This window comes from Bufo bufo, chromosome 7 (genome assembly GCF_905171765.1).
Source record: "Bufo bufo chromosome 7, aBufBuf1.1, whole genome shotgun sequence".
In the NCBI taxonomy this organism is placed as follows: domain Eukaryota; kingdom Metazoa; phylum Chordata; class Amphibia; order Anura; family Bufonidae; genus Bufo; species Bufo bufo.
The window spans coordinates 148,728,707-148,872,885 of NC_053395.1; the positions used below are offsets into that span (position 1 = coordinate 148,728,707).

The 144,179-nt window shown below is 43.6% G+C and overlaps 1 protein-coding gene across 2 annotated transcripts; it reads right to left on the reverse strand.

Moving 5' to 3' along the window:
- Positions 1–22,624: 22,624 nt before the first annotated feature.
- On the reverse strand, positions 22,625–113,718 carry C7H3orf70 (chromosome 7 C3orf70 homolog). Of its 2 annotated transcripts, none has more exons than XM_040439667.1 (3): positions 113,689–113,718; positions 105,680–105,933; positions 22,625–24,037 (listed from the first exon to the last, which is right to left on the reverse strand). In XM_040439667.1, the coding sequence occupies exons 2-3, from the start codon at positions 105,861–105,863 to the stop codon at positions 23,463–23,465; spliced, it is 759 nt and encodes a 252-aa protein (XP_040295601.1). In that variant the 5' UTR covers positions 105,864–105,933; positions 113,689–113,718; the 3' UTR covers positions 22,625–23,462. The 2 variants fall into 2 exon arrangements, with proteins under 2 accessions (XP_040295601.1, XP_040295600.1); XM_040439666.1 differs by lacking the exon at positions 113,689–113,718 and adding an exon at positions 113,447–113,676.
- Between the last annotated feature and the right edge of the window lie 30,461 nt (positions 113,719–144,179).

Below are 144,179 nucleotides of genomic sequence, written 5' to 3' on the forward strand. Positions count from 1 at the left end.
ATTGTTATAAGTAATATTAACACAGAGGCAGTGTGGATAATGTCTCCATTAAATGTATACATGCAGTATCAGGTATTGAGGCTCTGCAGGAACAGTTTATGAATTATTAAATGGGAGATTTGAGTTGGCATTATCTCCCTGAGAGGCGGATTAGTGCTTGATGATATGTTATTATTGTAATGTACTTTGTAAAATGGAGGAACGGTAAGGGAAAATTAATCTCACACATCAACAAGGTCATGGAAGGAATACAAACCGCTATCATTTGTGTGCTAGGGAAAAATCCTACCTTAAAGTTGGCTAAATCTGAAATGGATTAGCAATCTGATAAATGAGGGCACAAAGACTCCTCCTTTCAACATGAAACGCATTTCAGATGTGGGTTGTCTACTTAACTCTCTGTAAAGAACAAATGAATACATTTCATGTAGTTTAATAATGTAACACGTAATACTGGAAATTGCATGATTCACAAATCATGTAATATTCACACCTTGCCTTCTCTGAGGTTTATTGTATGGCACTATACACACAGTAAGACGAGTGGGCAAACCAAAGATACGCAATGCGTTGCGTGATGATTATGTCATGTCTTTGTTATCAGAGATAAATGAGTATGAGCAGCGTGCTGTAGTCATCCCTTCCTCTGGCAGAGAAATATGTAGATTAGGTGGAAAATACGCTCCTCACCATTGAAATTGCAAAATTAAGAAAGACAAGCCATAAGGCTATGCAAATCGAGCAGGTAGCAGGTGTCGCTGAGATGTGCAATTTATCAAATTTTCAAGCACCTAGCTCCAATCTGTGACATGTAGTAGGGGCATAAAATCCAGACAAAAGCAAAGGTTTTTAGCCACTTGAAACCTCGAAAATTAGATCAAGTGTGATTTTACCTGTTTGTAGACATGTTAGTTATTGCCATTTGTAGCAAACTGAGTTGGACAGAATACTTGAACTGAGAGACCTTGGTTCATCACTCTGGAAGACCGCTACGCACTTTGGACATGGCTGACATCTTGGCCTATGTTGTGGGTTCTGGTGGTTGTAAGAACAATGACGAACTGTAATGAAAGCAAGAGGCGAACCTCTGCAGGGATGGATCGTCTGATTAGAAGAATGGCACATAGTGATCCATTATGGACCGCACAAGAGATTAGATGTCATTGCTGCCCTTGGCTTGGGGATAACAGTGTCTACACAAACCATCAGAAGGCGTTTGCACAACATTGGGCTATGAGCCAGACCTCCAGCTACAAGTGTTCAATTAACCTCATACTACCACTCTCAAAGATACTCTGAGCTCATCATATAGCCCCACAGGGTGTTATAGTTGGTGATCATGAGAAGGTTGTGTCTTTTTCTGCTTGTTTGCGGTTTTCAACTTCTCCTTACCCATTGAAATGAAAAAGAAGCAAACACACAGGCCTCATGCACACGGCCGTTGCCCAGTCGTGGCCGTACTGTGGCCCGCAAACAGCGGGTACGCAATATGTGGGCACCGGTCGTGTGCTCCCCGCATCTGCGGACCCATTCGCTTGAGCGTTCTATTTTTTTTTGCTGTGCAAATGGATCACGAACCCATTCAAGTTGAATGGGTCTCGAACCGTCCCGGCCGGCGCACGGACGTTGCCCGTGTATTGGGGACCGCAAATTGCAGTCCCCAATGCATGGAACGGCAGCCCAACGGCCGTGTGCATTAGGCCTAATACTTATCACACAATTACAGAGATGCTGTGTTATTGGCCAATGATTGGTTTTAAAAAGAAAAAAATTGTATTGCTTTCACATTAGCTATGAGAAAGAGCAAACTGTATGCTGCTTGAAAGGTTGTTAACCTGCACTACTTTTTAAAGATTTCAATAGCGGAGAGCTGGATTTTCATATACCTACTGTACCTTGAGCAAGCTTCATGATGCAGAAGTGTCTGTGCACCATCCAGGGCCGTCTTTAACAAGGGGCAAAAGGGGCAGCTGCCCCGGGCCCAGTTGCTCCTGGGGGCCCAAGGCAGCTGCCTCTTGAGCCCTGATAGCCACTGCCCCGGGTGTCAGGCTGTCAGCTACACAGGGGGTGCTGCCATGCCTGCCGACACTCCAGGCAGCGTACTGTGAGAGCTGTGATTCTCTAGGACCTTAGATGACATCATCACCATGTGACCAGTAACCTAGCAATATTACTGGTCACATGGCTATGAGGTCATCAAAGGTCCTACCAGGAGTGTTGCTGTAGAAGTTTGCCTTAACTGTGGAGCTTTTTTGTGCGAAGATTACATCAGAAAAAGGTGACAGGGGCTGTTAAGCTAATATACTGTAAACTACTGTATAGTGGGGGCCTGTATACTGTGGGGGGGGGCTGTATACTGTGGGGGGGGGCTGTATACTGTGGGGGGGGCTGTATACTGTGGGGGGGCTGTATACTGTGGGGGGGGGGGCTGTATAGTGGGGGGGGCTGTATATTGTGGAGTGCTATACTGCTGTACTGTATACTGTGGGGGGCTGTATACTGTGGGGGCTGTATATTGTGGAGTGCTATACTGCTGTACTGTATAGTGTGGGGTGTTGTATACTGTGGGCTGCTATACTGCTCTACTATATACTGTGGGATACTGTATAGTGTGGGGTGCTATACTGCATACTGTGTGGTGCTGTATACTATAGGGTGCTGTACTGCATACTGTGGGTTGCTGTATACTATAGGGTGCTATACTGTGGGGTGCTGGGGTGCACTGTAACACTAGGGTGAGCCTGGTCTCCTTTCTGCAGAGCGGTGCCCACTTCCAGCCTGAGCCCAGCTGCCCAGAGCACTGATCCTGAGCCGCTGGAGTCTTCAGAACTGGAAGTATTTATATCACTGTACTCTACCAGATGTGTGGATTTTTTGTGTGTGTTGTGGTGGAGGGCGTGATTGCCTGCTAAGGTATGGGAAGGCGGGATCCAGGGGGCCCAAATAAATTTTTGCCCAGGGTCCAATCAATATTAAAGACGGCCCTGGCACCATCCTCTGAAATCTGCTTTCCTTATAAACAAAGGTCCCTGCATTCAGGTGAGCTGTATCTTTGCACATTTCTTTGTTGCATTTCACACGGGGGTTGTCTACAAAACCTGCTGTAAAGAACATAAATGGATACAGAATGGAGCAAACTATTAGGTATCTATACACAGAGATAAAGAAATACTCACTGGGGGACTTCAAATGAAACAGTTGACATCTTCTCTGGGCAGGTCCCAGACTGGGACTAGATCATCAGCTCTGGCACCCAAACCCCACCAGCCTAAACCTTGTACTCATATCACTGAGGTGACAGGTCCTACATGAACCCCACAGAGGGAATTTATCAAGCCCTGCTGTCAGGATACCATGACTAGTGTCACACACAAGCCGGGAGAGTGCAGCTCCAAAACTTCATGAACCCACTATCCCTACCTACTTACACGGCCACCCTAGGCAGTAACCCCACAACTGGGTGGCAGTCTTTACGCTGGAATACGCGTGAGGGCGACACACAAACAGAAAAATACAAATAGTAGTTTTACGGTAAAGGGTCAAATGCCAGTCAGACAATGATGTACAAAAACACCAGAGGCAAACAAGAAAACCAACAGGCCAGAAAGTCAAAACCGAGAGATCAATACAATACCAAAATTGCCAGAAGCCAAAAACGTAGTCACAATACCAATCCAGAAATCCAAAAGCCAAATGACTCTTCAATACCATGAGGGAACAGCAGGGGAGCCAGGGGACAAGAAATTCACCAGACCTGCAGGTGTCTGCCTTTTATACAGAGAAGCGGCATCCCTGCACGCTGGGTGGAGCTGCCGGCTGCGTGTTCTGACGCTCAGGAGCCCCAGCACTCCACCACATTGGCCCGGGGCTCGGATGACAGATGGCTAGGGGAACCATAACACCTGCACTCCGAAATTCTGTATTTAAAAAGTCGGAAAGTAGGCATTTGGGACTTTTTGAGATTATTTGCATTTTTACAACCTCACTCCAAATTGGAAAACTGAGTCTGTTTAGCTAAGTTAATTAGTTTCACTCCCCATTTATCAAATTAGACTTTTTAAAATGCCACAACAATGAATTTTACTCCAGTAAATGGGTAATCTAGAAACTGCAGTAACATCTCAAGAGTTAAACATGCACCAGATTTATCAAACAACATGCAACATTTGATAAAATTACAGCAACACAGACTCCAGCAAAACTGATGATAAATCTCCCCCCTTAGGCCCCTTTCACACGAGCGAGTTTTCCGCGCTGGTGCAATGCATGACGTGAACGCATAGCACCCGCACTGAATCCTGACCCATTCATTTCAATGGGTCTGTGCACATGAGCGTTTTTTTCACGCATCAGTCCTGCGTTGCGTGAAAAACGCAGCATGTTCTATATTCAGCGTTTTTCACTTAGCCCTGGCCCCATGGAAGTGAATAGGGCTTCAGTGAAAAACGCATTGTATCCGGAAGCAAGTGCGGATGCAATGCGTTTTTCACTGATGGTTGCTAAAAGATGTTGTTTGTAAACCTTCAGTTTTTTATCACATGCGTGAAAAAAGAATCAAAACGCATTGCAACCGCGCGAAAAAAAACTGAACGCAATCACAGACAAAACTGACTGAACTTGCTTGCAAAATGGTGCGAGTTTCACTGAACGCATCCGGACCTAATCCGTCACTCTCGTGTGAAAGAGGCCTTAGGCCCCTTTCACATGGGCGAGAATTCCGTGCGGGTGCAATGCATGAGGTGAATACATTGCACCCGCACTGAATCCGGACCCATTCACTCCAATGGGGCTGTGCACGAGCTGTGATTTTCACGCATCACTTGTGCGTTGCGTGAAAATCGCAGCATGCTCTACATTGTGCGTTTTTCACACAACGCAGGCCCCATAGAAGTGAATGGGGCTGCGTGAAAATCGCCAGCATCCACAAGCAAGTGCAGATGTGGTGCAATTTTCACGCATGGTTGCTAGGCGATGATCGGGATGGGGACACGATCATTATTATTTTCCCTTATAACATGGTTATAAGGGAAAATAATAGCATTCTTAATACAGAATGCTAAGCAAATTAGGGATGGAGGGGTTAAAAAAATAAAATAAAAATTAAACTCACCTCATCCACTTGTTCGCGCAGCCCGGCTTGTCTTCTTTCTTCTTCTTTGAGGACCTGGGAGGAAAAGGACCTTTGGTGACGTCACTGCGCTCATCACATGGTCCATCACCATGCACTGCGCTCATCATATGGTCCTTCACCATGGTGATGGACCATGTGATGAGAGCAGTGACATCACCAAAGGTCCTTTTCCTCCCAGGTCCTCAAAGAATAAGAAAGAAGCCGGGCTGTGAGAACAAGTGGATGAGGTGAGTTAATATATTTTTTTTTTAACCATGTTATAAGGGAAAATAATAAAATCTATACATCACCTAACCCAAACCCGAACTTCTGTGTAGAATTTCGGGTTCGGGTCTGGGTACCAAACATGCCGACTTTTCTCACGCGCGTGCAAAACGCATTAAAATGCTTTGCACTCACGCAGAAAAATTGCTAATTTTCCCGCAACGCACCCGCATCTTTTTTCCGAAACGTCCGTGTGAAAGAGGCCTTAGAGTTTTTATTTAGTGACCATGAGACATGTTCTGCCCTCTTTCATGCAATTAGGGCATCCTGAGGGAGCTGATGGAAGCACCAAGAGTGAAGGGGAACCCTAGGGAAACAGTTTGGGTAGGAAGGGTACAATTTTGAAAATGACACCATTTTTCTTAGTTGTTATATAGAAGAACATTTACTTGGATATTGGTTTTACCTATAAATAAATGTTTTTGTTGAAATAAGCAATAAAACAAGACAGAATGCTTACCTACAACAAGCTGACCCTGGTTGTGGGGTCAAATTGTTTCAAACCAAACATAGGTGTGCAACCAATTTTCAAGCAATTTCACAATTACTAGACCAAGGAATACCAACAGTAGAAGGACTGATTGAAGCACTCTTGTTTATAGTCTTCAGTGATCTTCCTTCCTATTAACAGTCTGCCGACAATGGGGAAAGAGAAGAGAGGGATATAACAGGAAATATCTGCTAAAGAACTGATGATTTCCATTTATTCAGTGCACAATGCTTCAATCAGCGAGAGAGTTAATTTCCAACCTTCTAATTCCTGCTGTAATTTCTCATCACGCCCGTGATCTGGAACCATACAGAATGTCACATTTCCCCATCAATTACCTGTCATTTCTTTATCAATTCCAGTCAGCATGAACTGTTTTCATTTTTCCAGATTGACTGCAAATCAAATGTTCTGCAAGTAAATTTTTCCTCTCAGGCCCACACACGGCGCTGCCAATCACACGGCAAATGGGGAAACATAATCATGGAATCGAAGGCTGCAAAATTCTCATTTGTAATTGTTTGTTCATACATATGTCCATAGGGAAGAGATAACATTTACTGATGATTCCAGAATTCTTTCTAGAAGGACAGGGAAACATACAGGGAGTGCAGAATTATTAGGCAAGTTGTATTTTTAAGGATTAATTTTATTATTGAACAACAACCATGTTCTCAATGAACCCAAAAAACTCATTAATATCAAAGCTGAATATTTTTGGAAGTAGTTTTTAGTTTGTTTTTAGTTTTAGCTATTTTAGGGGGATATCTGTGTGTGCAGGTGACTATTACTGTGCATAATTATTAGGCAACTTAACAAAAAACAAATATATACCCATTTCAATTATTTATTTTTACCAGTGAAACCAATATAACATCTCAACATTCACAAATATACATTTCTGACATTCAAAAACAAAACAAAAACAAATCAGTGACCAATATAGCCACCTTTCTTTGCAAGGACACTCAAAAGCCTGCCATCCATGGATTCTGTCAGTGTTTTGATCTGTTCACCATCAACATTGCGTGCAGCAGCAACCACAGCCTCCCAGACACTGTTCAGAGAGGTGTACTGTTTTCCCTCCTTGTAAATCTCACATTTGATGATGGACCACAGGTTCTCAATGGGGTTCAGATCAGGTGAACAAGGAGGCCATGTCATTAGATTTTCTTCTTTTATACCCTTTCTTGCCAGCCACGCTGTGGAGTACTTGGACGTGTGTGATGGAGCATTGTCCTGCATGAAAATCATGTTTTTCTTGAAGGATGCAGACTTCTTCCTGTACCACTGCTTGAAGAAGGTGTCTTCCAGAAACTGGCAGTAGGACTGGGAGTTGAGCTTGACTCCATCCTCAACCCGAAAAGGCCCCACAAGCTCATCTTTGATGATACCAGCCCAAACCAGTACTCCACCTCCACCTTGCTGGCGTCTGAGTCGGACTGGAGCTCTCTGCCCTTTACCAATCCAGCCACGGGCCCATCCATCTGGCCCATCAAGACTCACTCTCATTTCATCAGTCCATAAAACCTTAGAAAAATCAGTCTTGAGATATTTCTTGGCCCAGTCTTGACGTTTCAGCTTGTGTGTCTTGTTCAGTGGTGGTCGTCTTTCAGCCTTTCTTACCTTGGCCATGTCTCTGAGTATTGCACACCTTGTGCTTTTGGGCACTCCAGTGATGTTGCAGCTCTGAAATATGGCCAAACTGGTGGCAAGTGGCATCTTGGCAGCTGCACGCTTGACTTTTCTCAGTTCATGGGCAGTTATTTTGCGCCTTGGTTTTTCCACACGCTTCTTGCGACCCTGTTGACTATTTTGAATGAAACGCTTGATTGTTCGATGATCACGCTTCAGAAGCTTTGCAATTTTAAGAGTGCTGCATCCCTCTGCAAGATATCTCACTATTTTAGATTTTTCTGAGCCTGTCAAGTCCTTCTTTTGACCCATTTTGCCAAAGGAAAGGAAGTTGCCTAATAATTATGCACACCTAATATAGGGTGTTGATGTCATTAGACCATACCCCTTCTCATTACAGAGATGCACATCACCTAATATGCTTAATTGGTAGTAGGCTTTCGAGCCTATACAGCTTGGAGTAAGACAACATGCATAAAGAGGATGATGTGGTCAAAATACTCATTTGCCTAATAATTCTGCACGCAGTGTATGGCTATAGTGACCATCTCTTATCATGTCCTATATCCAGCATACAAAGGACAATTGGACAATTTGGAGAAGGGAAATAATAACCCCATATAGCCAGTAGATATCTGAACCTGCAACGGGGCATTTTGTATTTACTGAGGGTACTTTCACACTAGCGTTATTCTTTTCTGGTATTGAAATCTTGTAAAGGGTCTCAATACCGGAAAAAAACGCATCAGTCTTGTTTCAATGCATTCTGTATGGAAAGAAATCCGTTCAGGATGCATCAGGATGTCTTCAGTTCAGTCCCTCTTACAGTATTTGGCCGGAGAAAATACTGCAGCATGCTGCGGTATTTTCTCCGGCCAAAATTCCAGAACACTTGCCGGATCCGGCATTAATTTCCATTGAAATGTATTAATGCCGGATCCGGTACCAAGTATTCCGGAAATTGCCGCATCACCGGATCCGGTTTTACGGTCTGCGCATGCGCAGTTCTTTCTAGCTTTGAAAAAATTAAATACCGGATCCGTTATTCCGGATGATACCTGAAAGACGGATCCAGTATTTCAATGCATAAGTCTAACGGATCCAGAAAAAAAGATAGCCATTTGCATATGGATTTCCGGATCCAGCAGGCAGTTCCGGCAATGGAACTGCCTGCTGGAATCTTCTAACGCTAGTGTGAAAGTAACCTAATTATGTTTCACTAAAAAGTCATAGACCTAAACTTAGAGATGGTTGGGAAGTAATGGGTGCAGTGTGGTAAGGTAGCACTCCCATCACTATTTGGATGGAAGCCCTGCCACTCATAAGAAAGTCAAATAAAGATGCTTTCCTGGTGACCCAGCTAGCAGATGATAAAGGCTATCTACTCATCCATTTAGTGAAAATGGCCAACGTTTTGTCTTTGGTCACAGCCTTTTGTGAAATAGCAAACAAATAGGATGGGTGGCTGGATGGAACGAAACATTGGCCATTTTCACTGAGCTTCTTGTAAGTGCCATGGGTTCCGTCTAAATATCATAGAAACAGTGAATCTATTGCCTTTCGTTGTGTTTTTTTTTTTTTTTTTAACTCCACCACTTCTTGGGCTGATAATCTCTAATTGATACTCGTTGGACTAGATGGATTCAACTAGTAGAGACAAGGTGTTTGTAAAAAAAATAAAAATAATAAATAAATATATATATATATATATATATTATATACAGTACAGACCAAAAGTTTGGACACACCTTCTCATTCAAAGAGTTTTCTTTATTTTCATGACTATGAAGGCATCAAAACTATGAATTAACACATGTGGAATTATATACATAACAAACAAGTGTGAAACAACTGAAAATATGTCATATTCTAGGTTCTTCAAAGTAGCCACCTTTTGCTTTGATTACTGCTTTGCACACTCTTGGCATTCTCTTGATGAGCTTCAAGAGGTGGTCCCCTGAAATGGTTTTCACTTCACAGGTGTGCCCAGTCAGGTTTAATAAGTGGGATTTCTTGCCTTATAAATGGGGTTGGGACCATCAGTTGCATTGAGGAGAAGTCAGGTGGATACACAGCTGATAGTCCTACTGAATAGACTGTTAGAATTTGTATTATGGCAATAAAAAAGCAGCTAACAGTCTATTCAGTAGGACTATCAGCTGTGTATCCACCTGACTACTCCTCAATGCAACTGATGGTCCCAACCCCATTTATAAGGCAAGAAATCCCACTTATTAAACCTGACAGGGCACACCTGTGAAGTGAAAACCATTTCAGGGGTCTACCTCTTGAAGCTCATCAAGAGAATGCCAAGAGTGTGCAAAGCAGTAATCAAAGCAAAAGGTGGCTACTTTGAAGAACCTAGAATATGACATATTTTCAGTTGTTTCACACTTGTTTGTTATGTATATAATTCCACATGTGTTAATTCATAGTTTTGATGCCTTCAGTGTGAATCTACAATTTTCATAGTCATGAAAATAAAGAAAACTCTTTGAATGAGAAGGTGTGTCCAAACTTTTGGTCTGTACTGTATATATACACATACATACACACACACAGTATATAAGAGTCACTCTTTAGAAAATCCTGCCCGACCAGATGTTATGATGTTTCGTTTCCTTTCATGTGACCGCTGAGTCTCTGCAGCGATGTGCCATCCTTGCACATGTGACCAATGAGGCCATAGACTGGCTGCAGTGGTCATGTGAATGGCACGTTACCTCTGGTCTGCCGAGGGCTATAACATGGGGCAATTTTCAGGGAAAATATGAACAGTTGTTACAGTAATTGCTATTGTAAAGGTGACAGCGATCACCTGATAAATAAGCCAACACTTGTTCATCAGGTGAAAGCATGGTTGATGCGGACACCAAAATCAATATTTCTGTTTAAACAGGGATCTGTTGCCCAGAAACAATGAATCTGTATGGGAACGAGCAATTCACAGTTAGTGATTGCTCATCCTCATATAGAGATGATCGCTGCATGTAAATGCAGCTTTCACATTATCTGACAAGCAGGCAATTATCGTGAATACACACTTAATTCCCAATAATTTCCTACGCAGTTGGCCAGTGTAAAGGGGCTTTTATTTTTTGTTTGGACAATTGTTTTATCTGTGTCCTTATCTGCTGTCTTCTATGCTGAGACAAATGTGAAGTACCAGGAGCTTACCGAAATCTAAAGAATTGTGTTTTTCTTTAAAAGTTCTCTTTCCATTGACATGGTGACTTACTAATTGAACATACATTTTAAAATCATTGAATAGAACAGCAGCATGGAGCTGGTTTTCTTCTTACACTTTTAATGAGATATTTTTAACCTTCCAGTTACCTTTCTGCCGAAAAAAAACATGTCAAAGTGACAGCTATAATGAAGATGATTTAATTGTCTCCTCTCAGAATGATTCATTTAATATATACGAATACAGTTCTCCCAAGTAATATTTTACAAGACAAAAATACTTGTTTAATTACAGGAGAAGCTCCAGACATTAAAAAGATGGTGGTAGTGTGAGAAGTTAAAGGGGTTTTCAGGCCCAAGTTACAAAATCCTCTTTGAACTTAAAGGGGGTCATCTCACCTCAGCAAATAGCATTTATTGTGTGGAGAAAGGTAATTCAAGGCACTTACTAATATACTGTGATTGCCCAATATTGTCTCCGTGGGCCACACTGTGTATTGTACTGCAGGTGGCATTGTGGATGGCACTGTGGAGCACACTATAGATGGCACTGTGGATGCCAGTGTTATGGGAGCACGATGGAATTTACAGCGGAATTTTGGCACGTCAAAATACTGCCAGCTTGTGCATCCTTTCTGCTTCCCATTCATTTCAATGAGAGGCAGAGATGAGGAATGCACAGCGGTAGCTTGTTGAGAGGGAACATGTCCCTTCTTGGCACTGCCGCGGATTTAAGCCTCCGCTCCATGATCCTTCCTGCTTCCTCCCAGATAGGCAGAAACGACGTGACTGCCAGTTGGTTTTCGACGAAAATTCTGCGGTAAAACCTGCCGTATGAACAGTGGCTGATGTAGGCTAACACCATGAATGTGGGACGGGAAGCAGGCTTGTGGCTCCTGTTTTCATGTGGTCTACCTCTATAGTAGACATGCCACTAAAAATGAATATGTAGTTAAATATAAGGCAATTGAAGCACAGAATTACTCTATATTAAAGGGGTTGGCTCAGATTTGAAGAACAGAAGTGCCTTATATTCAAGTAGGTGTGGTTGAGATGGCACAACCCAAGGAAAAGAGTAGACTTTCTGAAAAAACTTACTCAAGTTATTTTCTATTCTCAACCTCTTTTTACCCACCACCAAAGCATTGGCACCAGAGTTATGGAAGTGGTATCTGCAAAGATTTTGCTCTACATTTGACCGTGACTTTTCTAGTTATCTGCCTCCAGTCTTACACCAGCAAAAGAAATGTATTGGGATGATTTTGGGAGTAGGGTAACACTACAGGTATAGTGTTTTATATAGTCACCCATTTTGGGGTACGGGCAGTTCTGTGTATACCACTCACCCATCTCTGTTCAGTGCTCATGACATCAATATCTGCATGCACAGATGACTAAGACTGAAATATTATACCTATTGGCATTCTCAACTTATACTACAGCTTTATGTTTGTATTCACATGCATTTATACCTTATATATAAGCCATTTGTCTCTCTAATGTAGGCACAATTTAAAGGAGTTGTCTGACAAGAACTATCCAAAGGATAAGTGATAAGTATCTGTTGTACTGCTGGACCTGCACCATCACTAGACCAGGGTCCAGGAGTGAATGAAGCGACTGTCACACTGTACTTGGCTTTTCCTCAACAGTCCCATTGAGTTGAATAGTTTAATAAAGTTGTAGCACGGATGAATAAGTGTTGCTCTGTTCACTTGGACTCCATGACCCAATATTTATCCTGTGGGTAGGTGAATAGTTCTTATTGTGGCATAACCCCTTTAAGGCCCCTTTCACACGGGCGAGAATTCCGCGTGGCTGCAGTGCGTGAGGTGAACGCATTGCACTCGCACTGAATCCGGACCCATTCACTTCAATGGGGCTGTGCAGATGAGCGGTGATTTTCACGTATCACTTGTTCGTTGCGTGAAAATCGCAGCATGTTCTATATTCTAAGTTTTTCACGCAACGCAGGCCCCATAGAAATGAATGAGTCTGCGTGAAAATCGTTATAAAAAGGGAAAATAATAGCATTCTTAATACAGAATGCTTACTAAAATGTCAATTGAGGGGTTAAAAAAATAAAATAATTAAACACACCTTATCCAATTGATCGCACAGCCGGCATCGTCTTCTTGCTTCTTCTTTCAGGACCTGCAAAAAGACCTTTGATGACATAATCGCGCTCACCACGTGGTGATGCCAGCTGTGCGATCAATTGGATGAGGGGAGTTAATTTTTTTATTCTGTATTAAGAATGCTATTATTTTCCTTTATAACCATGTTATAAGGGAAAATAATAAAATGAATAGAACACCTAACCCAAACCCGAACTTCAGTGAAGAAGTCAGGGTTCGGGTCTGGGTACCACAGTCACAAAACGCATTGCACTCGTGTGGAAAAAAAAAATGAACATCGGAGCGCAATCGCAGTCAAAACTGACTGCAATTGTGTGCCTACTCACGTGGGTTTCCCGCAATTCACACGTGACGCATCCGGAAACGCCCGTTTGAAAGAGGCCTAACCGAGCTAGAACAGTTGTTGCATCACACACTAATACATCGCTTGCATTTTCTCAATGAAAGTGATGAACACAGAAGAAAAGAGCAAACAGAGGGAAATAAAAACAGCAAATTTTATTACATTTGATACAATTTACATCCATTTTCTTGGCTAATTAAATACAGGGCATGTGCATTAATAGGGTTTACATTGTGCTTTATACTGATTATTCAATACCATAAAAATACTTGGAGGCTGAAGGGCTGTTAACTGGCTCCTGTCTGAGGGAGGCGAAAACCCTTTTTTGTAACCAAATGGTTTTAGTCTTTATCCAAAACTCTAAAATTTAAAAATCAATCTATACATAACCTATATATAGGTAACTAGTACAAATCAATACTCTATCGGAACCCTCCAACATATCTGCCGTCCAATGTACTGTAGGTTAATTGTGCTTGTAAGGTTGGAAAATGTGCTTTCAACTATTTTTCTTTGACGTGTGCAAACTAGTTTTTTTTTCAGCGTTGATTGTGTTGCATTATAATGGGGTTGGCTCTCTGGATTTCTAATATGAGCCCTGGCCCCCAGTAAAACTTCTGTGACCATCTTGAGATAGGGGTTCTGTAATATAAACTGGGATTAGCCTCATCAGCTATTCCTTTAAGGGCTCATTCAGACGACACAAGATCAAAAGTTGCAGATCCGCAAAACACGGATACCGGCCATGTGCGTTGCGCATTTTGCAGAATGGCCAGCCATATGATAGAAACGGACAATAATAGGACATGTTCTATCTTTTTTGTGGGGCCGCACCTGTTCCGCAATTTTAGGACTCTGAATGAGCCCTTAAGGAAATGCGTCACAGATTTTTTTTTCTTCTGCTAGTTAAAACCAGATACTGACACATATCCTTTTTTCTGATTGCAGATTTTTTTTATTCTATGTCCAGAACATGATTATGGGGGTGGCCATCTTGCCTGAGCTTCTCTTAACAGCATTTAGATATATGCATTACAGCAGCCACAATGGACCATACAATGGACTGGAGGGGACTCACTGACTTCTTTGAGAGAGTTTTCTAGGCATGCTGTGATGTGCCGAGGTCAGGAGGGAGTAGATAAGCTGTGACATCCCCTATTGTGAATAATGGAGTCTTTATTATCTGTGTCTATAGATGATATCTGTTATTCTAACCCTGTGTGTGATGATAAGCAGATAACTGCAGTAAAGTGATCTATACAGCCCAAGAAGTGGTGCCTATTAGGTTTAGTGGCCAGTGCGAAAACTGCAGGATTTTTAACTGCATTTAAATAATTGAGCAATTTGGAGTTATTAGAGGGGGGCTGCTGTTCAAGAACCTCATCTCTTGACAATAGTGGGGAATGGCTACAAAGAGCGTATCTCACTCTGGAGGACCTGTTCAGTCCTGCATTACACAGAAAATGCATTGATTTGAATGGCTCACAGTGTAATGCTTAAATTCCCCTGTGATGGCAATCCAGGTTTCCCCTTAGAGAGAAGCTGATCACTGGAGATCCCAACAGGGGGACACTCTGTGCTCATCCTATCGTCAGGGGACCCTTCTAACAAGTAGGGGTTATCCAAAACTGAGAACGCCTTTATATACCATGTTACATATGTGTGCACTAAACCAATCCCATTGACACGGATACAGGCAGTAATCCGGTAAGAAAATCAACATGGAGTGTACAGCCAATGTTTGATCACAGCCACAGTAAAATTACAGCGATTTAGCCGCTTGGCATGAGAGATGGGTGGCCTGCCAAGTTCATGCTCGCCAAAGAAATTATCCAGCGTTGTGGTTGAGCAAGAGAATTAACCAAACTTTCTATACAGGAAAGTGAGAAAAGAAATGTTTTCACAAAGACATTTCTGGTGACATAAACTGGAAGTGCTTCCATTGTCATATCAACCTCAGTTCATGGGGCCACATGGATATATATGATATGCCCTTCAGATCTATGCTCCACAAACTGAGAAACCTAATGGTAAAAATATACGCTATGCTCTGGACATGGCTACCATCATTCCAACACCAGTCCCAATGGGCAGAAATAAATTCCAGGAATTGGCTCCCTACATCCAGCCTTAAACAGAAGAGTGCACAGGTTAAAAATAATTGTCAAGACAAAGTATGCGGTGCACAGGAATCGTTCCTTACATCTGCCGCTCCCACACTGAGCTTTTCAGAGACGGAAAACACAGCACGGTTTCACCTTCATTCGGTAAAAGGAGACGCTATGAAAAATAAGTCCACGCTGGCATAATTATTTCTAGGAGCCCGCTGAGATAAACCTGCTGCACTGACTTTCAAAGTATACAGGAAAGTATTTCTCTAACCGGCTTAAGGAAGTCCACAGGGAAAACTTGGTGCAGAAAGTGTTACCAGCTGCAACAGGCGATTAGAAAAGACACAAAGGCAAGGAAGGCGACTGTTCTGTAAAATTACAGGGCCTGGATTTACATGTACCAGAAGTTTCATTGAGATTCTGCATTAAGAGGATGGGACCTTCTCTTTATATATAGGCTTTACTTCACTATTGTGATGGGGATTAAATGGAGTATTGAAGGAGCAACTCTATCTTTTAAAAAACACCAAGATAAAATATTACCTACACAGGAATTGTATAGTCTTTGATGTCACTTTCTGCTCTAAAAGTAGGTACCTGTTCTATTGTAATGGCAAATATGGCCACTGACAAAGAGAAGTTGTCAGCTCTTTATGGGGTTACCGATAGACAGTCAGTACTCACTTTACATTCTGTGTAACTAAATAACAGTAAATAAACCTAAAAAAAAAAAAAAGAAAAAAGAAAAAAAAGATACATTTTCCATTTACTTTGCCATCAGTTACAAATGTATTGCTTTTATGGAATAAAAATTAACATTAGCAGTGAATACATTTGGGTGAGAGAACAGTGGACTGATCTAATTAGGTTTTGCAGAAGGCCCTAGAAGGACTCCAATTCTCAGATCAGAAAAGCCTATAAAAAAAGTTGGGATCCTACACCAGTGGCTGCAGCAGAATAACACACGCGGGGTCTGGAAAAGCCTGAAAACCATCTCAGGTCACAAACCGGGTCAAATACAGACTGCAGGTGACTTGGGGTGGGTTAATGAGTTGAAGCAGTTCTTCAATAGGTTTGACCAGATAGCCACCGCTCCCCTGACCCACCCCCCCATCTTCTTCCCCCACCACTACCATCACTGCCTGTTCACCTCTCAGTAACCTACCACCACTCTCCACCGCTACACCAGAGGACTTCATTGTTCACCCCCCTCCCCACACGCCCACCCTGTCCTTCACCACACTCCAGGTGAGGAAGGAACTACAGAAAATCAAGGTGCGTAAAGCTGCCGGACCAGACGGCATCAGCTCCAGGCTCCTGAAGTGCTGCTCAGACCAACTGTGTGGCATTATGGGTCACATGTTCATAATGAGGCTGGGGAAAGTACCACAGCTGTGGAAGACCTCCCGTGTGGTACCTGTGCCAAAGACCTCACACCTGAAAGACCTCAGCAGCTACAGGCCCGTAGCACTGATCTCACACTTGATAAAGACCCTTGAGAGGCTGGTTCTCAACCTTCTTCGCCCCTTGGTGAGGTCTTCATTGGATCCGCTGCAGTTTGACTACCAGCCTGGCATCGGGGGGGATGATGCCATCATCTACCTACTACACCGAGCTCTAACTCACCTGGAAGCACTGTGAGGATCATGTTTTTTGATTTCCAACCTGGACTTCTGAGGGACAAGCTGGAGATGGCAGGAGTGGACTACCACATGTCACATTGGATACTTTACTACCTCACAGAATGCCCACAGTTTGTTAAATCTCAGGGTTGTGTTTCTGACCAGCTGTTTTGCAGTACGGAGGCACCACAGGGAACTGTGCTGGCCCCGTTCCTCTTCACCCTCTACACTGCATACTTCTCCATCAACTCCCTAGGCTGCCACCTACAGAAGTTCTCTAAAGATTCTGCCATAGTCAGCCTTATCACAGGTGAGGACGACTCAGAGTACAGACAGGGGACACAGGATTTTGTGGACTGGTGTCAGTGGAACCAGTTCCAGATCAACGCGGGCAAAACCTCTGCTTTGGTTCCGGTGAACATACAGGGAACAGACATTGAGGTGGTGGACTCTTATAAGTACCTGGGTGTTCACCTGAACAACAAACTGGACTGGAGCCATAACACTGATTCTCTTTTCAAAAAGGGTCAGAGCAGACTCCATCTGTTGAGGAGACTGAGGTCCTTTGGAGTGCAGGGGACACTCCTAAAGACTTTCTTTGACTCGGTGGTGGCATCAGCCATATTCTATGGTGTGGTTTGTGGGGGTGCAGCTTATCTGTGGCTGAGAGACAGAGATTAGATAAGCTCATTAAGAAGGCCAGCTCTGTCCTAGGTTGTCCCCTTGATCCAGTGCAGGAGGTGGGTGACAGAACAATTCTAGCAAAATTAACATCGCTGTTAGACGATGTTTCCCACCCCATGCATGAAGCTGTTGTGGACCTGGAGAGCTCCTTCAGTTACAGACTGCTGCATCCTAGGTGCTCGAAGGAACGTTATCGTAGGTCCTTCCTCCCAGCAGCGGTTAGGATTTAGAACCACCACTGTTCTAAAAAACCCAGTAGTGAATTCTTAAAGTAAATTTTGTGTTAGGTTTTTCTTGTATTTTTACTCTTTAATTTCTAATTACTCTTATTTTTGCTCCTGCTGTGAATGTGATTGCTGCCGTTATACCAAAATGTCCCCACTGAGAGACAATAAAGGGATTTTCTTCTTCTGCCGGATTATAACAAAGTGCACTCCTCTTATAAATTAGGTGCATTCTCTGCCAGTCGATGAGCTTAGATTAAAATCTACTCCAGCTGGCTCCACCAGGCCAATCCCCATACTGCCCCCCAACACTCCCCATTGCGGAGAACAATGTAAATTTTGTCACTTGGGCATTTAAAAAGTGACATAACGGGCCTATGTGACTTCTTAATGCTAAAAACTAGCACAGGAGCCTTAATAAATGACCCTCCATCGTCATTTGGTATGCAGCAGCTAGAACAATCCAGGAGACATCTGACTTCTTTTGAAGGTCAGGCATTAGACACCAAAGGAAAATAACAAAAAATGTTAGTAGCAAATTTTTAGGCACATTGGCTACCTTGTCTCCTGGTACAAGTCTGTGGTAGATGGCTTTAACAATATTAAGAGCTTAAAGAGGATCTTTTATCAGTTTGTGCTTTCTAAAATCAATACCTCATATTGTTGTCCAAGATTAGGAGATTAGTCATCTCGCAATTTTTATTTTTTTTACTGAAACGCTACTCTATTCCCCCGCTGTGCCCCCCGTTCTGTTTTGGTGCCCTGTATGCTAATCAATAGCATCGGTACAGGGAGAAGTAGACGGCCGTGTTTCTCAGGGGGGGTTATCCATCTTTCTGGTTGTGAGCTGTCCAATAGTAGCGGACCGCATCACAGCCATTGAGAAAAAAACAGCTCATCTTCTCCCTGGCATTGCTAATGCCATTGCTCTTCCCCATACTGACTCGTTGTTTGCCATCAGATCGTGTTTGCACAGCATGATCGGCCATCGGTAAACGATCATTTTTGCGTGTGCACAAACGATTGGACTAAAAGCGCTCGTTCATCGTGTAATCAGCGACACATTTACACCGCCTGATCATCGCTAAAGAGCACTTTAGTTATGAAAGAAGAAAGATTAAAATAACTAAATTTAGTCTTGAGAAGAGACGTCTAAGGCCCCGGTCAGCGCAGCTCCTGGCCTGACCTCCCAGCACTGACCGGGTCACATAGCATTATATTTATTTATGATGCTATGTAACCCTTACAGTTCTGGAATGTATTAGATGACACTGACATAATGCTGTTAGTGTCATCTAATACATTCCCTAACTGTAAGGGTTACATAGCATCATTAATCAATATAATGCTATGTGACCCCGTCAGTGCTGGGAGGCCAGGCTAGGAGCTGCGCTGCGGAGTCGCAGCATGACGCTCGTCTGCAAGGGGCCTAAGGGGGTACATGATTAACCTATACAAATATATAAATGGGCCGTAGAAAAAATATGCTGAAAAGTTGTTCCATGTAAAATCTCCTCAAAAAACAAAAGTGCGCTGCATCCGACTGGAGAAAGAAAAAGTTCAGTCTCCAGAGGAGTCATGGCTTCTTCACTGTGAGAACTGTGAATCTGTGGAACAGTCTACCTCAGGACGTGGTCACAGCAGGAACAGTGGGTAGTTTTAAAAAAGGCAGAGATAAATTCTTAAAGTAAATTACATTAATGCTAATGAAAATGAGTAGAAATTTGAGTCTCATTCCCTTATCTAACATTCGTGTCCCCTCCTATCCCTTGGTTGAACTTGATGGGCTTTTGTCTTTTTTCAATGGTATTAACTATGTAACTATGTAATCTTGGCCTACAACGTGAGGTATTGATTTAGAAAAAGTACAAACTGATGAAAGGTCCTCTTTAATTAAAACTTGCTTCCTCTCATGCCGGTATAACCAATTATGATCCACTTTAACTCTACTGTACGATACCATGAGAATGCTATTTTTCATAAACTTACTTTTTAGCTACTTATTCTGCTTTCCTAGGACCTGGTATGGGACTAAATACATTATAATAAATGCCTTAAAGTATACTGAGCAAATATAGGAAGAATGTAGTTAATCCAGCCCTATAAAGGTATCACAGACCATAAAGTATCTGAAACTGCTATTACATATATGAACAATCCTTAAAGGGGTTGTCCCACGAAAAATATTCTACAGTTTTCAAACCAGCACCTGGATCTAAATACGTTTGAAATTGCACGTAATTAAAAATGTATTACTGAGTTATTCAATGAAATCTATCTGTATAGCGCCACCTTCTGTTTGCTCTTTTTCTAATTTCTCTGTCCTGCTCACTGAAAAGGAAGCACATGCTCAGTTCCATCCTTCAACTGCCACTAGCTGCAGAAGAAAGGACATGCCTCCTGAGAAAGGGCATGCACTCGGAGCTGCTTGAAGTAAATGTAGCAGAGGAAATGGAGCAATGAATGGGGAGATCTCTGGATGTATGCGAGTTACAGGAATGGTTCTAGCCCTGAAAGAGGTCGTCATGTACTAGATTATGTATGATTTTCATTTTTTTTACATTATTCATGAGACAACCCCTTTAATACATATTGTTTTTGCTAAAGACCTCAGGAGAAGACTACTATAAGAGTAGCCTAAAATAATAATCCTACCACTTGAAAACACCATATTTCAAGTCAATGCTTACAAAATCTTTATAATTGGAGAACCCCTAAGGAAAAAAAAAAGGTTTTCCTCTTAAGGAGCCACTACAACATCCCTATTGTAAAATAGACAGCTTTTACTGTCTTCCAAGGAACTGGAAAATACTGTACTGACCATAGTGATGTGTGCCAGGCTCCAATTAACAAGACGTTTCTAACATATGCACGCAATAAATCTACCTTTACTAGAAGCGATTACCTCCAATCTTCAGAAAATCCCAATCGATCCTGGACAAATGGCGCCCAGAGCGGTTTCAGCTACACTCAAAAACAAACATGTTATCTAAGCTTACTAATACGGTTAAATATTAATACTTGCACTGCAGGAATCCTGCACTATAATTTGCAATAAATGAAGAACACATGAAGCCAACCAGAGCTCCTACAACTCATTCGAAAAGGTTTTATTCTGTCCGCTCCAGACTCAATTACAATTTGGCCACCTATGGTTTGCTATTTCCCTTTGAAGATGTGTTGCTCTTAAAGGTCACTATAACCTAATTGCATCATAATTGACTCTCATCCATGCAGTAATTGCCCAGTGAAGTAGACAGAAGCGAGAGTTGCCTTCTGCGTACCGAGAAGGTGTCAGGTCTAGTTATCTGTACAGGATTGAGAGGTGAAACAATTCAGCTTCAAGTGGGTTATCGAAGCTGTGTAACTAGAATAAATAAAGCCAGTTACGTTCCTTCTATCACAGGCTAAAAGCCAATTTAAACAGTCAATATATCGATTTAAAAGCTTAACGGTTCAATAACTTACCAGATGAGAAGCACATTGGCGCTGCCAGTCATAAACTGGTTTCTAAGCTTTAGTTGTATATTACGGTAAGGTCAAACGCTTTTAGTTGTCACAGGCTTGTGATAATAAAATATTACATTTAGGACCTGATTTATCAAGACCGGCAGGCCTTGATGGTCCCTGTGCTGCTGGAGCAGGCATTCATGACATGGCGCAGAACTCTTCATAAATTAAATGCCTCCTTCGGTAGTCCATGCGCCAGACTAAAATCTACAGCAGCCCGTAGCTGCTGTAGATTTCCGTTATTATTCACGTTTCTGGCATAGATAATGATGAATGTGCTGGGGGCGATGGCCCAGACTGCAGCCTGCCCTCGCCAACGCAGCCTTTTTGGAAACTGGCGAGGGAGTGTAAAAATGCCAGTTGTGGCTAAAAAGTTCTCAATTGCATTTAAAACGTCACAAAACCAGGGGTTTGCGACTTTTTAACACCAAAGGAAAGACGCAGAGGATTGATGAATCGTGGTGAGGATTTATGAAGCATTGGCCCTGTCTTACTGATAACTTATTACAATAACAGGACCATCAAACATCACATTTATGTCAATTTTATCTTTTGGCTTCCATTTGTTTAGAGTGCTATGAACGAAACCTAAGTAGTTGCTACAGTTCTGAAAATTAGGTAGTGTACAATTGTTTGGAGCATGTTTGAGATTGCCCGGGTTTCAAAGCTTTTGGTCGGATCCTTGAAATATAGACCCTAAGGGTCATAGGTTTATTTTTTTCAATGAACAATCACATACTATGAATACCGGATAAGATTGGGTAAGCTAGTTAAATGTGTACTTGGGAACATACAGAGACATCATGTACGCACAGGATTCTTACCATCTAGTATACAGGGAAAGCACTAGGGCATTGGTCCTCTTACACTTTTTGGTACAACACTTGTGAATTAATGATGGTCCAAGTGAACAGCTAGTGACAAGTATGTACAAGGCAGCTCCTTCTAGGGGTACTTTTACACAAGCCAATTTCTGTCTAAAATGAGAGTTGATCAACAATATACCACACTGATCAATGCGATTGTTTAATGGTCTTTCACCTGAGCAAGGGACGAATGATCATTCATACGACTGTTCATTCTCCATGCATTCTTCGTACTGTCAGCAGCACATCCGATTTATACTGGGAGATGTGCTGCTGACAAACAACTATTTTTATGTTAAAGGGGTTTTCCAAGACTTTAATACTGATGACCTATCCTAGAGATATCAAGCACAGCCCCTATACAAGGTAGGGCGCTGTGCTTGGTAAGAACGGAGAAGGCCACGGGAGCGCCAGTGCCTTCTAAAACAGCGTATCACCGGGGGCCCTGGCTGTCAGACCCCCACCAAATCAGATACTGATGATCTATCCAGAGAATTGTTCATCACTATTAAACTCTTGGAAACAGTTTTAACTTAAAAGATGTGATCAGCCAAAAAACGAGCTCGGGTGATTAGGCGAGCCAATTATCAGCCGACTGATGATTGGTCCTGTGTAAAAGGTCCTTTAGTCTCAGGATAAAACTACTGAACTATATAGTTGCTCAGTATAGCCAATTAATACTTAAGGAATGTGAGACGTCATGTATTAACAGTGAAATTTCCCTTACAAAGACATCTGAATATAACACTGGTAAACAGAATCGTTTTATATTCATTGCAGCATACCCAAGATAAAGGCCCCATGTTGTGACCGGCACTGCAGGTTATATCCTGTGACTACTTCCTTAACCTGTTAAAAGAAATTAATCACAGACAACCCTTGTTATCAAGACTATAACATACGATCTCATGATAAAAAAGGAAATGTGTTGAAATTGTGCAAATAAATCTGTTGATTCAGCCGTAACTCACTTATACAACTGGATAACACCACCAATGAATATGCCTTAATGAATATAAAACATGTTCTTATGCATGGATGTCGATCTGGAGGCTTCTCAGTGCCTCTCTCCATGTGCTTCATTTCATCCTGGGTGCAAGTCATTAAGGGTTGACCCATAAACTGAACACACATTCTTGGTGACTTGATGATATTTGTAGGTATGTGTGCAATATGATTGTATTGCTCCGTCTCTTAGCAGTTGGTTACTGCCATCATGTGCTAAATCCACTAGATGTCATATACCCTTCTGTATAACTCAGACTGTAGTCTCTATAGTTTCTATGATCTCAAGATCAGTCTTGGAAGGTGATACCAAAGGTGAAGGCTCCTGTCCCCAGCAACCATCTGGACTGCAATCTTCTTCTGAACTAAGTTCTGCTCCTTCCTCTGTATCTTCATCACATGATTCCAAGTATGGAACTCCCACTGCATTGATCCCAGAGTCCTCAGAATTGGAAGGTGAAGAGCAATGATCTATTTTTGGTCCCTCGGTGTCTTTGGGTGGATACATCTCCTGAAGGAACTCTCTCTCAGGCCGTGATCTGATACAGGACGGTGCAGGAGGTGGTGGTGGTGGCGGTTGTCGTTGGACATAACACATCTTCCCATTAATACATTTGACCTGATAATTATCAAGGAAGAGGTCCGAGATGGTACAGTAGCGTGGAGATTCCGGTATGAATGGAGGCTGGAAGGAAGAAGCCACTTTGAGAAACTGCTCGGCCAGCGAGACAGAAATCTGAATAGTGTTGGTTTGTTCCTGTGGTTCCACTGGGATTTCTGTGCTTGGAAGCTGCTCCACAGGAGTCATTGGTTGGTATACATATTTGCCTGCAATACAAACATACAAAAGGGCCTTTAACTTCAGGTTGATCGTGCCTCAACAAGTTTCACATTTACAATGTTCACTAAAGGTTAGCGTTTTAGAAACTTATCTGCTTCATTGAAGGCAAATGTAACTATGAGACAGAACTATAAAAGATATTTGGTATGTGAAATGTTAAACATTTTGTAATGAGAATTTAAAATGATTGAAATGACTGCATGTATATAATGTGAGCTACCTTATTAACTGCAAAACTGGTAAACTGTTGGCTGTGATTTCACTGCTAATCTTTGCCTCTAAATAAACCTATTTTGTTGACTTTAAAGTGGAATTTTATCTTTAATTTGCTAAACAGGATTTAGGCTTTGGAAAAATGGAAGTGCTGTGCATCAACTGTAAGTCAATGGGATCATCAGAGCTTGCTGTGATCCACTTTAAAGGGGTAATCCAGAATTTTAATATTGATGGCCTATCGTCAGGTTAGGCCACCAATATATGATCGGCAGGGGGTTGTGACACCCCACACTCTTGCTGATCAGCTGTTTCAAGAGTAGCTCCGGCATCATAAGTACAGAACTCCATCCATTGCTCAGTGGCCAGAGATTGTAACTGCTTTGCTGCTCCCAATCACTTCAATGGCAGCACCCCTCTAGTAACCAGCTATATTCACTGCACAATCAATGGAGCTATGTAGTTCCAGTGCCGACTTCTGGTACCCAAGCTTCTCTGAAAAAGCAAGTCTTCAGGGGTGTGGGGTGTTGGACCACAGAGATCTCATATTGATGGCCTATCCTGAGGACCAGCTGTCAATATTAACAGCCTGGAATACCCCTTTATGGCTCAGATCCTACATGGAAGGAAAAGTTCAGAGGAAGGATATACAGTTAATCACTTTTACATTTACTGAAAAATATTTGTCCTGTGTGATTCCAGCTCAATTTATGGTAAAATTCCTTAAATTTGGTATTAAATGTATTTTGAAGAGTGTCACAGTTTGTCATGCAGTATATTCTTTAGGTCATAGAAAAGCATAGCATAATATAACATGTACTCATATCAATAGTGAGTTCTGAGGAAATTCTGCTAAAAATAAAATGCCAACACAAAATGTCCCACCATCACTTTATTCTACAAAATGTGTCTTCTAACTGATTCTCTCTGTCCATTCTTCTGGTCACAGTCATGTAAAATTCCTGCAGTTCTGAGGCAGGAGTCTCAGCGTTTCTGAATTATGAAATTAAAGGATTTTCACTCTACATGCAAGCTATACATAAAAAGTTAAGTACATTTAACTAAATACATTCATCTTGTACTGATCCTGTGTTCCAGCCTGTATTATAATCCAGAGCTGCATTTACACTTGTGGTAGTTGCTAGTAGCTTGTGAGGGAGGCACATCACTGACAATTTAAAGAAACACGAAACAAACAAATAAAAAAATAAAAAATCCCTGTACTTGAATCTTTTTATTTCCTCCTTTCCCTTTTAATTTATATTGTTTCATTACAGTTAAAGGGTTTCTATCACCAGAAATACTGTTGTTATGTAGCTGACTGACAATAGCGATGTGTACATAACAGTATGTTTTTTACATTTCCTCCTGCAGCCGTTCTGATAAAATAACCACTTTTATAATATGCTAATGAGCCTCTAGGTGCTATGTGGGTGTAAAATAGGCACCTAGAGGCTCCATCTACTCACCCTTTATCCCACCCAGGTCCCCTGTTCTGCCCGCCCCGCTCCTCTTGATTGATGTCACGGTTGGCAGCATCGCTGACGAAATCCAGCGCCTGCGCTGTTCACTTCTGTATTCGGCGCAGGCGCAGTGAGTGAAGGCCGCTATCCTGATGCCGGCTTCCTCACTGTGACGTACAGAATACAGAAGTGAACGGCGCAGGATTTAGTCAGCGATGCTGCTATTAGCATATTATAAAAGTGCTTATTTTATCAGAACGGCTGCAGGGAGAAATGTAAAAAACATATTGTTATGTAGTGCTGACGTTAACACATCGCTAATGTCAGTCAGCTACATAACAGTATTTCTGGTGGTAGAAACCCTTTAAAACGAAGAAATATATAAAGAAATCTTCTCTCTGTGTCCCAGGAGGTCATCCATGACTTGCCTCCTGCTCCTCAGAGTCCTGTGACAAGCTGTAAGACATGTGGCTGGAGCAGGAGCCTCCCAAAAGACTGTTGATGACCCCCTGGCTAAGCCCAGCACCCTCAGTCAGTCTGCAACCAAAGAAGGAGTCGATCAGGAGATTAACCCTATTTTTTTCGGCTTGATTTCCGCAAAATTGTGTCAATACTATAAAGAATACCTCAGCATGGCAAACAGAGAGGTGAACTATAGTTCTTGCTTATTCTTAGCATTCATTTCTGGATTTCTTTGAAAAATACATGCTCACAAAAATGGTCCATTAGTACGGTACATGATGTAAATAGTAGTGTGGGTAATCCGTTTCATGGTGGCTTTATTTAGTTGTGAGCTCCGTTCCGGTCTTTCGCTGCACCTTTTGACCAGCTCTCTTACTCACCAAATCCTACAGTGTCCTACATGTGAACTTGAAGTCAGTTTCTCTACGCATTCCTACAAGACATTGAATCTTCGTCTCATAGGGACGCACAGAGAAGCTGACTGCCGGTCCATACACAAGATTCCAGCAACGGTATTCTCATCCAAACATATCATGGCATTCCCCCGCTGATCTGGAGAACTAAAGAGGTCAGGGACCTTGGTTTCTAGCACACAGCATCACTCCCAGCCACATTATCAAGGAGCCATAGCACTTAGCTGATGCTGCTGTCCTTTCTTTGTAAGGATCAGTGGGGGCCAGAATTTGGACATCCAAAAATGAGCAAGTGATGGGACATTCTAAGGCATAATGCCCTATATTTTATAAGCTACACTTGGATGAAATGATAGCGCTGAAGTGCCTGACACATGACCATTTGGTTGCACCAGCTGGGCACACGATGATAGCGGGTATCAGCTCATGTAGTATGAATGCTGCTGGTAACCACATCTGCAATGTGTTTCGAGAAATGAATGGGTCAAATGGCTTAGATGTCTGTCTACCGCAGTCTGTGATTGGAAGAAAGGATAATTGGAGGGTTGATCCAGTATCTGATTGTCGTTATGCTCTAAGGATGGACTTTTATTTGAATTCCCTTAGTGGAAAGAAACTGGCAGCTGATTTTGCAGGGATTTGCCTGGAACAAAACAAAGAATTTCGGAAATGATAACTTCTATGGATGTAGGTCATTCTGTCAACCTAATAACATTATCAGGCCAGTCAGAGTCATTCTGTAGGATCTCTGCAGCAACTGCTGAGCAAGACATTAGCTCAATCAGTTCTCCAATTCAGTCTGACTGTAAGGCGCCATGCGCACAAATTGTACAGAGCCATAATAGGCTCCCATAGACTTCTGTTGGGCTATTCTGCACGCCTGTATACCTCCAGTGTTAGATGCCATAATACAGTTATTTCTCCCTACAAGCACCAAATGGCAGGGCAAAGGGTGCCTACTGGATCCACTAGTGATTACCGAGTATACGGCCTTCTGCACAAAGCTCGGCCTAGGGATACTGAAATGGGAAGGCCATCATTGACTCTTGTCACCCATCAGCTGTCTGACAATGTCAAATTACAAATATTACACCAATCGAAATGATTATGCTAATCATAAATTAAATCTGGACATGCAAAAATGTATAAGAATTAGAGTGAGATCAGCTACTTGTGATCAAAAATTTACATGAAAGAACAAGACTTCTTCCCCCACTGTAATAACCACATTGTAGTTTTTCAGTGGAGAATCCTTTGTAAACATGTACAATAGAGGAACCGTCGCCTCCCCTGACATGTCTGTTTTAGCAAATACCTGTATACCACGTTAAACCACAATTCTAGAGCATGTTATAACGCTTGTTGCGCCATTCCTCTATAACAGTGACTTTTCACTTTTGTTTGATTTTCGTATCTTAATGTAGCAATGAATAAAAGGTTAATATTACCAGTAGTTTGTTGTGACAAGTGGGCATACACATTCAGATATGGTTATATCCTAGTCACACTGGAGGGTCAATTTCTCCAGAACATTTTTAAAAGATCCAATATGACCACACTTCCTGCTGGCACTTAAAAATGGTTGCTGAACTTGAATAGAAAAATGACTCTTCATGACTTCTCACACTTTAGTGATCCCTCTGAGGGCCCATGCGCACTACTGTACTATGCTTTGTACAACCTCCATCTCACAGGGTCCAACTGTATCTCTGATGCCTCAGACTTTTTTTATTTGCCGAGATCTATCAGAAGCTGTCTTAAAGGGGTTGTTCACCCATTTTACAAGTGATAGCCTGTCCATCGCTATCTGATCGGAGGGGGTCTGACACATCACACCCTGCTGATCGGCTGTTCTACAGTAGCTCCAGTGCCTACACAGCTCCATCAGTTGTGCAGTGGAAAGAGCTTTTTACTGCAGTACTGCTCCCATTCGCCTTTAATGTGCATGAGGCCTAAGATTTTGTTCATACTCAATATACACATCCAACACATAGTTACTAGAGGATCCGTAGCAGAAACCCAAGGCTGACTGTGGGTGTGGAGCTTCAAGTGCTGTGACATAAGGATCAGCCCTACTGTTTATATCTACAAATGACTGCCATTATTTTCACAGATTTTGTCCTGCAACGTGGACATGATACCTCACAAAAAAAAATTCTTTAGCAAATGAACGGGGTCTGGAAACCCCATGCATATGCATTGAAAGCAGTCTATCATCAATTTTGACGCAGGTTTTGGCAAATCCAATATATGGGAACAGACCCTTAGGGTAAGATTTTTGATTACATTTTATAGAAAATAGCAAATTTAGACCTTATACGCACAAAAATACTTTAGAGAAAACCTGCAACTTTGAACATGGTGTCTGAGCTGCACACAGCATGTTATAGAGCAGGAACAGCTGGACAGATTGATACATAGTTTTATAGGAAAAGATTCAGTATTACTTGTCAATGATTGATAAACCTTTGCTGATTTTAGGCTTAGGAGTCCAGGGGGCGGGCCTCCTCAATGACTGACAACATTCCACGTATAAGTGGGCATACAAAGACAGCTGTCAATCACTGATAGGACCACCCGCTGGACTCCTAAAACCTAAATTCACAGAGATTTAAATGGACAAAATACAAACTGAAACTTCTCCCATAATACAATATATCAATCTGCTCCGCTCGTCCTGCTCTATAAAATGCTACCTGAAAATAGGACTGCATTTTTAGAGTTGTCTTTAACATTTACTGAAGGTTCAAGAATAAATTAACTTACAATTAGATAATTATTTCCTATAGCAGTTCACTGCAAACATCTCTGCGATGTGTACATGTCCTGCTTTCTACAAGTTCCCTTATAAAATAGTATTTCCAAATAGGAATTCACAACACTGGATGTAATTATAGTAATTACATTGTTATAATGAATTCTTCCCACTGATACACCTTCTGAGCATATGCTGCCATACTGCAAGGGTTCCAACAAATAAAGCGCAAGGCAGTAGACTATGCAAATAATAATGGTAATAATTTCTAGATACTAAGAACACAATCCCAAGCGCAAATTATTTTATATCAATTAAGGCAGGTGGATGAAACACTACAGAGAACCAGCTTTCAAAGTACACACTTGGGGCCTCGTATTTCAACCACTGTACAAATGTATCATCAAGCCCCTTGCACTTCATCCCCAATCTATAATTATTTACCAAGTACATAAGTACATATAAACCCTTAAAGGGGTATTCCGGTATACAAAACCTGACTCCTACTAAAAGTTTGCGGTACAAAGTAAAAATCCTCAATATATAGTAATTAAATCTTCAGTCATTTCCTGGCTTAAAATGTGATGTTTGTAATGCTCTGCCCAGGGTTAGGACCTGCCGTTCAGCTTGCTGGTCGAGCGTGCTCAGTTCCCGCAGTGGGAGATACAGGAGGCTGTAACTGGGAACTACTGTAAGAGGCTCAGCAGTGAGGGAGCACAATATGAAGTGCACAAGATGGCGGAGCCAGAGAAATACAGGGGAGGAGAACAGCCTGGAAGATGGGAACTATAGTTCGTAACCCACAAGGGCTGCTGCTGAAGTTCACTCTTGCTTCACCGCTGAGGAGCACATAGGGGCAACAGTGTGACAAAAAAGGTAATTAGACCTGCTTAGGATATAATATTAGTGTTGTACTGATGCCCTGTGTGCAACAACCCTGCAACCTTCTCTTCATCCAAATACTAGAATACCCCTTTAAGCAAGCTGTCCCTCCTTGTCAACCTCTTCTGCAAATACAGCACCCCGAAGGCTGGCTGATATCACAACAGATTATGGTGCCCAAAAGCAATTTTCAGTTTATCTCCATTTCAACTACTAGAGGGAGATGATGAGAAACCCCCAATTTAAGGCTACCTTCATACTAGCATTAATATTTTCCGGTATAGAGTTCCCTCATAGGGTCTCAATACCGGAAAAAAACATTTCAGTTTTGTCCCCATTTTTTGTCAATGAGGACAAAATGGAACTGAACAGAACGGAGTGCTCAAAAATGCATCCCGTTCCGTTCTCATACCAGAGAGGAAACCGCAGCATGCTGCGGTTTGCTTTCCGTCCTAGGATGCGGAACAAGAAGGATCTGTCCCCATTGACTTGCATTGTGGGTCATGACAGATCCGTTTTCTCTGACTTTATCTTACACAATAGAAAACGGATCCCTCCCCCATTGACTTTCAATGGAGTTCATGACGGATCTGTCTTGGCTATGTTAAAGATAATACAACAGGATCCATTCATAATGGATGCAGATGGTTGTATTATCAGTAACGGAAGAGTTTTTGCTGAACCCTGCCGGATCCAGTAAAAACACTGGTCTGAAAGTAGCCCAAGTATACTCATATGGCTTAATAGGGATTATAGGTGAGGGAGTTGGCCCGATGGGACGGCTCCATTAAGGCCGCGGTCACATATGCGGTGTGAACTCCAGCAGTCTGTTGCAGCGGAAGAACAGACTGGATCCCCATACACTGTAATGGGATCCAGGGGGACTCAGACGCTTTCCGGCATATATACCGCCTTTCGGCTGGACAATAACTGCTGCATGTAGTATTTTGTGACCGGATCAGAGTGCTGGAGTTCACAACACAGGTGTGAACCCGGCCTAAGTGACACTAAATATTAATTGTTATATATGTGTAATCATTGTGGGTGCAATTGCTGGGATGCCCACCCATTAAGATAATGAAAGGAAACATTGGTTCTAGTGATGTACTTACCATGGAGGTACACTATGACTATGTGACTGCTTCTGGCCCGGAGCTGAGCTTTTGCTTCCTGACATAGAGCATAGCGTTTTTCCTGTAGCCATCACCATGGGGAGATCAGTGCATAGAAAAAAAAATTCTGTTGCCATTGAGTTCAATGTTAACTGTATAGGCAGACCCCCGCCGATAAAAGAGGCCGGCGCTTCATGAGCACTGTGGCCTCTTCCTAGGCCATCTGACGTCACTGTACATTGGTCACATGGCCTAGTTGCAGCTCAGCCCCATTGAACTGAATGGGGCTAGGATGCAATACCAAGTACAGCCACTATAAAATGTACGGCACTGTGCTTGGGAGAGATGCTGGGAGCTTGCTGCACCCACCAGAGCTCCGGTGAGGCCACAGCTCCCTCAGCTGATCGGGGACTGGGCCCCCCCCTGCTGATCTGATAATGATGGCCTATTCTGAGGATAGGTCATCATTAAAGGGAACCTGTCACATAGATTTTGGGTATAGAGCTGAGGACATGGGTTGCTAGATGGCCGCTAGCACATCCGCAATACCCAGTCCCCATAGCTCTGTGTGCTTTTATTGTGCAAAAAACCCGATTTGATACATATGCAAATTAACATAAAAGAGTCATATCTTACTTGTGTGACCAGAGAAGAGTCATATTTTTCAAGCTCTGACTCATCTCAGGTTAATTTGCATATGTATCAAATCGTTTTTTTGACACAATAAAAGCACACAGAGCTATCGGGACTGGGTATTGCGGATGTGCTAGTGGCCACCTAGCAACCCATGTCCTCAGCTCTATACCCAAAATCCCGGTGACAGGTTCCCTTTAAATATTACTGGATAGCCCCTTTAAGGCTATTTTCACACTTGCGGCAGTGTGATCCGGCAAGCAGTTCCGTCGTCAGAACTGCCTGCCGGATCCGCCGAACTGGATGTGACTGAAAGCATTTGTGAGACGCATCCAGATGCAGATCCGTCTCACAAATGCATTGCAAGAACGGATCGGTCTCTCCACTTGTCATGGGGACAGACGGATCCGTCTTGTATCTTTTTTTAAATTTTTACCGGTCTGCGCATGCGTAGACCGGAAGGACGGATCCGGGATTCCGGTATTTTGAATGCCGGATCCGGCACTAATACATTCCTATGGGGAAAAATAAATTAAGGCAAGTCTTCAGTTTTTTTTTGCTGGAGATAAAACTGTAGCATGCTGAGGTTTTATCTTTTGCCTGATCAGTCAAAATGATGCATCCTGAACGGATTGCTCTCCATTCAGAATGCATGGGGATATGCCTGATCAGTTCTTTTCCGGTATAGAGCCCCTGTGACGGAACTCTATGCCGGAAAAGAAAAACGCTAGTGTGAAAGTACCCTAAGTTTCCCTTTTCTAGCAAATAAAAACCTGTGTTCAGCTAATATGATCACCAGTCCTTTCTGCAGTGGTGTGATTATTACAAGACTAGGCAGATTTGCCACTTCAACTGGATTCCACTATGGGGCTATGGGGGCATAAACAGCCACCCTCCTGGTGGTCACCCATTGTCCTCAGATATGGATATTAGAAATCAGGATTCTTAATAATATGATAAAACAAAACAGTATAATGACCACTAATAATTCTCAATCCCCAGCCGCAGGTCTAAATATTCTATTACTATGAGGCAGATATGACTGCTGTGTGAACGGACCCCCCGTCTGCCGGCCGAGGTATAATTCTGGAGTCTCCGTGTAGACATTCAGGACATTAAGCCTTCAGCTGCACGACACGTTTGGCAGGGTAATTGACTCCTCATGAATAAACATTGTGAACTGTGGGATTAATGTAGTTACAATAATGGAGTTATTATAGTGATGGGGGATGGCGAATTAAAGTAACAAACAGAATGGGAAGCATGAAAGAAGATGCAAAAAACATGGAGGCTTCAACATCATTTTACATGGACAGTTACACGTGTGCACGGTCTCCATGACGTGTGCACTCACATGACCTACAACTAATGGACACAGGACCCATTATAATTTACTATTGAAAATGGACAGTTTCATTTCCTACAGACAGAAGAATTTTTAGGGGTTTGTCCATTATTTTTTAAAGGGCATCTGTCAGCAGATTTGTACTTATGAATGGGAGCAATGGGGGTGTTGCCGTTACACTTTAAAGTTCTGCTCGCTCTGAAACTTCTGCGCCATCTCCTTTTTGACAGGAAAGTGAAGACATCATCGTGCCTTGCTCTGACTTCTCCTAAAGGGCAGAGGAAGCAGCAGCTGCAGAGAGAGCAGAGCCTCTAGGTGTAACGTTAACGCCCCTGTTGCTCCTAGAGGCCAATTTGCATATATTAAAATATCATTTTTCTCAGCAATGCGGGCACATATGAACATGGGACCAACACCGATGCCTTCAGCTGCCAAGCGCACATGGAACAGGTCAGCCAGTTTAATGGGTACAAATCTGCGGACATATGCCCTTTAAAGGTTGAAAGTGCCATAAAAAACAAAGGTCACACATCTCCACCGTCTCCTGGTCCCTCTCAGCCAAACACTGGCCAAGGAGGGCCATGACTGAGGCTATGGGACTATTCAGTATGTGATAGTGCACCCCCTCCTGAGAAAGAATGAGGCTCTGGGTGGCTAATGTGGCTGACAATGGTACCTGTCAGTCAAGCCAATGGCACAACTGAAGGGGCAAAGGCCTGCATATTGTATTGAGGTCCAGGAGCAGGCAGGTTTTCATGTTTGTCTATAGATGCACTTAAAGGGGTTGTAAGACCATGAAAACCATGTCCATATGATCTATCAGGGCTTATCTGTAACAAGGGGTTGCCTTTATGAAACCTTATTGGTTACTTGTAAATGGCAGATCATCCTATTCCCACGGAGCAGTCTGTGTCCGTTTTCCATCTCTGCTTAAGTTTCATATTTACTACGAACCCCCGTTATGACGGGTCATCTACAGTAACCAGTACGTGCCATAAAGCTTTCACAAGAGGCGGACAAGATTTAGACCTTAGCAGCCACATGGTGGACTAGAAATTAGGGCTCTCCCAACCACAGGTGCCAGTTATGGATGAGCGAATTGACTTCGGATGAAACATCGCATAAAACTTTGTTCCAATACTGTACAGAGCAGGAGCTCCGTACAGTGTTAGAATGTATTGGCTCCGATGAGCCGAAGTTATTGCTTCACGAAGTCTCGCGAGACTTTGCGCAATAACTTCATAAATTTATTTGTACTGTAAAAAAAACATTTCCCGAACTCGGGTTCGGTTCCAAGGTACCACTTAAATAACTTCGGCTCGTTGGAGCCAATACATTCTAATACTGTACGGAGCTCCTGCTTTGTACAGTATTAGAACAAAGTTTTAATGCGAATCGATTTCGGATGTTTCATCCGAAGTCGATTCGCTCATCCCTAGTGCCAGCAATAAAACCTTGGGTGCTATGGTTACCTATCCCTGGCCCACGGGGGCACCAAAATGTAGCTTCGCTTGTGTTAGCAAAAATCCTTGCACCGGCCCTGCTCTTAATAGCAGATATTCTGCTTCCTCCATAGAATTTTCTGAGCTTCTTCTATAAAACATTGCAGACACCAATTTATCAGAGTAACCTGCACATCTGCAATGAAAGAAGCAAACAAATGCACATTAGTAGACAAGTTGTCACAAGGCGATAATTATTCTGCTGACAAGTCCATCCAGGTACTTGAAGCGGATCCCACAACCAAATGATTTTAAAGTGGTTTCAAAGAAAGTAACAAAGGCGAGAGAATATAAAAAGCATGTCACACGCTCCTTTCATCAAGATAAATTGCTATCGGAGTTTATAAGGACCATCCATGGAGCAATGTCAGTATGATGTGAACTCCATGCACAGTAGCTTCGCTGTGGAGATGGGGCCTGAGAGTCAGGACAATCCAATAATGCTTTTTGGGTCATTACTGTACACAAGACTTAACCCTGTATGTGGCTCCCTGGCAAAATCAGTTGTTTATTGGAGGTGCAGAGGGAGCCACATTTTGATAGTTTTTTTTTTCCGAATTAGACAACCTGACAATAAGCACCCCATATGAGCTAGAATGCCGCACCATGTACACTGGTCCCTCATGGTTCCAGGACAACAGTTGTATGTTGAAACCACTGTAACTTGAGTAATTGGTTCCAAAGCCCCAAAATAACATCCTAGATACGAGAAAATGAAGATTTAAGAAAAAATAAGCAGAAGACAGATAAAACAAGTCCTTACATATATTGCAATAGTCAGGAATTGCTGCTAACTAGCGACTAATACAGCTCTTACCAGGGAAGTGACCCTGACTGGTTAGATCAGAGTCTGAGACATTGTATGTGGAGTCTGGTTTCCGCTTACGATGGGTCAGAAAAGACCACTGTATGTTGAAAATATTGTATCCTGAGGCCATTGTATCTTGAGGGATTCACTTTTTTATTAACTGAGATTAAGGGTCCATTCACACGTCCGTTTTTTCTTTCCTGATCTGTTCCGTTTTTTGCGGAACAGATCTGGACCCATTCATTTTCAATGGGTCCTGGAAAAAAATCGGACAGCACAATGTGTGCTGTCCGTTTCCGTTGTTCCGTTCCGCATGTCCGTTTAAATATAAAACATGTCCTATTCTTTTCCGCAAAATTCGGATCCTGGTACAATACAAAGTCAATGGATCCGCAAAAAACGGAAGATATTCGGATGTCATTACGTATGTCATCCGTTTTATGTGGATTCCGTTCCTGGAAATTACATTTTAATTTTTTTTTTTTTTTAAAGAAATCCAAACAACTTTATTTGCTTATTGAAATTTATACATGTTTCCGTTTTTTTTGCGGATCCGCAAAAATCGGATGACATACGGAAACATTTTCAGGAACAAGGGATCCGCAAAAAACGGACCGAAAATCGGGATATAGAAAAATACTGACGTGTGAATGTAGCCTAAAGGCGGTTGGTCCCACTAATATAAAGGTATCCCGCCCAACAGATTTCCCTGTTATATCACTTTCCCCAAATACTATTCATCAAAACTTCCTTATTCTAAAGTTATTAGCCTACCACTGATCCCTGTGGAAAATCAGTTTTGATGTTTAGTGTATATGGTTACATCCTGCATTAATGTAGGACGCAGAAAATATCATTGGTAAGTGGTTGTGGTTAGTGTCACATGCTCTGCTGATGTCAGGAACTCAGGACATATCACTGAACTAAGGCACGATGGGACAGCAACACATGACAAGCATGGGGCATAAGAGAAAACTGTAAAGGAGGTAAATTTGAAAACCGTTAGAGTAAGAAGTAGTTTATGGCACAACCTCCTTAAAGGGGTTGTCCCATCTCAGACAATGGGGGCATATCGCTAGGATATGCCCCAATTGTCTGATAGGTGCGGGTCCCACCACTGAGACCCGGACCTATATAGAGAAAGGGGCCCTGCAAGTGAAAGAGGGCGCACTGCGCATGCACAGCCGCCCTCCATTCATTTCTATGAGGCCGCTGAAAATATTTCCGTCGGCCCCATAGAAATGAATGGGAGCCTGGGCCGCGCATGCGCAGTATGCTCCTATTCACTTCTATGGGAGCAGCGCTTGGTGGGGTCCTCCAGCCACAGCTCTCCCCGCTCGGTTCTCGTTATAGGTGCAGGTCTCAGCGTTGAGACCCGCACCTCTCAGACAATGGGGGCATATCCTAGCGATATGCCCCCATTGTCTGAGATGGGAATACCCCTTTAAGAGTCTTTATAATGAAAAACCTATTTAGTGATAAAGCTGCCTAGTTTTCAAACATTGTGGTAAATTTGACCAGATTTGGATATCAGGTAAAACTGGTGATTTTATTATTATTATTATTATTGGGCACAGTTGACCACTGACTGACTATTCCCACTTGTTCTTCCTTCCTTAGTGAAGATATATATATATTTTTACCTGGAAGAACTGGAAGGATTCCATACACCAGGGTGTAGACCAGTGATGGTCAACTCCACATATTATGAAAGCCTCAAATGCGATCCTTCACGCCATGAAAGGGCCACACATCACATTCACCCAGGGCTGGTGAAAGGATAGCCACACACATGTATGACCCTTTTTACACAGCAGTATTTGTGGCTGCCATTTTAGCTATATCTTTTATTTAGCAAAGAACACGTTTGGACCAAGAAAAGAAAATGTCCAACACAGATGTTCCAAAAGCAAATCAAAATACATAGAAAAAGAACACTGAGCATAGACCCAGGCATACGAGCAACACATGAACATGGGAATGCTGCCACTGTGCCCCCATAATGGAGGGGATAACAAAGTGACTCTTCTGTTCTTTATGGATGTGCCGAGCACTCATGCATGATCATTATCCTGACAAAGGCAGCTGTGCCCTATGAATCGGCCTTCTCATGGGATCCATCAGGCACATGAGGGCCACTAGTTGGTGTAGATTTTGTACTAAGTACCCACACACTTAAATTATAATTTATGCTCAAAAATAACTGGTTCACTAAAGAGCAGCAATAAAATAAAATCACCAAATACATAGTGGTATCAAATGAGAACGAGCCGCAGCTACAGTATCTGCACATGGATGCTTACAGCAAAGTCTATAAAGATTGAGAAGTACACCTTCATCAGCACCTCCGAACAAAACCCACCACATTTACGCCTCTTGCACACAAAAGTTTTTTTCTTCCGTTTACGTTCCGTATACGGAACCATTCATTTCAATGGTTCCTCAAAAAAAACGGAATCTACTCAGTATGCATTTCGTTTCCGTATTTCCATTGAAAGATAGAACATGTCCTATTATTGCCCGCATATCACGTTCCGTGGATACATTCAAGTCAATGGGTCCACAAAAAAATGGAACACATACGGAAATACATCCGTATGTCTTCCATATCTGTTCCATTTTTGAGGAACCATCTATTGAAAATTTTATGCCCAGCCCAATTTTTTCTATGTAATTACTGTATACTGTATATGCCAAACGGAAAAACGGAACAGAAATGGAACACAACGGAAACAAAAAAACGGATCGGTGAAAAACGGACCGCAAAATACTGAAAAAGCCATACGGTCGTGTGAAAGAGGACTTATCTGTTCCTCTTTCAATAAGACACCCACCATGTAAAAGTAATTATCGAATCCCTCCTACAGCTAGAGGAAAAGTATGATAACAGTAGATTCATCTATACACATATGAGGGAGATATTTATGCAATTCACTAATGAATCATTTGAAGCCACACTAAACGGTGGAGCTTTATTTTATATACACAGGCTGTAGACCATATCGGGGTTTAAAGGGATTTTCTGGGATCAGAACATCAAAGGCCTATCGGCTGGCTAGCCCATCAATATCAGATAGGCAGTCCCACACCTATGTCGATCAGTCTGAAGGGGGTTGCAGTTTTCTCCTTGCTCATTCACTTGAACGGGATAAGGCTACAGTATCCTGCACCACTGCTACCAAGTAGAAAGACCCATGTAAACAATGAAGAACGAATCGGTCCCTTAAAAAAGCTAAGTATTGAGGGTACCGCAAGTTAAACCCACACTCCTCTGATATGGATAACCTATGTATCTTGAGGATAGGCTTTCAATATTATGAACCTGGGAAAACCCTTTAATGTGTGAGGCGTCTATAGACATACAGGGATTTCAGTCCCAGCTAACATGAGCGTGTCTAGTCCAGGAAATGTGCTCTGTGTGAGGGCTGCATGTCCTGGACCAAACACTGCTCCTCTGAATGAACTCTCAGCATCATAATTATTTAGGATGCTGTGAATTCCTGCCTGACGATGGGTCTAGTGTACTGTACTCACGGCATTATGTGACTATAGTTCAGCAGACCCCCGTTCAGGCTGGAATTCACGGCATCATAAATCATTACGATACTGTGCGTTCGGTCAGAGGAGCAGTGTTCAGCCCAGGAAATGCCGCTGTCACACCAAGTGTGTTTCCTGGACTGAACACGTTTGTGTGAACCTGGCCCAATAACAGTCCTGACACAGCCCAATAGAGGTATACCTCACACCCTTTCCCTTCGTCCAGTTCTCCAACTGTTTGGTTGAACTCAACATATCTTTTTCCAACCACTATATAAGGTAAATGCTCATATAAAAAGATTATGTGTAACTTTTTGTAAAGATCTGGGATTACTGAGACTTTGGCTGGGACACACATGTAGCATAGCCTGCATCCCAATCAATGAAAGTGACAGAGTTGTGTTGCCAGCAGGGTTGGATATGTTGCAACAGCTAGGTAGTTGCAACTTACGGGTGGTAACGTGACCCCATTCACTTTCATTTCTTACAAGGCAGGCTGTGCTCCACAGCGATCTTTGGTTGCTTAATGTGTTTCATGGCCATGGTCACTGTGTAGGTGTAGCCTTCAACAAAGGGATCTAATGTGTGGCTGGTTTACTAGTTGGGTGGTGTTATTAGTGGCACAATCTTACCAGGATAACTGCTTTCACTACGTGGCATCTATGTCGTGCATTTGCATACCAGAACAACCACGCTTCCTTGATGGTTTTATTATGTTTAATCAAGTTGCTGAAATGGTTTTTGATGATAAATAAACTCGCGGCTTTCTCCCAGCTGCACACTTACATTTATTTTCCTGGCAATTTTGGGACAATTGTCTGCATTTTTAAAAGATTTGTATCTGGCTTTTAGTCCTAAATGACAACAAAATGACAACACAAAGATGAAACAACCCACTGAATTAAAAGCACATGCCTAAATCATGCACAACATAATAACCCCATGTCTATTTCATAAAGGATTATGTGCCCCAGTGTACATTTTAAGAATATAAGTATCACGGCTCAGCGGGTGTGAACCCACTGTGCCACTGACTGGCTATACTCTGGAGGGCGTGACTAAGCAACTGACTGGTCTTCACTAGAGCCTCTGAAGGTGAGGATAGGCTTGGGCTGTTAGGGTAGTTGCCAGGGGCTACCCTAGAGCAATCCCCGAGTAAGTGGCAGCTGGTCCGGGCGGACCAAAGTAGGTACCTGAAGTATAAGCGTAGTCAGGTGAGCAGAGACGTTCCCAAAGCAGCGGTGCAGAACCGAAGAATGCAGCAGAGACGTGGTCAGACAGGCAATAGGTCAGGGCAGGCGGCACAGGTACAGGTCAGGCAATCCGGGTCGGCAACAGGAGAGTCACAGCAAGCAGGCAGGGATCAGATGATAAGCAGAATCCAGGAACGAAGTATAGGTCAGGAGCACACGTGACTATCAGGAACCAACAAACGCAAGGACCTTGACACTGAGGCATCTGGGAAGAGGGCTGAGCCACTTTAGTACCTGCAGGAGAGCCAGGGTTGGTCAGCGAGGTCACCTGACCTAACACAGACAGCCCAGGGAGTGATACGCTCTACCCTTAGCCTGAGTTCGGCTGGTTTCATATTACACTGCTCTGTGACCAGGGCTTAGTGGAAGCTGTGGAGCGGAATACTCAGAAGCAATAGCAGAAACAGAGCCCAGGACCGCAGCGGTGAAATGGGAAGCACCGGCCACAGGTCACAGCTGAGCGGCGACAGGCGGGGGAACAGCGGCGTACAGCAGCCGCTGTTACAATAAGGAGAAGAATTAATATTTTGATATAGGGCACGGACTGAATATTACATCCCTGTCCTGCGAGTCTATACCTGACAATATGCTGCTCACCTTAGAAGCAGCTGATTGACATTTCATGCTATTATTTAGTCTATGATCTTTTCTTTAAGTACACCCAAATCCTTCTCTACAAGTGACTCTTGCATAGGACATATAATGCAAGTAGATTATTACTACCCAGATGCAAAACTTTACATTCATCCACATTCAACCTCATTTGCCAAGCGGATGTCCAAACACTGAGTGTGTCCATGTCCGCTTGTAGTTTTTGGACATCTTCCATTGACACCATGCACAGTACTGCATTGCTTGGTGTCATCTGCAAAAATAGAAACAGTGCTATTAATCCCATCCTCAATATCATTAATGAATACATTAAATCAGAGATGCTCAACCAGTGGCCCTCCAACTGTTGCAAAACTACAAACCCCAGCATGCCCTAATAGATATAGGCTGTCCAGGCATGCTGGAAGTTGTAGTTTTGCAACAGCTGGAGGCCCGCAAGTTGATCAATCCTGAGTTAAATGAGAGGGGACCCAGCACTGAACCTTGGGGTACATCACTTCTAACTGGAGACAATTCGGAATAGGAATCATTGACCACAACTCTCTGGACACGGTCCTTCAGACAGTTTTCAATCCAATTACAAACTGTACTTACCTACCTGCACTGACTTTTTTTTTTTTTATCAATTAAACATTTAAAGAATTTTTGGGGATTGGATTTGCTCTTTTTGGCCACCTTCAGTTTATTTTGTATTTTTGGAGATTTTATTAAGCCCTTTGTAAATTTCAAAGGCTACAGCTGACCTCTCATATTTGTATTTTCTAAAGATCCTTTATTGCTTTTTACAGTAGCTACAGTATATACCTGTACAGATACATTTTCAGCATAATTTCCCAATGTAGATTTAAAGCTCTCTCATTTATCCTCTGTATTATTCTGTGACAATATCTACTCCCAGTCTATGCACAGCGTGCTGCCCTCAACCAAGCGAAATTAGCCTTTTTAAAATTGTTTTTGCCATCATGGACATTATTTTTTACAGTTCAGAATATAATATATATTGTGATCACTATTACCGAGTGTTCCCAGATCCAACAGTGCATCGCCCCTAGTGGGATCTTCTACAGACTGGCCACAAATTGGTCCAGCAGCAAGTTGAGGAATTTACACCCCTTTGCAGTTAAGGCAGAACCATAACTGAGAAGTTATTATGACCACTGTACCAGTCTGTGCTGACCACTGCCTTTAGTTGTACAGCTGAACTTCTCCTCTGTGTTCCCCTTTGTAAGTCCAACCATATGGTTTCAACATCCTCACCATCTTCACCCACAATTGCTTCATTCACACTTGCTTTCAGATCACTCCTAACATACAGACACACTCACCTCTTTTCCTATTTGTCCTGTCTTTACTAAAAATGTACTAAAGAATCCAGCGAGGTCTCAGCCACCCCAACTATAGTATGTGTTCCTCCAGTACAATGGATTCCAGCTCCTCTATTTTGCTTGCTAGACTTCAAGCACTTGTGAACATTTTAAGTTACTATTACATTTTCCACATTCAGTTCCCGGAATAGTTTTTATTGCTTGTTCTCAACATGGATCTCCCTATCCACTGCCTGAATAACCCCCTATTAAACATTTCTCCACCCACCAATATTTTCTGAACTTGACTTTCTGTCTTACCATTCCCCCTATATTCAGAGTTAAAATACTCTTCCACTCCTGCTAGTATTCTCTCCCCCAGCACAACCCCTTCCATTTAGGTGCAATCTATCCTTGGAATACAGTTTGTACCCCAATGAAAAGTTGGCTGTCACGGATGGTGTTGCAGAAAACTGGAAGTTATAAATAAACATCCTACTGACTTGATCCCAAACTAAGGAACATATGGGTGAGCCCTATAAAACCCCTAGAGCTCTCCCTGACTGCTATGCCCATGCAAAGATCTTTATGATAGAGGATTGCATGCCCTCGTACCTAGACTGTGTGACACCTGAAAACCCTATAATAGTGAGGGGACATGACCACCGGCTCCCTGCACTTAATATGGAGGGAGTCAGGGTCACCTAGAATCAAGCCAGCATGGAAACACAAATAAAGGAAAAAGACTTATCTGAGGAACCAGCAGTTGTAGCCTCTAGCAGTGAACACAATCCAGGAAGTAGTATAAACCGCAAAGTGAGGCAGAATGGGAGGGAATATAAAGGGAGGCAATCAGTGTAAATAGGTGACAGCTGGGAGAAGGAAAAGAGATGACAAAGTGAAACCAAAACAAAGAACATCATGCAAGAGGTACAGAAGAACGTCTGCCAGAGCTTCTCAGAGAGCTGGCGGTGACATTGGCCCAGTGCTCTAGGAACCCAAACTCTTCTGCCCTACACCAGGACTGAAGCCATGCATTTTGCTCCATGAGCTCTTGTTTTCTTTTCGGTATTGTGCATGGCACGGCCAGTATTCCAGAGAATACCACCTTCCCAAAAGCCTGTAACCTAGTTCTTTGAAGTTATTCCTAAGGACACTCCACCTACCATGTATTCTGGTATTCGGTCATTCTGTTGGACCAAAACAGCTGGCTCATAACCAGTCCCTCCCAGTAATTTATCCACCTGTTCCACCACATGCCAAACCCTGGCACCAGGGGAGACAGCATATCATTCGGTTAAAACGGGCTTGATGACAAATTATTCTATCCATCTTCCTGATTATAGAATCCCCTATAAATACTAGCTGTCTAGGTCTTCCTGCACTACCATCCTCAGACTACTAGCTGAACTATCCTTTCGGGGGTTAGGCTAAGGCTACATAGTGACATTTGTCGCGCAACATTTTTTTAAATGATAGTCAATGGTGTCGCACTGTGGCATGCGACACGCCTGCTGCATGTCGCAGTGTGACACCATTGAATATCATTACAAAAAATTATGCACAGCACATGTTGCAGTACAGTTGCACCCCTTCTGTTGCCATGTAGCCCTAGCCTTAGGGACAGCAGTATCCAATAGGGCTTCCATTTCTGCGACTGCCACCCTTGCATCATCATCCAATTAGGAGTGGTCTAACTTTACTTGGGCCCCTTTATACTCCCCCTGACTACATTAACCCAGCTGCTTACCTACTCCTCCAGACCCTTATCTCCAATCTCCCTCTATACCCCACAACTGCTTCCTCAGTAAGCAGCATGCTCCACTCAAGATTGTCAATCACCCTCAGTGTTACAGTCTGTTCCTCCAGATCTCTAATGCGAGCTTCCAGGTGGTAAACATGCTCACATTTCTCACAGCAGTATTCACCATGGACATCCTGCTCCAGTTGTGTATACATGGGGCAAAAATGCACCAAAATGTAAGCCATGTCCTGTTTACTGCTAAGGGGTACTTTCATACTAGCGTTTTTGTTTTCCGGTATTGAGTTCCGTCACAGGGGCTCAATACCGGAAAAAAACTGATCAGTTTTATCCTAATGCATTCTGAATGGAGAGCAATCCGTTCAGGATGCATTAGTTCAGTCCCTCTTACGTTTTTTTGGCCGGAGAAAACACCGCAGCATGCTGCAGTTTTCTCTCTGGCCAAAAATACTGAACACTTGCCGGAATGCCGGATCCGGCATTATTTTTCATTGAAATGCATCAATGCAGGATCTGGCCCCAAGTGTTCCGGAAAAACGGATCCGGTTTTGCGGTCTGCGGATGACAACCAGAAAGACAGATCCGGTAATGCAATGTGTCTGACAAATGCATCCGTTTGCGTCGGGATTGCCTGCCGGAATCCTCTGCCGCAAGTGTGAAAGTACCCTAAGCCACCCCCCATGTCAGTTAGAAAAGTGTATGCATTTACTCATGTACGCTAGTATTCTGGCCCAAACTGTGCCAAAAAGCTAACGTATTTTCATGAGTAAATCTGCCCCACTGTGCAAACCTTCATGAACAAACAACTCCATGTACTCAAAGTAGATCGACAAATAGGGTTAAACATGAGCTTCATATGAAATGTACACCAATAAAATTAATCACAAATGGTGTTTTAAAAAGGAAAACAACCCCTTCTCCAGAGCAAATGGTGTGTGGGTGTCCTCTCACAACAGGTTATTCATAAGCCATAAAATCTAACATAGTACAAATGAAGCAGAGCAAGAAATACACATTTATTAAGCAGGAAAATGGTCTGAACCATCACCTATAATCAAGAAATGAGAACATGCAGCAGCATAGTGGAACACCTTCACACCCTAATCTGCACTTCGCCACTGCTTGTTTGCTGCGTAACGTCTGATTTATGTCACATATACACTGTATTATGTATGCTCATACACACCAGTCATATTAGGCTACTTTCACACTAGCATTTCTATTTTCCGGTATTGAGATCCATCATAGGGTCTCAATACCGGAAAAAAATGCTTCCATTTTGTCCCCATTCATTGTCTCCAAAATACATTCCGTTTCGTTTGGTTGCGTTCCGATACCTGAGAGCAAACCACAGCATGGCGCAGTTTTCTTTCCGTCCTGGGATGCAGAACAAGACGGATCCGTCATGACCCACAATGCAAGTCAATGGGGATGGATCAGTTTTCTATGACTTTCAATGGAGTTCATGATGGATCCGTCTTGACTATGTTAAAGATAATACAACCAGATATGTTCATAATGGATGCAGGCGGTTGTATTATCAGTAACGGAAGCGTTTTTGCTGAACCCTGCCGGATCCAGCAAAAACGCTAGAGTGAAAGTAGCCTTATAACCATCTGCTTAATATTGTGTAAGCCAAAGCAGTCCTGACCAGTCACGGCACTGGACTCTGAAAGTGTTCTGTGACATCCACCAAGCGGTCCAAAACGGATCAGTTTTGCCCTAATGCATTCTGAATGGATAAAGATCTGTTCAGAATGCATCAGTTTGCCTCCGTTTCGCCTCCATTGCAGCGTTTTGGTGTCCTCCTGCCGATGCGGAGGCAAACGGATCCGTGCTGACACACAATGTAAGTCAATGGGGACAGATCCGTTTTCACTTATACAATGTCTTGGCTATGTTAAAGATAATACAAACGGATCCGTTGTGAACGGATGCATACGGTTGTATTATCTGAACGGATGCGTTTGTGCAGATCCATGACGGATCCGCACCAAACGCGAGTGTAAAGGTAGCCTTCGTCTCACAAGTTTCTGGATTACAGATTGCTACCTCTCCTGCCCTTGCTCTCCTATTCATTGGCATTGTTGACCTTCCCACATCATAGGTCATATTCTGTTATGTGCGAAACGAATACTTACTAGGCACTGGAAGGCTACAGATCCCCCCCCGCTAAGGCTACTTTCACACTTGCGGCAGAGAGATCCGGCAAGCAGTTCCGTCGCCGGAACTGCCTGCCGGATCAGGCACAATGTATGCTAACTGATGGCATTAGTAAGACTGATCAGGATCCTGATCAGTCTTAAAAATGCCTGATCAGTCGAAAAAATGCATTGAAATGCCGGATCCGTCTTTCTGGTGTCATCCGGCAAAAACGGATCCGGCATTTATTTTTTCACCTTTTTTTCAGTCTGCGCATGCGCATACCGGAAGGACGGATCCGGCATTCCGGTATTCTGAATGCCGGATCCGGCACTAATACATTCCTATGGGAAAAAATGCCGGATCCGGCATTCAGGCAAGTCTTCAGTTTTTTTAGCCGGAGATAAAACCGTAGCATGCTACGGTTTTCTCTTTTGCCTGATCAGTCAAAACGACTGAACTGAAGACATCCTGATGCAAACTGAACGGATTACTCTCCATTCAGAATGCATCGGGATATGCCTGATCAGTTCTTTTCCGGTATACAGCCCCTGTGACGGAACTCTATGCCGGAAAAGAAAAACGCAAGTGTGAAAGTAGCCTAAGAGATTATACAAGCACTAAACTCTTCCTGTAGATATGAGAGGAGGCTTCCTGCTACTATAATCAACCCGATTGTCAGAGATAAAACGTGGGCTCCATGGATGTGACATAAAGATTATGTTCCATAAAAAATAGACAACATATCATACATGCTGCTGTCTTGCTCGAGTGACCGCTTGATCATTTCTGTTTTCCTTTTATTTAGTCACATTAACATTTGATTACATCAGTATAAGAGATAAACGATCTTTCTGACACTGTGAACGCTAACAGGCAGAGGGGTAAATGTCGCAGTTAGCTTTTTGGCACAAAACCAGAATGCTACTTTCTTTTATTTTGTTCTCTTCCCAAATCGGACCTATATATGTCACGGGTTTAACTGATAAAAGATCTACAGATTTGTTTTCTTTGATGTACCTCTAATTGTAAAATCAATAAAAAGATTTCTTCTAAATTTTCAATAGATGGTTCCACAAAAACATAACGGATATGGAAGACATATGGATGCATTGTTTTTTTTTGGCGGACCCATTGACTTGAATGGAGCCATGGAACGTGATTTGCGGGCAATAATAGGACATGTTCTATGTTTGAAAGGAACAGAAATATGGAAATGGAAGGCCTACGGAGTACCTTTATTGCGGATCCTTAGAAATGAATGGTTCCGTATATGGAACGCAAAAAACGGAACGTAAACGGGAAAAAAAAAGGCCTTAGGAGAAGTTCTTCTTTCACAGAATCTTCAGAGTGTTAATGTATTCAACATGGTGGCACTCATTGTATATTGCAATAAGCATGGAAAAAGGGGAACCCATGTAAAGAAAAAAAAGCTAGCGATGAATATCAGACTAATGTAACTGAGATATCAAAAAAGGAAAGTGACAGACTCTCTGCCAAACGGATTGTAGTCAGCACAGCCACCTCAGGGCACAATGAAGTATACGGCTTTACGGAAAACCCAGAGACATTTCAGAATAACCAAGACCCTTCAGTTCAGTCAGTGTGGTTCTATTCTATAAGGCTTCATCTATAATGCAAATTGAAATAAAAGCTTTAAGAGGATTGCACGCACTTTAAATTCATTCACTCCCCTCTCCATGACTTATCCAGCGCTGAATTAATCATCGTTCACAGTGCCTTATACAACTAATTCCAATTCCGTTTCAGCGGTTCGTGAGGGAATGGGAGGATTAAAAGAAGTCAGATGGGTGGTGAGCGGAACAGTGCAGTACAGGAAGATGCAGAACGTCAGTCAGATGGGGCTATTACTCTAGTAAGAGCTGTGCGTTAGGGAATTTACTTTTACCCGATTATATTTTTGAGCACATTAAACAGGTTGTCCAAGAGTTTAAGAAATTTGAACTAGCTGCAGAAAATATTATAAAAATGAAGGAAAAAGTAGGGATCGACCGATTATCGGCCGATATTGAGGATTTTGAACGTTATCGGTATCGGCATCTATTTTGCCGATATACCGATAACTTATTGGGAACACAGAACGCGCTGCTCTCAGCGCGTTCTGTGTTCCCTCCGCAGCACAGGGGAGAAGGAAGCAGTGTCTCCTCCCCCTGTGATGCTGCTGCCGCTGCCTCCAATGACAGGACGGAAGACAAGAGGAGGGGAGGGGCTGTGGCCGCTGCGCCACCAATGAAGATGAGTCTTTCATTAATTCAAATACAGGAGGCGGGAGCTGGCTGCAGAATCACATAGCCGGCTCCCGACCTCTATGAACGGCAGCTGCGGTCCGCGGTAGTTAACCTCTTAGGTGCCGCGGATCGCAGCTACCGCTCATAGAGGTCGGGTGCCGGCTATGTGATTCTGCAGCCAGCTCCCGCCTCCTGTATGTGAAAGAGAGGTATCTTCATTGGTGGCGCAGTGCACCCGCGCCCCCCCCCCCCAGTTCTAATCATTGGTGGCAGTGGCCACAGGATCCCCTCTCCCCTGCTTCCCCGATCGGAGCCCCAGCAGTGTAAGCCTGGGGCTCCGATCGGTTACCATGGCAGCCAGGACGCTATTGAAGCCCTGGCTGCCATAGTCAGCTCCATGCTGCTGTGTGCACAGGGCAGCAGGGAGAGTGCGAGATCCTATTCACTCTGAAAGAGATCTATCAGGGTGAATGGGACAAGGGTTCTAGTCCCTAGGGGGGCTAAAAGTTAGTAAAAAAAAAAAAACACAAAAATATTAAGTATAAATGAAAAAGATTTACAAAAAAAAAAAATAATAATACACGTTAACAATAAACATTAATTTTCAGCAGATTTGTGTAGGAAATTTTTTTTTTCCTCAAAAATAAAAATACCCAGAATATCGGTATAAATTATCGGCTATCGGCCTGAAAGTTGACAAATTATCGGTATCGGCCCTAAAAAATCAATATCGGTCGATCCCTAGGAAAAAGCAAAAAGTACTTGCTAAATCCTCTACCGCTCAAGTGATCTCCAATGGTCTTTATTTTTCTGGACACGCCAACCAGTATTATCAACACCCATAAATATTAAAAGTAAAAAAAAAAAAAAAAAAAAGCCAGATGAATGCATAATGCATATAGTATTCCTGGTAAGCAAAAAATATTAAATACACCCAGAGTGCCATATCCTCGGATGTGGAACTGGATGCAAATATCTTCCATGAACTTTACAAGTATACAACATCATTTATCACAGGAAATTTCACATGCAGTTGCAGCAGTTTTCTGGTGTGATAAAGTCACAAATTTTTCGTCCAAACTGTAGAAATTGCGATTTTTTTTTTCAGCGCTCACACCGCTTTTCAGTTAAATGCGCGGGGCTAACCAGAAAGGCACGTGGCCACCAGACTTAAATTTATTATGTTTTACATCAGAAATAAAGCAAAAAGTGGGAGAAATCTGCACCTGGGGCTTAAGGCAGTAATTTCCATTTGTGCGCTATCCGGACTGCAACCACATAGCATGCAGACCCAATACACTAAATGGGGAATTTGACATCAGTTTTGCAGCATGCACAATTTTTGTCAGTTTTCCATCTGAGTTTCATTCATTCAAATGTAAAGATCCAGGGGAAAAAAACGGATGCATCGGCACACCATACGGATGTCCACATACGTCCATATTTTGCAGATGGAAATCAGTACACTCATCTGAATCCAGCCTAAGACTGGCATGCATCTCCCCCCAAAGTAAGTATCTATAATTTTTGGAGACTTTATTGATTATTTATTAATGTTGTATTTTTTGCTCACCTATACCTTATGCATTAATCTGCTTTTTCTGACTTTTACAGATCAATGGACGATCATCATACTTCCGTATATGTTAGTTGCACTGCGGTGGCCATTACTACTGACATGTGCATCCATCCTAGGACCCCTGCTAGTGTGTGGTATTTTACTGGGGGTGGATGCTGCAGTTACTGTACCAAAATGCATCTGTTAAACTGACAATAAATAAGAAAAAAATAATAGTAAAGTAGTTATGTCATGCTGTTCCACTACCTGTGCTATTTTATCAGCAGTTTGAAGAAGGCTTTAACATGAGGAATCAAGTGGGTCACAGACCAAACCATGACTTCTGGCCACCTGTCTAACAGTAGGCTCTGGCCACAACAGCTCTAGTCTGTCTCGTTGATGAGAATGTACCTGATAACTGATGCATATTTCCACACGTTTATGCAGTAGTACGGATTCTTTTACAAATAATTTTCAGTGTGAACACAAACCGACTGTGTCAATGTATAACTTTATTCTAGTATTTTTGTATAACCAGTGTGAAAAGGAAAGAAGAGAAGCAAGAGAGGAGAATAGGAGAGAAAACATAGATGGAGAAGAGAAAGAATGGAGAGGAGAGACAAAAGAAAGCAAAGAGAGAAGAGAAAGATGATGAGAAGAAGAGAAAAAGGAGAGCGAAAAGAGGAAGGAGGGGAAAGAGAAGAAGAGACAGAATAGAACAGAGAGAGCAGAGTAAGAGAGAAAGCACTTAGGAGAGAGAGAAGGTAAAGAAGAGAAGATAAAAAGAAGAAAAGAGAAAAAAGAGTGAGAAAAGAGAAGCAAGAGAAAGAAAAATAAGAGAAACACCAGAAAGGAGTGAGAAGAGAAAGAATGGAGAGGGGCAAGAAGAGAAAACAGTGAAGAGAAAGAACAGAAAAAAAACTAAGATGAGAGAGGAGAGTATGACAGAAAAACAGAAGATAGAGGAGAGAGAAGAGAAACAAGAGAGGAGAGAGAAAAGAGATAAGAGAGCACAGAGAAATAAGATGAGAGAAAGAAAAAAGAAGACAAAGGCAAAAGAGAGGAGAGAAGAGAGAGGAAAGAGAGAAAAAAAAGAGACAGAATAGAGGGAGAAGAGAAGTGAGAAAAGAGAGACAATTTTATGAGACATGCCTGTTTTAGTAGATGCTTGCATTCTACATAGTATCACAATTCTAGAACAACTTTCCTTATAGGACTGAACTGTTATTCTTAAAAAAAGTTATGAATAAACTGACAATTGGGGGGAGGGGTTCCGACACCCTCTCACATTTTCCAATCAGTACTGACAAAGGGAATGCCAACATCCAGCCGTCAATTTATTCATAAAGGAGGAATAACAGAGGAACGGAACAATGCGGAGTTATAATTCATGAGTAAAAAAAGTATTTACTAAAGCAGACATGTCAGGAGAGGTGACTGGTCCTCTACCATGATAGAGACCCAAAAGCTGGGGCAAAATTATCTCCTGAGCATATATTTAACAACTATCCTGTGCTGCCTGATACAAGTTTAATTAGTGTATGTCGGGATCGGATAAAAAATATCCCTGTAAGCTGACAGTAATGCTTTCAGAAGTGCATCTGCTAGCAGGAAGCGTGGGAATACGTTACAAAAATATATTCCCTCTCAGAGAATATAAATATTATATAAGGGCAGAAGTGGTAGACGTGCATTCTGTGAGTGTACAGACCGCCAGAAGATTGTTAACCCTGCCCTCTACTTGTATGCTGCAATATCAGTCAAGCACTGTCAAGTGCCTACCATAAGAAGTGTGTACCGTCAGCATGAAGCCTCACAAAAAAAGAGAGCTTCATCATACTGCAGTCTGGAGCAGCCCTTTGTTGTAAAGGTTTATGGTTCTATACAGACATATGGTGGAGAATATACACCTTCCAAAATTCCGATTTTTAATACAAGGAAAAACCCTAGATCTTTTCAGGACTCTCAATTTTCAATCATGGCTTCCTTGGGACAGGTTTTTCTTTTTTTTATTGCAGAGCCACATTCTGATACTTAAGTGTCCAGAATTTTCCTTGGCCACTCAGCCACTCACTGTGGTTGGCTAGGCAGGCATCTCCGGCTATTTCTGGTGTCCAACCGGGAACAGGAAGTAGAGAGGACCAGCCACCGGTTTTGAAGAAGCCTGCATAACCAGAAATGAAAAACAGGAAGTGATGCAGCGCTACTCGCTGTGCGCCTCACCCCCCCGGACATTGAGTACAACAGTCACAATGGAAACATAGTACACTATACAAAGCTACTTATAAGTATACCCTACCCTGTCAACGTGGATTTCAAATCTACACGTAGAAAAATCAGTGCCATATGAGCTACATTGCAGGATCCCACTGAAAAGAATGGGAGGTGGAATACACACTGTTTTCACATGGATTGTCGCATGGAAAACATGCTAAAATCTGCATTGAAAATAAGCTTTCTACTAATGAAGAGAAACAACCAACCAGAAAAATCCTCTAAGGATAAGAAAGGAGATCTGACAACACCTCTGGAGCCATATGTAGGACACCCGCCAAGTACTACATACAGTCCTGATCAAAAGTTTAAGACCAGTTGAAAAAGAGCAAAAAATCATATTTAGCATGGCTGGATCTTAACAGGGTTCCAAGTAGAGCTTTAACATGCAACAAGAAGAAATGGGAGTGAGACCAAACATTTTTTGAGCATTTAATTTAATGAAAACAACGAATAAATTTAAACACGCGGTTTTTCAGGACCACACCTCCAAAAAAAAACTAAACCCCCCAAAATAGAAATCCAACTTCCAAACATGAACTCAGTAATGAGTAGCTCCGCCGTTATTGTTTATCACTTCCAAAATTCGTTTCAGCATGCTTGATGCAAGCGTTTCCATGAGGTGAGTGGGAACATTTCTCCAAATGGTGAAGACGGGCGCACGAAGGCCAGCTACTGTCTGGAACTGTTGTCCATTTTTGTAAACTTCCCTTGCCATCCATCCCCAAAGGTTCTCAATTGCATTTAGATCAGGGAAACATGCAGGATGGGCCAAAAGAGTGATGTTATTCTCCTGGAAGAAGTCCCTTGTCCTGCGGGCATTGTGTACTGTAGCGTTGTCCTGTTGAAAAACCCAGTCGTTACCACACAGACGAGGGCCCTCAGTCATGAGGAATGCTCTCTGCAACATCTGGACATAGCCAGCAGCCGTTTGACGCCCCTGCACTTCCTGAAGCTCCATTGATCCATTGAAGGAAAAAGCACCCCAGACCATTATGGCGCCCCCTCCACTGTGGCGCGTAGAAAACATCTCAGGTGGGATCTGCTCGTCATGCCAGTAACGTTGGAAACCATCAGGACCATCAAGGTTAAATTTTTTCTCATCAGAGAATAAAACTTTCTTCCACCTTTGAATGTCCCATGTTTGGTGCTCTCTTGCAAAGTCCAAACGAGCAGTTCTGTGGCGTTCAAGGAGACAAGGTCTTTAAAGACGTTTTTTGTTTTTGAAGCCCTTCAGTCTCAGATGCCGTCTGATGGTTATGGGGCTGCACTCAGCACCAGTAAGGGCCTTAATTTGGGTCGAGGATCGTCCAGTGTCTTGACGGACAGCCAATTAGATCCTCCGGCTCAGTGCTGATGAAATTTTTTTGGGTCTTCCACTTGACTTTTTTGTTCCATAACCCTCAGGATCATTTAAGAAATTCCAAATGACTGTCTTACTGCGTCCCACCTCAGCAGCGATGGCGCGCTGTGAGAGACCCTGCTTATGCAGATTAACAACCCGACCACGTTCAAAAAGGGAGAGTTTTTTTGCCTTTGCCATCACAACGTGTGACTACCTGACAGAAAATGACAATGAATCCACATTTTTGCAGAGATTTGGCCTTTTAAAAGGCATGTGGTCCTAAAATTTGGATCAGCTGAAAACAGCCTGTTTCAGTTTAATCGTTATTTTCAATTAATTGAATGCTCAAAAAATGTTTTGTCGCACTCCCATTTCTTCTTGTTAAACCTTGTTAAGATCCAACAATGTAAAATACGATTTTTTGCTATTTTTCAAGTGGTCTTAAACTTTTGATCAGGACTGTACATGCGAGATCAAAAAGCGACATACACTCAAGAGAGGCCCCGAATATTCTGTTGTAACTACCGCTAGGATAAGGCAATCTGAACAAAAAATAAAATATGCTACATACCGTGATGTATGTGTAATCGATTGCATTACATGCAATGCTGGAAGTGATCTCTGTTTTATGCCAGACACAGTGCTCTATGTTCCTGAACATATCAGGGAGCATATCGGGGGGGGGGGGAATATCAGCAATTTCATGTTGGATGTTTTCCTTCAAATCTTCTACAGTGCCAGGCTCATTCCAATAGACTTTTCCTTTGAGCGTAGCCCAAAGGAAGAAGTCTGGTGGTGTCAGATCCAGCAAACATGGTGGCCAAAGCCCCTTTGAAATTAGCCCGTTACCCATGCTCCTTTTCAATGTGTGACACGTTGCTCTATCTTGCTGAAAGTAACCCTCCGTTAACGTACGATCATCCAGTTGTTTAATGAACTGATCAAAAATGTTCAGGTACACATTGCCCTATATGAAGACATGGAGCACAATGCTGTACGCTACTATTCTGATGAGAACTCGTGACTGAGTGAAACAGTAGGGAGGTATGCACCAGGAAGGTCACGAGGACTGGCCGGTGCCTGCTTCATCGATTCGATGTGAGGGCATCCTGGCTGCACATTGCATGTTGTTTCGTACAGATTGCGTCTTATCAACAGTTATTACAGAATATTCAGGGCATCTTTCAAGTGAATCTCCCTGTATATATATAGCCAAGCTTTAGTACAAACAGAGGCTGAACATATCCTAAAAGCTAGACCTGTGTCTAACATTCTGGGTGGTTTTTCCATTGATTCTATATAAATAATATTTGTCTAGCTACTCCAAAAAGTCAATTTGGTTCCTTATTTCCAGTTTTTCAAAGACAGCCACATATATAAAAAGCTAGAGTCCTCCATGATGTATGCAGCTTTGTCTAAAAAGACTGAGATTGTCGACTGAAATTGCTACAATTCATGGAGATGTTTTCATACTTCTGACCTAAAAACGAAAGCCAGAACTGAAAAAAAAAAACCAAAAAAAAAAAAACATCAGTCTTCGTAACCGATTTGTCATCCTGATGACTGTAAGCGATCACATGAAAATGTGCTTGCTCCTTACATATATTCTACTCCGGCGATTTGATGACAAGCCTGGGACATGGTTTATCATATCCTTGTTCATTTCCTGTTGAATAAATGCAAATCTATTTTGCTTCTGATTAAAAATCACTATTGCCACCACTGTCTGCCGTGTAGTGTATCCCTCAGGAGATAATTATACATATTTTATGCAGTGTACTGCTGCAATCATGTAGATGAAGCAAGGTATCCTCCGTGAAGTGCAGTCTACTGCAATATTTTTCTGTATGCTGCTCGTTTTCTATGGTATAGAATTCTTCCCATGTCCATCATTAACAGGACAACGCTTTGTGTAACAGATGACTTAGAAAATCTGCTTTGCAAGCAAGATACTGTGTATTACTGTAACCTGGATTTTCATATAGCTTACTGGAAACATCCCAAAAATCTGCTAGTTACAAAGGTGGAAACTTTTTAATAAAACAAGTTATGGACCAAGCTCCCATCTCTCCCCCATGGCAGTCATTCTGATAGGGCTGCAATGGTGAATCAGTGGTGGGGGTCCCAAAGGTTAGACCCCAATCAATCATAAAGTAATGGTGTATACTAGTCATATCAATCACTTTATGAGATAGAGGTACACATTCTATTCCAAAAAAAAAAGTTCTAAAAGCTTATACATCAGTCATGACTTGTTTATTACAGATGGATCAGTTTCTAACTTGAATGTGACAAACGCCACTGAAAAAGTCAAGTAAAAGTTTATTGAAACTGTTAATGTAACGCGTTGTTTCTTTTTTTCTATAAACACTATCTTTATACTTATTATTAGGATAGTTTTATACTACGTAATCCCTGATCATTAAAACTGAAAAAAAAAAAAAGTCAAGTGTCTGAAATACTACAGCAAAACTTTATTTATCCTGCATGTTGAATTGACATACTATCAGATATTATACTACTCACAAAAAGTTAGGGATATTTGGCTTGTGGGTGAAATTTTAGGATGAACCTAAAATGCACTCTACCTTTACAGGTAAACTTAATGTGACCTTCTCTAAACTGTTGAATGCACATGTCCAACTGTTCAATGTTTCAGTACTTTTTGCACAACTTGCTGTTCTCTAACAAGGAGCTTAATAGCAAAATTCTTACCTTCGTACCTGCAAGAGTACCTGACCACACCACCAGGCACTGGCGGCATTGTCTACGCTAGACTAGGGACCAGTGGGCCTCAGTGCTGTTCACTGATGAAAGTCAATTCACAGTAAGCAGAAATTATACTGTTGGCTTTTGTTTCAATAACTAGTTTGAGAAGAGGAAACCACTATTGCATTCTTCTACTTAAATGCCCTACTTTCATGATATAATATCATCACTGTAGTGTGAACTTTTTACGTTTTCCATAAATTTCACCCGAAAGCCAAATATCCCTACATTTTGTGAGTAGTGTATATTAGCTACATTTTAAACAATCTATAATAACAAAGGACATTTAATGTGCTGCAATTAATCCCACTTTATAGGCTGCATAAACACCGGGTATAGCACATGTAAGCTCTTAGCCGTGTTATTAGACAGGCCCATACTGATGTGGTGGGGCTTTCTGTCAGCGATCATGTTTAAAGGGGTTCTCCAGGAATTAAGAAAATGAAAATACTTAAATATTACTTTTGTATAAATATATTCCCAAATACATTTCATTAGCTATAATGGTTCATTTTGTCTAGCGAGCAATCATTAGGAGAAATAAAATGGCCACCGTCCTATTACACACAAAACCTGTCCTATTCACACAGCAGGACAAGTTACTTCACAACACTGAGGTAAAGAGCTGCCTCATACTCCTCTGCCTGTCAGGGATTATGATCCTGAATACAGATGATAAAATCTTCATCTGACTCTCTGTAGGAATGGAGTACATAAAGAGACATGAAGTACAGAGAGGACGGACAGGACAGATAATGTTGGGCTGTGGTAATGGAGACTGCATACAACTGCTGCTGCTCATTATCTATACCCCCACTATCCGCTCTGTACTTCATGTCTCCTAATGAACTCGATTCCTACAGAGATTCATCTGAAGATCATATTAAACTGTATTCAGGATCATAATACCTGACAAGTAAGAGAGGAAAATGGTACAGCTCTTTAACTTGTCCTCCTGTGTGATTAGGACAGGTTCTGTGTGTACTAATAGGGCAGCGGCCATTTTATTTTTTCTAATCATTGCTCCCCAGACAAAAGAAGCCATTATAACTAAATGAAAGATATTTGGGAATATATTTATAATGAAGTAATATTTAAGTATTTTCATTTTCTTAATTCCCAGAGAACCCCTTTAAGACTGCTCGTCAGTTGTGATGTTACTATGGTGACCATGCACTAAATGAGTTAGGTTGCCCATAGATCTCTATAGAGGCTGAACACCCACTGATTTCCATTAGTGCAGTGTTTTATTTGTAAGACACTAAATATATGTTGCAGTTCAAAGCCAGGGGAGACGAACAGTGCAAAGAAGCCTGAGTGCAGCAAACTGTCATTTACAGATATAATAGGAAAGGACAAGCCTGCTCAGGGGGACTGCACATCTAAAGGACAAAGCAAGAGCAAATCTGTCCAAAAGCAGCTCTTTGATGAGCGTGAAGGCTCACTGATGTGCAGAGAGAGGCTGATCTATTATAAATCAGAGATATGTCTTCTCTTAGACACAGACTACCTCCAGGTTCCAACTATGGAGTATGTGTGACTGCAGAAGACGACTCATGAAAGCATGTGCACAATGGTATGAAATATCTAGTTATGGATACTGTAGGTACAAAGGAATATATTCAGTCTCCGCAGGTTGTCATATTGCCTTGGGAACAAGCTGCTGCTCCTGAGATATCACCCTGTGATGATATTAAGGCTCATCCTTGTAATGACCATAAAGCACTACCTTGATCAGATTCTGTCTTTGACTCACTGAAGACAAACTCAGGTGATACAGCTCATATAGCAGTTTATTATCCTAATGGGCTCATGCACGCGGCCGTAGTTTCTGTCCGCATTTTTGCAGATTGGATGTGGACCAATTCATTTTAAAGGGGCACTGCCATCTCAGACAATGGGGGCATATCACTAGGATATGCTCCCATTGTCTGATAGGTGCGGGTTCCACCAAGAATGGAGCGGGAAAGGAGGACCCCGGGTTTTCCAGGGTCCGGCCACAGCCAAGCGCTCTCCCCATAGAAGTGAATGGGAGTGCAGCACGCTTGCGCGGCCACCGCTCCCATTCATTTCGATGGGACCAACAGCTATTTTTGGCGGCCCAATAGAAATAAATGGAGGGTGGTTGCGCATGCGCTGTGCACCCTCCACAACTTTCACGGATCCGTTCTCGATGTACTCTCTGTGCTCACCAAGCACAGCGGCATACATTGTATAGTGGCTCACGCCCAGCCCCACTGATATGCATAGAGCTGAGCATGATACCAAGCACAGCCGATATACAATGTACGGCGCTGTACTTGTTAAGCTGTGAGAAGGCTGCCGAGCTCGCAGGAGCACTGGTGCCTTCTCAAACAGCTGATTGGTCCTGGGTGTCAGACCATGGAGGATAGGTCATCAGTATCAAAATCTCGGAAAACCCCTTTAAAGGCTATAAACACATATAGTGTTTTTTTTTTTTTTTTTAGCCAACAAAATGTATTGTTGGCTAGAAATCATTTTTGCAATTGGGTTTTAGTAAAAACCTTCAAGTGTTTGTCTTCTACAGCCTGCATGTATTCTCAGACATTACAGGCTGCTCAGTCCTGTTCAGTGTGAAGCTCTCTGATATCTGGGCTGGGACCTCTCTCTCTCTGCTATCCTGAATCGTCTGAGCACCCTGCAATGTATGAGAATATATACAGGCTGAAGAAGACAAACACTTAAAATTTCTTGAACTATATGGAGGAGAGGGGCACACCTCATATGATGATCAAATGGAACTGCAGCCAATGCGTTTAAACTATTTATTTGTTACAATAAAATAATATACGGTACCTAAATAGCATAAAATACGTTCACTAAAATACAATTAATACATAAATAACTATCTGTGTAAATTGAGAAAGCCAGTATAAATGTCACTGATATCCAATAAGATTGGTATATTTGATGGTGTTCAAGTTCAATTGCGCAATGGAAAATGCGCTATATCTCTCCTATTGTCGGGAAATAACTAGCAGCTATGGCTAGTATATTGCAATGTGATACAAAGTCTCGTATGTTACTTGCTGTTTGTTACAGCATATCAATTGATGCGATATAATGGCTTGGTGTGTATGAACACACTACTCACTGTTTGAAGCGGTATAATGTCCGGTCACTCGTGCTTGGCGTGGCGTCCCACGTGTTGCAGCACAAGAAGCCTCAGTTCCGGTCCGCTCTCAATATATGTGAGTAAGGTACTGTAGCAGGCAAAGAAACTGTCCGTTTTAGACGCCGGGGTATAAATGTTTTAACCCACTTGATTATCGGCGTTACTTTGGTGTCTGTTGGTTTAGACACAGATGGACTTGCATTTCTTCCTGATTGATATGTAGAAAGCGCTCCAGAAAAAACTTCAAATGTTGCGCAGATAATACGCTGCGGTTTCTTACTTGCTTTAGTTGAGACTTGTGCACCAGACGCGTTTCGGAGTTGGCAGTGACTCCTTCCTCAGTGGTCAAGTCTCATCTGTTATCCAAGGGTTTATATAGGGCTAAAGCCATCTGTTCATTATAATTAGTTTCATTTTCATGGGGTGGAACAGAAAATCTGGATTTAGGATTCCCGGCTATTTGACATTTAGTTATTCTATTGTTTGCACATAAATATATATCTATAGACATACTCTACATGTCTAAAATCCATAAGAATACATATATATGTATGTATACATGTATACAATAAAAATAAAAATAAAAATGAAAATAAACGCATTGGCTGATAGTATGATGTTTAAATGCGGTTTTTCATGTGAACCAAGTCCTACAAACATCATAGTCAGATTTGATATAAGTTTAGTTTAAAATTACTTATTAATACAGGATGGTTTGTATAAAACATGTGGTTGATCTAGAATCGTCATATATTTTTAATAAAAATTTAATAAATTTAATATTATTTGTTTCTCAATCTGATGCGGTTTTTGTGCGTTTTGTCCCTATAGACACAAATCTGATCTTTTTTTGGGTGCATATATAATACAAAAATACAGACAAGATCAGATTTTTAGAAATACCGCTCTTCAAGATTTTAACATGATAAAAATGATAAAAGATTAAAAATTAAAAATGTGACCAACATATATGATGTATGAATAAAATTTATAGAATTGTCTAGTGGGTCATTCATTGATCAAGCTAGATGTCTATTCTATATTAATAATGATGAAATTCCACTGTTTGTTCAGCATCATATGTCCCATCTTTTGCTATTTGACCGTGTCTACATCCTTATTCATTATACCTCATAGGGATTGATCTCCATATGTAGGCGTCTCCGGACAAACGGCATCATATATATGTATATATATTAGTTGTAAAGATATATGTTGCAATATAGAGTATAATTCATATGGGATTAAAATGGTGCTGAACAATACGTATGGAACTGATGAATAAAATATGGTAAAAGTAATAAAATAAGTTTGTGTAAAATATATGTATGCTTAAATACAATATAATTGAATAAGATATTAATATAATCATAATTAGTGTATCGATTTTATAATTGGCATTAATTGAAAATATATGAATTGTTTATATATATGTCTAATAATAATACGTGCAAGGTCAATACTCTATAAAAAACCAAAAACCTCCATTTCCGCGTTTAATCCTAGAGGGAGGATAGAATTGAACTCGAAAATTTTTTTGGATTCAATTCTAGACATGCGACTTATATGGTCTCCTCCTCTCCAGTGAATATTCACTTTTTCCAAGGCTGCAAAAGTCATTCCATGTGGATTTTGGTTATGTACCATTTTAAAATGGAGGGATAAGGTGTGTTTATCATAACCTTTTTTGATGTTGGAGATATGTTCAGCAATACGTTTTTTCAGTGTTCTTTTCGTTCTGCCCACATATTGTTTTCTGCATGGGCATTGAATGATATATATAACACTTTCTGTATTGCATGTCAAGAACTCTCTGATTTTATGAGTGTGAGTGTTGCTGGTGGATTTGACTTCAATGGTTTTTTTAGGGAATGAGGTGGATCTACATCCCATACATGCCCCACATCTATGAAAGCCTGTTAACCCTATCCATTTTTGGATTGATGATATATTTGGGGATTTATTAATAATTGTAGGTGCTACCAATAAGCCCAAATTGGGAGCCTTGGTGAAGGTGATTTGGGGTTTATTTGGTAGAGTATGACCTATTATTTTATCTTTGACAATATGGTGCCAATGTTTGTTGATTATATATCTAATCTTTTTATATTGGGAATTAAAAGGCAATATTAGTCTTACATTATCATCATTATCACTGATGATAATGTAAGACTAATATTGCCTTTTAATTCCCAATATAAAAAGATTAGATATATAATCAACAAACATTGGCACCATATTGTCAAAGATAAAATAATAGGTCATACTCTACCAAATAAACCCCAAATCACCTTCACCAAGGCTCCCAATTTGGGCTTATTGGTAGCACCTACAATTATTAATAAATCCCCAAATATATCATCAATCCAAAAATGGATAGGGTTAACAGGCTTTCATAGATGTGGGGCATGTATGGGATGTAGATCCACCTCATTCCCTAAAAAAACCATTGAAGTCAAATCCACCAGCAACACTCACACTCATAAAATCAGAGAGTTCTTGACATGCAATACAGAAAGTGTTATATATATCATTCAATGCCCATGCAGAAAACAATATGTGGGCAGAACGAAAAGAACACTGAAAAAACGTATTGCTGAACATATCTCCAACATCAAAAAAGGTTATGATAAACACACCTTATCCCTCCATTTTAAAATGGTACATAACCAAAATCCACATGGAATGACTTTTGCAGCCTTGGAAAAAGTGAATATTCACTGGAGAGGAGGAGACCATATAAGTCGCATGTCTAGAATTAAATCCAAAAAAATTTTCGAGTTCAATTCTATCCTCCCTCTAGGATTAAACGCGGAAATGGAGGTTTTTGGTTTTTTATAGAGTATTGACCTTGCACGTATTATTAGACATATATATAAACAATTCATATATTTTCAATTAATGCCAATTATAAAATCGATACACTAATTATGATTATATTAATATCTTATTCAATTATATTGTATTTAAGCATACATATATTTTACACAAACTTATTTTATTACTTTTACCATATTTTATTCATCAGTTCCATACGTATTGTTCAGCACCATTTTAATCCCATATGAATTATACTCTATATTGCAACATATATCTTTACAACTAATATATATACATATATATGATGCCGTTTGTCCGGAGACGCCTACATATGGAGATCAATCCCTATGAGGTATAATGAATAAGGATGTAGACACGGTCAAATAGCAAAAGATGGGACATATGATGCTGAACAAACAGTGGAATTTCATCATTATTAATATAGAATAGACATCTAGCTTGATCAATGAATGACCCACTAGACAATTCTATAAATTTTATTCATACATCATATATGTTGGTCACATTTTTAATTTTTAATCTTTTATCATTTTTATCATGTTAAAATCTTGAAGAGCGGTATTTCTAAAAATCTGATCTTGTCTGTATTTTTGTATTATATATGCACCCAAAAAAAGATCAGATTTGTGTCTATAGGGACAAAACGCACAAAAACCGCATCAGATTGAGAAACAAATAATATTAAATTTATTAAATTTTTATTAAAAATATATGACGATTCTAGATCAACCACATGTTTTATACAAACCATCCTGTATTAATAAGTAATTTTAAACTAAACTTATATCAAATCTGACTATGATGTTTGTAGGACTTGGTTCACATGAAAAACCGCATTTAAACATCATACTATCAGCCAATGCGTTTATTTTCATTTTTATTTTTATTTTTATTGTATACATGTATACATACATATATATGTATTCTTATGGATTTTAGACATGTAGAGTATGTCTATAGATATATATTTATGTGCAAACAATAGAATAACTAAATGTCAAATAGCCGGGAATCCTAAATCCAGATTTTCTGTTCCACCCCATGAAAATGAAACTAATTATAATGAACAGATGGCTTTAGCCCTATATAAACCCTTGGATAACAGATGAGACTTGACCACTGAGGAAGGAGTCACTGCCAACTCCGAAACGCGTCTGGTGCACAAGTCTCAACTAAAGCAAGTAAGAAACCGCAGCGTATTATCTGCGCAACATTTGAAGTTTTTTCTGGAGCGCTTTCTACATATCAATCAGGAAGAAATGCAAGTCCATCTGTGTCTAAACCAACAGACACCAAAGTAACGCCGATAATCAAGTGGGTTAAAACATTTATACCCCGGCGTCTAAAACGGACAGTTTCTTTGCCTGCTACAGTACCTTACTCACATATATTGAGAGCGGACCGGAACTGAGGCTTCTTGTGCTGCAACACGTGGGACGCCACGCCAAGCACGAGTGACCGGACATTATACCGCTTCAAACAGTGAGTAGTGTGTTCATACACACCAAGCCATTATATCGCATCAATTGATATGCTGTAACAAACAGCAAGTAACATACGAGACTTTGTATCACATTGCAATATACTAGCCATAGCTGCTAGTTATTTCCCGACAATAGGAGAGATATAGCGCATTTTCCATTGCGCAATTGAACTTGAACACCATCAAATATACCAATCTTATTGGATATCAGTGACATTTATACTGGCTTTCTCAATTTACACAGATAGTTATTTATGTATTAATTGTATTTTAGTGAACGTATTTTATGCTATTTAGGTACCGTATATTATTTTATTGTAACAAATAGTTTAAACGCATTGGCTGCAGTTCCATTTGATCATCATATGAGGTGTGCCCCTCTCCTCCATATAGTTCATCTACCTACCTAGAAGATTGGGGATATCTTTCTTTTAGGGGGAGCACCCATTCCGTATAAATTGGAGGGTGAGCCAATCCAATCCTATTTCTATTGACTTAAAATTTCTTATTAAATCCTGATTAAAAGTGATTTTTAGGTAAATCCCAAAAAATAAATAAATTAGGGGACCATTTACAAACAGATATACACTACTTTTGTGGCATATACCTGGAGTAGATTCTGTTGCATGCCATGTTTCGGTAGACTCTGAGACTTCTTCCCCGCTCAGGCCAGGTCTAAAAAAAAAAAAAAAAGGGGACAGGGAAGTGGACAGGCCCATCTCTTTCATCATTTTCTACAGCTGCTTTCTACCCCTGCAGCCTCTACATAACTTCAGCAGAACCACGGCCAGCACAGTGGCTTATTAAGACTGGCGTCTAAAAGGCTAAAACGCCGGTCTTAATAAATGTGCCCCTTAGCCGTGAAGGGATGACAACATACTAGTCCATTATTTTAGCCTTCGGCCTCATGCACACGACCGTTGTGTGCATCCGTGGCCGTTGTGCCGTTTTTTTTTCGCTGACCCAATGACTTTCAATGGGTCCGTGGAAAAATCGGAAAATGCACCGTTTTGCATCAGTGTTTCCTATCCGTCAAAAAAATATGACCTGTCCTATTTTTTTAACGGACAACGGTTCACGGACCCATTCAAGTCAATGGGTCCGTGAAAAAACACGGATGCACACAAGATTGGCATCCGCGTCCGCAGATCCGTCTGCATAAAAGCTTTTTCAGAGCTGAGTTTTTACTTCGTGAAAACTCAGATCCGACAGTATATTCTAACACAGAGGCGTTCACATAGTGATGGGGACGCTTCTAGTTAGAATATACTTTGAACTGTGTACATAACTGCCCCCTGCTGCCTGGCAGCACCCGATCTCTTACAGGGGGCTGTGATCCACACAATTAACCCCTCAGGTGCTGAACCTGAGGGGTTAATTGTGCGTATCATAGCCCCCTGTAAGAGATCATGTGCTGCCAGGCAGGAGGGGGCACCCCCCCTCCCTCCCCAGTTTTAAATTCATTGGTGGCAAGTGCGGCCCCCCTCCCTCCCCTGTAGTACTGTAGATTCATTGTTGGCCAGTGGGTCCCCCTCCCTCCCCTGTATTACTGTCCATTCATTGGTGGCCAGTGGGCCCCCCTCACTCCCCTGTATTACTGTCCATTCATTGGTGGCCAGTGGGCCCCCCCTCCCTCCCCCTCCTAATTAAAAGCTCCCCCCCTATCATTGTTGGCAGCGGAGAGTTCCGATCGGAGTCTCAGTTTAATCGCTGGGGCTCCGATCGGTAACCATGGCAACCAGGACGCTACTGCAGTCCTGGTTGCCATGGTTACTTAGCAATTTTTAGAAGCATTATACTTACCTGCGAGCTGCGATGTCTGTGACCGGCCGGGCGCTCCTCCTACTGGTAAGTGACAGGTCTGTGCTATAGGCAAGTGGTTGTCCAGTCTAGGAGACAACAACCTCAGTGGTAGGAAGGCATGCTTCGTTAGAAAAAACACCCACTTACCTGTCCACAATCGTATTATTCCAGGACGGATGCCCCGTTCCTGGCTGTACCCGAAAGAGCTTGATGCCATGCAATGGTATAATCACTGGTCTCAGGGCTCAAATATGCTTCAACAGCTGAAGCCAAAACCAAGCCAGTTTTGGTATGGCTAGGACTGAAAAGAATGAGGGACAATCTGACCACTGTTGTTGTTGGCTTCTAAGCCGTCAACCCCGTTAATTAAACTTCTCCAAAAATGTACAAATCTCTTGCATGTTATCCCAGGCCTTCTCCCAGAACCCAATTTTTAGTTTCAAAGAGCTTCCGTTGACCTTCCTTCCTTCATGAAGAGCTTGCAACATGGTATGTAAATGACTGATTAGTAATAATGTAAAACCTGCCACATCCACAGAAGAGATAAAGTGACAGCTCAGCTAAAACCATCTGTCATTTCTGAACAAAGACAACTTTCCCCAAAGGAACATTACCAAACACTGCTGGCATCTCAGCAAGTATACAGTACAGGTGGAGAAAAGCGCTGCTGGAAGAACAAATGAGAGCGGAGTATGGATGATTAGAGGAGCAAGAAAAATCAGCTGAGCCTTATATAAACCTAGCAATGCTAATGGAAAGTCTCTACACGTTATTACTCATTTACAAATGAGTTGTGCATGTATCTATAGAAATTCACATCAATCAAGAGAATCAGCAAGATGAGATATATTAATATAGAACTGTAATTGGAACTGCATAAGGAGTGAAAGCCAGTAATATTCTACTGGTGCAGATATACGCCAAGATATCCAAAAGGCTATACCAAAAGAGTGTCCCTGTGGCTTCTATTTGACATGTTTAGGACATTGAAATAAGCCAGAATGAACGCTGAGCCCCAGTACCCGGCAGATGAACCGCTCTACCTAAATAAACATTGCAGGGGCGCTCATTGGTGCACCGCTCCCTCTTTATACTGTTCAGGCGTGGGGTACATCTTTGGATCTATGTGAAAGGGAAAAAAGCTAAATAGACTTTAAAAACAAAACCCACACCCCCAATCCATCAAACAGAGCTTTCCCTAGCCCATGGATAATGTGGACATGACACCTTAGCTATACTGTTAACACAAAGCTGCAACTTTTCTGCAGCAGGGAACCTGGGCAAAATTGGTAATAACATGGTTGCATATATACACACTCATCGACAAAACATTATGCGCAAAGAACGAGTTGTTGAAATCAAAGGAAAGTTTATTGGGGAAAACTGTAAAACTGAAAGGAGGCTCTAGGATACAAATGAGATACGGGTGGACATGGAGGCATACAGATTCAGTATGGTATCCTGCAGCACATTTGCAAACAGAAGTTACAGCTAGGCCTGTAGATCCTGCCTACTCATAGGTTGCTAAAGCCGGTCCCATAAATGCTCAACTGGCGATAAATCTGGTGACCGGGCACACCAAGGAAGTGTTACAATCTGGTGGGGATATTCCTGGGAAACCTTTGCTGTGTGTGGGTGAGCATTATCCTGCTTAAAAATTCCAGAGAGGCAGTACATGTGGATGCATGGGGTCATAGACCCAAAATACCCTTAAAGGGGTATTCCCATCTCAGACAATGGGGGCATATCACTAGGATATGCCCCCATTGTCTGATATAGGTGCAGTCCCAGCAGTGGGACCCACACCTAACGAGAACAGAGCAGGGAGAGCTGTGGCTGGAGGACCCCAGATTTCCTGGGGTCCGTCCACCACCAAGTGCTGCTACTATAGAAGTGAATAGGAGCGTACTGCGCATCCGCGGCCCAGGCTCCCATTCATTTCTATGGGGCCGACGGAAATAGCTGAGCCAGCGCTCGGCTATTTTCGGCGGCCCCATAGAAATGAATGGAGGGCGGCTGCGCATGCGCAGTGCGCCCTCCTTCACTTGCGGGGCCCCGTTCTCGATATAGGTGCGGGGCTCAGCGGTGGGACCCGCACCTATCAGACAATGGGGGCATATCCTAGCGATATGCCCCCATTGTCTGAGATGGGACAACCCCTTCAAATGAAACCTCTCGTAAAATTTATAATTCACGCTTAGAGTATCAAATAGGTTTTTATTTAGTGGAATATAATTGGCCACGATGCCTAATGTTACCTATTAAAATATAATAAAAAGTTAACCACATTAATATATAACACCAACTTTAAATAAATACTGAATAAATAACACCACCTAGTCCACTCGTAGAGTGACTATTACTCCATACAGGTAAGAAAATACAACACATGTAATATTTGCCCATGTAAATAATGCCCATAATAATATTTGCCCATAACACCATGTCCCCCTCATTTTCAAATAAGGTTTGCTCAGGATGTCCTACACATATCACTGAGTTGTTAGCAGTGTCGGACCGGGGTACCTAGGGCCCACCAGTAACATTTATTTTGGGGGCCTACCATACAGATACATTCAAATATCATAAAAAAATCTAACAAGTTTTTTTATATGAACATAGGCTGGTTGAGGTGCTGTACATTGTACATATGTATGTAGTGCAGTAAGTCTACTGTGTTATGTACCACTTGTGCAGGAGATAGTAGACTAGGGGCCCACCTTGCTCAGGGGCCCCCCGCAGGGGATTCCCCTGTGCCCCTATGGGCCAGTCCGAGCCTGGCTGTTAGTCTCCCTCGTATCATTACTAGGGGGCGACGGACTCCCCAGATCATCACATCAGCAACTGGAGTAGTGTGTCGCGCCACAGCAAAAGCAATATTGAAGTGCTCACCATGAGGCCTCCATAATCAAACCCGACCATTGTCAGATCCCAATCAGGATCTGGATTTGTCACTAAGGACGATACGGTGGCAGTCTATAGCAGTCCAGGTTTCTCTTCACAACAGCAGTGCAAATGAAGACGACGGTGACTGGATGTCAATAGCGTGACATGTAATGGGCTTCATGATACCAAATCTTTCTGCTGAGCACCTGGAAATGGTCCAGGCAGAGAAAGGGTTGTGTAATGAAGGGGCTATTTGTGTCTGGATGGTGGACAACAAATCTTTGGGAGCTGCTTGAGCTTGTCAGTTGATAAAACAATCCTTTCTACTGGTGGTCTTTGATTTTGTGTCCTCCCATATAACCACCACTCCCAACACCTCCGAACAGCTAGATCAGAACAGCCTAGATGGTGGGCAATCCGTTGAAATGATATACACACACACACACACACACACACACACACTCACCTAAAGAATTATTAGGAACACCTGTTCTATTTCTCATTAATGCAATTATCTAGTCAACCAATCACAAGGCAGTTGCTTCAATGCATTTAGGGGTGTGCTCCTGGTCAAGACAATCTCCTGAACTACAAACTGAATGTCAGAATGGGAAAGAAAGGTGATTTAAGCAATTTTGAGTGTGGCATGGTTGTTGGTGCCAGACGGGCCGGTCTGAGTATTTCACAATCTGCTCAGTTACTGTGATTTTCACACACAACCATTTCTAGGGTTTACAAAGAATGGTGTGAAAAGGGAAAAACATCCAGTATGCGGCAGTCCTGTGGGCAAAAATGCCTTGTGGATGCTAGAGGTCAGAGGAGAATGGGCCGACTGATTCAAGCTGATAGAAGAGCAACGTTGACTGAAATAACCACTCGTTACAACCGAGGTATGCAGCAAAGCATTTGTGAAGCCACAACACACACAACCTTGAGGCGGATGGGCTACAACAGCAGAAGACACCACCGGGTACCACTCATCTCCACTACAAATAGGAAAAAGAGGCTACAATTTGCACGAGCTCACCAAAATTGAACTGTTGAAGACTGGAAAAATGTTGCCTGGTCTGTTGAGTCTCGATTTCTGTTGAGACATTCAAATGGTAGAGTCCGAATTTGGCGTAAACAGAATGAAAACATGTATCCATCCTCTGATGGCTACTTCCAGCAGGATAATGCACCATGTCACAAAGCTCGAATCATTTCAAATTGGTTTCTTGAACATGACAATGAGTTCACTGTACTAAAATGGCTCCCACAGTCACACCAGATCTCAACCCAATAGAGCATCTTTGGGACGTGGTGGAACGGGAGCTTCGTGCCCTGGATGTGCATCCCTCAAATCTCCATCAACTGCAAGATGATATCCTATCAATATGGGCCAACATTTCTAAAGAATGCTATCAGCACCTTGTTGAATCAATGCCACGTAGAATTAAGGCAGTTCTGAAGGCAAAAGGGGGTCCAACACCGTATTAGTATGGTGTTCCTAATAATTCTTTAGGTGTGTGTGTGTGTGTGTGTGAGTGAGTGAGTGAGTGTGTGTGTGTAACATATACAGTATCTCACAAAAGTGAGTACACCCCTCATCTTTTTGTCAATATTTTATTATATCTTTTCATGGGACAACACTGAAGATATGACCCTTTGATACAATGTAAAGTGGTCAGTGTACATCTTGAATAACATAATTTGGTGCGCCCTCAAAATAACTCAACACACAGCCATTAATGTCTAAACCGCTGGCAACAAAAGTGAGTCTACCCCTAAGTGAAAATGGCCAAATTGGACCCAATTGGCCATTTTTCCTCCCTGGGGTCATGTCACTCATTAGTGTTACAAAGTCTCAGGTGTGAATAGGGAGTAGGTGTGTTAAATTTGGTGTTATCGCTCTCACACTCTTTCATACTGGTCACTGGAAGTTCAACATGGCACCTCATGGCAAAGAACTATGTAATGATCTGAAAGAATAGATTTGTTGCTCTACATAAAGATGGCCTAGGCTATAAGAAGATTGCCAACACCCTGTCACTGAGCTGCAGCACGGCGGCCAAGACCATACAGCGGCTTAACAAGACTCAAAACAGGCCTCGCCATGGTCGACCAAAGAAGTTGAGTGCAAGTGCTCAGCTTCATATCCAGAGGTTGTCTTTTCAAAATAGATGTTCGAGTGCTGCCAGCATTGCTGCAGAGGTTAAAGGGGTGAGGTGTCAGCCTGTCAGTGCTCAGACCATACACTGCAAACTGCATCAAATTGGTCTGCATGGCTGTTGTCCCAAAAAGATGTTCTGGGGAACATTCATTCGCATGCATGGCATGACTTCGCTATGGAATCGGCGCTAAAACTTTGGATAGGAGAATAGGGCCAAAGAGTAAAGAAACATGCTACTAAAGAAAAGGCTAAAAACCCACCCTACAAACCTAACTACTGAGCACTGGAGCTCATTTTATTACCCTGTCTACAAGTTTTACTGCTCTACATTTCTCACCAGCGTTTAGTCATTCTTTGGTCTCTTTATCGAATTCTCTGCTGCTGACGTGTAGAAAATGAAGAGGTGGCATACTGCTAGTCGCTTGATAAATGAACCGCGGACAAATCTCCATTGATTCCTTTCCAGCTCCTTGATGCTTCCAAATTGTGTTTTTATGTTTGTGACAAGAACAAGACTATTATTGAACTTATGAGATGTGCAAGGCTTTTTAAGAGAAATATGAATTTAAGGATGCGAAAGACAACACATATTATTCTACATACCAGGAATATTCTCTGCTCATCTCTAATCAGTGTCTACAGTCTACAACCACTTTTTTATAGCCTAATCAAGATGATTTCCCAGAGGGTAAATCAAACACCCCTACTGTCAATTGACAAAATGCACCCTTATTTATACCATGGAACCAGTCAGTATATATAAGTGGAGTCAATATTTGCAAGAGCAACTGGTGGCCTCTGAACACACTTTTTATAAGCAGAAATGGATATAATCTAGAAGAAATCTTTAAAGAAGTTCTCCGAGAATAATTTAAAATGGCTGCCTACAACCTGTCCAAGAACGTGAGAAGGACTGGTTGCCTCCACTTGCAGACCTGCTGAGGGGCCAGGGCCTCACCACAAACTACACTCTTAACACTTGCATATACTTTATAACTGAGTTTTCCTGTCAGGCTGCTCAGCCATGATGACCTATTGTAGGCAGGATCACATCATTACCATCTATTGTAGAGCAGTGTGGTGTGTAATAAAGCCCCATCCCCTCACCCCCAAGACAGCTCTGCAAATGAAGACAAGTCTTGATCACATTGTAGGACAGGTTGCTGGAAGCCATTTTAAATAATTCACGCAGAACCCTTATAAGTCCAACACTACATTATACACAGCATTTCCTGGCGTGTTCCTTTAAGAACCAACTAAATGAAGTCCGCAGACACTAGAATTCCCATTGCCAATAAGAATACCCACAACGATCAGTGTTTTATGAACCATCCTTTTAATAGGTCCTAAAACACTGAGGTGGGAAAACTCCTAAAGCCTCTTTCACATGAATGATACGGAGTGTGTCCCGATCTGTTCAGTAAAAAAGTTATTGTTCTGCACGCAAGTTTAGTCAGTTTTGTCTTCACTTGCGTTCCATGTTTTCCGAATGGGTGCAATTAGTTTTTGCACGTGAAAAAAATAAATGAACAACAACAATCTACAACTCCTAGCAATCCGTTTTTAATGCAAGCCCCATTCACTTCTATGGAACCAGAGCTGCTTGAAAAATGCAGAATATAGAACATGCTGCGATTTTTCCTGAATGCAGAATTGATGCGTAAAAAACGTGCACAGACCAATTGAAATGAATGGGTCGGGATTTAGTGGGCTTGTTTCATGCACCTGGACGGAAATCTCACTCATGTGAAAGAGGCGTAAAGCTAATATCTACGTGGTGACATTATTTCTTAGGTGGAAAATTGGCTTAAGGTGAATTTATGACCATTTCTAAATTTCCCCCAATTTTAATATGCATACACGCCGGCCACTGGCTTAATTCTAACTAGTGAAGTTTTTTTCTTTAAAGGAAAAAAAAAGTCTATAAAATGGTTACCCTGTGCCTTCTGCAACTGCATCTGTGCAATCTTTTTACTACTTTACTCTAGACAGATTGAAGGTTTCTGTGCATTTAAAAAGAACCCACAGCAGGGAAAGGGGAAATGCCGACTGGGGAATGAGAAAGACGACACTTTCCTTGATAGTATATATTACAAGATTTCTTATATTCATATATACTACTGGTTATAGCAAAACAATTGTAACAAAGGCAGAACCGGTCAGGAGCTTCACGCTGCTTCAGCAGCTATGGTTTAATCTGATACTGCTGCGGGGAGAAGAGTCACGGGTGTGGGTCCCCACTTGTTTCTCCCTGCCCGGCTCCTGACGAGTTCTCTTTAAGTAGAATGCCAGGATTTTGGATCAAGTGTAGGTTCACACAGAGTAGTTTGTCTCCTCCATGTATTCCACAACACAAACTGCTTTGCTGTGCTGAACATACCCCAAGTGTTTATATATGTATATATAGAGGTTACATAGTGAAATATATGTAATCTATTACTACTATTCAAATACATGTCAATTATATAAAAAATAAAGCTAAAATAACGGTTATAGGAATTTCACGACTGAAGAACAGAAAACATAATTCCCCCTCTCAGACACCTGCTATTATACCAAAAAATAAGACAGGAATGGAGTATTCTTAATATAAAATGTGGGCTTGTTGGATGTAGTAGGCAGCACCCTGGGTTTGTTCACTTCCCGCTGATATTATGTAGCACTCAGCTGCAGGGCAAACAGAGGCACCATCTGCTGAAATCCCAGCGGGTGCAAAATGAGAGGAAATATTGTTTTCTCCCTGTGAGGGACACCAATTTTTATGGCTTCTTTGTGATCCTTTTTTTTCTGAACATATCTTTTTTTTTTCCCCTAAAACTGCTGCCAGCTAAAAATGAACACATTGTTTTCCTCTATAAAAGTCTTTGGAGGAGTAATACACTCCACACAATTATTTCATGACCCTTGATATTGTGAATGCCATTTTTTTGACCACACGTTGGGGGCAATAACTTGCTGTCTGCATCAGGGCTCATTCAGACGGCCGTGCGGAACGGGTGCGGACCCATTCATTTCAATTGGGCCGCAAAAGATGCGGACAGCACAGTGGTTCCGTTCCGCGGAAAAGATAGAACATGTCCTATTGGACGAGAATAGGCATTTTCTATTATGGTTGCAGCCATGTACGGTCCGCAAATTGCGGAACACACGCGTATCCGTGTTTTGCTGATCCATAAAGCACTACAGCTGTCCGAATGTGCCCTCACTGTGATCCATCGTAGCTGTAGACGTTTCTAGTATGTGCTAAGATGAGGTCTACTGTACAGAATGTAGGCCTCATAGCGGAGTAACACTTCTGTTCTTCAAAGGATATTTTGCTTTCATGTACAGTAAATAAAGGTGAAGCATTGTACAATCAGATGTTATACAATTTCCTAATACTGGATTTGTGGATCAGTTCTTTGAGGTTTAAGATCCCCGCTTCCTGTCAGTGTGTGGATGAATTCTTGTTTACACTCAAGGCTTCAAATCTCTCCTGAAATGGTGCTGCTATCACACAGATGTGCGTCAGATTACAACACGTTTTCAGACATTGAATGTAAACTGTATTCAATCAAGACAACACACAGAGGTAGTGAGGAACTGATAGACACACTATATTAGAAACAAACAATATCAAAGCTTTATCTGAGGTTTTGGGCGACAAAAAGTTAAAAACTATTACACCAACAGATTATCTGACCAATATCTGTCCAATCAGACCAACAGTTGGTGTGTGTATAACAAAAGATCTGTGTGTGTGTAACTGGCCATCTGGCCAATGATTGGTCAGAAAATCTGGCCTAATTTACAAGAGCCAAGCATTATAGTGTACCTCACGCTCCATCTTTGGGAGCAGGCTCTGGACTTGGCCGAGTATTGCCCTGGCCAAACTTCCAAGCGGAAACCTCCCAGTGGTCTTAGTTCATGGTTCCAAGCCTGCTCTGGTCATCTGCATTCCTGGAAGTTTCATCTTTGCATCAGACAATAAGTTACACTTTGCTTGTAAATTTCATCCACCCCACAGTGGTTACAGTTAGGCCCCTTTCACACGAGCGAGTTTTCCGCGGGGGTGAAATGCGTGACCCGCACTGAATCCGGACCCATTCATTTCATGTTTTTCACGCACCAGTTCTGCGTTCGTGAAAAATCGCAGCATGTTCTATATTCTGAGTTTTTCACGCAGTCCTGGCTCCATAGAAGTGAAGGGGCTGTGTGAAAAATGCATTGCATCCGCAAGCAAGTGCGGGTACGATGCGTTTTTCACTGATGGTTGCTAAGAGATGTTATCTGTAAACCTTCAGTTTTTTTATCACGCACGTGAAAAACGCATTGCACTGAAAAAACTGAACAACTGAATGCAATCGGCAGACAAAACTGACTGAACTTACTTGCAAAATGGTGCGAGTTTCACTGAACGCATCCGGACCTAATCCGTATAGTTCATGTGAAAGGGGACTTAGAGGTGAGCGAATCGACTTCGGATGTTTGATTTGCATAAAACTTTGTTTCAATACTGTACGGAGCGAGCGAGAGTATTAGAATGTATTGGTTCGGTTCCAAGGTACCACTTGGAAGCGAACCCGAGTTCAGGAAATAGTTTTTTACAGTAGATATCAATTTTTTTTAGTTATTACGCAAACTAATAGTAAGTAATACTCCATACAGTATTTAAATAAAGTTTTATGCGAATCGACTTCAGAAGTTTCATCCGAAGTCAATTCGCTCATCCTTAGTTACAGTACAGGCGTAACCCCCACCACCACCACAAGTATTGAAAGAAGTGTTCTTCCTTGACTGTCCTGTCCATATCTATGACCTCCATTAACAGTACTCATGAAAATGCTGACCCATGGTGGAATGGCCATAGACCTAGAGGTGGGCCGATGCTCAGGGGGCCGCCCAAGCCCTCCTCTTGGCCGTCAGCTGGGATCATAAAGATCTGATGCTCCCAGCATTAATTCATGTAGGAGCATCAGGCACTTCTACACCTGTCAGCCGCAGGTTCCCTCCTGAATTCAACGGTATTGCCGTCCTCAGGACGATGATACAGTTTCATACTGTGGTGCTGGAGCAGTATATTGTGCTGCACTGTGGTATTTGGTTCTGCTGGGGCAGTATATTGTGCTGCACTGTGGTATTTGGTTCTGCTGGGGCAGTATATTGTGCTGCACTGTGGTATTTGGTTCTGCTGGTTCTGCACTGTGGTATTGTACCTGCCTACAACATGGGGACACTTTTAGTTTTTTCCCAGAGCCACTTTAAGCTCCCAGTCTGCCCCCATCTGTAACTGTAAGGGTACAGCCACGTTTCCTGATGCAGTTTTACAAACCAAAACCAGGAGTGAATTCATAAAAGTGGAGAAGTCCTTTAACCTTTCTCTCCTTTTGTGATTCACTCCTGATTTTATCTTCCAAAACTGCATTAGGAAACCGGACAGTGTGACCCTAACCTAAGGCTAGGGCTAAGGCCTCTTGCACACGAACGTTGTGTGCCCGTGGCCGTATTGCAGCAATACACGGGCACTGGCCCATGTGCACTCCGCATCACGGATGCGGACCCATTCACGGAGATGCGGAACTGAAGCACGGATTGGAACCCGACGGAAGCACTATGGAGTGTGGACGGATCACGGACCCATTCAAGTTGAATGGGTCTCGATCCGTCCCGGCCGCTGCACGGACATTGCCCGTGCATTGGGGACCGCAAATTGCGGTCCCCAATGCACGGAACGGATGCGCAATGTTCGTGTGCAAGAGGCCTAATGGTGACATGTGTTGCACGACAAAAAGGGTACCACTACACTGCGACAAGTCGTGCAACTTTTTTTTTATGATAGACAAAAGGTGTCTTACTGCGACATGCTGCCACTGCGAGGCGACAGTCGCACAAAAATCCAACTTGGATGGAATTTTTTTGACTGTCGTGTCGCAGTCACAGTGCAACACCATTGACTACCATTATAAAAAGATGTTGCGCAACTTTCCATGTTGTCACTGTGTGGCCCTAGCCTAATAGTTTCACCCTTATAAAAAAAAACACCTGTTCCCCTCCCTCAGAAGCTTCAGTGACAGCCCGGCTCCATTCTGCCAACTATAGGTGGGAGAACGCAGGCACCTGGTCGCCAGAGCCAGTCGACTAGTTGCAACCTGGTACGGCCATATCTTTTCGATTATTGGAGGTCAGAATTTACTTGGAAAACCTCTTCAGATTTGAAAGGACCAATACAGACAACTTAACAGGACCCACAATATACAGGGCGACTACTGCTGACACATAGAAACATTCTTCTGCTATATAATTTAATTACATTTTTATACAAGGCAGATCCTATCTGTGAATATTACCAATGAAACCGTTCAGTATATTTACAGCCATTTCCTCTCCCCTTGGTCTTCTCAATACTGTAAACTATTAGGCACGAGTAGCAGGAAAATTGGTTTATTCTTTTCTAAGCCCTGATTGAAGGTAAACAAGATTATTAAAAAATACTTTCCCTTGAAGTCAGCAATTATGTAATACGCCTGAGACATTAGCTATCATTAGCGGTCTTCCCGGTTTATGGTTGGTAATGAGTACTAATGCAATTCTCATCTACGGGATCCAGACCTTAACCACTCTGCTCCCAGAAGCAGTCATGCATAGATATGTGCAAGTTCACCATGCCAGCGCTTCCTGTGTAACAATACTCCATTATACCACCACACTACAAGTCATAGTACTCATTGGGGGGAGTATTACAGTATGGGACTGTGCTGCACCCGGTGAGGCTGCCACCCTGCTAGAACATCCAAGATTAGCCGAGCAGACATTAGACTTATTATAGACACAGTACTAATGGCACGTATAATGCAAATGGAAGTAATGAAAAGCTTCTTTAGCCCTATACATATGGCACATGTAGAAGGAAAAAAATATTGGTCCAGATTTACTTATGTCAGTGCACCTAGATTGTGTCAATGTGCCGCAATTTGGTGCATCTAGGCTTCGAGGAATTATTTGAGCCTAGTCTGATAAGGGGGTGCTTCTTGGAAGGGGGGCTTGGTCTTGGGGCTCATTCACACATGGGTATTGGCCATGAACAGAACAGCCTGCCCTATGATAGAAAGGTCTATTCTTGTCCAAACAGGCATAGGACATGCTCTATCTTTTTTTGTGGGTCCATGGAACAAAAGTACGGATGCGGACAGCACATGGTGTGCTGTCCATACCTTTTGCGACCTCATTGCAATGAATGGGTCCGCATCCGTTCCGCAAAATTGCGCAACAGGTGCGGACACAAATACACGGTCGTCTGAATAAGCCTTTAGATGTGACCTTTAGAAAATTGTGACACAATTTTGTCAGAAAATTCTGTCTCAAAGTAAGCCAACTAATAGTTGGTATAAAGTTACACTAAAGTGCAAATCCCTGCACCAGATTTATCCTCCAGCCTGAGGCCGGTGATAAATCCAGTGCAGGTCTAGACAGCCCGGGGGATATTTATCAAAAGTGATGTAAAGGAAAAACTAATCAGTTTCCACCTTTCATTTTTCATAGCTCCTTCGGAAAATGAAAGGTGGAATCTGATTGGTTGCTATGGGTAACTAAGGCTTTATTCACACCCGTGGCTGGGTGTTCCGGCCTGTAGGTCAGCGGGATAAAAATTGCTGCGAGCAGTGTTTTTTGTGTGACCGATTCTCTGCATAGTTGCCAGATAGCGGCCAGATCTCTGCCAGACCATACCAGATCATATATGGTCCCCATATGGTCCGGTGGGACGGCAGTAGTAGCCGAGAGGTGGCCGGAATAAAACTACGACACGTCCGGCGGCACGCATGCACTAGTAGCAGCACGCATCTGGCAGGCTATTCTGGCGGGTGAAGAAGGCTGCCGCTAATGTGAAAGTAGCCTAATCCTGTAAAAAAAAAAAAAGGCCTTATATGGATGGAGATAGATAGATATCATAGATAGATATATATAATCTATCTATGATATCTATATATATATATATGGAAAAATAAAGTTACGGTTATTGGAACGTGGGGAGGTAAATATGAAAATGTGAAACTAAAAATGGGCCCGGTACTTAAAGGGGTATTCCCATCTCAGACAATGGGGGCATATCGCTAGGTGGGACCCGCACCTACAACGAGAACAGAGCGGGGAGAGCTGTGGCTGGAGGACGCCGGGGTCCGTCCACCACCAAGCGCTGCTCCCATAGAAGTAAATAGGAGCGCACCGCGCATGCGCGGCCTATGCTCCCATTCATTTCTATGGAGCAGACGGAAATAGCCGAGCCAGCGCTCTGCTATTTTCGGTGGCCCCATAGAAATGAATGGAGGATGGCTGCGCATGCGCAGTGTGCCCTCCATTCATTTCCCCTCTTAGTTCTCATTGTAGGCGCGGTTCCCAGCGGTGGGACCCGCACCTATCAGACAATGGGGGCATATTCTAGCGATATGCCCCCATTTTCTGAGATGGGAAAAACCCTTTAAGGGGTTAAGGATGCCATTGGAAAAAGGAAGTAATTCAAATAAATGGCTTTTCATGGATGACACGGTCTGTAGGAGACATCTCGGTCTGTAGGAGACATCTCGTAATAGGACTGAAGGTGTCTGGCTATGTACTGGGCACAAAGACTTCATTCAGTGGGAACAGCACAGCACCAGTGTATACTACCCCATCAGATTTAATCTTCTGACATACCAGAAGAGTTCATAAGTGGACAATTAATTTCAGCAGATACATGACCAGTACTTATAGAAGTAGACCCTCTAACAATGTATTTCTTGGACTCATAGCCCTGATGCCTCTCTATGAGAAAATTACGATTATTACAAATAATACAGTAAAGTGATATTGAGATTCCTGGATCATGCTGAGATTTGTAATGTGACCCTACTGCTATTCCACTACACAACTGCTGTTGTGCTCAGCTTCATCTGTCTGCCTTGTGGGTGAAAATGCCTGTAATAAAGGGTAATGTATGTAGTGGACACTGCATGTACTGTAAAAGGGTCTGGCTCACCCCAGAAATACTCGATAGGTGGGATTCCAAGCAGGGGCGGACGGTCCATAGACTCTACAGGGAATTTTCCTGGTGGGCCGATGCTAGGGGGCCGCCCAAGCCCCTTCATGGCCGCCAGATGGGTAGATGCATCAGGTACTTATCAGGTACTCCCCTTTAACCACTTACCGTCACGCTAACGCCGAAAGGCGTCATTTCTGCGGCGCTCCCAGGTCACACTAACGCCGATTGGCGTCATCTCGCGTGAGCCGAGATTTCCTGTGAACGCGCGCACACAGGCGCGCGCGCTCACAGGAACGGAAGGTAAGAGAGTTGATCTCCAGCCTGCCAGCGGCGATCGTTCGCTGGCAGGCTGGAGATGTGATTTTTTTTAACCCCTAACAGGTATATTAGACGCTGTTTTGATAACAGCGTCTAATATACCTGCTACCTGGTCCTCTGGTGGTCCCCTTTGTTTGGATCGACCACCAGAGGACACAGGTTAGCTCAGTAAGTAGCACCAAGCACCACTACACTACACTACACCCCCCCCCCCCCGTCACTTATTAACCCCTTATTAGCCCCTGATCACCCCATATAGACTCCCTGATCACTCCCCTGTCATTGATTACCCCCCTGTCATTGATCACACCCCTGTAAAGCTCCATTCAGATGTCCGCATGATTTTTACGGATCCACTGATAGATGGATCGAAACCGCAAAACGCACACGGACGTCTGAATGGAGCCTTACAGGGGCGTGATCAATGACTGTGGTGATCACCCCATATAGACTCCCTGATCACCCCCTGTCATTGATTACACCCCTGTCATTGATCACACCCCTGTAAAGCTCCATTCAGACGTCCGCATGATTTTTACGGATCCACTGATAGATGGATCAGATCCGCAAAACACATACAGGCGTCTCCCTGGAGCCTTCCAGGGGGGGTGATCACCCCATATAGACTCCCTGATCATCCCCCCTGTCAGGCTGCATTCAGATGTCCTTATGATTTTTACGGATCCACGGATACATGGATCAGATCCGCAAAACACATACGGACATCTGAATGGAGCCTTACAGGGGCATGATCAATGACTGTGGTGATCACCCCATAGAGACTCCCTGATCACCCCCCTGTCATTGATTACCCCCTGTCATTGATCACCCCCTGTAAAGCTCCATTCAGACGTCCGCATGATTTTTACGGATCCACAGATAGATGGATCGGATCCGCAAAACGCATACGGACGTCTGAATGGAGCCTTACAGGGGCATGATCAATGACTGTGGTGATCACCCCATATAGACTCCCTGATCACCCCCCTGTCATTGATTACCCCCCTGTCATTGATCACCCCCCTGTAAAGCTCCATTCAGACGTCCGCATGATTTTTACGGATCCACTGATAGATGGATCGGATCCGCAAAACACATACAGGCGTCTCCCTGGAGCCTTCCCAGGGGGGGTGATCACCCCATATAGACTCCCTGATCACCCCCCCTGTCATTGATCACCCCCCCTGTCAGGCTGCATTCAGATGTCTGTATGATTTTTACGGATCCACGGATACATGGATCGGATCCGCAAAACACATACGGACATCTGAATGGAGCCTTATAGGGGGGCTGATCAATGACAGGGGGGTGATCACCCCATATAGACTCCCTGATCACCCCCCTGTCATTGATCACCCCCCTGTCATTGATCACCCCCCTGTAAGGCTCCATTCAGACATTTTTTTGGCCCAAGTTAGCGGAATTTTTATTTTTTTTTCTTACAAAGTCTCATATTCCACTAACTTGTGTCAAAAAATAAAATCTCACATGAACTCACCATACCCCTCACGAAATCCAAATGCGTAAAATTTTTTAGACATTTATATTCCAGACTTCTTCTCACGCTTTAGGGCCCCTAGAATGCCAGGGCAGTATAAATACCCCACATGTGACCCCATTTCGGAAAGAAGACACCCCCAGGTATTCCGTGAGGGGCATATTGAGTCCATGAAAGATTGAAATTTTTGTCCCAAGTTAGCGGAAAGGGAGACTGTGAGAAAAAAATAAAAAAATATCAATTTCCGCTAACTTGTGCCAAAAAACTAAATTTCTATGAACTCGCCATGCCCCTCATTGAATACCTTGGGGTGTCTTCTTTCCAAAATGGGGTCACATGTGGGGTATTTATACTGCCCTGGCATTCTAGGGGCCCCAAAGCATGAGAAGAAGTCTGGTATCCAAATGTTTAAAAATGCCCTCCTAAAAGGAATTTGGGCACCTTTGCGCATCTAGGCTGCAAAAAAGTGTCACACATCTGGTATCGCCGTACTCAGGAGAAGTTGGGGAATGTGTTTTGGGGTGTCATTTTACATATACCCATGCTGGGTGAGAGAAATATCTTGGTCAAATGCCAACTTTGTATAAAAAAATGGGAAAAGTTGTCTTTTGCCAAGATATTTCTCTCACCCAGCATGGGTATATGTAAAATGACACCGCAAAACACATTCCCCAACTTCTCCTGAGTACGGAGATACCAGATGTGTGACACTTTTTTGCAGCCTAGGTGGGCAAAGGGGCCCATATTCCAAAGAGCACCTTTCGGATTTCACAGGTCATTTACCTACTTACCACACATTAGGGCCCCTGGAAAATGCCAGGGCAGTATAACTACCCCACAAGTGACCCCATTTTGGAAAGAAGACACCCCAAGGTATTCCGTGAGGGGCATGGCGAGTTCCTAGAATTTTTATTTTTTGTCACAAGTTAGTGGAAAATGATGATTTTTTTTTTTTTTTTTTTTTCATACAAAGTCTCATATTCCACTAACTTGTGACAAAAAATAAAACTTCCATGAACTCACTATGCCCATCAGCGAATACCTTGGGGTCTCTTCTTTCCAAAATGGGGTCACTTGTGGGGTAGTTCTACTGCCCTGGCATTCTAGGGGCCCAAATGTGTGGTAAGGAGTTTGAAATCAAATTCTGTAAAAAATGACCTGTGAAATCCGAAAGGTGCTCTTTGGAATATGGGCCCCTTTGCCCACCTAGGCTGCAAAAAAGTGTCACACATCTGGTATCTCCGTACTCAGGAGAAGTTGGGGAATGTGTTTTTGGGGTGTCATTTTACATATACCCATGCTGGGTGAGAGAAATATCTTGGCAAATGACAACTTTTCCCATTTTTTTATACAAAGTTGGCATTTGACCAAGATATTTATCTCACCCAGCATGGGTATATGTAAAAAGACACCCCAAAACACATTCCTCAACTTCTCTGAATACAGAGATACCAGATGTGTGACACTTTTTTGCAGCCTAGGTGGGCAAAGGGGCCCATATTCCAAAGAGCACCTTTCGGATTTCACTGGTCATTTTTTACAGAATTTGATTTCAAACTCCTTACCACACATTTGGGCCCCTAGAATGCCAGGGCAGTAGAACTACCCCACAAGTGACCCCATTTTGGAAAGAAGAGACCCCAAGGTATTTCGTGATGGGCATAGTGAGTTCATAGAACTTTATTTTTTTTGTCACAAGTTAGTTGAATATGAGACTTTGTAAGAAAAAAATAAAAAAAAATCATCATTTTCCGCTAACTTGTGACAAAAAATAAAAAGTTCTATGAACTCACTATGCCCATCAGCGAATACCTTAGGATGTCTACTTTCCGAAATGGGGTCATTTGTGGGGTGTTTGTACTGTCTGGCCATTGTAGAACCTCAGGAAACATGACAGGTGCTCAGAAAGTCAGAGCTGCTTCAAAAAGCGGAAATTCACATTTTTGTACCATAGTTTGTAAACGCTATAACTTTTACCCAAACCATTTTTTTTTACCCAAACATTTTTTTTTTTTATCAAAGACATGTAGAACAATAAATTTAGAGCAAAATTTATATATGGATCTCGTTTTTTTTTTGCAAAATTTTACAACTGAAAGTGAAAAATGTCATTTTTTTGCAAAAAAATCGTTAAATTTCGATTAATACCAAAAAAAAGTAAAAATGTCAGCAGCAATGAAATACCACCAAATGAAAGCTCTATTAGTGAGAAGAAAAGGAGGTAAAATTCATTTGGGTGGTAAGTTGCATGACCGAGCAATAAACCGCTAAAGTTGTGGAGTGCCGATTTGTAAAAAAGGGCCTGGTCTTTAGGGGGGTATAAACCTGTGGTCCTTAAGTGGTTAAAAGCCTTCCAGCAAATAGTCACTCTGTTTCCATACGTCACAACATGTAGCTATGGACTTGCGGATAGGTTTATTGTTAAGTCTTGGTCCCAGAGAGATAATATTTGGACCCACCACATGTGAAAGGAGTTGTTTGGCCTATATTAAAGAGCACCTGTCAACAGGATCAACCCTATTAAACCTGGTATACTGTCTGGTAGGATTAATCCTGCTGATTAAAATAATTTCTGTCTTGTGAAAATCTGTTGTGGCCTTCCTAAGACAAAAGACTATCTATTGATCCAAATTAAGGTTTCAGTGCACAGAGAGGAACGGCCAGCACTGGAAAGCTGAAGTGCACAGAGGAGCTGGGATCCGCCCCTCAGTGCACTGAAGCCCTCATTTGCATTAAGAATAAAATTATTTTTGCTGTGAATCACCAATTTTCACAACATTTTTGTCAGCAGGATCAATCCTACCATGCAGAATTGCTGGTTTAACAGGGTTGCTCCTGCTGACAGGGGCTCTTTTTAGTTTTATACTCTCTTTTGAAAGAGTTGAACTTCCAAATAAAATTGAGGCTACAGAATCCATGTGTATCAACTTAAGGGTCCATTCACACGTCCATTGTTTCTTTCCTGATCTGTTCCGTTTTTTGCGGAACAGATCTGGACCCATTCATTTACAATGGGTCCTGAAAAAAAATCTGACATTGAACTGTCCGATTTTTTTCAGGACCCATTGAAAATGAATGGGTCCAGATCTGTTCCGCAAAAAACGGAACAGATCAGGAAGAAACAATGGACGTGTGAATGGACCCTAAAAGGCTATGTACACCTTCGGAGGCTAAAAATAATTTTTTCAATTGGCCTTTATTAAAAATAATGAGCTGTTCTGTCACAAAGGGTTAACTGTTTTTCTAGCTGTGTGACTGGTAGTCACCATCTGCGACTTTTCCCCGCTTACGCCAGGTCTAAAATTGTGGGCGTGGCGTGGGCAGGGAAGGGGACGGGCCGGCAGGCCCCTCTCATTTACCATTTTCTATGCCTATTTCAGGCTGGCACCTCTTCATAACTCCGGCGGATCCATTGCCGGCGTCTAAACTACTAAAGAGGTCATAAACACTTATTTAAGCCACATTCTTATCAGTAAGATAAGAACTGAGCTATAATGAGTGTTTATAAGGTCAGAGATCACAGGTAAGGAGCCCGTCAGCTCCTGGTCTGATGGAAAAGACAGAAAATCCAAAAGGGTGCTACTAGAGCATGTCAGCTCTGTACAGAAAAAAGAATGCCATATTTTTAATAAAGACCAGTTTCAAAAATTATTTTTTATCTCAAAATGAGTACAACGCAATAATAATAAAAAAATAATTGCCCCCAAAGGTGTACATAGCCTTTAATACATCTCAAAGGCACACTCTGTTGGCACGTTAGACATATACCTGTCGGAAGAGTCCTCCGCATGTAGACCCCAACGTGTTGTGCCCTCGCCTAACACAGTAAAAAAAAATCCTTCTAATACAAACTGATATAAAACCTACGGGATTTTGTAGTGAACAGAAATGGTGTGATGCTGAATAACCACGGAGTGGAACAATGAGGGAACGCATTACGGGCTTTTTACTGTCAGCAGAACTATCTGATGTCCATAACCACAGCAGGAGACCTGCAGTATAAGACTCTTTTTGACTTTTTATTGATTTGGATTTGATGTAATCCTTGACAGTGATCACCAGGCAGGATGCTATTTTCTCCATGGACACAACAACGGAGAGAAGGAATACAAGGACAGAAACAGAAGTAAGCGATCAAATGCAAAGTAGATGATGAGGACAAAAAAATATATATCAGGACGGACTATTAGGGCAAGTTTACAGATATTCTGCTGCAGAACCGGAGGTGAAAAATCCACAGCATTTACAGTAGCAGCAAAACGAAGAAGAAGAAGAATCCAAGTGGATATTGTGCTGCGGTTTGCAACAGGTCAACTCAGGCCGTATGCACAAGACCATATTTTCAGTCCACATTTTTTGCAGATCTTATGCGGATCCATTCATTTCAATGGGGCCACAAAAAATTACAACAGCTGTCGACATCCGTATGTCCATTCCACCGCTTCTCCCAAAAAACAGAATGTGTCCAATACTTGTCCGTTTTGCAGACAAGGATAGGAAATTTCTATAGAAGGCAAGAAAGTAAATGGTGGCATGCACGCAGCCAGTATCTGTGTTTTGCAGAGTCGCGGTTTGCAGATCGCAAAACATATAAAGTCATGTGCATGAGGCCTAATGCTGCGATTTCACCCTTTACCACTTATAGGATGGATTCCATGGCAAATTCTGATCAATGTCCATGACAAATCCACAGGTACCGCGTGCAGACTTTGCAGCGGATTCATTATAGATTTTGCTGTGGATTTGCAGCAAAATCTGTGGCAAATGTTTTCTTTCTGCAGAAATGATGTCCCGTGTTGATTTACAACACGGATATATGGCAAGTCCAGCTGTAAGTCTGTGCTCAACATAAGTCATGAGATGTGACAGGAGCGGGACTGTGTGCACAGAGGCGGGTCCCTGCGGCTATGTAATATAGAACTTTAGGCACTCTATGTGCTACCATATGCCAATATTTATTCTGCTGTAGCGAAATCTGAGGTATATAGCAGTATAACAGAGCCTCATAGAGGTGCCATATCATGTCCAGGTATATTGGAGCACATTTACTGACTGGCTTTTTACGCCGGTGTTAATTTACCCCTTGCTCTGCCGTTAGATTTGTCCAATTTATGGTGAGGTGTGCGCCTCATCATAAATTAGGCACATCTGTGGCAGTCCTTGCACCTGGCGCAAAAACTATTTTTTCCACTAACATTTACGCAGGCGTGAAGGTTAGTAAATTTGCCGGGGCTGGAGTCCCTGCCCCAGTAGGGCCTTCATCACACCCAACTGGCAAACGCAGTGTAAAACTGGCCGTGCGACTAAATATTGTCGGAAATCCGGTTAAGAAGGGGACATGTGCCTATTTTACGCCTAAAGTAGTCGCAAGTCTGTTAGCAAATGTGCCCCACTGAGTACAACAGAGCCCCATAGAGGTGCTTATTGTGGCCAGGTATACAGCGGTATAACAGAGCCCCATAGAGGTGCTAGGTATACAGCGGTACAATACAGCATTATAGAGGTACCGTATGGTGGCATTAAATACAGAGGTACAATAGAGCCTCACAGAGGTGCGGTATGATGGCCAGGTATACAGCAGTACAGTAGAGCCTTATAGGAGGTGCCATATGGTGGCCTAGTATACAGCGGTACAATAGAGCCTCATAGAGGTGCCATATAATGGCCAGGTGCACAGCGGTACTATACAGCCTTATGGAGGTGCCGTATGGTGGTCAGTTATACAGCCTCATAAAAGGTGCACAGCAGTACAATAGAGCTTTATAGAGGTTCCGTATGGTGGCCTGGTATACAGCAGTACAATAGAATCTAATAGACGTGCCTTATGATGGCCAGTTACACAGCAGAGAGCCTCACAGATATGCCGTATAATGGCCAGGTATAAAACGGTACAATAGAACCCTATAGAGGCGCCATATGATGGCCAGGTATACAATGGTACAATAGAGCCCCATAGAGGTGCCGTATGATGGCCATGTGCACAAGGTCTAAGACTTGCAGTGCACGTATATGTTAACGGATGCCTCAGAGTAATGCCATACAGTGGCATCCGTCACTATAGCGTTCCATTATAAAAATACACTGCTCAAAAAAATAAAGGGAACACAAAAATAACACATCCTAGATCTGAATTAATTAAATATTGTTCTGAAATACTTTGTTCTTTACATAGTTGAATGTGCTGACAACAAAATCACACAAAAATAAAAAAATGGAAATCAAATTTTTCAACCCATGGAGGTCTGGATTTGGAGTCACACTCAAAATTAAAGTGGAAAAACACACTACAGGCTGATCCAACTTTGATGTAATGTCCTTAAAACAAGTCAAAATGAGGCTCAGTAGTGTGTGTGGCCTCCACGTGCCTGTATGACCTCCCTACAATGCCTGTGCATGCTCCTGATGAGGTGGCGGACGGTCTCCTGAGGGATCTCCTCCCAGACCTGGACTAAAGAATCTGCCAACTCCTGGACAGTCTGTGGTGCAACGTGACGTTGGTGGATAGAGCGAAACATGATGTCCCAGATGTGCTCAATTGGATTCAGGTCTGGGGAACGGGCGGGCCAGTCCATAACATCAATGCCTTCGTCTTGCAGGAACTGCTGACACACTCCAGCCACATGAGGTCTAGCATTGTCTTGCATTAGGAGGAACCCAGGGCCAACCGCACCAGCATATGGTCTCACAAGGGGTCTGAGGATCTCATCTCGGTACCTAATGGCAGTCAGGCTACCTCTGGCGAGCACATGCAGGGCTGTGCGGCCCTCAAAGAAATGCCACCCCACACCATTACCCACCCAATGCCAAACCGGTCATGCTGGAGGATGTTGCAGGCACCAGAACGTTCTCCACGGCGTCTCAAGACTCTGTCACGTCTGTCACATGTGCTCAGTGTGAACCTGCTTTCATCTGTGAAGAGCACAGGGCGCCAGTGGCGAATTTGCCAATCTTGGTGTTCTCTGGCAAATGCCAAACGTCCTGCACTGTGTTGAGCTGTAAGCACAACCCCCACCTGTAGACGTCGGCCCATCATATCAACCTCATGGAGTCTGTTTCTGATCGTTTGAGCAGACACATGCACATTTGTGGCCTGCTGGAGGTCATTTTGCAGGGCTCTGGCAGTGCTCCTCCTGTTCCTCCTTGCACAAAGGCGGAGGTAGCGGTCCTGCTGCTGGGTTATTGCCCTCATACGGCCTCCTCCACGTCTCCTGATGTACTGGCCTGTCTCCTGGTAGCGCCTCCATGCTCTGGACACTACGCTGACAGACACAGCAAACCTTCTTGCCACAGCTCGCATTGATGTGCCATCCTGGATAAGCTGCACTACTTGAGCCACTTGTGTGGGTTGTAGACTCTGTCTCATGCTACCACTAGAGTGAAAGCACCGCCAGCATTCAAAAGTGACCAAAACATCAGCCAGGAAGCATAGAAACTGAGAAGTGGTCTGTGGTTACCACCTGCAGAACCACTCCTTTATTGGGGGTGTCTTGCTAATTGCCTATAATTTCCACCTGTTGTCTATCCCATTTGCACAACAGCATGTGAAATTGATTGTCACTCAGTGTTGCTTCCTAAGTGGACAGTTTGATTTCAGAGAAGTGTGATTGACTTGGAGTTACATTGTGTTGTTTAAGTGTTCCCTTTATTTTTTTGAGCAGTGTATATATATGTTAACGCAGGGATCAGCAACCTTCGGCACTCCAGCTGCTGTGAAACTACAACTCCCAGCATGCACACTTACTCAGCTATTCCTGTAACTGCCCTAGAAGTGAAAGGAGGATTCTGGAAGTTGTAGTTTCAGTACAGCTGGAGTGCTGGAGGTCGCTGATTCCTGTGTTAACGTGTTTTTTTTTTTACCAGACTCTGCAGGATATCAAAGTGTGGTGTGCTGCGCTTTTGTATCTTTATTTTTTTTCAACGTATCCGTTAAACGTCAACCCACACTTAAATGTCTGAGATCTTTATGGTGCTCTGCCATAATCGGAACTGTTGTTATGGAAATATCTCTCATTCTTACAAACTCCATGACTGAGTCTGAATGAGGTGGGCACATGTATTTACCATTACACTGTGCTATGCCCAGTAACACACTGGCAGCAGGACTGGCACAGTAATGGGTAGTTAAAATTACACTAAAAAGGTGGCTGCCTGATCATCACGTTATTTAGCTGGATCATCTACAGCTCTACGAAGGTTTAAATGTACAGTAAATATTCACCCACAATGCACGGCATTTAACATACAAGAGGTTGTAAATGCGGCTTTGTTGCAAGAATTATAATAATTATATACGATGTTCAATCGCCCAATAATGGGCTAAACAGCAACTCAAAGAATCCAACCAGCACGTATAGAGCAAAAGTCAGAACACGCTAATTAAGTAAATTAATCATACAGTGCAAACAGCTGACGGATATAATTGCCCAGTATTGTTACTCCGCAACCTTCAAAATAAAATTAGACTTCTGTGACTGCATTTAAAGGGGGTTTTCCGCTGGGAAAAAGATTGTTGGCAGCGAGATCACAGTGAATCCCCATCTCTCTTGTTCCTGTGCTGCCCAGGTCCCTGTGGGTCTTTACCTCCTGGTCCTGCCGTAACACGCCGGAAATGACCAATCACTGGTTGAGGCAGGTAATCCAATGGGGCCAGTGATTGTTGCCCTGATCCATTCCCATCTCGACTATTGTAACTTTTTGTCTCCCCCCCCCTCACCAGACTCTCCCCTCTCCAATCTATCCTGAATGCAGCCGCCAGGCTGATCTATCTGTCTTACCGCTACTCTGATGCCTCCGCCCTGTGCCAGTCATTGCACTGGTTGCCCATACAATATAGGATTCATTCTCACCCACAAAGCTCTCCACAGTGCTGCATCCCCTACATCTCCTCCCTCGTTTCCGTCTACCACACTTACCTGTGCTCTCTGTCCTGCCAATGACTTTAAACTAACATCCACCATAATCCGAACCTCTCACTCACGTCTCCAAGACTTCTCCTGAACTGCACTAGTTCTATGGAACACACTACTCCAAGCAACTAGGTTAAAGGGGTATTCAAACTCTTTACAACTGATGATCCATCCTCAGGATAGGTCATCAGTATCTGATCGGTGGGGGTCCGACACTCGGATGAGGCAGAGTGCGATACCAAGCACAGAAACTATAAAGTATGGCAGAGCTCACAGGAGCACCGGTGTCTTCTCAAAGAGCTGATCAGCGAGGGTCCCGGGTGTGTCAGACCCCCAACTGATCAGATACTGATGACCTATCCTAAGGATGAATCATCCGTTGTAAAGAGTTAGAAAACCCTTTAAATTCATAATATCCACAGTTCTAGGCGCTCCCTAAAAACACATCTTTTTAGGTTAGCCTATCACATCGCTGATCTAACTCTTCTCCATTCACCCCCCCCCCCCCCCCCCCCCCACTTCAGCATCATTCTTCTGAACCTGATCGTTCATCAGATATCCACACCCTACAAACTCAGAAGCACTACAGATATTGGCTGATATCTAATCCCCTATTGTGTTAAGATGGCCGGACCATTGTACAAAACAAGCACTTGCTACCTTCTGTGTCACCCCTATCTCCTCATAGATTGTAAGCTCTTGTGAGCTGGACCCTACCTCCTCTTTTAATTGTTGGCTTGTTTGTTGCCATTTTATTTATGATGCTGTTTGTACATGAACCCCCTAATTGTAAAGCTCTGCGGAATATACTGGTGCTATATAAAGATTATTATTCTTATTATTGGCTGTGTCCATTTCCAGGCATTTCCTATGTTTCGAGATGGGCTCTGGAAGTAGAGACCAGTGGAAAAAGTCGAGTGGTAGGGAACAGATAAGGGGAGTATTGCTTCTTTAATTTTTTTCAGCGCATTGTGAGCCCATTTATTGGTATTGTGCAGTAGGTACATCAATATCAGATCGGAGGGGGTCCAACTCCTGGCACCCCCGACGATCTGCTGATGAACCAACTTACTGAAATCATCTTCAACCATAGCAGCTTCCACCCACTAAATCCGCTGTCTATCGGCCGTGTTGGAAGCTGATCACCCCAGCAGACACATTTTGAAAGTGGTAATTTATGATGAGATAAACCTAGTGCTGTCCATGGTTTAAGAAATACTAACAGCATAGAATGTGATAAAATAAAAAAAAATACAAAAGTTATATTCAACTGGCAAATTGCAGTTTCGGGAGGTCTTTCTTGAATTTTCCTGCAATGATGATAGGTGTACGTGACCACTGCAGCCAACCACTGGCCATCATCAAGGCCCCTGTAAAAGTGATAGGGAATTTACCATATTTCCTGTTTTTCAAACTTCTTTTAAGGTTATCACAGCTCAGGTTTTCTGATGTTAAAGTGTAACTGCCATTTCACTACCAAAAATGAAATTCCTAACATATGTGATGCTGAAGGGAAGATATTCATGAAGCTGCATTTTTCAGCAAATTTTACCTTTCTGATGTCTGTATTCAGCCCTTAGCAACCATATTTCTCTGTGCCTCTATTTCAGCAACTTCCTAAGATGGCCTCTGCTGCTCTTCCTGTGATGATCTTTGCCCTTCCTTGAGTCCATCCTGTATTTCCCTCACTTCCCATAAGCCCTTGCTCTCCTCACATGAACTAGCAGGACCAATGAGAACGTAGATAACTTCCCACAGTACCCAGAGCAGTGTGTATCCTCACATACAGCTAACCAGAGACAAGCCCTGCCATTACATTAAATCAGTAAGCATTTCTTTTAACCTCTTAATACCCAGCTGTCCATCATTCTCTTCCAGACTGACAGGGAGGGGCGAGCTACTTTAGTTGCTTTTATCTCTGGTTTGGTACCATCTAGAAATATGGGCTTTGTATTGTCGAAAATACCAGAATGACAAAAATCTGCTCAGTACAGGGGAATGATAGAAATCGGGAAGCTATGAATGAAGCTGAAAGTGAAAGTAAAAGTAAAAGTAGATTTTACCCACGATTATTCCCGACTATTTCTAACAGTGATTTCTCCTCTGTTGCTTGGACTAGAGCTGTCATTCTGGTCTTGTATGAAAGCCTGGACTGTCAGCTTTCAAACAAGACCAGTAGCTGCTACCATTGAGAAGATATCACCATCTAAAGCAGCCCTTCCCCCTCCACTTTCTGCCTCAGCCCACCTCCAGGCTGTCAGGGGTGAGCTCCTCCTCCCAGAGCTCATCAGTCTCGTTATAAGGGTCCATTCACACATCTGCAAATGGGTCCGCATCCGTTCCGCAATATCGGGAACGGGTTCAGACACTATGTGCTCTCCACATCCGCATTTCCGGAGCGCGGCCCACGAACTTCCGGGCCGCGGCAATTGCGGACAATAGGCAGTTCTACGGGGGATGCCGGTGTGAATGGACCCTAATACTGAGAAGACGGACTGCACATGGCAACGCTGTGAGATGAGAGCTGCAGAATAGGAAAGTAGCATGCATTTGTGGGAGTTATTAGCAGGTAAAACTGAAAATGATCAAATTTTAAAGCACAAAAGCATTTATACAGCAGGGTGTACTATACCATTAGGGAATAAAAAAAAATTAAACGGCAGTTACACTTTAACCTAAGGGCATCAGTACTGTTTTTTTTCCATATACTGCATCTGTGTACAAAGTGCTACAATGTGTCTGGGATCTCTACTGGAAATGAAAGCATTAAAACTCGCATATTTCATGGCCTTCCATCTTTACCATGTGAATTATTTTTCAAGGTTCTTCTTTTCTGTAGCTTGCGATGGAACACAATCGCAATCACTTGACAGTATGCCATGAAATACCCCAACATAAAGATTTTATAAAGCTGGTATATAATGCATGAGCTTTTCAGCACCAAAAAAGAACTTTCCTTGAGATTTTGTTGCGTCTCATAAAATGTTAACGGCTTTTAAAGTCTTTGTGTATTCTATTTTTCTTGACGACTATTTAATGAACTGTTGCAGATAGTAATAAAAGAAAAAAAACATTGTGACTTCAGTAAAATCCTCTATATTCGCTTCATAGATTACATGAGAAAACAGATAAATTGGTAACTGGGGTAATTTAGTTTGCCCAACTTTTCCAAGTGTTTGCCTATCTTCAGGATAGGCCATCCCTATCTAATTGGTGGGGGTCTAACACCCCGCTGTGCTGCAGTAGCTCATGTGCTGGAACTACACAGTTCCATCCGTTATGTAGTGGACAGAGCTGGTTACTGCAGCGTTGCTCCCACTCCAGTGAAGTAAATGGGAGCAGCAATGTAGTAACCATTTCCATCCACTGCAAAATGTAGTATCGGCGCTGGAGCTACTGCCAGACTAATTGACAGGGTCTCTGATCCCCACAGATCAGATAGAGATGGCATATCCTGAGCCATATATTTATCGAGTTGACTCTTTGGCTATGCAAGGGATTTGGAGTTCTGTTTCAGAAAATTGGAGTTACAACCACTATAAGGGTTAAAGGGTCACTGAGTTTTCAGAAAACTTTTGATATGTCATTGAGGCATATGAAAGGCTTTGATCGCTGCAGGGCAGGACGCAAGACTGACTCAGAGTCTATGGGCCAGTCTCCTGCAGCAAAGAGCGCTCGATATGAGAGGACTTCTCTCCCCTTGTTCTATTGATCCATGGGGTCTCAGCACTCAGACCCCCACCAATCAAAATTACTATGCCTCTATAACATATCACCTTGGAACCGACCCCGAGTTCGGGAAATGTTTTTTTACAGTACAAATTAATTTATGAAGTTATTGTGCGAAGTCTGGCGAGACTTCGCGAAGCAATAACTTCAGCTCATCGGAGCCAATACATTCTAATACTGTATGGAACTCCTGCTCCGTACAGTATTAGAACTGAGTTTTATGTGAATCGACTTTGTATGTTTCATTCGCTCATCCCTACTGATATCCTATCCTGAGACATCAATATCTTTGCACTGCACAACCCATTTAAGAGGCAGCACTTCTTGAACATAATCTACAATTTGCTGAAAATAAATTCTTAAATACCATCTTAGCACAGGTTGAGTTACTGCTGTTAGACACTGTGGGAGTATTCCGAGCTGAATTCAGGACCGTTGGGGGTGCAATTTTCCCACAGCTTCACTCCCTAATCACCAACACGCTACAGGCTAATTTGAGATCAGTAAGCAAACCATGGAACGCCGTCAACTGCAAAGTACCCGATCTGCGCTTGTACCGTAGCCAGTCCCTGTGTGTGACTATGGTGCTGGTAAAGGAAGAGCCATAAATGCACAATGGGCAGTAAGGGCTGGAAACGTATCTCCTCACAGCCGCCGTTCTCTATTTTTAGTTGGTATAAGGCAGCACATAGCGGTTTAGGTGCAGCTGAAAAATGAAAGAAAATTCCGTTTTACAGCGATTTGACGTGGCTTTGAGATGGGTTGATTGGGTAAATATATTTTTAGGTCAAACGTGAAATAAATGTGTTTTTCACCTGTACAAAATACACAGCCACTTACTGCATCCAAAAACCGTGGCAAATCATAAAACCACAGGCATTTTTTTTTGTTCAGATCCAGTTTTCAGGGATCTGAACAAAATGTGACTATACTCTAAGGCTAGGTCTACACGACGACAATAAGTCGCACGACACATAGGGAACAACTACACTGCAACATTGTCGCACCAATGTCGCGCGACAATTAATGAAAGCCTATGGTGTCGCACTGCGACATGCTGCGACTGTGATGTGACAGTCGCAGAAAAATTCATCTCGAATTGATTTTTTGCGACTGCCGCGTCGCATTCACAGCATGTCGCATGTCACAGTGCGACACCATAGACTACCATTATAAAAATGGACGCGCGACATTGGTGCGACGAATGTCGCCGTGTAGACCTAGCCTAATACAGTGATTGTCAACCTGCGGAATGCGTACCCAAGGGCTACACGTTGCAGGGTGAGGGGGTAGGTGGCACTGCCCTAGCATCCAGTAATGTTTCATTGCTGGTTGCTAGGGCCTCTCGATATTCAGCTGTATCGCCGACCTCAGGACAGCGATACAGTTGGATGCTGAGGCGGGAGCAGTGAACGGTGCAGGCAGTGCAATGACATCATCATCCCTGCGACCACCTGAGCCAAAAGAGGCCTTTGTCCTGCACCGGATCGCAGACAGCAGCATAGAGGTGAGTATTTCAGTTTGGTATTTTCTTTTGGCACCTCAGGGCAGCATAATATTGGGCCACTATGAAGGGGGGGGGGCACATTATTATTACTGGGGGCACTATGGGGATATTCGTACTACTGGCGGAACCATAAGGGTGCATTTTTTTCTATTTGGACACATTATGGGGGCTTTATTACTACAGGCGATACTATAGGGTCATTAGTACTACTGGAAAACTATAGGCAGGAATGATTAATTCTGGGGCATACTATGGTGAGCTTTATTATTACTAAGGGGGAACTTTAGGGAGTATTAGTGCAGCATACGGGTAGGTTACCCGACACTGCTATATTATAATGTGTATCTCCCTTTAAGAAAGTTAGGCCTGTAGCAGGCAATTCATATTCCAGCCAGCAGAGGGAGCCCCCAGTTTAGTATAAATAGGCCAGGGCCTAGCCTAGGGGGAGAGTTGGAAGTTTCTAGTTGAGAGTTAGTTCTGAGAGATTCAGGACTCGGTAACTAGTGCAGAAATTGCACCACTGGTGTGGAGGATCATTCCCACCCAGTTTTCCAGGTCAAGTATACCTGAGGTACTCTAAGTATCAGCCTGTCACTAACAAGTGGGACAAAGAGTGTAACCAGCAAGGCAGTTCGCATATCAAGTATAGAGCCTGTCACCAGGAGAGGAGGAAACCTCTACAAAACCTTTGCTCAAGGGTTATCACTGTGATTTGGGTGTCTGGACCTTGAGAGTATTGCCTACAGCCAGGAACTAAAGCAGGAGAGGAAGTAAGTGTACCCCTGCAGAGAGAATAGTTGCCTGAAGTGTATTGCTGCATTTAGAGTAAGAGGAAAACCCTGATCCTAGGAGGCCTGTCTTGAAGATAGCCTTTTGCGACTGCGAGTAATAGCCTGAACCACTGCTATGACTGTATTGTAACGTGTGGAATATTCTGGAACTGTACTTACTGACTGTTCATCTATCTTCAAATACGTTCAGTAAAGTTATCCTGTTATTCAAATATAAGGATTACTCAATTATTCCACCTGTCACTACACGGTGTGCCACCGTTCAATTGGCACTGGCGTCAAGACATTCATCCCCTACCTGTTCCAGTGCTGACCCGATTGAAGACGACAGTGAGTCCCAGGTTAGTGGGTTGCCCTGCACTACAAAGCACAGCATACCTAAAGCTACACTACTGACCCCCTGGGACACTGCATCGCTCTAAATTGGCGTCACGAACAGGATATACGGAACATTCCTGCGCCATTGCGGATATAAAACTGTGTGCTAAAGACTGCCTTAAAGTGACAAGCCCTAATTGTTTTATTGAAAATTGCTGGGCCCAAAGAACTGTCCTAAGTAGCGGTGTGAAGATAGTGTTTTCTGGACTATTTGCTGCTTGTTTAAGCCACCGTTTGCTGTCAGTGAATAGACAGCGTTTTTGCTAAAGATGGCCGCTGAGCTTGCTTGAATTTACTGCTGCGTCATCTTCATCCTGAATTGGCGGTAAAAGTTGGCGCCTTTTTGCTGAAAAGAGCGGGAAAAGGCTCAATGTCGGCGCCACCGCCCTGTCTGGACATTTGCATGTCTGCAGAAATGGACTCCGCCTCCCCCATACTGGAGTACCTGGGGGGCGGCCTCCCAGTGCAATGAGATGATCTGTCTGAACTTATTGGCGCCACCCTGTCGCTCTCCAGAGAAGGATCGAGCATGTTGCAGAGTGAAGACTGCTCTGCTGGGATGTCTGCGCCTGATCTGTTAAAAATGGACGATGTTGGTGTAGAGCCAGAGGATGCTCCACCGGCCTACTCTCCGGGACCGGAGAGACCCGCCTGCCCACCACCGAGGACGCAACCGGAGACCTACTATGGCTCCTGGAGAGACTTCTTCCAGCCCTCGTTCAAGTGGTCAGCGTTAATGGCAGAGATCCGGGAGGCCGCCATAAAGAAAAATACCAAGTCAAAGATATTCTACAAAGAACTGGCAAAGACTGTTCACGAGCGTCAAACTGACACCCAACCCCGCCTGGAAAGGAGAAAGGGGTTGGTTGTGGCCTTCGACAAGAACCGGGAGAAAACGATCCAAGAAATGGAGAATCTGAAAGGACTCCGCGTTACCCTGGATAATATCCGGAAGGGTAAGAGACCTGATGCGCCACCGGAGCCTGCAGCGGCTGCGTCCGATGCACCATCTACTGTACCTGTGCCGGCGGCGACGGCGGAGGACAGCGATCCTGAGACCGAGAGCCTGGATGACCAGATCGTCCGTCTGGAGGAAAAGTTGCGGGAGTTACGCAGAATTGCCACCGCCAGGATACAGACGCCACCTAAGAAGGAAGAGGTAAGGGTACCTGTCCCTACCGGCCGGCCACCTTCTGCCACCACAGCTGCGTTGAGGCCCCCAAGAAGGCCCTCTCACCCTGTGACTTGCTGCGCAGAGCCCACCGGACCGCTTGCGGCGGCGGTACCTAGGCAAGCACAACCTGCGATTGTTATCCCTGCACAGGTGCGGTCAGCAACTGTTATCACCCCTAGGCCTATGGGGCCAATACCTATTAGGGGTCCCTTCATGCTGCAGCTGCCCCCTAATACCGTGTTGTGGGCACATCCGCCTGTGGAAGATTATTACAGGCCTCATTTGCCAACAGAGCCAGGGAAATGCCAGGTGATTATGACATGCCCCTGTGAATTGGCCTGCAAGGCCGTTGATTTATTGCTTTCATCAAGGGACCTCATTGCTGAGAATTTAACCCTTCCAGGACAGGAGTCCTTTGTTTTTGGTCCTTTGTTGCTACCGCCAGTCACCCACGGCTCAGTGGTGGTGGTCACCCACTGAAATAAAAATGTCAGCAAAACCATCTTGTTTACAGGACCTCCTGCCTGTTTCTGCCTGTTTCTACGATCTCACACCAAGTTGTGCCTATTTTTGTTGCACCTTTAACCCCCTTTTCAGGTTGATTAAGGGTATTACAGAACTTGTTTTTATATTATGCCATTTGAAAAGTGTGGGCTATCTTTTATGTGCTGTCATTTTATTGTGCAACTGAATTCCAAGGACACGTGCCCAGTGATAGACTCAAAAGTACCTGAGCCTCTGAGATATTGCTCTTTTAAAGAAATGTGCCCAGAGATGGACTCCACTGTAAGCGAGCCTCTGTGATTTGCTACCTTGCCTTGCTGGTGAAAGACACTCACTCAAAATAAGAAAGGAACCTGGGTACGGACTCATATTTGTTCCTTGAGCCTCCAAAAACTTTTAAATTGTTTACATTTTTCTGCTGTTCTATTAAGGACAATTTGCACTTATAGACTATCCTGGTAATAATGCTACGCTGCGCCAGGTCAGCGCCCCTGTTCCCTCACACTATCCTGAGAGAAGAGAACGACGCCCCTTTTTACCGTCACTTGTTCCTAAGCCAGTGGAACTGCCTGATTTATACATATAATGTATTTCTGCAAATGTAGATGTATTTTTCCTGCTTTGCATTATTTTTTCTTTTTTCAGGTGCAGTATCCAGCTGGGCAGGGCCCCTCCATGTTGCGAAGAGGTCGGGCAACGTTATAGCGTGGTGGTATGTAGTGTCCCACTAGATTGGCGTGGGCACTACACAAGGGTCAATTGGTGTGCGCGTTACTCCTACTCACAAGGGACAGTAAAGTTATATTTAAGTGTGCATTTAATGTATTTTCTAATGTGTTTTTATATGCAATGTTCCCCTGTATGATGCAGTTGCAGGCCTAGTTGGGTGTAGTTAGACATCCCAGACACTAGAGGGAGATAGGGAGCCCCTAGTATAAATGTCCAGGCCCAGACAGGGAGAGGGGTTCAGAGTCAGGAGTCTGCAGAGACAAGTTAGAAGGCACCAGCCAGTGATATGCTGAGGGCCTCCTCCTGACATGCAGCTAGAGAGCCCAGGATTCTAGTTGTTACCAGGGGGCTAGTAGAGGGATCCTAGCCTACCTGTGGATCAAATGAGCCTCAGTTAGCTCAGAAGATTACCCCAGTAGTAGGAATGGACCTCCTGGGAGAAACCTGCAGCTTCCCAACCAAGCAAGGATAATACAAGTCAGATAAGTAACCTGATGGGCAGAGGATCTATAAAGTAAAGAGCAAGGGTCAATACTGGAGAGAGAATTTATATACCAAGGATTAAAGCCAGTATTTAGGCATCCGGGCCTTGGGATCCAGCCAGCTAGAATAGCTGAAGGGGATAGAGCAGCATTGCACTGCAAAGCATTAACCGTTGTGTCCTCCAAGTATCTTGCATGATTACTACCTGCCACCATCTAAAGTCTACCTGCTTGTGAAGTATTGTTCAAGGGACTGCATTATCATCACTATCAACTATAACTGTATGTACAAAGTTGGACTGTGTTCATCAAGTAAAGAAACGTTTGGTTTATCCACTGAGTACTCAGTTATTCCTCCTATAAAATCGGTGTGCCACCGTTAACGGCACTGGCGTCACGAATCCAAAAGGGACCTTGCCCCAGGCACTTAAAATACCTGTAACATCCAGGGCACCTCACACAACATCAGGCCTGGTCCCCATATACCGAGTGTGCCCCAGAGGAACTGTGTCTACCTCTCTTTCACTGCTGCATGCCTGCCCAGGGTTCTCCAAATACAGTGAGCAACCCTCGATTGCCCATAACCGTGATCTCACTTCGCTATACCCTGCAGGTCTGGCGTGCTGCATTAGTACTACTGGGAGCACTATAAGGGGGCATATTAACTACCGGGGACACTGTAGGTCTTTAATACTACTGGAGGCATTATGGTGGGCTTTGTAACTACCGACAGGCACTGTGGTACACTATTACTACGGAGGGCACTATGGTGGGTTTATTACTACTGGCGGTCCTATCGGCAGCCATTATTACTTGGGTGCACAATAAGAGCATTATGGTGGGCTCCACTACTACTATGGCACTATAGGGGGGAATTATTACTACTGGGGACATTATTATAGGCTTTATTACTACTAGAGGACTATAACTAACATGATTACTACTATGTGGGTATTATTAATTCTGGGACACAAAGGGGACGTTATTACTATTGGGAGCACTGTAAGGGCACTCTGGGAGAGAAGTATTACTATTAGTGGTACTTTTGGGAGCACAATTACTGGCATCCTGGTTCAGTATCAGCTTACAACAATTATTTAGGGGGGGGGGGGGGGGGACGGACGACAAAGTTTATGGCACCATTACTGTCAGAGGCACTATTTGCTGGGTGTCCAGGAGACAGTGCTGAATGTAAGAGGCATGTATTACTGCATTCTCTTGTATGTTTGGTAGTGCAGAATGTAATTAAAAAAATATTAGTTATCCATCATGGGTCCTAATAAGGCGTCTGTCACTCTGATAGAAAGTTGCTGTCTGTGCTATGCTTTTTGTCAAATCTGAAGGAACAGCTCACAGTGCTTCGTACAGAGCTTATGACAGCGGCATGAGAATAGCCTTATTGTGTTAACATTAATCACTGTTGACTTCCTTGGGGGTACTCGGTACAAACTACTTGTCACTAGGGAGTACTTGGTGTGAAAAGGATGAAAACCACTGCTGTAACACTCTAGACAGTAATGGGGGTTTACGTTCCTCTCTGCATTTCTGTTAAACGGCATACTGTGAGAGGGAAGCAGAATCGGCACTATGGGATGAGTGACTGGCAGGAAACATTACAAGAGCCCATTCTGAAAGCAGACAAGGAAAAGCTCATATGTTGAGAACATGACAAGAACTTTGGCGTGGACTCTGCAGCAAAATCCTCATCGAAATGTGCTAATGTTCTGTATCTCTTACAAGTGAATATATATTTTTTCCTTTCTAAAAGCATACCCTTTGAAAAAAAGATTATTGCGGAAAGAAAAAATTTAATAACAACAAGCATGCACAACAAGGATTCTGGAAGGAACCGCCACGGCTTAGACCGCTGAAGAGAGTCAATCCTTGGGTGGATCTAAGGGCACATCTACAACATAAAACCAAGCGTCAGATTTCTGCCGCAGATTCTCTTCGGATATGGCATAGGCAAATTCTCAAATGTGAACATAGCCTCAAACGATACAGTTACAGGGACCTTACAAAGGGATGGAAAGATATTCAAATAATACAGGTTAGATTGTATACATAGGCTTTTCGTGTGTCTGATAAATCTGCTTTTAAAAAAATTATAAAAACATAATTCAACTACATTATTTGCAAACAGCGCTGCTGGAATATCTCATTTCCAAGAAAAAAAAAAATGCAAGGCTAAATTACATACGTTCAGCATCTTCTTCCAGTAAGTTTGTTAGGAAAACATGATCTTTTAACAGGCAGCATTAAGGTTGCAAATGGATGGGAGAGACTAATGGAATCCATTTGTTTCAGCTAAAGATTTTCTGTCATCTCCGGAATTTCCCATCACCCTCCCATTTATGTTAACCCACTCTGAGAAGTCATATCATAATAACGTTCCTGCACTGGATACTCAACTTGTATAAAAAAAAAAACACACCAAAGCCAAACTACTTTCTGGAGCTGGACAATAGACAATTAAACAACACAATACTAAATGTAAAAATAAGTAACAATACAATACTGAATATAAAATAAATAATACTAAGTGTAAAAAGAATTAACAACACTATACTAAATTTAAAAATAAGTAACTAGCGTTGAGCGAACTTCTGTTTTCAAGTTCGGCGTACAAGGTTCGGGTTATCTAAGAATTCCGTTACGGATTACGCTACCATGGACCCTAACTTAGGGTCCGTGGTAGCGGAATCCATAACGGAATTCTCAGATAACACGAACCTTGTACGCCGAACTTGAAAGCAGGAGTTCGCTCAACGCTAGTAACACAATACTAAATGTAAATATTGGCAACAATACCATACTGAATATAAGAATAAATAATACTACTTAAGTGTAAAAAGAATTAACACTATACTAAATGTAAAAATAAGTAACAACACAATACTGAATGTAAATATTGGTAACAATACCATACTGAATATAAGAATAAATAATACTACTTAAGTGTAAAAAGAATTAACAACACTATACTAAATGTAAAAATAAGTAACAACACAATACTGAATGTAGAAATAAATAATGCTAAGTATAAAAAGAATTAAACACAATATAGTTATAACATAATAATATATGCAAAAAAAAGAAGATAAAACACAGCAACATTTGACATTTTTTGCTCCTATGAAACCTAAAACTGCCCTGATCTGAAAAGCCTATTTACTGCTAGAATCTAAGCTCTTAAGGGTGTGCAGAATAATGTTGCAAATGTCCTGGGTTAACCCCTTCTCATTTATAGATAGCTTTATAATACAGTAAAACGGCATAATACTAAACCATTGATTCTGGTAATGCGCCCAGTGTTTCCTAGCTGCTCTGAAAACTGGGCACATATGGCATGCTTGTCACTCAGCAATGAACAGAGAGCCATATGTAGCGTGGGAGTCCTGATCACTACACGATATCGGAGAGCCCCCACTGCAATCCTTTATTACTGTGGAATTCAGATATTTTTGTAATAGATATATATATATATATATATATATATATATATATATATATATATATCTTATACACACACACACACGTGCATACATACACGTTTTACCAGTCATTTGGTAAAAATCATTCTAGATATTCAATATGCAATACAGCATATGTATGTGATCATGCAGTACGGAAAAAGGAGTGGGAGCTGCCAGATATGTCTGAGCCACATTACTTTACCTATACTATATTCCAGACATAAAAAGCTGTGGCATGACATTAAATGCTCTAATATAGAACTATTCCCACCAACTATTTCCGAGCAGAACAATTCATGACCTAGGGACGAGTGTACATGTAAGTCTCTGTTCACACTCTTATTTCATAGAATACATGATGAATCAGTTTTACATTACAAAGGATGAAAAAACACCTACACAATGAAAGTTTGTTATAATTGTATCCATTTAGGTAATTCTGCGCACAGCAGGTACAATGTATCAGCACGGCATTGTTCAATACAATGTGTACAATTGTAGTAAGCCTCGACTGTCATCATTCAGACTTATGGACTACATGAATATAACTGTCATACTGCCACGCTGGCCACGTATGGTCAACTACTTGCGCACACCATGTATGTAATCACCAAAGCTGACAAAAATATAACTTCCAGTAAAAGGTGACACATTTAGTTCCCTGTCCCCTTATCGCTCATACTGTATTAGTCAATATTAATGCAGCACAAGTAAAGGGTCTGTTTCAGGACCTGCATGTCATTTAGCCTGCTTCTCCATCTCATCTGAGACATTGGTGGCATATCGCCAGGATATTCAACCAATGTCAGATAGGTGGATGTCCCACCTCTCCAGAATAGGACCCTCGAAGTGAGCGGAGAGCAGCTGTGCATGTGCACCCACCCTCCATAAATTTTTATGAGACTGGCAAAAATAGCCGAGCACCGGCTCGGCTATCTCCAGCAGTCCCACAGAAGTGAACGGAGTGGTGGCTGCGCTTGGGCAGTGCGCTCTTCATTAACTTCTATGCGACTTCCGAAAATAGTTGAGCGCACTAACTCAGCTATTTTCGGAATTACCATAGAAAGGAATAGAGAGCAGACCGAGCATATGTAGTGCACTTTCCTTCACTTTCGAGGGGGCCGTTCTGGAGATAGGTGCAGGTTCCAGAGGTTGGACCTCCACATATCTGACATTGGTGGAATATCCTAGCGATATGTCCCTAATGTCTCAGAGGAGACAACCCCCACAATCATTTCGGTGATATAGTGTAGTGACAGGGATACATTTTTGTTATATACTTCATTAGGGAAAGATTTTTTTGTACTAGAAAAGAGTCTTCTTAGCAAAGCTCTAACATTGTTGTTGCTAAGGAAGAGTCGGTCTTCAGTCTATCACTGCCCATCACCCTGCCTATCTGACACAGGTGTCTTCAGCACTCAGTAGAACTCAAGACTGAAGACAGGTTCTCCTGAAGACTCTTCAAACCGGAATGGCAGTTACACTCGATAAAGCGTTTTCCTGACAACTTGTATGATTATTATTATTATTAATTTGAAAGCACCAATAATTCCATGGCACTGTATATCAAGAGGGGGGGTTACACCTACATAATAGAAAAAAATACAGTAAACAAGAAACTATTGACTGGTACAGAGGGAGAGAGGACCCTGCCCACAAGAGCTTACAATCTTGCAGGTCCTCTATTAGTCAGAATTGTACAAGTTTAAAAACCACAGGCCGCAGCCCGGCAAACATGCCATGAGGCCACCAGACAATAACTACAGCATGCTGCGGTTTTTGTCCGGCCGCCTCTTGGCTTGTTTTCACTGTGCTGCGGCCCCAATTATAGTGAATGGTGCCGGAGTGGACTTCCAGCAGCACGGTGGGCTAGCCTTAGCACAGATCCAGCAGGCTGTTCCCCCTCCGGAACAGCCTGCCGGACCCTGCTACTGCAAGTGTGAAAGTAGCCTTATTGTACTTGTTTTTTATACCCCTTTTCATATGTATAGCGCCATGTAATGAATGGCACTTTAATAATAAATAATGATAATATATTACTGCTGATGGCATACCTAGCAAGTAAGAATTATTCGGTAATTATATATTTTTCTCTCACTATCCTGACTATACTGTACCTCTTGATGCCAGCTTCTCACTAATGAAAGTAATAAAACATATATACCATTCTATTAGTCGTGAACAGCCTGATATACGGGGTAAATGTGTTTCTGAAGTAGGAGATGCATTATTTCATGACTGTGTAAACCTATTGAGAAAAGTACGGTAGTCAGAATGCCTTAAAAAATTACAAGCAACCCAACATTATTTTATCTATTTGTCCATTTGGGGGAGGGGGCATTTTTATGGGTGCTTGATATAGACTATACAACACCAGTTACCTTTTACAGAACTGCCTTTTAGCCATGCACATGACAAAGTACAATAAACTAAACTATAAAGTGGACTTACAGTGGCACCAGCCCAAGTGACAGCACCAATGGAGTCTGAAGCACTTGCCATGACTGTGGGTGGCACAGATGGACAGTCCATCACAGGGCTTGAAATCCGGTCTTCCTGCACAGCTCCTGGCCAAAGCTTGCGCTTCGTCCACCTTGTCATTCTTCAGGCACTTATGGGCAGCTGTGGCTGTCATCTCTGCCTGGAAGCCTCTTCGGAGGCAGGAGAGATGTGCCGGGAGCTGGGTGAACACAGGATGCCTGAAACTGGAAGGAAATACTCTGTGAGTGCAAATCCATTGAGACAAGTCACACCACGGTGATACAGATTCACTGACGGGCAGAATACTAAGCCCATAGCCAACAGATAGTACTACTTTCTCATTCCCACTGTCACTAGAAGACATATCCCCCTCTCGCGCTGCACTAGAAGGCATCTCTTGGATGACTTTTGAAGACACTTTCCTGCTCTAGAACCCTATTACTGAGAATGAAGGAAGAAGTCAGCATGAAGATATGGAAGACAGCGAGTAGTTGCCTCGTTTATCCAATCCTCACAGTGACAACTGCTGTCAGCATACAACACAAGAAGCAAAAATAATCCACGATATCTACACCATATACAACATGACCAAAAGCACAACAAATCTAGGAGAATTCTGGATTGAAATGAAGTCGTATTATATGGGGCACATAACTGGATCTTCATAATGATTATTTTGTTTAGGTTTACAATTATTCTGTCTTTGCTATAAAGAAAATCCTCTCTCATTCCCGGTGAGCTAGTGCTTATAAACCGCAGCTAAACTGAACGAGCCGAGCTGCAGTAAAACGTTAGAAGAGGGGCAAAAAGGTGAGAAGGCAGGAGGTGCCCTGCAGATAACGCATGAAGCTGCTGTTACTGATCATCGCTGTGCCCTACAGGAATAGAGAGAAGAGGCCAACTCTGAAGAAAGCACATAGCAAGTCAGGGTGATGGTGGCATCGTGGCTTCTGTTATAAAATGGAAAGAACAAGAGTCACCAGCAGTGCCCAATAGACCCCAATGATTAATAATGGGGTCTTTCCTGTTCTATCATAGAGTCCATTGTTTTGACAATAAAAAAAATATAATAGTTCTGTAATGCAGGTGTTAACAAAACCGTAAAGGGCTTGTCTCACTTCAGCAAGTGGCATTTATCATGTAGACAAAGTTAATACAAGGCACTTACTAATGTATTGTGGTTCTCCATATTGCATCCCTTGCTGGCTTGATTCATTTTTCCATCACATTATACATTGCTCCTATCCAGGGGTTACAACCACCCGGCAATCCCCCAGTGGTGGTCGTGCTTGCACACTATAGGAAAAGGACTATGCGCACTCCCACAGTCCTGGCCACCAGAGGGGCTGGCACTTTGTCCTATAGTCTGCAAGCACGACCACCACTGATGGATTGCAGGGTGGTCGTAACCCCTGGATATGAGCAGTGTATAATGTGATCGAAAAATGAATTCAGCCAGCAAAGGAGACAATATGGACAATCACATTACATTAGTAAGTGCCTTGTATTAACTTTCTCTACATGATAAATGACGCGTAATTACATCTCAGCCGTCCCATTCACTTCTTTGGGACGGCTATTTCCTATTCAAGTGTATACTACAGAGCCGTCCTATAGAAGTGAATGGGATGGCTGAGATGTAATTACGCGGCTCAGTGCTGCGGTTGGGACGATGAGCAGATAAATAATGAAGAGAAGGCAGTGCTCGTACGAGTGCGGCCTTTTCTTCAAACAGCTGATCGGTGGGGGTGCTGGGAGTCGGAATCCCGCCAATCTGATATTGATGACCTATCCCGAAAATAGGTCATCAATAAAAGTAAAGCGGACTACCCCTTTAAGGGTAAAGCACTAAGCCAAACCTGTCAGTGACTTGTCTCCAGTCGGCCGTTGTGACAGATCCATCACTGACTGTACAATAGACCTGATGGTCCCTTGTAACTTTCTATCCACTGAAATCACTGGAATTATGTGACGGCTGCAGTTTTGCCACAAGCTTACTAAGAACCGCAGCCAACCTCATGCCGCCATAGAGCCAGAACTACATTTAGGCCCCTAAAAAATAATTCTGCTGCATATCGGTACTAGGCTGTAACCATATCTGTCTGGGCAACGGGAGCAGCAAGAAGTGGGTGACAACCCAGGACTTCGAGTGAACTGCCCTCAACGTCACCTAGCAACCACACACCCTGATATGAGGCTAGATATACATAGGTAAGTTCATTAACCGATTCTTTATATAACTCAGAAAACAAGACCTGACGAGCAGTCCCCTAAATACACCCACTACGAGACCACTGATTATTATATTCCTGTCACATAAGGCTACTTTCACACTAGCGGCACGGACCTGTCGGATCCGTCCTGCCTCTTGTGAACGTGTGCCCCCGGACTGCCGCTCCGTCCCCATCGACTATAATGGGGGCGGGGGCAGAGTTCCGGCGGAGGCACAGCGAGAGGCTGCCGGAGTAAAACTACGACATGTCCGACATTTACTCCAGCAGCCTCTGGGGACGGAGGGGCAGTCCGGGGGCAAGCGGTCACTAGCGGCAGGACGGATCCGACAGGCTGTTCACCTGCCGGAGGTTCGTGCCGCTAGTGTGAAAGTAACCTAAGACGTGATAGCCAATTTTATATCATACAAGTTGAATAAACTAACTAATAAAGACCAAGGGAGGGATTTGTCAAACTGGTGTAAAGTAGAACTGGCTTAGTTGCCCATAGCAACCAGATTCAACCATTCATTTTCCACCCAAATTTTGGGTGATTTGATTGCAGATCTATCGTCCACTAATGAGAACTGCTGTGAATTTGTCTAGGAGTTGTGGACCTTAGGGTCGGTTCTGTTTCTTTTCAACATGGCAGCCTATGGATGAGGTATGCACTGTATGGTATACGTCAGGAGATTTGTCCGATATATATGCTGAACAATGACAATTAGGCCCCTTTCACACGAGCGAGTATTCAGCGCGGGTGCAATTCGTAATGCGAACACATTGCACCCCACCGAATCCAGACCCATTCATTTCAATGGGGCTGTGTACATGAGAGTTGGTTTTCACGCATCACTTGTGTGAAAAATCGCAGCACGTTCTATATTCAGCGATTTTCACGCAACGCTGGCCCCATAGAAGTGAATGGGTCTGCGTGAAAATCGCATCGCATCCGCAAGCAAGTGCGGATGTGATGCATTTTTCACGGATGGTTGCTAAGAGAGGTTGTTTGTATACCTTCAGTTTTTTTATCACGCACGTGCAAAACGCATTAAATCGCATTGCACCCGCTCAATAAAAACTGAACGCGATCGCAGACAAAACTAAATGAACTTGCTTGCAAAATCGCACATTTTTTCACTGATCGCATCTGCAACGCATCCGGACCTATTCCGGCAAGGGGCCTTAAAGGGTTTTCCAGGCTCCCTATTCTGATGACGTATCCAATCAGTGAGGGTCCGACACCCCGTACCCCCATCCATCAGCCATTACCTGCAGCTTCCAGCACTGGAACCAGCAAGCACAGCTCAGCTCAAAATGTGGTGGCTGTGTCAGGTGACTGCAGCTCATGAAGTGAATGGCGGCGGACTGCAGTAACCAGAACGGCCACTACATTTTGAGCGGAGCTGTGCTTCCTGTTCCCTTCAAAGTGCTGGTTCCAGCTAGGCTTGAGCAAATGGAGTTTCGGATCATAGATCCGAAGTCCATTCGTTCAAAAACATTGTTTTTAATGCAGTTTCCGTACAGCATTCAAATGTATTAGCTCGTATTGCCCGAAGTCGAACGAGTGTTAAAAACAAAGTTTTTGAATAAATAGATTTCGGATCTATGATCCGAAGCTCCATTCGCTCAAGCCCAGAGCGCCAGAGGCTGCAGGTAATGGCTGATGGGTGGAAATGCCATCACTGATCAGATATTAATGACCTACCCTGAGACGCCTGGAAAACCCCTTTAAAATTGGGTCAGTAGACCATTAGGCCTGTGCTTCTAGGGACGAAGACTTTCGTACATACGCCACAATTTTATTACTGTGGCGTATAGGTCAGGATAGGTCATCAGTATCTGATTGGCAGGGTCCAACATCCAGGACCCCGCCGATCAGCTGTATGAGAAGGCACCGATGCTCCTGTGAGCGCCGCAGCCTTTTCCTTGCTCACCAAGCACAGCGCCGTACACTGTATAGCTCAGCCCCATGACCCATGAACGCGTCGTCACTGGCCATGAACGCGTCGTCACTGGCCTAGGGAAAGCAGCGAGAAGACCGCAGCGCTACTGCGAGTGTCGGTACCTTCTCAAACAGTTGATCGGCAGGGGTCCTGGGTGTCGGACCCCCAACAATCAGGTACTGATGACCTATCCTGAGGACAGGTCATCAGTATTAAAATCTCAGAAAACCCCTTTAACCTCTGGAGCGGAGGAAGTGGTCCACATGAAAGGACTGTTTCTGAGGCCGTTCACAGAGCTGTACTGTTCCCAGCATTGCTGTGTGCATGAGCCCTAAGGGGGTCTCCCATACATCTGCAGCATGTGCTTACATCTTTACCAACCCCATTCAGACATCTAGAACAGTCACAGAAATGTCTGCAACAAATCTGCTGCATGTGAACATTCCCTAAATAAGTTGTACCAAATTAGGCCATACATGATGATCTATTCTAAACTGATTAAGGGGGTTCAATGTCCACCTCACAGAGATGGCACATTGCTAGGATATGCCACCACTTTATGACTGAGGAAGTCTGAGTGCCGAATCAGAGCTGTGGCCGTTCACAGGATCAGTGGGGGTCCCAAAGGTCGGACTCCACCGAACATAAAGGGATGGCATATCCTAGAGAAATGCCATCACTTTATGAGGTGCGGCCACCCCTAAAATCAGTTGAAGAGGAGCTGTCCCCTCTCCTGACATGTCTGTATTAGTAACTACTTGCATTCCCCATGTTAGGTTACTTTCACACTCGCGTTTTGGCTTTCTGTTTGTGAGATCCGTTCAGGTCTCTCACAAGCGGTCCAAAACGGATCAGTTTTGCCCTAATGCATTCTGAATGGAAAAGGATCCGCTCAGAATGCATCAGTTTGCTTCCGTTCCGCCTCCATTCCGCTCTGGAGGAGGACACCAAAACGCTGCCTGCAGTTTTGGTGTCCGTCTGATGAAACTGAGCCAAACGGATCCGTCCTGGCACACAATGTAAGTCAATAGGAATGGATTTTCACTGATACAATCTGGCACAATAGAAAACGGATCCGTCCTCCATTGACTTTCAATGGAGTTCATGACAGATCCGTCTTGGCCATGTTAAAGATAATACAACCGGATCCGTACTGAACGGATGCAGACGGTGGTATTATCTGAACGGATCCGTCTGTGAAGATCCATGACGGATCCACACCAAACGTGAGTGTGAAAGTAGCCCAATAACAATTCTGTGTAGGGTCAGTCCCCTGTTATTTCTACTAAAAGTTTACTAATTAATTGTCAGCAGTTTGTAGTAAAGGTACAGATGGGTGTTACCAGTTGGTAATGTGTTCCACAGTCTGACACTACCAGCCCTGATTAGACAAGGTCAAACACACCCGCTGCTGGTAACACCCAGCAGTACCTTTACTGCAGACTGCTGGCAATTTATTTCTAAACTTCTAGCAGGAATAATAGAGGAATGGCACAACATAGAGTCATAAGAATAGATGCTCCAGAATTGTTATTACAGGGGGAATTCAAGTAGTTTCTAAAACTGACATTTCAGGAGAGTAAAGGGGTTGTCCAGGCTTTTTCTATTGATGATCATCAGTATCAGACCGGCGGGGGTCTGACACCAGGCACCTCCGACGATCAGCCGCATGAGAAGACAGCGCGCGCAGTGCGCACGTGCCGTCTCCCTTCTCTCTTCCTGTCCGCTGCTGCTGTCTATGGACAGAAGAGGTGAACAGGAAGAGAGACGGGAGACGGCAAGTGCGCGCCATCTCCTCAAACAGCTGATCAGTGGAGGTGCCTGGTGTCTAACCCCTGCTGATCTGATACCAATGACCTATCCTGAGGGTAGGTCATCAATGGGAAAACCCTGGACAACCCCTTTAAGACCCTCATGGACCCCGATATATAGTGTATATAAGCACCGTAGTGCTTCTGTGGCCTTCCGCTCCGTATCTTCTGGAATGCGGATTCATTCAAGTGAATGGGTCTGCACCAGTGATACGGTGCGCACACGGCTGCTGCCCATATACCGCGGACCCACTGTTTGCGGGCATGAGCCCTTACATGCAGATTTCTCCTGTGGATTTGTCTCAAGGTTCACCCTACACAGCGATATCCAAGCATGAACTGACATTCTGTGAATCTGCAATCTTTCCTGTACAGTCAGCAGTCAGGTAACGCTTTGCAATTGTCAAATAAAAGTTGCACCTACAACCTCAAAAAAATAAAAATAATAATTATAACATTTCTAAACACCCATCAGACTCACCGCCCTGACACAGTATACAACACTTCTAGTCTAGATTTGGCGCGTGGAAAGCCACTCACATGCATGCCATGGATTTGTTTAGATTTCTGCAAAAATCGGCCAAGTGTGAACATGCCCTAAGGCAACAAAACCTTATGCGCCAGCCTCATGCACAAACAGTGCCCGTCTCAGGCAGTTCAGGAGAATTAGACAGCGCCCAACTAGACAATGCTTACACCGACGTCCCTCAAAAACCTTCCGCAAAACTTTCATCATCTGATCGGTGGGAGGCAGGGTCTCCACTACAATATCTTTTTGGAATGGTGGAGATCTGGAGGTTGGTGCTCCCAGTCTCAGTGCTTGTTTCTAGTAGACGGGCATGTATGTCTGCGGATTGTATCCGTCCACTTGGGCGCTGACCTAGACAACTCTGACATGTGAAGAACTGAGGAACCAAGAATCATTTTTCATGATGGTCCAAATCTTTCAGCCAACGGACCAGATTCCTACAGGTTATAACTAGAAATGTGTGTTGGTAAAGACGCCAATTCTCAGGCTGAAGATCAGACAGAGGATGCCCACAGCACCTACAGCCAGGGGTAGACCCCACTAGCCCTGTCTGTCCAGGGGGCAATGAATCTCTGAACACTTCCAAAACCAAAAACCAGAACTATTAGCAAAAGCAGCAGACACAAGTAAAAGGGAAGGCTCCCTACATAACGCCAGCCCATCCGCTGCTAACGCCCTGAATCGGGTCACCCACAACACGCTTCCTTTTAAAACAGTTGCGTAATTAGAGGGCAGACACAATTCCATAATCAGCCGCAGATTGTCACCAGCAGAACGACATCCAGCCCTGGGCATCGCTCGCTGACCCTAAATGTAGGAGAGAACAATGGTGCCTAGCAGAGGAGCCCGGGGAGAAGTGGGCACCCTCCATCCACCCACTGTACCCATGGGCACACCAGATCCGCCCGCTGCACACAAGTATGGTCTTATCCGGCTGTAGAGGCATGACAATTATTAACTCTTAATGGTCCTGCAGGGTTATTTTATAGTTCCAAATTCCCAGCAAGTCCCATAAACAGACTGGCGGTAATGATATAAGGGATCTGCACACATCTGCTGATTGCCCATCAGTCAGGACCAGTCCGCCCGTCAGAAATCACAGCACAAAAGTCTAACACCCTAAAAATAAATCATAAGATTCATGGATCCACAGACAGCATGACTGGGGTCCACACAAATGCACAAGTCACACATAAAGCTGAGGACTGTGCAGGGAATACACAAAGTGACCAAACTCTCACCGGTATCACCCGGACGGGTGTGGGGGCGCCGGGTGAGGCAGGACATCCGTGGCCAGAAAGCTCCTCTGATTCCCCAGGGTGCGCTCAACTTCCCAGCACTGGGATCCCTCAGCCACAATGTGCTCCGGCTCTACAGCACAGGCAGCGGTGCATCCCCGGTGCAGGGCAGTCTTCCTCCCGCTATGTGTGACAGCACCGAGGACAATAGCGGCGGACACCGTCTCTCCACACCGGCCACTCACCAATGAAGTTCCGGCCGCTCCTCTCTCTGTACCCAGCTCAGTGTGTGGAAGGGAGACGGCACTGCGCATGCGCCACATCCCCTCCTCAGACAAAGTGACAGCAGCCAGCTGAGGAGAGTGACGGGCACAGAGCGCTGGCGGCTGTCACACGTACAGTGCTATATACAAATACATGGAGACTGTCACACGTGTGTACACACAGTGCTATATACAAATACATGGAGACTGACACACGTGTGTACACACAGTCCTATATACAAATACATGGAGACTGTCACACGTGTGTGCACACAGTGCTATAGAAATACATGGAGACTGTCACACGTGTGTACACACAGTGCTATATACAAATACATGGAGACTGTCACACGTGTGTACACACAGTGCTATATACAAATATATGGAGACTGTCACACGTGTGTACACACAGTCCTATAGAAATACATGGAGACTGTCACATGTGTGTACACACAGTGCTATAGAAATACATGGAGACTGTCACACGTGTGTACACACAGTGCTATAGAAATACATGGAGACTGTCACACGTGTGTACACACAGTCCTATATACAAATACATGGAGACTGTCACACGTGTGTACACACAGTCCTATATACAAATACATGGAGACTGTTACACGTGTGTACACACAGTGCTATATACAAATACATGTAGACTGACACACGTGTGTACACACAGTCCTATATACAAATACATGGAGACTGTCACACGTGTGTACACACAGTGCTATATACAAATACATGGAGACTGTCACACGTGTGTACACACAGTGCTATATAAATACATGGAGACTGTCACACGTGTGTGCACACAGTGCTATAGAAATACATGGAGACTGTCACACGTGTGTACACACAGTGCTATAGAAATACATGGAGACTGTCACACGTGTGTGCACACAGTGCTATAGAAATACATGGAGACTGTCACACGTGTGTACACACAGTCCTATATACAAATACATGGAGACTGTCACACGTGTGTACACACAGTACTATATACAAATACATGGAGACTGTCACACGTGTGTACACAGTGCTATATACAAATACATGGAGACTGTCACACGTGTGTACACACAGTCCTATAGAAATACATGGAGACTGTCACATGTGTGTACACACAGTGCTATAGAAATACATGGAGACTGTCACACGTGTGTACACACAGTGCTATAGAAATACATGGAGACTGTCACACGTGTGTACACACAGTCCTATATACAAATACATGGAGACTGACACACGTGTGTACACACAGTCCTATATACAAATACATGGAGACTGTCACACGTGTGTACATACAGTGCTATATACAAATACATGGAGACTGTCACACGTGTGTACACACAGTGCTATATACAAATACATGGAGACTGTCACACGTGTGTACACACAGTGCTATATACAAATATATGGAGACTGTCACACGTGTGTACACACAGTCCTATAGAAATACATGGAGACTGTCACATGTGTGTACACACAGTGCTATAGAAATACATGGAGACTGTCACACGTGTGTACACACAGTGCTATAGAAATACATGGAGACTGTCACACGTGTGTACACACAGTCCTATATACAAATACATGGAGACTGTCACACGTGTGTACACACAGTCCTATATACAAATACATGGAGACTGTTACACGTGTGTACACACAGTGCTATATACAAATACATGTAGACTGACACACGTGTGTACACACAGTCCTATATACAAATACATGGAGACTGTCACACGTGTGTACACACAGTGCTATATACAAATACATGGAGACTGTCACACGTGTGTACACACAGTGCTATATAAATACATGGAGACTGTCACACGTGTGTACACACAGTGCTATAGAAATACATAGAGACTGTCACACGTGTGTACACACAGTCCTATATACAAATACATGGAGACTGACACGTGTGTACATACAGTGCTATATACAAATACATGGAGACTGTCACACGTGTGTACACAGTGCTATATACAAATACATGGAGACTGTCACACGTGTGTACACACAGTGCTATTTACAAATACATGGAGACTGTCACACGTGTGTACACACAGTGCTATATAAATACATGGAGACTGTCACACGTGTGTACACACAGTGCTATAGAAATACATAGAGACTGTCACACGTGTGTACACACAGTCCTATATACAAATACATGGAGACTGACACGTGTGTACATACAGTGCTATATACAAATACATGGAGACTGTCACACGTGTGTACACAGTGCTATATACAAATACATGGAGACTGTCACACGTGTGTACACACAGTGCTATATAAATACATGGAGACTGTCACACGTGTGTACACACAGTGCTATAGAAATACATAGAGACTGTCACACGTGTGTACACACAGTCCTATATACAAATACATGGAGACTGACACGTGTGTACATACAGTGCTATATACAAATACATGGAGACTGTCACACGTGTGTACACAGTGCTATATACAAATACATGGAGACTGTCACACGTGTGTACACACAGTGCTATAGAAATACATGGAGACTGTCACACGTGTGTACACACAGTGCTATAGAAATACATGGAGAATGTCACACGTGTGTACACACAGTCCTATGGAGACTGACTCGTGTGTACATACAGTGCTATATACAAATACATGGAGACTGTCACACGTGTACACACAGTCCTATAGAAATACATGGAGACTGTCACACGTGTGTACACACAGTGCTATAGAAATACATGGAGACTGTCACACGTGTGTACACACAGTGCTATAGAAATACATGGAGACTGTCACACGTGTGTACACACAGTGCTATAGAAATACATGGAGACTGTCACACGTGTGTACACACAGTGCTATAGAAATACATGGAGACTGTCACACGTGTGTACACACAGTCCTATATACAAATACATGGAGACTGACACACGTGTGTACACACAGTCCTATATACAAATACATGGAGACTGTCACACGTGTGTACACAGTGCTATATACAAATACATGGAGACTGTCACACGTGTGTACACACAGTGCTATATACAAATACATGGAAACTGTCACACGTGTGTACACACAGTGCTATATAGAAATACATGGAGACTGACACACGTGTGTACACACAGTCCTATATACAAATACATGGAGACTGTCACACGTGTGTACACACAGTGCTATATACAAATACATGGAGACTGTCACACGTGTGTACACACAGTGCTATATAAATACATGGAGACTGTCACACGTGTGTACACACAGTGCTATATACAAATACATGGAGACTGTCACACGTGTGTGTACACAGTGCTATATACAAATACATAGAGACTGTCACACGTGTGTACACACAGTGCTATATACAAATACATGGAGACTGTCACACGTGTGTACACACAGTGCTATATACAAATACATGGAGACTGTCACACGTGTGTACACACAGTGCTATAGAAATACATGGAGACTGTCACACGTGTGTACACACAGTGCTATAGAAATACATGGAGACTGTCACACGTGTGTACACACAGTGCTATAGAAATACATGGAGACTGTCACACGTGTGTACACACAGTGCTATAGAAATACATGGAGAATGTCACACGTGTGTACACACAGTCCTATGGAGACTGACTCGTGTGTACATACAGTGCTATATACAAATACATGGAGACTGTCACACGTGTACACACAGTCCTATAGAAATACATGGAGACTGTCACACGTGTGTACACACAGTCCTATATACAAATACATGGAGACTGACACACGTGTGTACACACAGTCCTATATACAAATACATGGAGACTGTCACACGTGTGTACATACAGTGCTATATACAAATACATGGAGACTGTCACACGTGTGTACACACAGTGCTATATACAAATACATGGAGACTGTCACACGTGTGTACACACAGTGCTATATACAAATACATGGAGACTGTCACACGTGTGTACACACAGTCCTATAGAAATACATGGAGACTGTCACATGTGTGTACACACAGTGCTATAGAAATACATGGAGACTGTCACACGTGTGTACACACAGTGCTATAGAAATACATGGAGACTGTCACACGTGTGTACACACAGTCCTATATACAAATACATGGAGACTGACACACGTGTGTACACACAGTCCTATATACAAATACATGGAGACTGTCACACGTGTGTACACACAGTGCTATAGAAATACATGGAGAATGTCACACGTGTGTACACACAGTGCTATATACAAATACATGGAGACTGTCACACGTGTGTACACACAGTGCTATATACAAATACATGGAGACTGTCACACGTGTGTACACACAGTCCTATAGAAATACATGGAGACTGTCACATGTGTGTACACACAGTGCTATAGAAATACATGGAGACTGTCACACGTGTGTACACACAGTGCTATAGAAATACATGGAGACTGTCACACGTGTGTACACACAGTGCTATATACAAATACATGGAGACTGTCACACGTGTGTACACACAGTCCTATAGAAATACATGGAGACTGTCACATGTGTGTACACACAGTGCTATAGAAATACATGGAGACTGTCACACGTGTGTACACACAGTGCTATAGAAATACATGGAGACTGTCACACGTGTCTACACACAGTCCTATAGAAATACATGGAGACTGTCACACGTGTGTACACACAGTCCTATATACAAATACATGGAGACTGACACACGTGTGTACACACAGTCCTATATACAAATACATGGAGACTGACACACGTGTGTACACAAAGTCCTATAGAAATACATGGAGACTGACACACGTGTGTACACACAGTGCTATAGAAATACATGGAGACTGTCACACGGGTGTACACACAGTCCTATAGAAATACATGGAGACTGTCACACGTGTGTACACACAGTGCTATAGAAATACATGGAGACTGTCACACGTATGTACACACCGCCCTATAGAAATACATGGAGACTGTCACACGTGTACACACAGTGCTATAGAAATACATGGAGACTGTCACACGTGTGTACACACAGTCCTATATACAAATACATGGAGACTGACACACGTGTGTACACACAGTCCTATATACAAATACATGGAGACTGTCACACGTGTGTACACACAGTGCTATAGAAATACATGGAGACTGTCACACGTGTACACACAGTGCTATAGAAATACATGGAGACTGTCACACGTGTGTAGTACACACAGTGCTATATACAAATACATGGAGACTGACACACGTGTGTACACACAGTCCTATAGAGATACATGGAGACTGTCACACGTGTGTACACAGTACAATAGAAATACATGGAGACTGTCACACGTGTGTACACACAGTCCTATAGAAATACATGGAGACTGTCACACATGTGCACACAAAGTCCTATAGAAATACATGGAGACTGTCACACGTGTGTACACACAGTGCTATATACAAATACATGGAGACTGACACACGTGTGTACACACAGTGCTATAGAAATACATGGAGACTGTCACACGTGTGTACACACAGTCCTATAGAAATACATGGAGACTGTCACACGTGTGTACACACAGTCCTATAGAAATACATGGAGACTGTCACACGTGTACACACAGTGCTATAGAAATACATGGAGACTGTCACACGTGTGTACACACAGTCCTATATACAAATACATGGAGACTGACACACGTGTGTACACACAGTCCTATATACAAATACATGGAGACTGACATACGTGTGTACACACAGTGCTATATACAAATACATGGAGACTGTCACACGTGTGTACACACAGTCCTAGATACAAATACATGGAGACTGTCACACATGTGTACACACAGTCCTAGATACAAATACATGGAGACTGTCACACGTGTGTACACACAGTCCTATAGAAATACATGGAGACTGTCACACGTGTGTACACACATTCCTATATACAAATACATGGAGACTGACATGTGTGTACACAGTCCTATAGAAATACATGGAGACTGTCACACGTGTGTACACACAGTGCTATAGAAATACATGGAGACTGTCACACGTGTGTACACACAGTCCTATATACAAATACATGGAGACTGACACACGTGTGTACACACAGTCATATACACACTGATACACAAATACATAGAGCATGACACACTTATGTACACACAGACTAAAGAAATGTACACACTGATATCCATACACAAAGACTGAAACACACATACCCGCTCATATACTTCTCCTGGTTTTGGCTTCCAGTGCAGCATTAGGAAACCTGACCGTGTTTCCGTACCCATACATATGAACATGTCGCCTGACACATTTATACGCACAGACCGACACACACGTGTACATGCTGGGGGTCATTTATGGACATTTTTACTCCAGGTTCAGAGTAGTTTTTCAATCCAGGCGCACTGACTGACGTAGATGCGCCTAATTTATAATGTGGAGCAGTGAGCACGCCTCGTCAGAAACCCGGTGAATGCGCAGGCAGCACAGGGGGAAATAATGACCAGTGTAAAAAGCTGGTCTTAATAAATTACCCCCACTAGATACTAATATACATATACACAGATGTCTGTATACACTGATACACACATACTGCAGACAATCACAGACTACCTCATATACAGTTATACACATAGATATATGCTCGTGGCCCTCCAGCTGTTGTAAAACTACAACTCCCACGATGCCCTGCTGTTAGCTGTAGGCTGTTCAGGCATGCTGGGAGTTGTAGTTTTGCAACATCTGGAGGGCCGCAGGTTGAGCATGCCTGCTCTATAAGGACAAAGCAGGTATTGGGACACACGTCCCACGGAAAATATTTTACAGTTTTTAAACCAGCACCTGGATCTGAATACTTTTGTAATTGCATGTGATTAAACATTTATTATAGCCACAGAGTTATTCAATGAAATCTATCTGTTTAGCTCCACCTGCTGTTTGTTCTTTGTCTTATTTCTCTGTCCACCCCACTAAGGTGGACACACATGCCCGGTCCATCCTATAACTGCCTGCTGAGAGCTGCAGCAGAAATAGCCCCCTGAGAAGGACATGCTTCCTGGTCTACCAGCTTGATATGGGGAGTCCTCTGGATCCGCGTGAGGTACAGGGCTGGTTCTGGCTTTGTTAGTAAGAGGTTGTCATGTCCTATGTGATGTCTGATATTTTTACATTAATCATGGGATAACCCCTTTATTCATTGAATTCAGATTTCTTTCAGTCCCGTTGCCGCAGGTGTATAAGTCGCGGTCCAAAATTAGAGGGGGGGTAATCACCCAGCTTTGCTTTAATGGTTATTTATTAATTGATTAATTATTTATGATTGAAGTTTGTTATGTGAATTAACCCTTAATAAAGGACCGCGGCCATTTTGCACCATATTCCAGTTTTGTCATTATTTTAGGTTAAATTTTAGATACAATCTATGCTTCTATGGCACCATTGCTCATTCTAAAGAGCTCGCTGAACTCCAGTGTAGATTCCACCATCAACTGTGAGTGGTAAAGTGGGAACCACAGCAACTCAGCACAACAGCTTAATTACAGAGTAGGGTCACCGAGTGCTATGGCGCATAGTGCATCAACGTTGCCAGTGCCCTGTTGACCCAATAACTGCAGAGCTTCAAACCTCCTCTGGCATTAGCATCAGCAGAAAAACTGTGCCCCGGGAGCTTCACATCATTGGGTTTCCATGGCTGAGCAGCTGCATACAAAAAAATTAAAAATAAAAATCACAGAAAAAAAACAAATAAAAACATCCTGCACGGTATGATAAATAAATGTGCGGCTCTCCCTGGCCACATTCACAGAAATAAGATAATAATGCACTACCAAAATAGATGCAAGCATTATATATGGACCAAGTCCTCAGTCTGATGTAATAAAATCTGAGACCCTTAGCCAATATATTTTGATCAAAACACATTTGTGCCCACCTACCCAGTGCCAAGGTGTCCTCAGGTCAGGCGGGTCCTACGCTAAACCTACCTAAGCCATTGGGCTTCTATGTTCAGGAGCGCAGACGCCGCACATATGGTGTGCTGCTCCTAGTCATAATATTTCCAAGTGATCCACTGGACCCAGGAGGTCAAGAAGTACGGTTTCAATAGTCTAAGACTATAATTCCTGTTTCTGACCGTTTTTTTATTTTTAAAATATAACTTTTATTTCTATTTTAATAAACAATATAGCCACAAAAACATATAAATTTAAAACAGCATATGGAGGGCAAAATGCTGTTAGGGGACTATAGGTTTAGCAACCACTGCTTATCTATAGGTGGGCTGAGATTGCAGACACCTTGCAACTGACGCTCTTGCGGAATGTTACCCTACCTACAGTGCTATATTTGTCCGTGTCCGATATCTTATCAGGCACTCATAGCGGCTTCTACCGCCCGCACTTGTACCTATTATCTGCCCCTATAGTGTGCATATATATGCGGCGTCTGCAGATCGCCGTTCAATTAGTCATTCATTTGCCCTGCCATATTCATTAAAAACTGGGGAGCTGCACCAGTAGTTTTTAATGAATATTGCAAGGTGTCTGATGTCGGCTGACATTACAGACACGCACTTCGCACTCTATTGAAAGAGATAAATAACAATCTCAGCCCACCTATAGATAAGCAGTGGTTGCTAAACCTATAGTCCCCTAACAGCATTTTGCCCTCCATATGCTGTTTTAAATTTATATGTCTTTGTGGCTATATTGTTTATTAAAATAGAAATAAAAGTTATATTTTAAAAATAAAAAAACGGCCAGAAACAGGAATTATAGTCTTAGACTATTGAAACCGTACTGCTCCTAGTCACCCCCATGTGCGTCAAGCAACCAATGGAAGGAGGAGCAAGCACACCCATATGTACCACCTAATCAAGGCGCTCTATTCGATAGGAAGGACAAAAGTGCAGAGGAATGCTACTCCCAAGATAAAATATGTGCGCATTCACACTTGAAGGTGCCACTCCCTCAAGCATATACTACATAATAGACAAAAAAAAACACAGAAAAGACAAAGATAAAAACATCCTGCACGGTATGATAAATAAATATGCGGATGTCCCTGACCACATTCACGAAAAAAAATCACAGAAAAAAAGATAATAATGCACTGCCTTACATCACCAAGCACAATGCCAAGCTTCTGATGGAGTGGTGTAAAGCACACACCCAGGGCCGGCGCCACCTGTAAGGCGACCTAGGCAGCCGCCTATGGTGCAATTTAGCAGGGGGTGCAGGCCCCATGCGGTTTAAAAAAAAAGCGTTGGTTAAGTGGCGGCCGGGCTGGTCCTGCCGCAATTTTTTTTTAAAGTACGGCGGCGGGCCCTCCCCCACACCGGGCGGCTGCCGCACTGCCCGGGCTGGCGCGTCTATGATTGTGCATGCACCGCCTGGGCGCAGCCTGAAGAGAGGGACTGACAGGAGCGCCTCTAATGTAGTGTGGCCGAGCTCTGTTCGGTCCGCGGTACAGGAGCTTTTGTTTCCTGTACCCGGCCGGACTGACAGGAAGTGCACACTTAGTGAGCACTTCCTGTCAGTCCGGCCGGGTACAGGAAACAAATGCTCCTGTACCGCGGACCGAACAGAGCTCGGCCACGCTACACTAGAGGTGGGGGGGAATGAGAGTGACAAGGGAGTGTGGGGAGGAAATGAGAGTGACAAGGGAGTGGGGGGGAATGAGAGTGACAAGGGAGTGGGGGGGAATGAGAGTGACAAGGGAGTGGGGGGGAATGAGAGTGACAAGGGAGTGGGGGGGGAATGAGAGTGACAAGGGAGTGGGGGGGAATGAGAGTGACAAGGGAGTGGGGGGAATGAGAGTGACAAGGGAGTGGGGGGAATGAGAGTGACAAGGGAGTGGGAGGGGGAATGAGAGTGACAAGGGAGTGGGGGGGGGAATGAGAGTGACAAGGGAGTGGGGGGGGGAATGAGAGTGACAAGGGAGTGGGGGGGGAATGAGAGTGACAAGGGAGTGAGGGGGGAATGAGAGTGACAAGGGAGGGGGGGAATGAGAGTGACAAGGGAGTGGGGGGAATGAGTGTGACAAGGGAGTGGGGGGGGGAATGAAAGTGACAAGGGAGTGGGGGGGGAATGAGAGTGACAAGGGAGTGGGGGGGGGGGAAATGAGAGTGACAAGGGAGGGGGGGATGAGAGTGACAAGGGAGTGGGAGGGGGATTGAGAGTGACAAGGGAGTGGGGGGGGGAATGAGAGTGACAAGGGAGTGGGGGAAAAATGAGAGTGACAAAGGAAGGGGGGAATGAGAGTGACAAGGGAGGGGGGGAGAAATGAGAATGACAAGGGAGGGGGGAATGAGAGTGACAAGGGAGGGGGGAATGAGAGTGACAAGGGAGTGGGGGGGGAATGAGAGTGACAAGGGAGTGGGGGGGGAATGAGAGTGACAAGGAAGTGGGGGGGGAATGAGAGTGACAAGGGAGGGGGGGAGAAATGAGAGTGACAAGGGAGGGGGGAATGAGAGTGACAAGAGAGGGGGGGAAATAAGAGTGACAAGGGATGGGGGGAATGAGAGTGGCAAGGGAGTGGGGGGAATGAGAGTGACAAGGGTGTGGGGGGGAATGAGAGTGACAAGGGAGTGGGGGGGGGAATGAGAGTGACAAGGGAGTGGGGGGGGGAGAATGAGAATGACAAGGGGGAAATGAGAATGACAAGGGAGGGGGGAATAAGAGTGACAAGGGAGGGGGGGGGGAATGAGAGTGACAAGGGAGTGGGGGGGAATGAGAGTGACAAGGGAGTGGGGGGGAATAAGAGTGACAAGGGAGTAGGGGGGGAATGAGAGTGACAAGGGAGTGGGGGGGAATGAGAGTGAAAAGGGAGGGGGGGAATGAGAGTGACAAGGGAGGGGGGAATGAGAGTGACAAGGGAGGGGGGGGAATGAGAGTGACAAAGGAGGGGGGGAATGAGAGTGACAAAGGAGGGGGGGAATGAGAGTGACAAGGGAGGGGGGGGGAGAAATGAGAATGACAAGGGAGGGGGGAATGAGAGTGACAAGAGAGGGGGGAAATAAGAGTGACAAGGGAGGGGGGAATGAGAGTGACAAGGGAGTGGGGGGGAATGAGAGTGACAAGGGAGTGGGGGGGGAAATGAGAGTGACAAGGGAGTGGGGGGGAATGAGAGTGACAAGGGAGTGGGGGGGGGGGGGGTGAGAGTGACAAGGGAGGGAGGGAATAAGAGTGACAAGGGGGGGAATGAGAGTGACAAGGGAGTGGGAGGGGGATTGAGAGTGATAAGGGAGTGGGGGGGGGAATGAGAGTGACAAGGGAGGGGGGGGGGAATGAGAGTGACAAAGGAAGGGGGGAATGAGAGTGACAAGGGAGGGGGGAGAAATGAGAGTGACAAGGGAGGGGGGAATGAGAGTGACAAGAGAGGGGGGAATGAGAGTGACAAGGGAGTGGGGGGGGGATGAGAGTGACAAGGGAGTGTGGGGGGGGGAATGAGAGTGACAAGGGAGTGGGGGGGGAAATGAGAGTGACAAGGGAGGGGGGGAGAAATGAGAGTGACAAGGGAGGGGGTAATGAGAGTGACAAGAGAGGGGGGGAAATAAGAGTGACAAGGGAGGGGGGGAATGAGAGTGACAAAGGAGTGGGGGGGGATGAGAGTGACAAGGGTGTGGGGGGGAATGAGAGTGACAAGGGAGTGGGGGGGGGAATGAGAGTGACAAGGGAGTGGGGGGGGAAATGAGAGTGACAAGGGAGTGGGGGGGAATGAGAGTGACAAGGGAGTGGGGGGGTGAGAGTGACAAGGGAGGGAGGGAATAAGAGTGACAAGGGGGGGAATGAGAGTGACAAGGGAGTGGGAGGGGGATTGAGAGTGATAAGGGAGTGGGGGGGGGGAATGAGAGTGACAAGGGAGTGGGGGGGGAATGAGAGTGACAAAGGAAGGGGGGAATGAGAGTGACAAGGGAGGGGGGAGAAATGAGAGTGACAAGGGAGGGGGGAATGAGAGTGACAAGAGAGGGGGGAATGAGAGTGACAAGGGAGTGGGGGGGGGATGAGAGTGACAAGGGAGTGTGGGGGGGGAATGAGAGTGACAAGGGAGTGGGGGGGGAAATGAGAGTGACAAGGGAGGGGGGGAGAAATGAGAGTGACAAGGGAGGGGGTAATGAGAGTGACAAGAGAGGGGGGGAAATAAGAGTGACAAGGGAGGGGGGGAATGAGAGTGACAAAGGAGTGGGGGGGGGTGAGAGTGACAAGGGTGTGGGGGGGAATGAGAGTGACAAGGGAGTGGGGGGGGGAATGAGAGTGACAAGGGAGTGGGGGGGGGGGAGAATGAGAGTGACAAGGGGGGAAATGAGAATGACAAGGGAGGGGGGAATAAGAGTGACAAGGGAGGGGGGGAATAAGAGTGACAAGGGAGGGGGGGAAATAAGAGTGACAAGGGAGTGGGGGGGAATGAGAGTGACAAGGGAGTAGGGGGGGAATGAGAGTGACAAGGGAGTGGGGGGGGAATGAGAGTGAAAAGGGAGGGGGCGAATGAGAGTGACAAGGGAGGGGGGAATGAGAGTGACAAGGGAGGGGGGGAATGAGAGTGACAAAGGAGGGGGGGAATGAGAGTGACAAAGGAGGGGGGGAATGAGAGTGACAAGGGAGGGGGGGAGAAATGAGAATGACAAGGGAGGGGGGAATGAGAGTGACAAGAGAGGGGGGAAATAAGAGTGACAAGGGAGGGGGGAATGAGAGTGACAAGGGAGTGGGGGGGAATGAGAGTGACAAGGGAGTGGGGGGGGGGAAATGAGAGTGACAAGGGAGTGGGGGGGGAATGAGAGTGACAAGGGAGTGGGGGGGAGAATGAGAGTGACAAGGGGGGGATGAGAGTGACAAGGGAGGGGGGGAATAAGAGTGACAAGGGGGGGGGAATGAGAGTGACAAGGGAGTGGGGGGTGAAATGAGAGTGACAAGGGAGGGGGGAATGAGAGTGACAAGGGGGGGAATGAGAGTGACAAGGGGGGAATGAGAGTGACAAGGGGGAATGAGAGTGACAAGGGGGAATGAGAGTGACAAGGGAGGGGGGATGAGAGTGACAAGGGAGGAGGGGGAATGAGAGTGACAAGGGAGTGGGGGAATGAGGGTGACAAGGCTGCGGGGTGAGAAAGAGAGTGACAAGGGAGAGGGGATAAGAGTGACAAGGGTGTGGAGAAGAGAGTGATAAGGGAAGGGGGGAGAAGAGAGTGACAAGGGAGGGGGGGAGAAGAGAGTGATAAGGGAAGGGGGGAGAAGAGAGTGACAAGGGAGGGGGAGAAGAGAGTGACAAGGGAGGGAGGGGGGAGAAGAGTGTGACAAGGGAGGGGGGGAGAAGAGAGTGACAAGGGAGGGGGGAGAAGAGAGTGACAAGGGAGGGGGGAGAAGAGAGTGACAAGGGAGGGAGGTGGGAAAAGAGTGTGACAAGGGAGGGGGGGGAGAATAGAGTGACAAGGGAGGGAGGGGGGAAAGAGAGTGACAAGGGAGGGAGGGGGGGAGAAGAGTGTGACAAGGGAGGGGGGAGAAGAGAGTGACAAGGGAGGGAGGGGGGAGAAGAGTGTGACAAGGGAGGGGGGAGAAGAGAGTGACAAGGGAGGGGGGAGAAGAAAGTGACAAGGGAGGGGGGAGAAGAGAGTGACAAGGGAGGGAGGGGGGGAGAAGAGAGTGACAAAGGAGGGGGGAGAAAAGAGAGTGACAAGGGAGGGAGGGGGGAGAAGAGAGTGACAAGGGAGGGGGGAGAAGAGAGTGACAAGGGAGGGGGAGAAGAGAGTGACAAGGGAGGGAGGGGGGAGAAGAGAGTGACAAGGGAGGGAGGGGGGAGAAGAGTGTGACAAGGGAGGGAGGGGGGAGAAGAAAGTGACAAGGGATGGAGGGGGGGGGGAGAGAGTGACAAGGGAGGGAGGGGGGGAGAAGAGAGTGACAAGGGAGGGAGGGGGGAGAAGAGAGTGACAAGTGAGGGAGGGGGGAGAAGAGAGTGACAAGGGAGGGAGGGGGGAGAAGAGAGTGACAAGGGAGTCCCCAGAGCCAGACCAAGAGCCAGACTGCAGCCAGAGTCCAGATCATCTTATTGTCCTGGTGGTAAGTAGACAATGCAATATATTTATTATTTAATTGTTCAGTTATTAATACTACATTGGAAACTAATTTACCTCACATTAAAAGGACACTATAGTCCCAGAACCAGTACAGTTAATGTAGTGGTACTGGTGTCTATAGCCTGTTCCTGCAGAGAAAAGACACTGTGCAGTACTGGTGTTAAAGGATCACTATAGTGCCAGGAAAACAAACTCATTTTCCTGGCACTATATAGTTGTTAGGAGTGGGGCACCCTCGTGTCCCCCTCCCACTGGGCTGAAGGAGTTAAAATCCCTTCAGCCACTTACCTTTCTCCAGCGCCAGCACTGGGAACTCTTCTCCCCGATCCTCCTCTCAGCTGCGAATGCACATGCGCACGCATTCAAAACTATGTTCCGCGTCTTCCCACTGTAATTTTCACAGTGAGAATCGCGGAAGCACCTCTAGCGGCTGTCAGGGAGGCAGCTACAAGAAGCTTGATTAACCCTAAGGGAAACAGCAGTTCTTTTAATTTAAATGCTGAGAAAGGGGTGGAACATATCTGATGTCATGATATGGGCAGATCATCTGATAAGGGGGGAGGGGGGCAGCAATTTTTATCTTGCCTATGGCGGCAAAAATCCTTGCACCGGCCCTGCACACACCCACTGAACTATGAGGCAGTGGAAACAAGTTCTCTGGAGTAAAGACCACGCTTCTCTATCTGGCAGTTTGCTAGATGAATCTGGGTTTTGAAAAAGCAGCAGAACATTACTAGCCTAACTGCATTGTGCCAACTGTAAAGTTTGGTGGAGGAGGGTTAATGCTATGAGGTTGTTTGCCAGTGGTTGGCCTAAGCCCCTTAGTTCCAGTACAGAGGAAATCTTAACTCTTCAGCAGACCAAGACGTTTTGAACAATTGCATGTTTCCCAGTTTGTGGGAACAGTTTGGGGAAGGCCCTTTTCTGTTCCAGCATGAATGTGTCTCAGTGCACGAAGCAAGGTCCATAAAGACATGGTTGGATGAGTTTGGTTTGGAAGAACTTGACTGGCCTGCACAGAGGCCTGACCTCAACCCCATCCAACATCTTTGGGTTCTACTAGAACAGAGATTGCAAGCCAGGCCTTCTCATTCAGCATCATTGTCTGACCTCAAACAAGTTCTTCTGGATGAATGGTCAAACCTTTCCACAGACACACCTCAAAATCATGTAGAAATCCTTCCTAGAAGAGTGGAAGCTGTTTTAGCTGCATAATAATAACTATGGATTTAGAATGGGATGTCCTAAAAGCTCTTGTAGGTGCAATGTATAGGTGCCTCAATTATTTTGTCCATCTCTATATACACACAGAGTAGCCCTGATATAAATATACTGAGACTGATACACAGACTACTAGGTCACGTACCTCCCTGGAACTATAATTAGTGACTACTTAGGACAAACTGGGGTCAGATTTAGGGTACCGCCGGTTGGAGCTGCTGGCCATATATGTGTCCAAGCCACGTCCACCTACGATAGCCGATAATTGCACAATTATGTGGTACAATCATGCTTTAGGATCTAAATTTAATAGGGGGTGGGGGGGGGGGGGGGCATTCAGAAAGTTCACAAGGGGTCCAGCACTTTCTACTTACACCCCTGGAGAGTACTTACAAACTCCATGAAAAAATTACTCAGTTTCTGCCACATTCTGAACCTTCAAATGTCACCCATCACTATTGGGGGGATTGTAATGATATGTATGTTGTAGATATGCTTTCAGCAGAGTTTACAGTCTCATGTCGTTTTTAACCACATAAAATCTTAGTATTGCTTTAAAGCCATAGATTGGCAGGAGAACAGAGAAGAGGCAGTACAATACACCAATCATTCCGTCATTAATCTTCCACCAACTGATTACATTCAGTTTCATTATGGGCTGTAAAGCGAGATCTTACATTTTGGATCAGTCTGCGGTATTGCCAGTCTGGCCACTAGATGTCAGCACATATAAAAACTGAAATAGGCATTTATTTCTACCAAACAAATGAAAAAAATATTTATTTCACAAAGAAATGATTCAAAGAGGTCCTGTCATGTGGTTTGGGAATGTACAGGGTCAGACTGGAGTTTCATGGGCCCACAAGAGAAAATTATATTTGGGGCCCAACCCCCATATCATCAATAAAATCTAATAGGTTTTGTTTCATAGAAATAGACCCTAGTGGCAAGTTATTATCTCCAAAGGAAGCTCCAAATGTATTTTTTTTTCTCCTAGACCTTTGGAGCTCACTGTGGTATCAGAGCCTGGACCCAACAGAGGATCCTCTGCTAGTCTGGTGTGCCAGTCCGATGCTTGGAATGTAAATGTCTGCTATTATTCCCACTGCTCCCCTGATCAAAAACTTTTAAATTTCTTTTGCAGTTCCTCCATTTCCAATATCTGTCTCCAGATCCTATATAGTGCATTATATGCAAATAGAGAGCCAAGGTCCAAACTGGTAGTGACCAGCCTTTGCTCTTTAGGTGGGGTTCACAAAGTCGCTCTGATGCTGTCCAATCATAGTAGATGCAGAAGCACAGCCTGATCTCTTGAGATTAGTTACGGGGGGGGGCGGTGCAACCAAATAAATCACTATGTAATGAATACCCATGGCGACATGTAAGCTGATCTCCTGGAATGTCCGGGGACTAAATAATAAGGTAAAGAGGTCCTTAGTATTCAATTATATAAAGAAATATAACCCAGATGTTCTTATCTTCCAGGAAACCCACCTTCGCGGTCAAAAAAAAGAACATGGATAGGTTATGTGTACCACGCGACCTTTTCTAACTATGCCAGAGGTGTGTCCATACTCGTAAGTAAAGCATTGCCGTTTTAGCTGATCTCCGTGCACATTGACCTGTCTGGAAAATATGTACTGCTGCAGGCCGCTATTAGAGGCTGTGATGTTTTGATTGCTGGGATATATGTCCCCCCACCTTTTGATAGGGAGGTGTTAGATCAAATTATGGCCCGGGTAGCTGTACTCCTGCCAGCCCCACTTTTCCTTTTGGGTGATTTCAATGCCACATTGGATAAACAACTGGATAGGCTAAACCTGTCACCTAGACATAACCTAGCATTGCCTCATTGGGCACAGGCGCACCATCTCACGGAGATATGGAGGAGGCTACATCCTGATACCAGACATTTCTCATGTCACTCTTCCTCTGTACACTCACTATCACGTTTAGACCTTGCGTTTGCCAATCAGGCAGGACTTGCATGGGTCAGGGCAGCTGAGTATCTACCCCGGGGCATATCTGACCATGCCCCACTTTAAATTACCCTTATACAGTCACTAAGCCGACCACTTACCAACTGGCGCCTAAACCCTACTTGGCTAATGGTGCTTCCAGTGGAACAAAAATGCAGGGAGGGATTATCGGAATTCTGGGAAACTAACACAGGTTCCTCTAATCCGTTGACAGAATGGGACGCATGCAAGGCAGTTATGAGGGGAATGCTGATAGCAGCGATAGCAACACTTAGGGCTAAACTACTCTCCACACGTAAAAAGGTGGAGGAGAAGTTGTCAAGTGCAGAAGAGGCTTACACGGTAGACCCCAAAGAGGAACATGAGGCAACATGGCTTGCAGCTCAAGGTTATACACTTTACACCTGACGGAGTACACGCAGAAATGGGTATTAGCACAGAAGCAGTCCATCTTTTCCGAGGGTGATAGGAGCGGTAAAGCCTTAGCGTACTTGGCAAGGACAGAGACCCCACAGACAGTAGTAGCAGCAATCAGAAATTAATTGGGTGGGGTGGTTACTACCCCTGAAGCTATATGTGAGCAATTTGCCAATTACTACTCTACTCTCTACTCCTCTAAAATGACGAGACCATTGGAGGAGCTAAGACAGTTTCTTGAGGATACTCTTATTCCTTCCTTAACTCAGTCGAAGAGACAGATATTGGACACCCCCATTACTCCAATAGAAATCCAAACTGCTATTCTGTCTATGGAGCAGGGGAAAACACCAGGTCCGGATGGCTCTCCAGTCAAGTGGTATAAATTCCAGATCGAGGAAGCCAGTCAAAGGCTGAGTAAGCTATTTACCTACGCTCTGGAACACAGGTCGTTACCTGCGTCCTTTAATGAAGCCGCAATAGTGGTGATTCACAAAGCTGGAAAGCTGCTGGATCAATGGAGCTCTTATAGGCCTATTTTGCTGATAAATACGGATGCCAAAATTTTGGCTAAAGTATTGGCAAATCGGTTATCCTCGATCATTCTATCTATTGTGGGTACTGACCAGTCAGGCTTCATGCCGGGGAACACCACCACCATATAAACCTGAGGCGCGTATTCACAAATTTACAGGTCAACCATGACAATGTTGGTAGCAGAGCGATCGCCTCACTAGACAATGCGAAGGCTTTTGACTCGGTTGAGTGGAGCTTCATATGGGAAGTACTAAAGAAAATGGGGATCCCTCAGAACTTCCTCAAATGGTTACATTTGCTCTACCTGCAGCCGATGGCTCGGGTGAAAGTAAACGGGTATCTCTCCAATTCATTCTCATTTGGAAGGGGTACTAGACAGGGGTGTCCATTGTCACCCCTCCTGTTTGCTCTGGTAATGGAACCTTTGTCTGCGCGTATAGTGGGAATGTGAGAATACAAGGCTGGGACATTGCTGGTATCACTGAGAAAATGTCGCTATATGCGGATGATATGTTAATTTACTTGGGGGATGTGGGCCCCTCGCTCGAGGCTATACTAGAGGTGGTCAACGAGTATGGTACATACTCCGGATTAAAGGTTAATTGGGGTAAATCAGTATTATACCCGGTGGATAAAGTAAACGCAAGGTCTATCTCCTCTCACTCGTCACTGCAGATCGTAGATAAATTCACATACCTGGGAGTAGTTATTCATAAGGATGTCACCCAGTTCCCTACACTCAATATGGCTTCAGTGGTGAGCTACGTCTCGCAAAAACTTAAAGCCTGGGAGAATTTACCCTTGTCCCTCATCGGACGAATCAATATTTTCAAAATGGTTATCCTCCCTAAGCTCCTTTATCTTTATAGGGCAGCCCCTATGGTACTGTCGAAGTCTCATTTCCAAGCACTCGACCGCTTATTAACTCCCTTTCTGTGGAGTCGATCGGTACCCCGCATTGCTAGGGAAACGTTCCGGGACCCTTATGGGATGGGCGGCTTGGCTCTCCCGGACCTATACCTGTATTATATAGCCACACAATTAAATTACGCTGCTTGGTGGATTAAGGCAGATCCAAGTAACCCAGCCGTGGTACTAGAGGTGGCTCTGATGGGATCCTATGAGGCCATGACCAATTTGGTCTATAGGGCAGGCAAATACCCGGTGAAGTACCTTACCTCTCTTATGGTAGGGGGTGATTAACGCATGGAACTCATTTGTGGTGGTGAGGGGGGACAAGACTCAAAACGCGATATGGTTCCCAGTTTTGCCTCTATGGAGAAACCCTAAACTCCCAGAATTGGCTTCTCTCCTGGACTTTGAGTTCTGGCCACAGAGGGGAATTAAATATACAGGCCGAATACAATATACCACGCTCATCCCTCTTTAGGTTTTTCCAACTGAGGCATGCATGTGTGTCCCAATTCGGGGTGGGCCCTCTGCGGCTAGAATATGGAGAGGTAGAGAAAATTGCCAGACGTGCAGATCATGGTAAAATGGTCTCTGCCTTCTATGGAACACTAATATCATATTAACCTTCGCCTATATCTAAAGCTTTTGCCAAATGGAAAGATGATATCACAACTCTAGACCCGAGGCAGGAGAGGGAATTGCCTCTACACGGAGATCATCGGTGATTTGTGTGCGGGATCAGCTGATTCAGGCTAAATGAATATGCAGAGTATATTTGACTTCTGTGCGTCTGGCTCGCATACATAAACTCTTATCAGATATCTGCACCAGATATGGCAGTGACAGGGGAACATTGATGCACATGATTTGGGAATGTCCAGTTATTGCAGACTGTTGGGAAGACGTGCACAGATATCTCAATTCCAGATTGGGTCTCCCAGCAGTTATATCCCCAAACGTTAGTCTACTGGGCCTTGTCAATTACATTATTCCTACCAAATATACTAAAATCCTTTATAGGTTATTACTATTATTACTATTCTATGCTAGGAAGTCTATCCTGCAAAATTGGAAGCCTCCAAAGAGTCCCTCTTTATCCCACTGGACTCAACGTATCAATGCAACTCTACCTATGTATAAATTGACCTTTGAAGCCAGAGGTACACCAGACAGGTCAGACAGGTTTGAAAAGATCTGGGGTCTGGTTGAGTGCAGCTCGGTATTAGAATAATTCACAGACATAACTCTGATGTCTCCCGGTCGCTGCCCAGGTGAATGTGGTGTGTAAATGTCTGACAGTCTGTGATGGCAACCAGTTATGTCCAGGATCACTAGGATTACGAGATGAAGGTGGAATGTACTGTTTCAGCAATCATCTAGATGTTACATAACGCCTTTCTCTTGACTGTCAGTTAATGTAGCTGAAAGTAATTGTCATTCTTATTTTGTTTGTTTCAAACTTTTTTGTGTTTTGTAAAGTTGACAAAAGGAAAAAATAAAGTCTATAAAAAATAAAAATCACTATGATCAGGGGGAGCAGCAGGAATGCATTCCGACATTCCGAAACCATATAACGAGTCTTCTTTAAAAGATATACAACTGTCTGATGATTGTGTCCTAAACTGGACTCAAATCCAGCTCTGCTTTCTATTAACCAACTCACTGTACATTAGCTTTTTATAGAGTTGCAAACTATGGGGCTCATTTATAAACTGATAAACGCCAAGTGGTGTATATTATTTCCTGCTCACTCCACTTTTCCAACCTGCCAAGAAAAGAGGGCGCGGTGTGGGCAGGGAAGCGGACTGGCCTGCAGTTTTTGGTGTGGAAAATGGCCTACATCTACGCCAACAAGGGAGCTGGTGTAGATTTAAGTCTGTCGCACAGCCTGCTGGAGGAAGCGCCAAAACTTATGTAGGGGCCTGTGCCTCCACATAACTTTAGCGCTTATTCCAGCAGCACAGACAGGCTGAAGACTGGCTTGTCAAATGCTGATCTTTATGAATGACCCCCTATATGTTTCATATTTATTTTGGATATTTTAATTACAAATCAGAGCTCAATATACTGTGTACATTAACAAATTATGTAATGTATGAAGTCTCAGTGCTTATCCAAAGAGATCAGCTCCAGTACTGTTGGCGCCTTCTATGCAAATGAACCAGATTCTCATCTATGTCAATTTTGGGTGTAGAGCGATAATTGTAAGGGTACTTTCACACTAGCGTTTTTCTTTTCCGGTATCGAGTTCCGTCACAGGGGCTCAATACAGAAAAAAACTGATCAGTTTTATCCTAATGCATTCTTAATGGAGAGCATTCTGTTCAGGATGCATCAGTTCAGTCCCTCTTACGTTTTTTGGCCGGAGAAAATACCGCAGCATGCTGTACTTTTCTCTCTGGCCCAAAATCCTGAACACTTGCCGGAATGCCAGATCTGGCATTCATTTCCATAGAAATGTATTAGTGCCGGATCCGGCAATAAAATTGCCACATTGACGGATCCGTTCTTCCGTCCGTGCATGCGCAGACCTTTAAATCTGTGAATAAAATAAAGACACTGGAGAGACGGATCCGTTATTTTAATGCATTTGTCAGATGGATCCGGATCCGTCTAACAAATGCCATCAGTGAGGAATCCGGCACCAGGAGCGCATCATTCACTCACTGCGCCTACGCCGAAGACAGAAGTGAACGGCGCAGGCGCGGGATTACGTTAACTATACTGCAAACAGTCACATCAATCAAGAGGAGCGGGGTGGGCAGAACAGGGGACCTGGGCGGGATAAAGGGTGAGTAGACAGAGCCTCTAGGTGCTGATTTTCCGCCCACATAGCACCTAGAGGCTCATTAGCATATTATAAAAGTCATTATTTTACCAAAACGGCTGCAGGGAGAAATGTAACAAACATACTGTTATGTAGTGCTGACATTAGCGCATCGCTAATGTCAGTCAGCTACATAACGGTATTTCTGGTGGTAGAAACCCTTTAATGAATACAAAAGTATCCAGAAGTCATATTGCAAACTTTCAGAGGCTCCTTCTTGAGGTGGGATTACAATGAACGTCTGAGAAACAAGCAGGACATTTAGAGGAAGTTACAAGACGTACATGAGGAGATGCATAGTTAAAGGGCATCTGTCCGCAGATTTGTACCTCTGAAACTGGCTGACCTGAAGACTTGTGTCTTGTTCATATGTACCCGCATTCTTGAGAATTTTTTATTTTTGTTTATGCAAATGATCCTCTATGAGCAATGGGAGTGTTGCCGTTACTCCTGGAGACTTGATGCTCTCAAAAAGAGAAACAATATAAAATATTGCAATTTTATACCTGTTAATGGCTAACTAAAATAAATTATGTTATAAGGCAAGCTTTTGAGACTTTGAGGTCCCTTCTTTAGGCCAGAAATGAAAAAAACTCGAAAGAAACATGCATATACACAGGAAAGAACAGAGAGGTGGAGTAATAAATTGCAAAACACCAACAGAGGACTGGTCTTGGAGAGGGAGTCCTTACCCCTTAAGGACCCTGTTATTTTTTACCTTAAAGGGGTTGTCCAAGTTATTTTTTTGTTCTTTATATGTTTCTAACTAATCAAATGTAACAGCTTTGCCATGCACTTATGCATCTGTAGTTGCTCCTTTCTCAGATTTCACTGAGGGTCACATGACCTGTGATGTCAGCTTCTCTCCCTACTCTGACAATGATTCCTGCACAAGCCTGAGAGATCTGTACACCAGAGGCCACTGCGCTGGCCACGCCCCCCTGCAGTGCCAGCTGCTGCTTATTGCTCTCTACCTGGATTCTTAACCCCTTCAGCAGCACAGAGTCAGGGCTGAAGGCTTTATTGAGTAACTGCAGGCAGTGAGTAGACAAATGCTGGGCATAGGAGCTGACAGAGGAGTTCTGCAGAGCATTGCACAACAGGTAGGGGGAGGATCCTGTGTGTATCAGCAGTGTCATTGTACAGCTGGAACCTGTAGTCCTACACATACAACATGCTGCTGAGTCTCCCAGCAGGCAGACATGTCACTCAGGGCAGACTTATTCACTCCTTTTGAAGAGCAGGGGGAGGGGCAGAGATTGTTTTTATTACTGGCAAACAAAGAGCAAGAAAAGAACCAGGGAAATGAGATTATTATTATTTTTTTTACTTTTGCTTAGCTTAGGGTACTTTCAATATCGTTTAAGTTTTCCGGTATTGAGTTCCGTCATAGGGGCTCAATACCGGATGTCAATGGGGACAAAACTGAACTGAACAGAAGGGAATGTTCCAAAATGCATTCCGTTCCGTTTAGTTGCGTTTCCAGACCGGAGAGCAAACCGCAGCATGTTGTATTTTGCTTTCCGTCCTGAGAAACTGATCAAAACGGAGCCGTCATGACCCCCAATGCAAGTCAATGGGGACGGACCCATTTTCTCTGACACAATATAAAACGGATTCATCCCCCATTGACTTTCAATGGAGTTAATGACGGATCCGCCTTGGCAATGTTAAAGATATGTTAAAGATAATACAACCGGATTCATTCATAACGGATGCAGATGGTTGTATTATCAGTAACGGAAGCGTTTTTGCAGAACCCTGTCGGATCCAGCAAAAACTCTAGTGTGAAAGTAGCCTAAGTTATATATTGCTGCCCATCAGATTTACAGTGCTATATATAATTTTTTCCATAACTTGGACAACCCGTTTAACCACCTCAGCCCCCAGTGCTTAAACACCCTGAAAGACCAGGCCACTTTTTACACTTCTGCACTACACTACTTTCACCGTTTATTGCTCAGTCATGCAACTTACCACCCAAATGAATTTTACCTCCTTTTCTTCTCACTAATAGAGCTTTCATTTGGTGGTATTTCATTGCTGCTGACATTTTTACTTTTTTCGTTATTAATCGAAATTTAACGATTGTTTTGCAAAAAAATGACATTTTTCACTTTCAGTTGTAAAATTTTGCAAAAAAAACGACATCCATATATAAATTTTGCTAAAAATTTATTGTTCTACATGTCTTTGATAAAAAAAAAATGTTTGGGTAAAAAAAAAATGGTTTGGGTAAAAGTTATAGCGTTTACAAACTATGGTACAAAAATGTGAATTTCCGCTTTTTGCAGCAGCTCTGACTTTCTGAGCACCTGTCATGTTTCCTGAGGTTCTACAATGCCCAGACAGTACAAACACCCCACAAATGACCCCATTTCGGAAAGTAGACACCCTAAGGTATTCGCTGATGGGCATAGTGAGTTCATAAAACTTTTTATTTTTTGTCACAAGTTAGCGGAAAATGATGATTTTTTTTTTTCTTACAAAGTCTCATATTCCACTAACTTGTGACAAAAAATAAAAAATTCTAGGAACCCGCCATGCCCCTCACGGAATACCTTGGGGTGTCTTCTTTCCAAAATGGGGTCACTTGTGGGGTAGTTATACTGCCCTGGCATTCTAGGGGCCCAAATGTGTGGTAAGGAGTTTGAAATCAAATTCTGTAAAAAATGGCCAGTGAAATCCGAAAGGTGCTCTTTGGAATATGGGCCCCTTTGCCCACCTAGGCTGCAAAAAAGTGTCACACATGTGGTATCTCCGTATTCAGGAGAAGTTGGGGAATGTGTTTTGGGGTGTCATTTTACATATACCCATGCTGGGTGAGATAAATATCTTGGCAAAAGACAACTTTTACCATTTTTTTTATACAAAGTTGGCATTTGACCAAGATATTTATCTCACCCAGCATGGGTATATGTAAAATGACACCCCAAAACACATTCCCCAACTTCTCCTAAATACGGAGATACCAGATGTGTGACACTTTTTTGCAGCCTAGGTGGGCAAAGGGGCCCATATTCCAAAGAGCACCTTTCGGATTTCACTGGTCATTTTTTACAGAATTTGATTTCAAACTCCTTACCACACATTTGGGCCCCTAGAATGCCAGGGCAGTATAACTACCCCACAAGTGACCCTATTTTGGAAAGAAGACACCCCAAGGTATTCCGTGAGGGGCATGGCGAGTTCCTAGAATTTTTTATTTTTTGTCACAAGTTAGTGGAATATGAGACTTTGTAAGAAAAAAAAAAAAAAATCATCATTTTCCACTAACTTGTGACAAAAAATAAAAAATTCTAGGAACTCGCCATGCCCCTCACGGAATACCTTGGGGTGTCTTCTTTCCAAAATGGGGTCACTTGTGGGGTAGTTATACTGCCCTGGCATTTTCCAGGGGCCCTAATGTGTGGTAAGTAGGTAAATGACCTGTGAAATCCGAAAGGTGCTCTTTGGAATATGGGCCCCTTTGCCCACCTAGGCTGCAAAAAAGTGTCACACATGTGGTATCGCCGTATTCAGGAGAAGTTGGGGAATGTGTTTTGGGGTGTCATTTTACATATACCCATGCTGGGTGAGAGAAATATAACTTTTCCCATTTTTTTATACAAAGTTGGCATTTGACCAAGATATTTCTCTCACCCAGCATGGGTATATGTAAAATGACACCCCAAAACACATTCCCCAACTTCTCCTGAGTACGGCGATACCAGATGTGTGACACTTTTTTGCAGCCTAGATGCGCAAAGGGGCCCACATTCATTTTATGAGGGCATTTTTAGACATTTGGATACCAGACTTCTTCTCACGCTTTGGGGCCCCTAGAATGCCAGGGCAGTATAAATACCCCACATGTGACCCCATTTTGGAAAGAAGACACCCCAAGGTATTCAATGAGGGGCATGGCGAGTTCATCTAAATTTTTTTTTTTTTGCACAAGTTAGCGGAAATTGATATTTTTTATTTTTTTCTCACAAAGTCTCCCTTTCCTCTAACTTGGGACAAAAATTTCAATCTTTCATGGACTCAATATGCCCCTCACGGAATACCTGGGGGTGTCTTCTTTCCAAAATGGGGTCACATGTGGGGTATTTATACTGCCCTGGCATTCTAGGGGCCCTAAAGCGAGAGAAGAAGTCTGGAATATAAATGTCTAAAAAATTTTACGCATTTGGATTCCGTGAGGGGTATGGTGAGTTCATGTGAGATTTTATTTTTTGACACAAGTTAGTGGAATATGAGACTTTGTAAGAAAAAAAATAAATAATTCCGCTAACTTGGGCCAAAAAAATGTCTGAATGGAGCCTTACAGAGGGGTGATCAATGACAGGGGGGTGATCAATGACAGGGGGGTGATCAATGACAGGGGGGGGTGATCAATGACAGGGGGGTGATTAATGACAGGGGGGTGATCAGGGAGTCTATATGGGGTGATCACCCCCCTGTCATTAATCACCCCCCTGTAAGGCTCCATTCAGATGTCCGTATGTGTTTTGCGGATCCGATCCATGTATCCGTGGATCCGTAAAAATCATGCGGACATCTGAATGCAGCCTGACAGGGGGGTGATCAATGACAGGGTGGTAATCAATGACAGGGGGGTGATCAGGGAGTCTATATGGGGTGATCACCCCCCCTGGAAGGCTCCAGGGAGACGCCTGTATGTGTTTTGCGGATCCGATCCATCTATCAGTGGATCCGTAAAAATCATGCAGACATCTGAATGGAGCTTTACAGGGGGTTGATCAATGACAGGGGGGTAATCAATGACAGGGGGGTGATCAGGGAGTCTATATGGGGTGATCACCACAGTCATTGATCACGCCCCTGTAAGGCTCCATTCAGACGTCCGTATGCGTTTTGCGGATCCGATCCATCTATCAGTGGATCTGTAAAAATCATGCGGACATCTGAATGGAGCTTTACAGGGGGTTGATCAATGACAGGGGGGTAATCAATGACAGGGGGGTGATCAGGGAGTCTATATGGGGTGATCACCACAGTCATTGATCACGCCCCTGTAAGGCTCCATTCAGACGTCCGTATGCGTTTTGCGGATCCGATCCATCTATCAGTGGATCCGTAAAAATCATGCGGACATCTGAATGGAGCTTTACAGGGGGTTGATCAATGACAGGGGTGTAATCAATGACAGGGGGGTGATCAGGGAGTCTATATGGGGTGATCACCACAGTCATTGATCACGCCCCTGTAAGGCTCCATTCAGACGTCCGTATGCGTTTTGCGGATCCGATCCATCTATCAGTGGATCCGTAAAAATCATGCGGACATCTGAATGGAGCTTTACAGGGGGTTATCAATGACAGGGGGGTGATCAGGGAGTCTATATGGGGTGATCACCTCCGTCATTGATCACTCCCCTGTAAGGCTGCATTCAGACGTCCGTATGTGTTTTGCGGATCCGATCCATCTATCAGTGGATCCGTAAAATTCATACGGACCTCTGAATGGAGCCTTACAGGGGGTTATCAATGACAGGGGGGTGATCAGGGAGTCTATATGGGGTAATCACCTCCATCATTGATCACTCCCCTGTAAGGCTGCATTCAGACGTCCGTATGTGTTTTGCGGATCCGATCCATCTATCAGTGGATCCGTAAAATTCATACGGACCTCTGAATGCAGCCTTACAGGGGGTGATCAATGACAGGGGGGTGATCAATGACAGGGGGGTGATCAGGGAGTCTATATGGGGTGATCAAGGGTGATCAAGGGTGAATAAGGGGTTAATAGGTGACAGGGGGGGGGGGGTGTAGTGTAGTGGTGCTTGGTGCAACATATTACTGAGCTACCTGTGTCCTCTGGTGGTCGATCCAAACAAAGGAGACCACCAGAGGACCAGGTAGCAGGTATATTAGACGCTGTTATCAAAACAGCGTCTAATATACCTGTTAGGGGTTAAAAAAAACACATCTCCAGCCTGCCAGCGAACGATCGCCGCTGGCAGGCTGGAGATCAACTCTCTTACCTTCCGTTCCTGTGAGCGCGCGCGCCAGTGTGCGCGCGTTCACAGGAAATCTCGCGTCTCGCGAGATGACGCGTATATGCGTGATTGTGCGCAGCGCTGCCACCTCCGGAACGCGAATCTGCGTTAGGCGGTCCGGAGGTGGTTAAGGACCAGGCCATTTTTAGCAAATCTGACAGGTGTCACTTTATGTGGTGATAACTTTAAAACGCTTTTACTTATCCAGGCCATTCTGAGATTGTTTTCTCGTCACATATTGTACTTCATGAAAAGTGGTAAATTTGAGTCAAAATATAAAAAAACTTTAATAAAAAAAATACCAAATTTCCAAAAATTAGCAATTTTCAAAATGTCAATTTCTCTGCTTTTAAAACAGATAGTGATACATAGTAACATAGTGACATAGTACACAATGCCGAAAAAAGACATTTGTCCATCCAGTTACCTTCTAAAATAGTTATTACTTTACAGTTCCCAAATGTCTACTTCATGTTTGGATCATTATGACATTTTCTTTTTTGGGGACGTTAGAAGGCTTAGAAGTTTAGAAGCAAATCTTGAAATTTTTCAGAAAATTTCCCAAACCCACTTTTTAAGGACCAGTTCAGGTCTGAAGTCACTTTGTGAGGCTTACATAGAAACCACCTAAAAATGGCCCCATTTTATAAACGACACCCCTCAAGGTATTCAAAACTGATTTTACAAACTTTCTTAACCCTTTAGGTGTTCCACAAGAATTAAAGGAAAATGTAGATTACATTTCAGAATTTCACTTTTTTGGCAGATTTTCTACTTTAATCCATATTTTTCCACTAACAAAGCAAGGGTTAACAGCCAAAAAAAACTCAATATTTATTGCCCTGATTCTGTAGTTTACAGAAACACCCCATATGTTGTCGTAAACTGCTGTATGGGCACACGACAGGGCACAGAAGGACAGGAACGCCATATGGTTTTTGGAAGGCACAGTTTACTGGGATGATTTAAATTTGCCTTGGCACATTTGAACACCCCCTGATGCACCCCTAGAGTAGAAACTCCAAAAAATGACCTCATTTAGAAAAATACACCCTCAAGGTATTTAAATTAGATTTTTCAAAACTTTGTTCACCCTTTAGGTGTTCCACAAGAATTAAAGGAAAATGTAGACGAAATTTCAGAATTTCACTTTTTGGCAGATTTTCCATTTTAATCCATTGTTTTCCGCTAACAAAGCAAGGGTTAACAGCCAAACAAAACTCAATATTTATTGCCCTGATTCTGTAGTTTACAGAAACACCCCATATGTGGTCCTAAACTGCTGTATGAACACACGGCAGGGCGAAGAAGGAGACTAACGCCATATGGTTTTTGGAAGGCCAGATTTCACTGGGATTATTTTAAGTTGCCATGTCACATTTGAAGACCCCCTGATGCACCCCTAGAGTAGAAACTCCAAAAAATTTACCCCATTTTGGAAAATACACCCCTCAAGGTATTCAAAACTGATATTACAAACTTTGGTAACCCTTTAGGTGTTCCACAAAAATAAAAGGAAAATGTAGATGACATTTCAGAATTTCCCTTTTCACTGAGACTGCAAATCTCCAGACCTTCCTAACTGTTTTCCGTACGGTATTTGAGGAACCAGGTCATGCCTCGTCTACAGCCTCTGCGCGCCTTCGTCTGCGTCAAGGCGCAATGACAGTGGGACAATACGCAATTTAGTTCCGTACTCTGTCCGCAGAACTGTCCTGGAATGATGAAGCCCAACAAGCCGTATTCTGGGTCTTAGTGACCGTATTAAAGATGAACTTGCAGGAAGGGATCTTCCTGTCTCTCTGGACGCTCTGGTCACATTGGCCACACGTATTGACGTTTCTCTCAAGCCGCAAGGGTGAGATGGACATCTAGACTTGCACCTGTCTTCCAGAGGACTGTTCAGACTCCGGCTGCGGTTCCGCCTGAAGAGCCTATGCAGGTGGAACACCTGAAGCTCTCGGACCAGGAGCGCCAGCGGCGACGAGCAGAAGACTTGTGCCTCTACTGTGACGGAAAGGGTCACGTTGTTCGTACCTGTTCCCAGAAGGCGGAAAAACTTCTGCGCCTAGGCTCTATGGGCGAAGGGACCCTAGGCGAAAGAGACAATTCTCCCAAACTTCTTGTTCCTGTTATCTTGTCCTCTGGGAAAACCAGTATATCTGTACCTGCCTTCCTGGATTCCAGCGCAGCCAGAAATTTTGTTAATCAAGCCCTGGTGACCCAGTGCCAGTTATCCACCACTCATCTGGCTAAGCCTCTGGTGGCAACTATTGCTAATGGACAACCCCTGCCCAGACCTATTCAGTTCATCACGGCTCCTGTTAAACTCCAAGTTGGGGATGCTACTTTCTGAAGAAATATCTTTCTATGTCCTGCCGGATTCCACGGACCCAGTGATTCTGGGATTGCCCTGGCTACAGCAGCATTCTCCTGTCTTAGACTGGCATACGGGGGATATTCTCCGCTGGGGTCCTCATTGCCATTCTTCCTGTCTG

Excerpts from the sequence above, each read along its gene's own strand:
- C7H3orf70 (XM_040439667.1), bottom strand. The coding sequence starts at position 105,863 with ATGACAGCCACAGCTGCCCATAAGTGCCTGAAGAATGACAAGGTGGAC. Across the intron at positions 24,038-105,679 it reads TCACTTGGGCTGGTGCCACT|GCAAATATGTATACCAACCA; the intron begins GTAAGTCCACTT and ends TTTGTATTGCAG.